Source organism: Zophobas morio, unplaced genomic scaffold (genome assembly GCF_036711695.1).
Source record: "Zophobas morio isolate AGI-343-1 ecotype UQ-CSIRO unplaced genomic scaffold, CSIRO_AGI_Zmor_V1 ptg000024l, whole genome shotgun sequence".
Lineage (NCBI taxonomy): Eukaryota > Metazoa > Arthropoda > Insecta > Coleoptera > Tenebrionidae > Zophobas > Zophobas morio.
This window is the reverse complement of record NW_026972129.1, coordinates 6,383,784-6,515,440: the sequence shown is the minus strand read 5'-3', so window position 1 is coordinate 6,515,440 and position 131,657 is coordinate 6,383,784. Positions and strand designations below refer to the sequence as shown.

The window sequence follows — 131,657 nt, the reverse complement described above, 5'->3', positions numbered from 1 at the left end:
TATGTGTAGAGGAGGGGCGCCGAACGCAAGGTTCGCCTATACCTAAATATTCTTTCGTTTCGGCACTGCCCATATATTGTTATGTATTGACCGCGTCACCTTTAGTACGGCCAATGAATTGTGCTGAAACGCCGGCCGGAGATATAGCCCATCAAACCAAAATTTTATCTTCAAATTTTGCCTTCGACTTAAATTTTACTTTTAATTTCTTCTATATTGTTTGTATAAAATCCATCGTTACCTTCCATCTCTGAATGGGCAAATGTAAAATATTTTTCATCGCCTAGCACAACCACACGATTGTCCAGAAAATGATGAATTCTCAATAGCCGGCAACATCTAAGAATTCTCTCTAACTGCGATGCTGTATGTTTTGAACATATAGCTCTTTTGCTGTATTTTAAGTTGTTTTTGCCTATTTCTCTAGAAACTATTATATAGGAACTCTAAACAATCGAGCCAATCTTCTTGTTGATGTTCCAGGCTCTTGTCTTTCTTCTTAATCTTTCTAAACTTATTGTGGTATTGCTACCTCGCAGTCTTTAATTGTTCTGTATATAGTTGCGCGTGTAATATATTTGGTCCAAAATATATTCACAATTTCACTTTTAGATGCTTGGGTAACTAACTGGTATATGGCTCTTTGCAACTCTATTTTGTATGACATTGTTTAAGCGTTAATTGACATAAATCTATGACATAAATTGTATAACATGGGAAATAAGAAAGTTTGTTTGGTTACGCTGTTGTAAATGTAACTTGATTCGATTGCATTTTAAGTTCAAAAAAAGATAGGAGTATATGTAAATTTTTCTCAAAACTCTTTTACGTACTAGCGGTAAAAGTGACATAGAATTGGAAAATCTTAGTAAAAGTAAAGACGACGACAGTTAAGACTAATCTAGTTGAGTGCATGTATTTAGGGAAATTTTAGTTGTATTGATAAATTAAATTCTTAGATGGAAATAACGATATAGATATGAAAATTCGAGAAAAAAAATATAGAATTTGAAAATATACATGATTTTAATGGCACTACATACCTTATTTATAAACTGTTGACACATGATGTACAAATTAACAAAAAAAAAGAAGACAAACCCAAAATTTAATTTAATTTAACAAAATAACAGAAACAGACCAACTAGGATATTTTCAAAATTAAAATAATAAAGGAGGCTGTTGTTGTCAACAGTGTTTTTCATCATTTGATTATAAGTTTGGCAGTTAATAAACGTTTTCACGCGAAAATAATGCCGTTAACTCTTACAGACGTCTCCCAAATTGTCGCTCTGTTTCTGTTATTTTGTTAAATTAAATTTAATTCTGCGTTTATTTGTCTTCTTTTTTGTTGCTAATTTATACACCATGTGTCAACAGTGAATGGTTCTTTAATAAAACAACGATAACTAGTTAAATTAACAATTTCTAAAGTTTGGTTTCGCGAAATTTTACAGTGTGGCAGGTTTTTTGCCGGTCAGTGTATGTACATTAAAATACAGTTATAAAAGGTAACAAAACAATATTTTTCATAATTAACAATGCATATTAAGATCATTAGGTGATTAATTATTGTAGGAATTAGCTCGGTTTGCGCAAAGGTGGAGATAACACAACGACCGTAGCAACGAATCTTAACCAATTAAAAACTCAAGTAAATTTGCTGCTGCTGCTTTTATATGCTTTCTTATGAAATTATTTTTGTTTTATGCCTAGTATCCCGCAAACGCTTTCGAGCACGCCACTGGAACAACCAGTTTCTCGGAGGACCTGGAAGAGCCATTTATGACCCTAGTAGAAAGCGCGGTACCAGGCATTTTTTCAATCAATCTTCCCTCCTCTCATTCTACCTCTATGGTGCGCACCTACTTTAGACATAATGTACTGTCTCTTTATGTGTGTCTGAAATTTTTCTGCTACTTGTACTTTAAATGAATGTCAACTATCAATCATTTTTATAAGTTGCTTCAAGGTGACTAAAATTTGACATGATAATTTTTTTGTGTAAAGAACTCAGCAAGTGGTAACTTTCGACTCAATTGGAGTATTTTTAAGCTTCCGTATGAAAGATTGCTTTGGGGTACTTGTTAAGAGCAGCTTAAAAAAGACTGGTTTTTTTGCATTATCACTTCTCGTATAGATAAAAACTAAACACCAAGTTTCGATTTGGTAATAATATTTTTAAGGCCCAGTCTTCAAGGTTGTTTTGGGGGTAGCTTTTAACGGTTTCTCCAAACGGGTTGAAAATTTGCATCAACAATCTTCGTATTGAGAAATAAGCAAATCTCGAGTTTTGACTTGATTGAAGTATTTTTTACCCCCAGTCTGCAAGTCTGTCTGGGGGTAGTTTTTAAGGGTCTTTGCGAACGGGTTAAAATTTTGTGACAACAATCTTCGTATTGAGAAATAAGCAAATGTCGAGTTTTGACTTGATTGGAGTATTTTTAATCTCCAGCCTGCAAGGTTGTTTTGGGGGTGATTCTTGAGGGCTTCTTCAAATAGGCTGAGATTTTGTATCAACAATCTTCGTATTGAGAAATTAAGAAATATCGAGTTCCGACTTGATTGGAGCATTTTTAACCCCCGGTCTGCAAGGTTGTTTTGGGGGTGATTTTTAAGGGTTTCCCCGAACGGCTTGAAATTTTGTATCAACAATCTTTGTATTGACAAATAAGCGACTGTCGAGTTTTGCTTTGATTGAAGCATTTTTAATCCCCAGTCTGCAAGGTTGTTTTGGGGGTGATTTTTAAGGGTTTCTTCGAATAGGCTGAAATTTTTGTACCGATAATCCTCGTATTGAAAAACTAGCGATTGTTAAATTTTGACTTGATTAGAGTATTTTTAAGCCCCAGTCTGCAAGCTTGTTGTGGGGGTAGTTTTTAACGATTTTTCCGAACGGGTTGCAATTTTGTATCAACAATCTTCGTATTGAGAAATTAAGAAATATCGAGTTTTGACTTGATTGGAGCATTTTTAACACCCAGTCTGCAAGGTTGTTTTGGGGGTGATTTTTAAGGGTTTCTCCGAACGGCTTAAAATTTTGTGCCAACAATCTTCGTATTGAGAAATAAGCACATGTCGAGTTTTGACTTGATTGGAGCATTTTTAATCCCCAGTCTGCAAGGTTGTTTTGGGGGTAGTTTTCAACGATTTCTCCGAACGGGTTCAAATTTTGTATCAACAATCTTCGTATTGAGAAATTAGGAAATATCGAGTTTTGACTTGATTGGAGCATTTTTAACCCCCAGTCTGCAAGGTTGTTTTGGGGGTGATTTTTAAGGGTTTCTCCGAACGGCTTGAAATTTTGTATCAACGATCTTTGTATTGAGAAATAAGCGACTGTCGAGTTTTGACTTGATTGGAGCATTTTTAACCCCCAGTCTGCAAGGTTATTTTGGGGGTGATTTTTGAGGGTTTTTTCGAATACGCTGAAATTTTGTATCGATAATCCTCGTATTGAAAAACTAGCGAATATCAAATTTTGACTTGATTGGAGTATTTTTAAGCCCCAGTCTGCAAGGTTGTTTTGGGGGTGGTTTTTAAGGGTTTCTCCGAACGGGTTGAAATTTTGTACCAACAATCTTCGTATTGGGAAATAAGCAAATGTCGAGTTTCGACTTGATTGCAGCATTTTAAACCCCCAGTCTGCAAGATAAACTGTGGTCTGCAAATTAGACAGGCCCAACGATAAGCGTGATAAATTAGGGTTCCGTGAACAACAGTGTAAATATATTAATTGCTATATGAGTAACACAGTTCTAACTTATAATAACGTTAAAAAGAAATCAATCAGTTATAAAGTTCATATATTCATAGCCATATTAATCGTTGCCACTACTATAGTCAATAATAGTTCTGTAATAAATGAAGTTTTAAAAACAGTTTCGTTTGTTTCCCGACTTTAACCTATGAAATTGGTTTTATTCACAATAATTGTTGTATGTTCACCGAGCACAACTTTTTGTATTAACTTTTACAGGTAACGGCATTTCAGATTTTTGGGCTCTCATAGAACGACTGTATCATTTGTCGGAGTTCCACTTATTAACAATATTTACAGCTTGTCTCCTGCGAGGAAAACCCTGCCCCCTATGAATACTTCAGATATGATTTAGTTGCCAACAGTTTATCTTGTAAGCTTCAATACGATATTAAAGCATCGGTGAAAACGGTACCTTCTTAAGACGAGAACGTATCCTCGAAAGACAAGTATTATTATTTTCTACCTTCTCCCTTTTGGCGATGGTAGGGCGCGGTTATTCTTCTACAATAGTGTCGCAATTACATACATCTTATGAAGCCGTTTTGTGGAAAATCGAAATTTACGCTCGGAACTATCACTGTGTATTTTAAGACCTCGGTCCCTTTTAAACCTATTATAGGTATATATTTGAATCTATACTACTAGAAAAGTAAAATAGACATTTTTATCCCAATCATAGTAATTAAGCGGTTTACAAACTGCCTCAGACAAAAACCCGCGACTGTATATTTGAGAACGTACATATAGAAACACTGAAATTTTATAAAACGCTATTGTTTTTGGCTTGAAGAGGAAAACTTAATTTAGTACATTGCAAATATGACGTCGACGTCATATATGACGCAAACTTATATATATTTTTTTAATGCAATATATACTTTTTTCCATATACCAGAAAATTACGATTACGATGATATAAAATACTTAGATCTGTTGTATTAGCTTTGATTATAAATAATTTAAATGAAGGATATACATGTTTGTATTGATGAGGCTGATACGTGTTTAAACTACATATTAATTTTAATAATAATGAAAAAACTTTCAGAGTTTAAATAATATATTTGTAGTCACTGCTACACGTGTTTCGGTACACAGTACCGTCTTCAGGCAGAAGAGAAACTGGGGTTTTTACAGAGCTATTCCTGAATTTATACCTGATTTAACAATAGTGTTTACAAATTTATGTTAAGTAAGGGAGATTTGTTTATTTCGGTTTGGTCGTTCATTAGTGTATTTAATCTATTGTACCTATTTATTTCAAGACATTCTAACGCGTTTAATTTTGCGCCTTTATTTTCTATGTGTAAAATTTTGAATTCGTCGTTGAAATTATGCTGTTCTTGGATAAGGTGGTTCGCGTACGTAGAATTTGATTTTTTATTGACAAGTGCTGATTTATGTTCTTTTATCCTTTCCTCAAATTTTCTCCCTGTTTGTCCGATGTATACTAAGGGGCAAACAATGTTACACAGATTGTTGACTGTCCCCTTATCTGAAAATAACTTTGAGGTCGAACTTAAGAGAATAAAAATAATAGCTAAAAACAATGGTTATTCGGACGAGATCATAGATAATATGTTAAAAACGAAAATTAAAAAAATCACATCAGCATTAATATATCCTTTAATTAAAGAAACCAATCAGTATAACGTTATAACTCATTTTGGAAAACTTTCTATTAAAACTGCAAAAATACTGCAAAATGCAGGCTATAAAATTTCCTTCCGTACCAACAATTCTTTACATAAATTAATAAACAATAGTAAAGACAAGTCACCTAAGAAGTCGAATTCTGGAGTTTACATGCTAAGTTGTAGTGACTGCCCCTTAGTATACATCGGACAAACAGGGAGAAAATTTGAGGAAAGGATAAAAGAAGATAAATCAGCATTTGTCAATAAAAAATCAAATTCTACGTACGCGAACCACCTTATCCAAGAACAGCATAATTTCAACGACGAATTCAAAATTTTACACATAGAAAATAAAGGCGCAAAATTAAACGCGTTAGAATGTCTGGAAATAAATAGGTACAATAGATTAAATACACTAATGAACGACCAAACCGAAATAAACAAATCTTCCTTACTTAACATAAATTTGTAAACACTATTGTTAAATCAGGTATAAATTCAGGAATAGCTCTGTAAAAACCCCAATTTCTCTTCTGCCTGAAGACGGTACTGTGTACCGAAACACGTGTAGCAGTGACTACAAATATATTATTTAAACTCTGAAAGTTTTTTCATTATTATTAAAATGAAGGATATACAGAGTGTTTTTGAAAGATATGTAAAAAAATAAACGGGAAATTTGACATGAAAAGCACATGTAATAAACTCAAAACCAGCTCAGTAAAAGTTCTTTCGTTTTTGAGATAAAATTCGCTAAAAAATTAATCAAAATTTGGTGTGCCCTAGTGATTTACGCAATTCGTTAGTTAACGTATTTCAGCAATAAAAAGTTCCGCGTGAAAATTTTTGACGTCTTCGCCACAGTGCTTTCAAAGAGGTTTTTTTCTGAAAAATGCAAGGTCTTGAAGCTTGAAAGCTCGAACTCTCTAGGGTGAAAAAAAGTAAGACAAATTGACAGGTTTGAAATTTGTGCGTTGTGAGTTGTATCAAATTTGAAGTTTCTAATAAAGTGTCAGCATAAGAAGTTGGTAGCGTAGATTATAAACGATGTATGTATAAAAAAGATGACAGGCAAGCTATTTCAGTTTAAATGAGTTATTAGAACCAAGTTTTGCTTCGTGGAGGTTTACAGAAACAAAAAATATCATTTGAAACTAACTAGAAACATTGTAGTAGCAAAATGAATGTTTATTAATAATAAAATGAATTAACAGAAAATTCTACTTTTAATATTTTGTTGTTCCCCCGTGTACAAGCACAACACTGTCAAGACGTCTTGGCATCGACGACATAACCATTCTCGTTACATGTCCCATCGGTATTTCCTGCCAGGCTGATATGCTGTCTATCAGTTCTTGCCGGTTTTGTGGTAAAATGGTGTTATTAATATTTTTAACCACTAACTCCCACAATATTTTTATTCGGGTTGAGGTCGGGCCTCTTGACCGGCCAAGGCAATGTGCGGACGTATTGTTGTATTCCAGGAACTCTCTTATACTATGTAGGTGCATGTACTTTATGAATTATTATTACCGAATACAGGTAACACAGACGGTAGCATTACTTGCTCTAAAATGTCTCTATATACTAATGCTGTTAATCGTTTCTCAACAACTAAACATAATTCCTTGGTCCAGAATAATGATTCACCCCCAAACGTTTACCAAAAATCGCCCTTTGCGAATAATTTTCCAAGCATATTGTTGAGTACCTACCTATACCTTTATCTGTAAACACGAACACGTCCGTTTCCACTGCTGTATTTTCATCCGAGAAAACGACGTTTTCCCAAAAATTATGATTATTAATATATTGCCTTGCAAAATATAATCTATCTCGTTTTAGATCAGTTAGGAAGATTTTATTAGCATCATCATATCATATGGATTTTTTAAGGCAATTTCTCTAATCTTCCTGCAAGCTGTTCTTACTGAACCTTGGAAGATGTTTGAGACTTTTGCTTGTATCGCAAAAAAAAAGATTTTCCACTAGATAATTAATCAAGCGCAACTCATCTTCGTGAGTTGTTAGACCCATTAGATCCATGCTTTCTTTGCAAAATTCCCATTTGTTCGAATTTGTGTTTTGCTCTCAGAACAGTATTTTTGTTAATGTGAATTTCTTGGGCTATAGTTCTCATACCAACATCATCTGTTAATCTGGTTAATATTACAGCTTTTTGAAACCCATTTAGTAGAGGCATTGTGTTGCCGAAAACCGGGAACTGCACCGGCTTGTTAATAAAGTGACACTCACTCTAACATGATTGATAAAATCTAATTTTACCCGTTATAAAATTTTTAAATTTTGGTTCGTTCTACCGTTCTGCCAAATGCTATTGTCTTATTTTTTTTTTTGCGGCTACTGTACGTCGGACTTGGGTCGCCAAAGAACCAACTAAACACTATTTATGTGGAACACAAAATTTTAAATATCGTGGAAGAAAATACGAGTATAAGCGTGCGAAAGTTGACTACCGAGCACTACCGAGTAGGGGTTTATCGATTTGTTGTTTGAAGAATTCTCAACGTGTACAACACTTAAAACTTGACGATTTGCCAAAAAGGGTTGTGTTCTGTGAACGGTTGCTTCAAAAAACGGGGAAGATCCACATTTTACTGAAAAATTATTTTAAACAAATGACGCAACATTCAGCAGAGATGACATTTTACACTCACGTTTAGTTAGTCGAGAATCCCAACAAAATTCAAGAAACGCACTTCCAGAAGATCTTGATATATATGATTTCAATGACGCAGCAATCACGGATTCGGCATGCGGAAGCCTATATTAGAAATCAATGTCAATTCGAATTGTAACAGACAGTGTCAATTTTACTTTGCGATTTTAATAATTGTTTTTTGAAAAGTAAAGAAATGATCTTTCTAAAAAAGGAATTTCTCAAGTGTAGCTCAAGCCCGATTCCCCTGAGAAACTCTGCTCTACTCATGGAGGTAGAATGACAAGAAGGAGCAAGTTCATTTGACCATTGTTAAAGACACGTCGGCAAAACAGCTGCACGCAAGAGCCATTTATGACCCTATGACCCTTTCCGTACCACATATGGAGCGGTCGGTTATTAGCAGAGGATCAGAGGTGGTGTCGTTTGGCTTGTTAACAATAGAGTCGTAGGAAGTACAAATATCTTATTATTTATATTATTATGACCTAAAAACTAAGCTATTTCTAACAACATCGTGATAACCCAATCTTCCCGCCTTTAAATTGACCATGAGCTCCAGACGTCGTCCGGGAACACCCTCATGACGTTGTCTAGGGTGTGGAGCTCGCTGTCTGGTAACATCAGCGACTTCAAGAGCCCGTACTTCTTGATGAAATAGTCCAGCATGAGTCCGTCTGGGGGGGGGGGTCAAAGCGTCCTCGCCGGACCTCCTCAGCCACGGCCCTGCGTTGGTGTGTGGGCCAATACAACTCCACGAAGTTGTGGCGGAAGTCCTCGTAGGTGTTCCAGCTGTCTCGACTGGCCGTCGCCCATGTCCTCGCGTCTCCCTTGAGGCACTTCAACACCTCTCCCAGCTTGCTGGAGGAGGGCGTGTGCGCCTCGGCGCAGTACTCCTCGAATTCCCGCAGGAACTCCAGTGTCCTTTTCCGTGTGCCTGAAAAGGAAGGGCGGGGTAAAGATGCCGCCGCCAATTGTCGTTGCAGGTCCAAAGCGTATAGCCGCCAGCCCCTGTCGCGGGACCTGGATCGGCTCCGCTCGTAGAACCGGTGGCGTCGTTCGTCTGGGGTCCTCTCGCGTCGCTCTCGGCGTCTGCCGCGTTCCTGGTTAGGGCTCCTCGAGCGTTCTTCGAAGGAACGCTCCCGTTCCCTGCTAGGGCTTCTTCGGCTACCATTGGAGGTCGTGGCTTGCGTGTGGTCTGTCCACACGTCCGTGACCCGGAAGTCGGGGTCGTCACGGTTATCGCTTCTTCGGTCCCGTCTTTCGGCCATTTCTTCAGTTGGTCCTAAATCAAAACACATGAGTATTTATGCAACATTCAATGCATTTCTCTAACACAGTATGCAAACATTGTATCCTGGTCACGCGGCAACAAATTCTGTGATAACCCAATCTTCCCGCCTTTAAATTGACCTTGAAAAGGTTTGAAAGGCCCGCGAAAAATTTAAAAATTCAAAGTTTGGCCTTGGCTGTGATCGTCTAACAAATAGAAACCTACGTTGTGTTTTTTTTTTTGTTTTTGAAAATGGCGGGAAGACGTCCTTTCATACAAGTGAGCATATACTGCATGCGAGTTGAGAGCGCAAGAAATAATATACAAAATTAGGTAGGTCGAAAGCCTTCCTAAGGAGGAAAAAGAAACGAAGAACGACAGGGACTCAACTTGCCCTTCGGGCGACTTCGCAGGGTCAAGGCGTCATCGGTCTTCATTCCTCAACCCCCCCCCCCCCCCCCCCCGAGGTTTTATTCTTTATTCACCGACATATTACATTTCAAACACCTTAAGATATATGAAAGAAAAACACTCGCGAATTGACAGACATATACATAGAAAACCGAACAAGCACAAAACCTACACATATGTAAAATGGATGGCAGAACCCGAATCATTATGAGAGTGTGGCGATCGAACAAAATATATAACAAAATATATCAATTTCATTTACGACCACAGAAAAATATCCAGAGGGGGTGTGTAGCGCGAGTAGAGGTTGGGACTCCTGATCGTCACTGTTCTCCCCCACGACGGTGATTCTATCTACACCAAAGCCTGCTTACACGCACATCTCCATTACGAACGTGCCCTGCGAAACGAGGCGGTTACGATCGCAGATCCGTAGTTGGGTCCCGGCTATGTACAGAAGCCGACAGCGTTAAAAACCCGCGATCGCCCCCTGACGCTATACAAACCCGCGGACTTGTGCAGGTGACGCGATTAATCCCGTCAGTTTGAGAAGGAGTCGCGCGCCCCACGTACACTACGAGTTATGTGTTATTTACCTACAATTCCATTTAAATGTTCAATCTCTGTGACTCTAATATTAAATGACAACCGAACAAGTGTTAAAGTTTCAACAAAGAGCAATACACAACATTTAAATTCGCCATACACTCTTACAGAAATTCAGACAACAAATAATTCTTAATTGAGATTAAATTTGGACATCAGATAATTTACATGACAGAAACATTCATCGACAAAACATTTATAAGATCAAAACTTAGCAGAGATTTATAAAACAAAGATCTGGTGTGAAATAAACTTGTGCAAATAAAATATCATGTTAGGTCAAAACTGCGTTCAATTCAAATTATACAACAAAGAAAATTACTGAAGCTGAAATTGTGAGATAAAGGAAAATTGCATGAGGTGAAACATTGCAGAGTTAACAAATTTACATGAGATTAATAATAATTCGTGTCCAGTCAAGTTATTGGTTAACATTCAAAACGTGAAATTATTCAGCTACATTGTGGGCCATTATTATACATACATTTCCCCAAACAAAACACATAAACAAAAACATGGCAGACAATCTGCAGGTACAAGATGGCGTTGGACGAATGCGTCATTCCAAAAAATAGGCGTCGAAAATATGTGATGAATCCTGTGGTGTTGTGTAAACGATGGGCTAAATAAAAGGAATAAAATGCACGTCCTCCCCATGACCCACAATGTTGTTAATTTGTTCAATGGATTCAACAGTTAAAACATGTGCTCGGTTAAAAGAAACAAAATGGACGCTTCAAAATGGCTGCTGCCTGAACTGTGACGGTCCACTCTTGAGGAGAAACCGCAAAATATCGCAATAAGAAACTTCAGAACATAATTCTCTAACTCAAAAACTAAATTCGCATATTCGCAAAAAAGCAAGCAATTTGCGCATGTCCAATCGCGCATGTATTACCCAACCACCAGATAATTGCAAACCTATATTCGCACACCATTGAGAAGCACTCACTCAGTCAACCCTAGCCAAATACCACACCCAAGCAAAAGTTCCAAGATGGTGACAGCACGTGACGTTAACATGATAACAAGACAAAGAAGAATCCACAACGTTGGCACGTGATACTAACGACATTCAATTAAAAACACAGAGGAACCAACACCAAATAAATCACACCAAATTAACTACCAAATCTCACGCATTACCATCAATCTATTTTGCGACTTATCAGTCTGACGAAATTCTCGGAACAACGAAACTAAGACTTATTAAACCTCTAAATAAAGCCCAAAAGGATTGCATTCTTATCAACTAACCCAAATACGAATACCACGATGCAACACGTGCGCTCATAAAGATGCCACCAAAGACATAATTAATGAGAAAAACGCCGTGTAAAAGGTCGTAAAATCGGGAAGTCGAGGAAGTCGAATCCAGTGTGCCACGAAGACGAGAAGTACCCACGACGATCGATACCCAAGTAGAATCGTGCTGAAGCCTTGTCCAGCTGATAGTTCCTTTCCCGAAATTGCGAAGGAAGACTTAGAAAAGTTCCATGGTTTTTTTGTAAGTGAAAGATTCTAAATTTAAACCGTCATGCATGTGTTATCTTGCTTTTGTGCCTTCTTCGATAATACTCGACTGATGTGTGATTAACCCGAACCTCCGAATGGTCCATTACTGTCATCAAGAGGGCGAACGTTTATCAATTAAGAACTGAGGAATTATCTGAGAGATTGGTTACTATTTTGTCGCTTAAATGCAAACGCCATTAATGAAATGACGAAGATAACGAAATCGGTCACTGCACTCTGCGGCCCCTGTTTTAGATGTGAATCGCGGCATTTTGATGGTTCTTGGAGGTTTTCGGATGATCCGCGTATTTTAATAAAACTTTAAGACTTGCCATAATTTATGAATAATCACGTAGTAATCTTAAATTAGTATTTTCATTTTTACTCTTGTTTTAAGGTCCGGAAACTTCTTTGCCTAATATTATAATAGTTTTTTTTTATTATTCTTTTAATTCGTTTGTATAGATTCTAATCATCCCAAATTTTATTATTGTAACTTAGGGTAATAGGGGATGACCCTTGTTAAAAGTACCATTCGTAGATTGGACCTCATACGTCCATGTCCTACCTATTTAACGTCATACTTGCAATTAATCACTGACATTTAATTTGTTTTAGAAGCGGTCAAAAGGAAGTGAATGATTTCAAAAAGGATAATACCACCCCCGCTTTTCGCGCATGTCTCTTTCTTGGTGTGGTTGGTTGCCAACCTCTTCTTCTTCTTACCAACCGTTTCTTGTGCGCGCGGAATTCGTTTGAAATTTAAAAATTCGAATTGGATCCTTACAACATAAAAACTCAAGTAAATTTTACTGCTAGTGCTTTTATATTCTATTGTCTTTGCCATTTCTATTGAAACACCACCTGTTGATTTTGCTTAAAATTTAGCAATTGATAACACCTTTCGGTTGATTGACAACGGCTTTTAGTAGAAAATTGTCTGAATATGAACATTGCCAAATTTACGATTAACAAGTGGTGTTTCAATAGAAATGGCAAAGACTATATATTATTGAATTATTCTTGTGTTTTATCACAGTACGCCACTGAAACAATGGCTATTTATGATTGTGACTTACGACTCTATTATAGAGCGCGGTACCAGTCATGTTTTCAAATTATCTTCCCTCCTCTCATTCCACCTCCAAGCCTTAAAGCAATCTTTAACGACTACATATTCCAAAAATACTATTGCAGTGTACACTTTTGAATTCTGTTTAACAAGATTTCCCAACAACATAAACGATTATCATGTTTCGAGACTTTTTTAACATTGATTTTGACAATCTTTATAGAACTAGACCCACAACTAAATTAAAAAGAAATCCTTTTGTGATATTCCTTTAAACCTATTTGTTTCGACGCCTATGTCTTGTCACAGCCACCACTTGTGACCACCACTCAAACTTATCATCACCAAAAATTTGTCAGCACTACCAACCGTAAGACCACGGGGAATCTGCTTTTGCATTATAGGTTTTAAAAGATTTTTGTATAAATATTTATTTTCGTTTTAAAAGTGGTGTACAAGTTTTAAATCAGTTCATCAAATTTCAGCTGTAATTCTTTTAATTGAAACCTAGTTACGTCGATGGTGACATTGAGTTTTAGTGAGTTTTATTGAAAAATCCACACCAAAAAACATTGTAAATTTTGTTTCTAAATGTTGTTTCCTTGAAATAACCAATATGTCGGTTCTTGAAGGCTCATAGCTGTCAAATTCACGTAAACATTCAGCTAGTTTTATTGTAAACGTATACAGTGAAAATGTAATTCGCTGAGAATAGAAAAGTATGGCCCAAGGTGTTTTAAGTTCAGACATTTCGAGGAGAAATCCTCAAGATGAGTACGAACTAATTCAAAGGATAGGGAGTGGAACTTATGGTGATGTCTACAAAGTAAGTGAACCTATCATTCAACATATTATAGAAAATAAATACGCTAACAAAATATCATTTTGTAGGCGAAGCGGCTATCAACAAATGAATTAGCTGCTATTAAAGTAATAAAATTAGAGCCAGGTCAATATTATGTTTAAGTGCCACTTTACAGTTTTAATTGCAACATTTTTAGGAGATGACTTTGGAATTATACAGCAGGAAATTCTTATGATGAGAGACTGTCGGCATCCCAACATTATAGCTTATTATGGTAGTTATTTACGTAGAGATAAGTTGTGGATATGTATGGAATATTGTGGAGGTGGTTCTTTACAAGATATATATCATAGTAAGTGAATATCAACATTTATAAAGCCAAAATTTTAATAATATTTATAATTTATAGTTACTGGTCCTTTGCTTGAACAACAAATTGCATATATGTGCAGAGAAACTTTATTAGGCCTTTCTTACTTGCACCATATGGGCAAAATGCATAGGGATATTAAGGGTGCCAACATTTTGCTCACAGAAAGTGGTGATGTGAAGTTGGCAGATTTTGGTGTTTCAGCTCAGATTACTGCCACTATTAATAAACGTAAATCATTCATCGGAACGCCATATTGGATGGCCCCGGAAGTAGCAGCTGTGGAACGCAAAGGTGGATATAATCAACTATGTGACATTTGGGCAATAGGGATTACTGCAATTGAACTAGCAGAACTTCAGCCTCCAATGTTTGACTTACATCCAATGAGGGCTTTATTTTTAATGTCAAAAAGTGGTTTTAAACCTCCTACTCTTAAAGATAAAGAAAAATGGTAAAGAAAGTTACTTTATGTGGTTTTGGTATTAAAATCTCATTTTAAGGAGTCCAACATTTCATAACTTTGTCAAAGTTGCTTTGACAAAAAATCCCAAAAAAAGACCAACTGCTGAGAAGTTGCTTCAGGTTATAGGATTGTTCTCATTTTATACAATTAGTAACTAACGTTTTTTACAGCATGCTTTTTTTCAAGGTGATATGCATAGAAGACTGGCTTTAGAATTGTTACAGAAAGTTAATAATCCTTCACATATGTTTACGGAGGAACCTGATGATGAAGGGGTAAATTTTTATAAGCATTTGTATATGTAGTTATTCAAAACATTTTACTGTTGATCTTAATTTGTTTATTCTTAGCTTACTGTCATCAACTTGATAAAATTTATATAAATTTTCCTAACTATTAATTTAACTTCAGGCAATTCCAAATGTTCCTCAACGCATTGCGTCACGACTTACATCGCGTCCGAAACCACAAAGTGCAATACATGTATCTGGTGACATTGAAAATATTGATGAATCAAATAATACTCTTCAGAGAACTGGTAAATGATTTTAAGTTCGCGATTAAAAAGAAAAAAGAATATAAATTTTAGGGGCGACCAATGCTTTGTCACGTGATAAACAATCGTGGGACGTTACAGACATCATGAATAACGTTACAACAGTTCACAACTGTGTGGAACATCAAAACAAGAAATGTGGTATAGGGACAGCTTTTGACTCACTTAATCGAGAAAAGTAAGTATAGGCCATAAAATAATGTTAAGTTATATGTATATTCACAATAAGAGGTCAAAAGATTTTCCGCTTAAACGAAATTATTTTTAAGTATTGTTTTATAGCTCTAATCGGCGAGTCATGACTGGTTCGCAAATTTTGAACATGTCTTTGAGGTTAGACGTGAGGGAGTGTGAAGTTTGGTTTTCATGCATATTTATTTTATTTTGCTGTGTGTCTTCATTAATAGGTGTGGTTTCATCATTTTTATGATTCATAAAAAAAACTAGACAATTCTGTAAATTGCAAAGTGACAATTTCCTCTTCATTCGTAGTTGATTTAATGTTTTCAAAACTATATTTTTACTTCCACAGCGTAAGTTTGGGCCGTATTGTAAATAGGGTCGATTTGACTATGGCTCATTACATGTTTTCTCAACGTTTCATAACTCCTAGAATTAAAAGTAGGTCCCGCACTTCCGTACACGTAACTATGGAAAGTAATATGCTTTCATATCTGTGATTTATTAATCCACCCCTATTAAAAAAAAACGATTAGTCCAAAATTTTACAACCGCTTTGAATTTATTGTGGGCATAGTAAATCATTAATGAGTTTTAATATTTTCATCCCTTCCGACAATTTTGCTAAGCAAATCTGATCTAAAATGTAAGTAAATTTCGCTTGAAATTTGAAGTTTGAAATGATCCTTAGTTTGTGGTTGACTAATGGGTCCGTATTTTTTAAAATTGTTTTTACAGTTGTCCCAAAGAAATTAATGAATGTATTCATTAAATAAAAACCGCTTTTTAATCGTTCTTCAGAAGTTTTTATAAAAAGAGAAATACACTTTTAAACATACTACATAGACATTATAGTTGTTTTAATAGATGGTGGATTATTTTAATATATCTATTAAAAAATACAACATACTTTTCTTTTGATTTTATTTGTATTTCCTTAAAATCAACGAATACATTATTTTAGAATTTAAAAAACCCCGTTTAGTTTTTTTTTTAATTTTTAAATATAAAATAAAAATAATACTATTCGAATGGAAGGCATTTAATTACAATAATATATGATTACTTAATTATGAAAAAAATGTTTATAAAGTAATGTTTAAAACTCAAAGTCTTAACAAGCATATAAACCTGTATTGAAAAGAAAATTAAGAAAGCTAATTTTGGAGCATTTTTGTAAATCATTTTTAAATTTAAAATTATTGAATTTATTTCATGGGTAACTTCCATCCTGTATAATACATAAGCTAATTATAATATATTTTAAAGAGATATTTTTAATTTAATTTTATATTTTAATGTGTAAACAATGGAAAAGTTTTTGAAATCTTTAAATTAAATATTACGTGTTATATTTATCCATTATCTACAAATGTTTACAGAATTGTGTAGTAATCAAAAAAATTTTGTAGGATTTTTCATTCTAAGTATATAACGCATTATCGAATTAAAACAAAAATTTTTTGGTTTTTCATTTTTCAGTGGGTGATAAAAATATAGATGTACATATGTACTTAGATTGCGCGGGCAGGTTGAATAACAAGTTTGTAATAGAATGACGTGGTAAATGCTTTCACAAAATTTTATCATTTTATCGTTCTTTTGTTTACTATTAATAACTATGATGATAATGTAAATGACTCTACAAAAAAGATGGAAAATGTACTTGATTAGTTTTTATCTATCAGTTTCAATATTTATTATAATATACTGTTTATGTAAAACAGTCAGTATTATAAATGTATATATTTTTTATATTCAACGTATTGAAAAATCACTGCTGTTGTGTAATGAAGCTCAATAATCATCTTTTCTATACTTATAATTTTGGCTATCCTTTAATATAGATAATACATGATAATCTTAGTAAAGCACTTAATAAGTTTTGTTAGCAATTTGCCTGTTTCTAACAATTTGCATGAATCTCTTAAAAAGTTGATTACATGGATTGTAATTTTTGATTTAGTTATTACTCTTAATTAAAAAATACTAACAATTTTTTGCATTTTCTGCTACACTAGCGAAAAATGCAAAAATCCACTATTATTTTTTTAACTTTCAACCACTGTGTTCAAAATTTTTATTTAATTTTATTCTATGTTGTCTAGGAGTCTCTTGCAGTACATTGATGAAGAATTAATGATGAGGTAATTTTTATTAATTTTGCAAACTATACTAACATCATTGCTTCTTTTTTTTTATTTGCTGCACATGGGTGAACGGGATGATGACCTTAACATAATTAACTAATTTAGTTCATTTTTTAGTGGTTGTCATTTGTTTTTAATTATTTATTTTAGGGGAGCCTACAAGTTTCAACCATCGGATTCGTACACTCAGCAGTAAGTTGCTAGTTATAAAAAATTAAAGATGTCTTACAATTTTTCTTTACAAGTATCGTACGTTTTCTTAATTTTCCACTCTTATACTTGTATGACTTTCCAGTAACTAAAGTGTACTGATAAAGATTTTTTTTAAGTGTATTTTAAAAATTATGAATGTAGAATATTTACGTTTAAAATATTGCAAAGTTGATCTTTATCAGTGTTGTAACAAATTATTAAACAGTAATTTATATGGCTATTTAAATCATACGTTATAAGTTTTTGGTTGTTGTAAAATTCTAAACAATTATTAGCTTCTGAAGTCGAACAATATTTAGGTATAATGTAATTCTAGCGATGTTCTCTCTAGGGCTTTTATATGTTCTGTATGTAAGTATGCACAGAGCTGAAGCTTGAAACTTTGCTTAGTGTATTGCCTGTTCATTTTCAGTTTTAGCACCAACTAATCGATATAACAGCCAACATTGATCATTAGATTTCAGTTTTTATTTTATATATTATTTCCAGGGCTACGCTTCCAGTGCAAGATTCGGATGTTAATGTAAAATGTGATGTTCACCACATTTCTAGTCCTACAAACGAGTCTTTAGTGAATAGCTCACCAAGAAGACATTCCTCAGTAGATGAATTATTTTCTCCAATTAATGCAATGAATATTAATGGTCAACGACAAAGATCCCTTAGTGATAGTGGTCGCACTGACCGAAGTGTGAATGGTAAATTTTGTTTATTGGTATATATTTGTTACATATGGTGAAATTTAGGTACTGAGACTGAAACAAATAATCATGATTCGAACGCACCTGATCTGGTGGCTTGCCCTCCAGTACCTCCGAGGAAACATCGACGAAGACACACTCCACCTAGACCACCAAGTAATGGGTTACCTCCTACTCCCAAAGTCCACATGGGTGCTTGCTTTTCAAAGGTATGATTTAATAATAATATGTACTTACTATCTTCAAAAAAAGCGATATTTTTGATTCAGTTTTTTAATTGCTATAAAATTACAAAAGGCAACAGAGATTGATGTACAATATATTTTTGAACATACGACGCAACAGAATGTTCATTACGAAGCGCCGAAAGTAGATTGGGACGTCCAAAAATTTACTGCTTTTGATTAAATTTTAAACGACTTTACCTGCGTAAAAGTTATTTATTATAGTAAAAATGAAGCGTTAGGTACGAAATGTGTTAGTGTTTGTTTATTGGGTGATGACAACAAGTTGAAAAACGCTAAAATAAAATTGTCTTGATAAGAAAAAGATTTCAAAGCCCTACCCATTAATTTCCGAAAATTTTTAAATAGATTTAGATGGAGATTTTAAAATTTCAAAAAAAATCAAGCTTGCATCAGTTGACTGAAATTTTGAGAATTTAGCATAACTTTAGTAACGTTATATTTATTCATGATTGATTAAACATAGGCAATACGTTCCTCGGGTGGAGTTTTTCAATATAACTGATGTTTTTCTCTTTTTTGAGGTAATCAGGAAAATTTGTTAGTCCAAACTTTACTTATTGCATTTCAAAATTGAGTGTAGTTTAAACTTAAACTCTTTATATATATCGTACTATATTTATAACTGAATCGCTTATTTATTTATGCATTCTTTAGTACTCTGTATAATATGGATCTCAAATATAAAACTCAAGAATATTGTCTCTTTAACCAAATCACCTTCTGATATTACTATGTCTCTATACACTCATTAAAGGTTATAGGCAGTTGCTAGTTTATTCTTGGGTAAGGTTTTATCGATTTTCTAAATATCAAAAAGAGTTAAAAGAAATATTGCAATAAGCTAAAAACGTAAATTACAAAATTTTTCTTAAAGCTCTATTTTAAAAAAATTATTTTGTTGAATTAATTTGTATAGATCGACTAATGACATAGTATTTTTTTGTTATAAAGCACAAATCAATACTTCTTTAAAAATTGAAAAAGAATCAGCTTTAAAAAAGTAGTAATAATAATTGACATGAAACCTTTTTTTTTCACAAAATTATAAAATAGTTTGATATGTTAAACTATCAAAAATCGCAGTCGATAATAAGTTAGGAAAGAGTCATAAATGAAAATAAAAAATAAGTTACCAAGTCTGTTCTTACATACACAGTATAAACTTGACCATAAAAATAATAATCGGTTTTTAACTTGGATATATAATCTTAGGTATTTAATGGCTGTCCTCTGCGGATTCATTGTACAGTTTCCTGGATTCATCCTGAAACCAGAGATCAACATCTGCTAATAGGCGCAGAAGAAGGCGTTTATAATCTTAACTTGAACGAATTACACGAAACGTGCATTGATCAATTATACAACAGGCGAACTGTGTGGATGTATGTAATCAAAGATGTACTCATGTCACTATCAGGTTAGCAAAAACAAGTCCCGGCGACCGACCTTATCATGATTTTTATTTTATTTTTAAGGCAAAACTCCACATTTGTATAGGCATGATTTGTTAGCTCTTTTAAGTAAACAATCGCACAGGTTCAGTTTACATATGAATCGAATCCATGAGCGACTTGTTCCGAGAAAGTTTGCTTTAACTACACGAGTACCTGACACAAGAGGAACACAAAAATGTTGTGTAGCTAGAAATCCTTATAATGGATACAAATATCTCTGTGGTGCCTCAGCTACTGGTATTTTTCTCATGCAATGGTATGACCCACTTAACAAATTTATGCTGTTGAAGGTATTTGTAATCTCTTAAAAATATATTAGGATTAATATGTCAATATTTTAGCATGTCGAATGTGTTCTTCCTAATCCATTAAATGTATTTGAGATGATCATTACTCCTGAGTTAGAGTATCCTATGGTGTGTGTTTCGATAAAACAGGCGTATCAACCAAATAGATTCAAATTGGATCTCATAAATATGAATTCAGGTAAAAAAAAGTCATTGACTTGTCATAAAACTATGGTAGTTATGGAAAACCAATTCACATTTTGACTCGGCTGAAATCATTTACTGTAATTCATTTCTTAGCTTAGTTTATTAATTTTAGGTGCAAGTTGGTTTCACTCTGATGAACTTCAAGATATGGATGGAACTGCTACAGTAATACCGAAACGAGAAAACTTAAACATAGTCAATGTTACTCAATTAGATAAAGATTCTATTTTAGTTTGTTACGATAACATGATTAAAATTATTACACCGCAAGGAATGCTTAAAGTTAGTAAGAAACAGTTGGCAGAATTAAAGTTTCATTTCAATATTGAAAACATAAGTAAGTAGAAATAAAATGTTCCCGTTAAATAATACACCTGTTAATATATTTTAGTTAGTCTTCCAGACAGTGTTTTAGCTTTCCATAAACATGGAATGCAAGGAAGATCTTTCAAAAATGGAGAAATTACGCAAGAAATAACAGACACGTCAAGAACATATAAGCTCTTGGGCGCTGATAAGTATGCACATAATTTTAATGCGTTATGACAGTTTCCTCATCATTTGAATTAATTTCAGGGTGGTAATGCTTGAAAGTAATTTGATACGTACAGGAACATTAACAAATGAAGAAGGTCATGATTTGTACATACTAGCAGGACATGAAGCCAGTTACTAATAAAAAAAATGGTAAGTCGTGCTTAAACTTTCCACAGAAAATTGTGTACTTATAAAAATGTTTTAAATTTTTAGGAGAAAGCTCACAATTCTTGAAATTTTTGCTTCGCTTAGATATTTAACTTAACTTATTGGTAGAATAGACTATGGTTAAGTAAACAAATGACATACAGAAATCGTGATGTTTTAGAATAAAAGAATTTATTAACTTGACATACCTCAAACATATTTCTCTAGATACCTAGGAAAATAACGATCTGTGCATGGTGTTTAAAGTATTTTAGATACCAGAGTTTAGGAGATTTATATAAAATACATTCTATTTTTATGAATTAACATATTGTAAGAAAATCAAAATCTATATTTGTAAACTTACGTAATTTTATTTAAAGAAATTATGCTGAGCTCCAAACTTAGTACATATTTATGTTATACATACATGTGTTATAAAAATGTTTTTAAAACGAATGCAGGTAGTTATTTTATTTGTTAATGCAGGACGTAATCATGGCACACTTTTAAGATTGGTGAATTGGTTTTGTGGCGTTCTTTGAGAAGTTTTCAAATATGAACAATTCTAGAAAAATAGTGTTTGGCACATAATAACACCAACGTACGTATATGGAATGTTTTAAAGATCTTAATGTTTTGTCGTACTAACAAAGTATTAACTCCTCCATGATTACCATGAAAGCAGAAAAATTGTAATCAATAGCTGCATGTTGTAATAATTTATAATCATATACATTTTTACTAAATGAAATTTTATTTGAGTTAATCGATTTTACATAGATATTTCTATTAAATACGTGAGTTCTCCGTAAGAACTTGATATAAAATATAGGGATCATCACGATGATATAGGTTTTGAGGACTACATATTTTAATGTTGTGTTAAATTCCCAATCTTGAAAATAAATTTGTATTAATTAATTTAAAGTCTTAACAATGGTCTGTAAATCTTACATGCAACCTCTAATGGCTCTACTTCAGACAATAGCTGCATTTTATTGTTTTCAGCTTTTATGGTAATAAAACAATATTGCAGATGTTTTCATATTTAAACATGTTTAAGCTTTTGCAAAGATTAACACTGTTTGTGTTTTAACAAAGAAATACTTCCCACAAAATATAATTTGTACAATTGACTTTTTTCACGCATCTGCAGCAAATTATTATCACAAGAAAATCAAACAAAAACGCTACTATTTATAGTTATAGACTAGTTTTGTATTATCTTCGTCGATGTAGATGGTTCACAAATTATGATATTGCAAAACTAGGTCTAATGTCTGTAGATTTCTGTATTAAAGTAACATGTATAGTCAACAGCATGTTTTGGCTGTGTTTATTATTATCATTTCAAATACAACTACTTATGTAATTATGGATGTTATATTGTACATAGTGTAAATTCTTAAATATGTGAGAATATACCAAAAATTATTTATTAAGTTCGATGGTTTCATCGTATTTATTTTAATGACCAAAAGTTCTACATGCGTTTTTTATATCAATTGAAATACAACTTATTATGATGTATTTTTGATTACTTGCGGTCACGTTGTTGAAAGATATTATTTGTTGTATTAGCAGGAACAATAATTGTTAATGTAAGTAATTATGTTATACAAATACAGCGTCTTTATCTGACTTGGTCTTGTATACAGTTTCATTTTGTAACATTTCTGTCTTTTGTAAATAAAAGTGGTACACACATACATAATTTTAATTTTATACCCTACAATTATCAAATGCAGGTGTAAAAGATGTAAGAAAGATGTTTTGCTTTTCATGTTGTATATACTAACTGCTTATATATAAGCTTCAGGGGGGTAATTGTCGCATGATGGATATTTTTTGTTAACGTTTGTGTAACATATTGTACAAAAAAAGTGTAAGTATTCACAGTAGAGAAAGATAGTAACGTACTATAAAAATTAGACAATTAGTGAAACGACGTTCCGTAGAACGTACAACACGGAAAACGTAGAAAAAACTGTTATATCTATGGAAACATAGAAAATGCAGTGTCCCTATTGGCGACTGTATTAGTTAATGGATAATACGTTCTACGGAACGTAATTTCGCTAATTGTCTATTATGTCTAAAAATGTATCAAAAGATATATATTGGTTCCTATGCAAAAATATATATTTCAAACAATCAGATGTATTCAAATTTTTACATATTATTTTTGGGTAATATACAAATCTAAAATGCACATATTATAAAAGAAAACTTAAAATAGTTCGTTTTAAACGCGCTCGTGTCGTTTAAAAATATATGATTTATGGTATTATGGGTTTGTAAATAGTCTACTTTCAATAGCTACTTTTTTAGATTACAATTTTACCTGCAGTTTCCTTGTACCAACTACTTCCATTTCAGATAATAGCTTCCTAAACGTTAATTGGAGAGGCAATGTATAAAAATTTGTCTAGATAATATTAATTTACTTTTCCCAGAATCTGAACCCACGTAAAGTTTAACGCTGTGTTGGCTTAATTTAATATTAAGTTTGAAATAAAGTAGTACAATGTAACATTTTTCAGCAACTATTTCCGTTATACAGTGTGCAAAAACGTGCAACAGTAGCTGCAATGAGTTATTTTCTACTATTCTGTTGAAAAAAATGGTGCCTCAATAATAATTAATCTTCTACAGGTAAAGAGATAATCATAATATGCGCATTAAGCCACGAGCTTAACAACCCTAGTATAAACTTTTAAAGTATGCACGTTAAAAATTTATAATACATTCTTCAATTGTGAAAGTGTAGTCATTACAGCAGGTATGAATTTCTAAATTTATTTTGGCTCCAAGTCTAAAAATATTCTAAACACAGCTATAGTTAAATATAGAAAATTTTCACAGTGCTACTTAACGAAATTTCACTGCTGTGTGTGGACTCGCATTTATGTAAAACAATTATCGGAAAATAGGTGGGTAGTTGTCTTTATTAATCGTAAAATATTTTTGAAGAAGTGTGTCAGTCTGCCTTACAATAACCTACGTTGAATTCGATATGTTAGGCTCAAAAATTAACTTTTATTTGGGAATGTTTGTATAGTCGCATTTTTTATTTGCGTTGTGTGAGTACTTAAATTTTTAATAATTTTTGTTAGTGTAGTACAGATTTTATATACAGTTCTAAAAAACAAGAAATTGAGAAAAATTCATCAACAGGGCAAGTGTTTTGGTCGGATTTTTTTATTACGTGGCGCCGTCGAAAGTGCGTAAAACTGAAATTAAGTATAAATTCTTCTGGGATTAAAGTTTCAAAGTAGATTCGTATCATGTAAATAAAACAAAATCGATATTAGACCTAAAAAACCCGCAATCAACTCAGGGACATTTGATACTTCGTGGCTGTAATTTTCTCATGTTGCCTGAACTTTTTGCTGCAGAGTTTGTATTTTAAAATATATATTATTATGCAAAAGAAATTAAGATCTGATGGAATAACTTTATGGTTTTAGGAAAGTTTAAACCCCCATAATGGCTGAGGCCGAAGGGGGCTCCGAGCAGGATGATGTATCATTCTTACGAACGGTAAGATTCTTAGGTTATAATATAATATTAGTTGTATTCATATTGATGTTCTTTGTTACTTAAACTATTAGGAAGATATGGTATGTCTTTCCTGCACAGCAACCGGAGAACGTGTGTGTTTGGCTGCAGAAGGTTTTGGTAATCGACACTGCTTCTTAGAAAATATAGCAGACAAGGTAATAACAAGAGTTTGCAACTAGTTTCACACTAATGTGAAATGGAGCATACATATGTATAATTTAATGTTATTTTGTGTACAGAACATACCCCCAGATTTGTCACAGTGCGTGTTTGTCATAGAACAGGCATTGTCAGTACGTGCTTTACAAGAACTTGTCACTGCTGCAGGAAATGAAACTGTAAGTTTATTTCAATTTGTATTATAAATACTATTGATACAGCTTACTATATAACACAGGGTAGGATTATTAGCAGTAACAACTTGACAAATTATGTAATTGTATATATTAGTTACTTAAGGTTTAATTTCTTTTTAAATGTATCATATGCCCATAAGGTCAAAAGACATGAGTGGGAATGATTAGTAGTATATCTGGCAGAGTGTCAAGTTTCTCTACATTTATTCTAGAAATAGCATTTTCTGGAAATATTGAGTCCCTATACTCTTTAGATTTTAGCACCATTTCAGTGAAACAGTTAAATCCACATGGTAAATTAATTTTTTTGCATGTTTAATGTGGGCGATTTGAATTGCATTATTGTTTTGCGATTTTCCATAAACGAAATTTTTAAAAGCAGGTAAAGGCAGAAATGTACATTTTATAGTATATGTAATTACATTAATGAGTGTACCTATAGAAATCCAGATTTAATATTTTAAGTAAAAAGTGAATATGTAAAAATATTTTGTATTTGGTGAGCGTGAGATAGAATCGTGGCAGTGGCGGCTCGTGAAGTTTTCTTCAGAGGAGGCTCAAATTTGAAAAGCACTACTTTTTATATCTTTTATTATCTGAATAATTTTTTTCGTCATGCCCACGAAAAGAACACTCTTGCGTTGACAGATAAATTATATTGCATCGATTAGTCTTTTCAAAATTGCCCAATTTTCATCAACTTTCTCGTAACAGTTCTCCATTTTATGAGCCGAATCTAAATTATTGGCAATGTTTTGCTTACCAAGCATTTCTAATTTAATCGAAGAAAATATGTGTTCCTGTGATTTTTCATGCCTTTCTATAGCTCGTGACAAATTTTGTAAATTATTATAGCCTGTTTTACCCCAAGCGGAAGATTTATCAGTTTATCACTTATAAATAATACACAATTCCAACAGTATAATTTGTTTCTTAAAACCGAAGCCGTTAACTATTTAGTTTTATTATAATTATTTTCATGAAATGCTCTGTTTTGTTTCTAATTGTAACTGTCAATACCATTAATGGGAGTGATGGTGTTGGTCTTCCCTTTTATACCCTTACCTACGTAAAGCCTAAACACCACCACCACTGAACAGGGAGCTCGCGAAACCACCTCAATGTTTTTCCTCCTTACACCCGATTGCTCCAACTAATAAGAAAGAGATAAAGTTATCTGCACGACTTGATCTGAAAAGAGATGAACTAGCCGGAGGCTAGCGGCTTGGAGCGGCTGTCCGATCAACGTTTTAGCCAATACAATGCACACTGACGGTGCGTCAAGGTTACGGTCTCATTATTCAGATGCATCGTCGTTCGGAGGCTAGCGGCTAGCAAGCCTCTGCCGCTGAAACCAAACGCGGAGTGGTATGAATGTGAATTATGATTGTGAGGGCGCAAATATAAATTTTTCCGACATTTTAACCTGATATATGATGAAAGTAAATGAAATCCAAGAAAATATTCTGAAAAATAACAAATGTCTACAAAAATATAAATTCTTTCATCGAAAAAAATTAGAGGAAACTCAGCTCCAAAAAATAGAGGAGGCTCAGCCTCCCCTGCCTCCTCTGAGGAGCCGCCACTGAATCGTGGGTAGTTCACTGGTATTAGATGCAGGTATAGGAACGATAGTAGTGAAGAGGTATATTAAAGGACTCTCACACTGAATCTTAAGACTTTTCACAATTTGGGAACTAGTCATTCCGAATATTGGATAAAACATTACCTAACGAACCGATGCGTCAAGAGCGATTCGGACTAAATAATTATGTTATTTTACGGGAAATTGTGGTAATATAGTAATCAATTTATGAATCCACATGTTATTCGTTATAATTATAATTAATACTTATTTAAATAGGAAAGCGGCGGTAAACATCCAAGCAGTACAAAACATGAGTAGGTAGAAAAAAACCCTCCGTTTTGTTTCTTCATGTTTGCATGTCAATAAAATATAGATTTTCGAAGAAATGTTCCAGGCATATCTGTTTAAAATATTTGAATAAAAAACATGTACAGGGTTATTTACGAGAAGCTCCGCGTATAAAAAATTCAAGACGCAACCAGAAATACAATTTCGAAACCATCTTTGACATTTCATCAAAATTGATGCACAAGTTGTTCAAACGACAACAAGACTAATATGATTTTAATATATGGTACGTGCAGAAAATTGCGACTACTGAGAATAGTATCCGTATAGGGGTCACCCTGACGAGCTCCTGTATTTTTTTTGTATTGTTGGTTGCGTTTTGATTTTTTTATGGACCCATATTGTGGAAGACATAGTGGAAGATAAATCTTTGATTGATTTATTCACTCTTGCTATTTAATTACCTATACGATATTGTTACATATTCACTTTTATTTTTAATATAAGAATCTATAAGAAAAGAAATAAAGCATAAACTCGAGAAACAATGACATTAGATGATCAGACGCCGGACAGGAGTGAGTGAACGCGCAAAGTGCAACGGTGTATAGATAGTTCAAGATCTCGTGGCCGCTGAGATGCGCGAGGCGAGCCTAGCAGAAGCGCTCGGCAGGACCCGGTGCCTCACTGTCGTAAAAACATAGACCATCTTATAGCAAAGCTGGGGTATTGAAATTTCAATATAAAATATTTCACCTGAGAAGCGTTGTTTGTACATAAAATGTAAAATATTAATATACTGAGAGATGTACGCGCTATAAGCAGCTAATGAGATGTGACAACTGTTTCGGGATAGACAGTAGCCTGAACCGAAGCTTGGTCTTGTGGGCAGCATAAATTCGGCGGCCAGGAGGTCTTGAACTTATCTATACATACTTGAATTTTCCATGGAGGTGATTAGCTATCTGGGCGCTATAATAAAAGGTTCGTTCTTGTTCCAATTTACATATACCCAGCGGCGTCCATACTATATGTATACATATTAGGTATTATAGTAGAGATCAGAAATTGGTGAACGTTGACTTTTTGTTTCTAAAAGTGTATATTGAAAGCCCTCAATAAACCGGTGAGGATTGTGGTGATGGTAATTTAGAACCCTGACGATACGTAATAGTCTATAAAATGTGTTCTGTTTAAGACATGTTTAGACCAATCGAAACAGAATAAATTAACTCAGTTTAACCTAAAATTTATTAAAACAAATTAAAAATCGAGATCCTCGTCGTCGTCGTGTGTCTCACTGCTACCATTGTAAAACAAGAGATACGTTTTGTATAATTTTTTTGCATTCTTCACTTACTATTTGATTGTTTATTTTCAAAGCGAAAGGGACGCCACCTTTTTTTATAGTATCATTAACAGAACTGAAGTACTTTTCATAACGAACGACCATTTGAAAATTCATAATTTTAAGAGATTCGGTATTTAGAAATATATCTTATCTGGAACTTTTGTACAAATTTCTGTTCCTAACCACGTTTAGATCTACAGAAATGGGTCAGTTGCGCGCAGCGGTCAGAACAATTTGCATATTATATACAGGGTGCCGGACAACAAACCTTTGACGCTCAATGTTATTTATTTTTTACCGAATTCGAGAGAATGATGGTTCAAATGAAATAGTTTCAAAAAAAACCTCATTGTGAACTACTAAAAAAGATGACGTTTGGTTTTTGACAGACAGTAGTCAGATTTGTTTTTTAAATTTTTGTAGAGATTTGTTTTTAAAATACGAATGCCTAAAGGTTTTTTTTTAATTTAGTAAAAAAAAATTAGGAAAGAAAGAAGGAAACATCTATCGCAGTTGTTCAAAATTACCTCCACCTAGAAACACCCATCTTTGTATTCAGTATAATATTGCGTGATTGACAAATAATTAAGGCACACGTAATCGTTGTTATGGTTCATTTTTCGGTAACTAGATTTAATTTAATTATTTAAATTCTCGATTATTTTTTAATGTATTCAGGCCCTACATTTTTCATACTAAAAAAACTATTTAAGATCGAATAAAAGTATACCGGGTGCCTGGAAAATGGCGGATTAACTCTCCACTACGCCCTTAACAATCAACTGGTGAGTCTGGGAAAAATAGCTTGTTAAAAATCAAACAATTTGTTGAGAAATAACTTTATTTTTGTACAAATATATAAGCAAATTTTCACAAAATCAGATCTGTTGATCATTTTATCTATCCTTGTACCTACTGCTGGACTTATAATGAAACTCATATAACCGTAATGTAGGAGGTTTCTCATTAGCTAAGTATATCCAGTGGCGACTCATGACTTTTCTTGAGGAGGCTATCCTGACGATCCCTATTTTTATAAAGTTGTGCATTACTACAAATATACTTTGCTTTTAAATGTAAACAAAGTAGCGACAGTTTACAACGACATATATTTGAGTAGGAATTGATTTAATTCATTAATAATTGATTATTTTGATGATTTTAGTTTTAGAAAGCAATTCTACAAAATATTGATTGCCAAATAAAATTATTTTTACCTGTTTCTTCCGAGGCCGGCCGGTCTTTCCGGCCTCCCCTGACGAGCGGCCACTGGTATATACCTGTAGGCAATAACACCCATTATATATGACTTTTGTGAGGATTAAATCTGTTATGCGAGGTAAACAGAACCGCGGCGCACAAGTGACCAACACCCAGCTGCATTATTGCTATGATAAGATTTGAAGGTGAGAGATGTACGATTCGTAAGCGTTGTAAATAATCGCTATTAGAACCCTGAGCGGCTTATTAAGGGCTTGTAATACACACTTTTGAAAACAAAAGTTAATGTTCCCTTACTAGAAGTAATTTCAGCACGAAAGGGTACAGGGGCGGGGATTAAGTTGCGCGACTTGTAGCCGGGCCATCAGTGGCGTAACATCGATGCATTGAGAAGGGAGGCTCGGCTGAGTTGTACTTCTTTCAAAAACAATTAAAAAAAGAGCAATTTCTACCATGGCCGACTAGTACATATAAAGATTATGGCCTGTCCAAGAGGTACGATACGTGTTGCCATCTATTAATAATTACACTTAATAATTTAGCAAAATTTTAATTTGACTTGACATTATGGGACTTCAAAACGTGTAATGGTGGTTTGTTTCGGTATGAATGCCTTTGTGCCTTTCAAAAAGTGTTAATAATTCTTTTGTCGTTTTTGAATTATTAATAGATGGCAGCACGTATGGTACCTTTGGCATTCCTTTGGACAGGCCATAATCTTTATACTAGTCGGCCATGTTTCTACAAAAGAATACAGACAACCATTTAATAAAAATAAATTTGTTTGTTAAAAAAATAGACTTACGTAACAATAAATTATGATAATCTATCACACAAAATTTGGTATTTTTAATTATTAAACGAGTTTATAATGTGAGGGATTATAGCATGAGTAAAAAATTTCACGAACCCCTTATTATAAACCAGTATCATATACTATTTTATAGTCGACTAGTCTTAAATCAACAGTTAAATCTTTAGATAAAAGTGGGCTTAAAACTCTGAGAATAAGCAACCTATGACTATAATTATATGGTTTTTTATTTTCTGGCACAATTTATCGATACCGTAAAGTCGGATTATAATAAGGCTGAACGTTTTCTGTCTTTAACATCGAAGTAATAATCACAGTTCATATTCTAGCATAATTGTCGTTTATAACTAGAGCTTCGACTGTACCCTAATTTAACAGTTATTGCTCACTAAAAATTACCTTTTTACTTCTTTTACTTACTTTTTTATTCAACTCGTACATCAAATACAGCACTAATAATTGTTTAAATTCTTTTTCTATAATGTCAACGCTAATAAAATAGAAAAGTAATATTTTTATTAACCGCAATAATATTTTAATATTTAAAATCGAAATATTCATCGCCGCAGCCACTGCTTGCACGATATTTGTAAGGCCAAACCAAAACAATGTTCTGCGCACTCCCACCACCTGTACCCTTTCGTGTTGAAAGCTGCTCTACTGGTCATTCAGCTTTACAGCCAAAAATTTAATTGAAAGTTAACAATAATTGTTACTCAGGATTAGTTACTTATTAATCTACAATCAAATTCTTGCTATACTGCAGGGATGGTGCAAACCTGTTACTTTACTACTGTTTAATAAAAGAACGTCAAACCCTACATAAACTTCCCCACTTTTACCCTGTTGTTTTCTACATTAATAATAACTTTAACTACTTTCCGTTAAACTCATTTTACCATTTGTACTTTCATCACAACCTCACCAGGCAGCAAAATTTATTTTATTCTAAGATATTCAACATTTTTTAAAGAAATTATTTAATATCTTTGTGAATTTCGGGTTGCCTATTTCGGCCGGTACCGCCGGTACCATTTGACAAAGTGGGTATACGGAAATTTGCCCACTGATTTTTGTGACAACTGAAATACATACTTAATAGTAAGTAAATCGGTCGCTAATGTTGAGGCTATAGACAAACATAGTGGTCTGCTATTTGAATATTATTTCAACATATTAACTATTTGCATCAGGAATAGGATGGAACTGTCGCCATGTTTTTTTTTTTCTTCCTAAGGTACCAAAAATTGCGAACTTAAATGCTTACATTAAAAGAACATGCTCGAATGCAGAGGAATAAGAATTTTAATGTATATTTTTAAAATATGTAAAAAAGATCAAAATTAGTCCTTTGCTAAAAAGTGATGGTAAATTTGGTCTAATAAATCTGTTTGTTACCACGAATACGTCATGTGAATAAATATTTTCAAAACCTGTTTTATTTTTGTTTTTATTATTATTTTTATAGAAGATACGTTTCATTTCTGCTATGACAGATTGCTGCCACCCTAATAACAAAAAAAGTTTGCTACCGTGATCACTGATCAGAATAATTATGTATAAGTTAATAATTACTTATGTTATAATAGTACCTACATAGACAAACCTTTCCTTTTTTGAAAGCAGTTATTTTTGTAAGGACAATGATTTACTTCATGAAAAGGGATGAAGTAATTTATTTATTTCGAAAACCATCATTAAAACCACCTTATTTTATCGTTGATTATTTTAATGACATCATTTTAATAAAATTGCAGAATATTAGACTACTACCCTGCCTCGATTTTATTGTTAAGCAGTTTATAAATACTAATACTATCTAACATGCAACTTGTCGTTAATAAATCAAATTCTCTTACAATACAATCAAAACGCAAATTTTCAAGTTTATTAAATTTCTGCCAACTTAAAAAAATCACACCTCGCGCGTGAAGTAACGTTTTATTATTTAATATTATTTAATTCGGCTTGGTATTGGCAAATAATCGATATTTGTATACAGAAAAGAACAGGTTGTTTTCAAGCAGTCATATCTGTTGTAGTCTTTTTACCGAATATATGGAGTGATTACATGGGCTACACGTGCCTACACAGTGAGCGCCCAAGCTTAAGCCGGGTACACACTTGAGCGCACATGCAGTGAGAACACACGAACGTGCGTGCGCTCTCAGGTACTATGTCGATTTTGGTATTTTTGTTTAAACACATACGTGCGTTCTCGGCAAGGCTTAGCATGTGCGAACACACAGAATGCGAAGGAAAGATGTCAGCTGAAGTGATCATTGCAGGGGCAGCTTTCAGCGTTAGTCATAATTGATAAACTTTTATTAAAAAAGAAAAATAGACGATGGTCGATTAAAAAATAATTCCAACCTTCTGTAGTCCATGGTGATAGAAGATCGCGGACATTAAAAAAAAATCGCATGTCATGTAGATGTATTATTCTGGATTATTAATTTTTTCTTACATATAAAAAATATCCATGACTACAAGAAAAACTAAAATTAACATTGTTTTCCATTCCAAAACAAAATAAGAGTGTTTAAAAAGACTAATTTAGAGAAAATAGCTTATAAACGATTGAAAAAAACACGCAAAACGAAAAGAAACTAAAGATAATAAATCGAACGGTGTGAAAACGGTAGTGCCCAGTCAGCAGTCGATTTCCTTCGAGCAATAATATTAGGGTTTTAAAAGGCCACGTGAAGATCATGCACTTTTACAACTCCATCTGTTCGATAAACAGAGTGTAATGAACAGAATGACAATTTGCAATATCAAATCAAAGTGCGATTATTTTTATTAATTATTTAATATTTATCGGTAAGTACACCATTGCATTGATGTATCATTGTTTCTTGCATAATAATAAAAGTCTTTATTTGCATTTTTTTATGTATATTACATATAGATATATATATACGTCAATGATAACTTTTGGCCTCGCGCCAGATTTAGGCAACAAGTAATGGGAGAATATGAAAACCACATCCTAGCCTCAAACCTGTCATGTCAGTGTTCAAATTTGTATTTATGGTTGCATCATTTACAACAAGCAAATGCTCGACACATTTTAAAGCAAGTAAATATTTGGAGTTATAGTTTAAACTGTTTTCGAGTAAAAGAAAGAAAAAGTGGTATGAATCAGTTTATTCAGAAACAATTTTTTGGAATTAAAACAGCCACATAGAAGCTGAAGAAATTAAGATAATCAAAGAGAAAAGAAAACAACTTAAAACTAGGCAAGCTTACTTCGTAGTAAGTGCAATTATATTCTATGAAGATTTAATACTAATATAGAACACCAAAGTAGATTATTCATATTTCTTATGAAGTTAGAGATTGCAATTATTAACAAAGTTGACAACGTATGGATAAAGTTAAATATATATCTTTTAGTCAAAAGAGGTGTCTGCACAATTTGTTACAGTGTCTTTGCAGGTATATTTGTACAATGCAGCTGCTGCTGCATTCACTATCCAAATGTAAATGATTTGTCTGGTGTATGGTGCGGTCTTAAAATTAGGTATTTTTACTATATTTCAATTAGATAAATATTTTTACACATATTTGTAAATTCTCGTGCTTTGCCAGTTTTAGACGTTGGAATTTTAATTATTAGCGTATCGTTTTTGTCTTGAATGCCGTCATTATTTTTCAATTTATCCATTCCACATGCTCCTACAACTTCTAATAAAAAATAAACCTAAAACATAATGATTTATAGACAATGTGATTGACCTTGTTTGAGATCACCTTTAACATCAGGTACATTTAATCACGGGCTTCTGTTAAAAATTTTGGTAAGTCTTCTCTTGTAAATATATTTGATTTCTTGGCAATGTAACCTATATTTTTTGCTTGAAAACTTGGTGTACTTAGATATATCTATCCTGTTTTTTATTAACAGAGTTGACTTTAACTACGACTATGCAGCCCAAAGTGTTAAAGATTTCACAGAATTTGCTTTTTCAGCGAAATACTCGTATGCAATGAGGTGTTCTCCATATATTTTGCATGGTTGTTTCTGCGCAAAAAAAAAATTCATACCGCTTTTCATAAACTGTGCCTGAGTTTTTAGGTAATAAATTTGATATATTATCTGCCAGTTTTTGCAAGTTCGGTCGAATGCATGTAAACTGCTTGTTATTATTGCTATCCATCTCTATTTTGCAATTGCTGCAGATCTTTCTGCAAGCAAAAATATTAAAAGTGCCGAAAAATAAGAGGTATGCTTCATACTTTCATTTAAAATGGGCATCTAAGCTAATAATCTGTTCTGTAATAATAATAAAAGCTTATTATAGGTTATGTAGATACAAGAAAATTGTTCAAATTCTTCCATTCCGCATACTCCTACAACTTCGAATAAAAAATATACCTAAAACATTATGTTTTATAGACAATGTGATTGACCTTCTTTGAGATTACCTTTGACATTAGGTACATTAATCACGGGCCTCTGTTAAAAATTTTCGTAAGTTTTCTCTTGTAAATATATTTGATTTCTGGGAAACATAACCTATATTTTTTGCTTGAGAACTTGGTGTACTTAGATTATATCTATGCTGTTTTATATTAACAGAGTTGATTTTAACAACGACTATGTAGCCCAAAATGTTGATTTCACAGAATTTTCTTTTTCAGCGAAATACTCGTATGCAAAATGAGATATTCTCCATATAACGTTTTCCATGGTTGTTTCTGCACCGAACAAAAACTTATTACAGGTTATGTGGATACACATTGTTCGCTGCCATAGAATGTCGCTGCACTTCAAGAAATCCGCTGTTGCCATGCAAGGTTGCGACGTTGCGAGATTACGCGCAAATTTAGTTAATAAATTATATTTATAAAATTAATAAACCGGATGTGTTTCTAATAACTAATAAAAAGGGTTAACAAAGAGTATAGAATTACTGCTAAACCGAAAAACAATTTATAACCTTGTAAAAGGTAATTGTGGAGGTAGATAATACTAATATGACAACACCGCATTTAATTTCTGTGTCGATTTTTGAACATAGAAAAAGCACATTACTGCGCGATTTCGAAAAAAGAAACATTACTATTTTTTAGCAGCTTTTAACCTCTCTTTTTATATTTCTCCAAGAAAGGCGTACATGTCAATTTTAAAATACCAGTTTAAGTTGGAGTAAGAAATTTACTTTTATGGTTGTGTGTACAGGCACTTCTACAATTAGCAGTACAAGTTTTTGTTAATCTCTTAAATTATTTTTCTACTTATGGAGCCAATCTGGATATTTGCTTAAGGGTGTGCTTTAAATTTTAGGAATTAATATCTTGGAACGTCATGCATCGTTTCCATACATTTTTGAGCTTCTGTTTTATTTTCTAATCACTTGGAATTTCATTTCCAAAAACAAAAATTGTACTTGAAATGATAGATATGAAGCTCATTATTCCGAAACATGTAATTATAAGATCAAATGTTACTATGCATGAAATGTATTATTTGATATAAAGTAACTTTTGATATCGCATTCTTTAGATTTTTTTCATGGGTACTTTACAGTTAATAGTATCACCATGAAATTGTTTCTTAGATTTGTTTTTCTTTCTTCCGGTATTTGAATCACAATTTGATAATCTTAAAACAACGACAATTAATTTAACTTTAGCTTGAGTTGTGAACCTGAAAGTTGTTTTGTATGAATTTGTGTGACAAAAGTGTACTAAAGATGAAAATAATTACTTATACTCTTTTATAATCATTAATTACATTTGTAGCAATTTTTGGCCTCTCGTATTTTATATTATTTTATCCAAGAAACAAGCGAAATTTGAAAAACCAGTTTAATATTTTAATGGAGCAGTAATTATGAACCCAAATGTTGCTATGGATAAAAACTATTATTTGACTTAAATTAACTTTTGGAATCACAGTCTTTGGATTTTTTTCGTAGATACTCCATAGTAAACAACATAATTATAAATCTGTCCCTTTGATTTATTAATTTCTCAATCCGCCGATATTTGAAAGACGATTTGGTATTCTTAAAACAAGGGTTACTAATTTAATGTTTCCTTGGACTGTGAGCCTGAAAGTTGTTTTGTATGAATCCATATGGGGTCAAAGTGTACTAAAGATGAAAAGAATGACTTCGTTTATAGCAACTTTTGGCCTCTCGTGTTTAATATTTCTCCAAGAATGTTTTTAATTTTGTAAGATATTGGGCCAATAAAACATACACAGACAACATTATTTGCAATTCTTGCAACCACCTATGGATTCATAAAATATCAACTTTTGCATCTTTAATTGAAATATTGTTCAATTCTAATCTAAACCATGAAAACTATAATAAAGAACTTCAGTCCATAAAACAAATTGCAATAAATAATGACTTTAAAGTAAAATTAATCCACAATCTAATTGACAAAATAAGATACAAAATTAAAAAAAAAACAATGTTGCTCGTTGTTCAAAACGGACCATGATACTAAGGAAGACATAGGTAGATATTATTTTCTGGATTTTATTGAAACATTATCTTACAAAATTAAAAACATACTAAATAGAGTGAATAAAAATGTTAATATTTCATTTAGAAAAATTAATTCAACCAGAAATCAGTTACTGAACAACAAAGATAAAATTACTTAACTAGATAAAGCCGGAGTCTATCAATTACAATTTGAATGTTGAGACTGTGCCTTAAATTTTACGAATCCATATCGTGAAATAATACACCTCATGAATTTCACTGGCTTGTGTTGAAATTTCGGGTTTCCAATTTTAAATTTATTAATCTAGTACTTCGTTCCAAAAACAAAATTGTGCCCGGAATGATGGGTTAATTACCAGTTGTCACATATACGAAGCGCACGAGTCCGAAAGTTACCTAACATGCAATTATGAGGCTAAGGGCCGGTTGCATAAACGCAAATCAAAAATTTGATTATTGTTAAATCCAGTTAACAATCATCAAGTCACATAATGCGTTGCTCAAACGCCAATCAGTTGATGTTCATCAAATTTTTTGATGACAATCAAATCCATACGTCAAATACAGAAATCACCAATCATCCGTTGCATAAACGCCAATCAAGGACTTGATTAGCATCAAAACGCATTTTGATTAACGATTAGTTAATTATCCGAAAAGCAGTAATTAAAGTTTGACAGCTGGCGGTTTTACAGCAATTCGACTCCTAAAAGCCGAAAATAAATACAAAAAAGGTTCAATTAAATTTTATTCAGGTAATTTTAAATACATGTGAAATATACTTTTTGTTGTAACAGCTGTAAATTGTAGTTTACCTCAAAATGTCCGTGTCCTTAACGTTAACGTCCTCCAGTTCCTCTGACGATTCCGATGTTCCTGTTCCTAGAAGACCTCGAATTTTTCGAGACAGGTCCGATCCTTTCGATAGGTACGACGATATCGACTTTAAGCAAAGGTATCGGTTTTCAAAAAATAGCGTGGTGGAAATTTTAAATCAGATTGGAGACCGGTTAGATCCCTTGACAAACCGTAACAAGGCTCTAAACAGTAGAGAACAACTCCTGATTTGTCTCAGATTCTATGCAACAGGAGCGTTTCAACAATTAATTGGGGACTCTGTTTTGGTACATAAATCAACAATTTCAAGAATAATCTACAAGGTCTCCAAGGAAATACTGCGATTGAAGGGCGACGTGTTGAAAATGCCTACCTTGCAAGAAATACCAACAATACATAGAAAATTCTTCGAAATCCGGGGTTTTCCGTGTGTCATAGGGGCAATAGACGGTACGCATATACCAATCCAATCGCCAGGTGGACACTTGGCTGAAACTTATAGATGCCGAAAAGGTTTTTTTTCGCTCAATGTCCAAGTAGTTTGTGACGCGGATCTTCAAATACGACATATCATAGCTCGCTGGCCAGGATCTGTCCACGATTCCACCATTTTTAATGACTGTCCTTTACCTCCTGAATTAGAACGAGGCATGTATGGCGCTGGATATCTTCTTGGAGACAGTGGCTACGCATGCAAAAGATATCTTTTGACGCCCTTCATTAATCCAAGAAACAGGGCTGAGGAAGCATATAATGCTTCCCACAAAGCGACCAGAAACACAGTTGAAAGGTGTTTTGGAGTTTTGAAACGTCGCTTTCCAGCTTTGTCTATGGGATTGCGACTAAAAATGAAAACTAATATGATGGCAATCGTCGCCTGTGCAATTTTGCATAACCTGGCAATTATTTTTAAAGATGACTGGCCAGAAGATCACCTTGAAATTGAGGAAGACGATGAAGTCATAGGTGGTGACCCCATGGAAGGAAATTTTGCTATGAGAACTCACCTTGTAAATACTATATTTGCAGAAAGAGTTTAACAAAAATGTTTAATCTTATACTATTAAACGAGCAAAGTTTGTATATATATATATAAATATATATCTATATATATAATGGGTTTCTCGAAAACGGCTCTAACGATTTCGATGAAATTTACAGGTTGGGGGTTTTTTGGGTCAAGAAATCGATTCATCATAGTTTTAACTTCTGAAAATTACAGCTTCATACATTTTCAGCAATTTTCAGGCAGTGAATTATATTCGTTGCTAGGTAACATCGGATGACACTACACGAACACGAGATTGTTTTATAAGAGAAGTTTGGGTGACAGTCTGACAGTACGTTTGGCGTACCTTTTTATCTTCAATTGTACGTACCGAAACATACTCCACTGTATAGAGGACGTTAAAATTCACCCTCTGAGGTGACAAAATTTACGGAAAACTAAACAGTGAGCGGATAAAAGGCACACGAAAGTGCGTTGAGTTAAGGTTATGTTGTCAAGCATTCATTTCAGAGGTTCGACGGTCAGGGTCAATATGTGATCGTTTTCCGGGATGGGACCGTATTATTTCAGTTTTTGGGCTCAACTTTTCGCACACTTTCGTAAGTGGCATCTTCGGGAGCAGGGTTGAGATTGAGAAATTAGGAATAACGCAAAAGAGCACGGTAACTCAGTATGTTAATCACACCAGAGGCGAAACCATTCTGGCAGTAAGAAAGTGGTTGTGACCTTTTTCTAGAGTCGAGAGAGAGAACTAGGAAAAAAAGAGAACGACAGAGAGAGAACTTGGGTAACAAATGAGATTTTAATAAAAATGTCAAGCAATAATTCCAGTTTTCCATTCTTTAATCTCTACATGTCACTCATCACTATTTAAAACAAAGACTGCTTATGGAATTTCTTTTTTAATGTGTATTTTTAACTAACGCGTGTACTTCAAAATGCATACTATACGCATATTTATCTGTCCTAATCTGATCTAATACTACCAAACGAGCCGAGTGAAGCTCGGTCAACCAGATATTAATGATTATTATAAAACTAAAAAAAAACTCTTCGATTTCCAATTATTGAATTTGAATTTTCCAATTCGATTTCTACTTTTTTAATCTGCAAATATTTTAATTGTAAGCCTTTTTGAAAGTTTTTGTTTGTGTTTATTTTGCAAATTCACTAAAAATTATTTTCATTTGCATATTTTTTATTTTTTATTACACTGTTTTTCTTGGAAAGGGGGATTTTATTTTTCTCGTTCGGAATGGAGGAGGCAGGGCTATGAGGTTCAGGATTTCCTGGAAAAAAAAAATGCGTTAAAAACAAGTAAAGTTATTGAAAATATATCTCGTTATGAGAGGTCAGATTTATAAGATCATGTATGCATGACGATTTGTCCTAGTATACAAACCGAAGTATTGTGCTGTATCTGTTTTTTTTGACCTTTTTTTTGTAAAAAATCAAATCTTCATCTATTATATTTATTTGTCATTTCCAGCTCACCATCACCCACGTCTGCACTCATACCTTCATCCCTGTTGTCTGTTTTAATAGAAATAAACGCTTCCTTCTAAAAATTAATAACCACATTGTATAAAAATATTGTAGATCCAGCTTGTAACTTAATTTTTTCAGCCCTTTCCTTTTTTAAGTTTTGTGTCGAATTTTGATAGTCTGAACATCCCTAGGCCCCTCAATGATGGTAACATTGAATTCGTATTACATGATCTCTCAGCAACATTCTCTTCTTGTACAGAAACTGCATCTGTTTTCTAATATATGGGCATATCTACAAAAGAGGAAACCGGATAAGAACAGGCAGGCACGAGAGAAAAGATTTTCCGTTGATAAAAGTGAAATTTATGCTTTGATAACGCGGTCTAACCAATTTTACTAGTAACTTATGTGTTTTTAAACGTACTTAAAAACTTACCTCAGAATTATTTGTACTGAGTTTTTTGATGGGCTGTGAAATTTTTCGACCTTTCCATAACTTTGGTACTATCCATCGTGAACAATTTTCAGAGGAACAGTAGCCCAAGAACAACAACAAACTTTAACTTCCACCATTAACGATCACAAATATTTAACATAATCTCAAGATGTGACAAATATTTCGCCACATGCTAGTCCGTTGGCCAGGATCTGTCCATGATGAATTAAAACAGGATATCTTCTTGGAGATAGTGGTTACACCTGCAAGAGATACCTTCTCACATCTTTCGTTAACTCTAGAAATCGAGCTGAGGAAACATCACAAAGTTATCAGAAACACAATTGAAAGGTGCTATTGAGTTTTAAACTGGCGATTTCCAACATTGTCGATAGTAACCAATATGATGATCTGCATTTGATAATGGTGAGTGCGCGGAATTATATCTTACTGGTGCAGTCCCCCAGTTGAAGTAAGGTGTGTTTTACGGCGAGCAGTGGGGACTCTTTGATGTGGTCCATCACCAGTGCGTCGCGTAAGGAGTATTCACAGCTGATAATAATACTACTTTTGCAGTACTATATTACTTCAAATAATAATACTCGGTGTCCTTTTTAATTTTTCAACCACAGTTATCTTGAAATGTTATATTATGTTGATATAGTCCAAAAGGAAGATATATTTGTCGACGCGGCAGCACTGGGTCGAGCGCCTGGATGATGATGAAAATATCATGGCGACCTGGAAAACAAATTTACGATGAAAACTAATCTTGTAAATACGGTATTTTCTGAAAGTTTAATAAAGAAGTTTAATAAGTATTAATTCTAAGAATTTATATTTAAACTAAAATTAAAACTAAAAACACCCTATCTATTGATTAATTACTATTAACAAGTTTTTCTAATTCTAATTCTGCCTTCCTATTTTGTAAATTTTTTAATTTTAAATCCTTCTGAAAAAGTCTTTGCTTCTGACGAATTTCTAAATTGACTAAAAATAATTTTCGTTCGTAAATTTTCTGTTTAATATTTGAACCGCTTCTCTTTGGAACCCGGAATTTTTTTCGGCGGATTGGAATGGAGGAGGAAGGATTTTGGGGTTCGCTGTTGTTAACGTTTCCTGGAAAAAAATCTGTTGTAAAACTAAATGATTTTTTTTAAATCAATCTCAATATCATAAAAGATCATATTAAAAAGATGCATGACCATTTGTTCCAGTATACAAACCAAAATATTGTGCCCCATCATCAAAACTGTTTTCTAACGGCTGGAGTTGATCCGCCAACAACTCTCCCAAAATTGCGTCAGCTCCTGTTGGCAAAATGGGGCTGTAACTTCCACCTCCTGTTTTTTTTGTCTTTTTCTGTAATATTTCGAGTGTCATCTATACTCTAGATATACCTACAATATGGTAACCCATACCTTTTCTATTGTTTCCAGGACCTGTAACGCTTCCGTAATTTCCATTTCTGGTTCACCTGTGTCCTGGGGGGTTCCCTCACCTCTGTTGTCCAGTTTATTTTCCAGGATTGAAATATATGTTTCTTTCTAGAAATTATTAATTGTGTTGTAAATACTAAAATATTGTACATTCCATTTGTATTTTACATTCTTTTCAGCCCGTTCCTTTTTCAAACTTCTCTTGGTATTTTGGTAAAAAGTCTTGAGCGACTGAACATCCCTAGGTCCCTCTGTAGTGACTGCATTAAATTCGGTTTTTATTTCCTCCCAACAATTCAGTTTTTGTTTGACGGAAACGGCGTCGGTCTTCTTGTTTTCTATTATATGGGCATATCTATAATAGATGAAACGGGATAGGACCAGGTACGGGAGAACGGAGTTTTTGTAGCTTTATTAATAAAAGTGGAAGAGGTTTAATAAAGGAATATATGTATAAATGGGATCGGGAAACCTCATTGTTTGAGATCCATGATAAAAATAACTTCAAAGACTTTTCATTGTAAAAAATGAATGCAAGACACTGTTTGCTAACTGTTTAATAATAATCAAACTCATTTGCTATTAACTAACCGCTGTTAACCACTTTTACTAGAAACTTCGGTGTTTTTTAACATACCTACCTAAAAACTTACCTTTGAATTATTTGGGTTAATTCGCTTTTCTCGTGCCCGGTGAAATTTTTCGATCTCTTAGGTGCTTTTGAACTGGAGCTGCTCATCTTGAATGTTTGTAAGAGATAACACACCTCAAAAACACCGACGAAGGCCGCACCAATTCACCACAAAACAACGAATCAAAACGTAAATTTTTAACATAACCTCAAAATATCACGCAAATACCATTTTATGCTGCGTTGCCGGTTGGTGCGCGCTATCAAATAGCGACTTGATGATAATCAGTTAACAAAGGCTTAATTATTGTTTCAGCAACCCAATCAAAGTTGATGATAATTAAATATTTGATGACAATCAGTTGATTGGAGATTTGATTTGCGTTTATGCAACCGGCCCTTAATGTTGCTATGGATGAAAACTATTATTTGAATTAAAGTAACTTTTGGCATCACAGTCTTTAGATCTTTTTTCATAGGTATTTTACACTTAACAACATCATTATGAATTTATTTCTTAGATTTATTTCTCAATCCACCAATATTTGTCTTAACCTCATAGAAAATGTTTCGTCTTATGGAAAAAATCTGAATCTTTACACTTGGGGGTGTGCCTGAATATATAGCACCGAATATTGCCTCACATGAATTTTACTGCCTCGATTTGACCAAATTTTGGGTTTCCGATTTTAGATTTAATCATGTACCTAGTACTTTAAGATATATTAGCACATGAGTCCGAAATTATGAGGCCAAAAGTTTCTATGGATGAAAGCCATTATTTGATTTAAAGTAACTTTTGGCATCACATTCTTTAGATTTTTTTAATAGTTACTTCACAATTAATAACATAATATGATTTTTTCTTTTAGGTTTATTTCTCTTATCTGTTATTAAAATAACTGCTATTAAGTTAATTTTAGCCTGGGTTGTAAGTTTGAAAGTTGTTTTTTACGATTCTGTGAGGCCAAAGTCTACAAAAGATGAAAATAATTTTAGGTTAGATAGTTCAACACTCAGCCAATTATTTATTTTTATTTATACTATTTTCGTGTGGTATAGCAAGAATAATGGTCAAAAATCAAGTATTTTAGGATCAAAAAACGGCACATCATTTTCCAGATAATATTAACACTAATAAGTCTAAAAATCTAACCAAATATTGACTTTTTTAAAGTGTTATAAGTTTACTGACGAGGTGGCTGAGAAAGGGGATGAACCCTGAAACTGGTATCACCAAAATAGTATAAATAAAAATAAATAATTGGTTGATTGCAGAACTACCTAACCCAACTTTATACCCACGCTAATATGGAAACACACATATCAAAATAGTTAGCTCATTTATAGCAACTTTCGAACTCTCGTATTTTATATTTGGCTAAGTAGCAAGTACTTAAAAAATTTAAATTATCACTTTAACTTTGAATAAAAAAAATATTTTTATGAATGCGTCTACAGATACTTCTACCATTCACAGTCTAATTTTGTCTTAACTTCATACAAAATGTTTCGTATTATTGAAAAAATCTGAATCTTTACACTTGGGGGTGTGATTGATTATATAGCACCGAATATTGATTCACATGAATTTTAATGCCTCGATTTGTCCAAATTTTGGGTCTCCGATTTTAGATTTATTCATGTACCTTGTACTTTACTGTATGTTAGCACATGAGTCCGAAAGTTATTCATAATGTAATTATGAGGCCAAAAGTTTCTATGGATGAAAGCCATTATTTGATTTAAAGTAACTTTTGGCATCACAATCATTAGATTTTTTTAATAGTTATTACTTCACAATTAATAACACAATTATGACTTTTTCTTGTAGGTTTATTTCTCTTATTTGTTATTAAAATAACTGCTGTTAAGTTAATTTTAGCTTGGGTTGTAAGTTTGAAAGTTGTTTTCTACGATTCTGTGAGGCCAAAGTCTACAAAAGATGAAAATAATTTTAGGTTAGATAGTTCACCACTCTGCCAATTATTTATTTTTATTTATACTATTTTCGTGTGGTATAGCAAGAATAATGGTCAACAATCAAGTATTTTAGGCTCAAAAAACGGCAGATCAAATTCCTGATAATATTAACACTAATAAGTCTGAAAATTTAACCAAATATTGACTTTTTTAAAGTGTTATAGGTTTACTGACGAGGTGGCTGAGGAAGGGGATGAACCCTGAAACTGGTATCACCAAAATAGTATAAATAAAAATAAATAATTGGTTGATTGCAGAACTACCTAACCCAAATTTATACCCACGCTAATATGGAAACAAACATATCAAAATAATTAGCTCATTTATAGCAACTTTGGACCTGTCGTCCTTAATATTTGGCTAAGTAGCAAGTATTTAAAAAATTTAAATTATCACTTTAACTTTGAATAAAAAATATTTTTATGAATGCGTCTACAGATACTTCTACCATTCACAATCGTAATTTTGTCTTAACCTCATAGAAAATGTTTCGTTTTATGGAAAAAATCTGAATCTTTACACTTGGGGGTGTGCCTGAATATATAGCACCGAATATTGATTCACATGAATTTTACTGCCTCGATTTGACCAAATTTTGGGTTTCCGATTTTAGATTTATTCATGTACCTTGTACTTTAATGTATGTTAGCACATGAGTCCGAAAGTTGTTCGTCATGTAATTATGAGGCCAAAAGTTTCTATGGATGAAAGCCATTATTTGATTTAAAGTAACTTTTGGCATCACAATCTATAGATTTTTTTAATAGTTACTTCACAATTAATAACACAATTATGACTTTTTCTTGTAGGTTTATTTCTTTTATTTGTTATTAAAATAACTGCTATTAAGTTAATTTTAGCTTGGGTTGTAAGTTTGAAAGTTGTTCTCTACGATTCTGTGAGGCCAAAGTCTATAAAAGATGAAAATAATTTTAGGTTAGATAGTTCAACATTCAGCCAATTATTTATTTTTATTTATACTATTTTCGTGTGGTATAGCAAGAATAATGGTCAAAAATCAAGTATTTTAGGATCAAAAAACGGCACGTCAATTTCCAGATAATATTAGCACTAATAAGTCTAAAAATCTAACCAAATATTGACTTTTTTAAAGTGTTATAAGTTTACTGACGAGGTGGCTGAGAAAGGGGATGAACCCTGAAACTGGTATCACCAAAATAGTATAAATAAAAATAAATAATTGGTTGATTGCAGAACTACCTAACCCAACTTTATACCCGCGCTAATATGGAAACAAACATATCAAAATAATTGGCTCATTAATAGCAACTTTGGACCTGTCGTCCTTTATATTTGGCTAAGTAGCAAGTATTTAAAAAATGTAAATTATCACTTTAACTTTGAATAAAAAATATTTTTATGAATGCGTCTACAGATACTTCTACCATTCACAGTCTAATTTTGTTTTAACTTCATACAAAATGTTTCGTATTATGGAAAAAATCTGAATCTTTACACTTGGGGGTGTGCCTGAATATATAGCACCGAATATTGATTCACATGAATTTTACTGCCTCGATTTGACCAAATTTTGGGTTTCCGATTTTAGATTTATTCATGTACCTTGTACTTTAATGTATGTTAGCACATGAGTCCGAAAGTTATTCGTCATGTAATTATGAGGCCAAAAGTTTCTATGGATGAAAGCCATTATTTGATTTAAAGTAACTTTTGGCATCGCAATCTTTAGATTTTTTTAATAGTTACTTCATAATTAATAACACAATTATGACTTTTTCTTGTAGGTTTATTTCTCTTATTTGTTATTAAAATAACTGCTATTATGTTAATTTTAGCTTGGGTTGAAAGTTTGAAAGTTGTTCTCTACGATTCTGTGAGGCCAAAGTCTATAAAAGATGAAAATAATTTTAGGTTAGATAGTTCAACATTCAGCCAATTATTTATTTTTATTTATACTATTTTCGTGTGGTATAGCAAGAATAATGGTCAAAAATCAAGTATTTTAGGATCAAAAAACGGCACGTCAATTTCCAGATAATATTAGCACTAATAAGTCTAAAAATCTAACCAAATATTGACTTTTTTAAAGTGTTATAAGTTTACTGACGAGGTGGCTGAGAAAGGGGATGAACCCTGAAACTGGTATCACCAAAATAGTATAAATAAAAATAAATAATTGGTTGATTGCAGAACTACCTAACCCAACTTTATACCCGCGCTAATATGGAAACACACATATCAAAATAATTAGCTCATTTATAGCAACTTTCGAACTCTCGTATTTTATATTTGTCTAAGTAGCAAGTACTTAAAAAATTTAAATTATCACTTTAACTTTGAATAAAAAAATATTTGTATGAATGCGTCTACAGATTATTCTACCATTCACAGTCTAATTTTATCTTAACTTCATACAAAATGTTTCGTATTATTGAAAAAATCTGAATCTTTACAGGGGGTGTGCCTGAATATATAGCACCGAATATTGATTCACATGAATTTTACTGCCTCGATTTGACCAAATTTTAGGTTTCCGATTTTAGATTTATTCATGTACCTTGTACTTTAATGTATGTTAGCACATGAGTCCGAAAGTTATTCGTCATGTAATTATGAGGCCAAAAGTTTCTATGGATGAAAGCCATTATTTGATTTAAAGTAACTTTTGGCATCACAATCTTTAGATTTTTTTAATAGTTACTTCATAATTAATAACACAATTATGACTTTTTCTTGTAGGTTTATTTCTCTTATTTGTTATTAAAATAACTGCTATTAAGTTAATTTTAGCTTGGGTTGAAAGTTTGAAAGTTGTTCTCTACGATTCTGTGAGGCCAAAGTCTACAAAAGATGAAAATAATTTTAGGTTAGATAGTTCAACATTCAGCCAATTATTTATTTTTATTTATACTATTTTCGTGTGGTATAGCAAGAATAATGGTCAAAAATCAAGTATTTTAGGATCAAAAAACGGCACATCATTTTCCAGATAATATTAACAATAATAAGTCTAAAAATCTAACCAAATATTGACTTTTTTAAAGTGTTATAAGTTTACTGACGAGGTGGCTGAGAAAGGGGATGAACCCTGAAACTGGTATCACCAAAATAGTATAAATAAAAATAAATAATTGGTTGATTGCAGAACTACCTAACCCAACTTTATACCCGCGCTAATATGGAAACACACATATCAAAATAATTAGCTCATTTATAGCAACTTTCGAACTCTCGTATTTTATATTTGTCTAAGTAGCAAGTACTTAAAAAATTTAAATTATCACTTTAACTTTGAATAAAAAAATATTTGTATGAATGCGTCTACAGATTATTCTACCATTCACAGTCTAATTTTATCTTAACTTCATACAAAATGTTTCGTATTATTGAAAAAATCTGAATCTTTACAGGGGGTGTGCCTGAATATATAGCACCGAATATTGATTCACATGAATTTTACTGCCTCGATTTGACCAAATTTTAGGTTTCCGATTTTAGATTTATTCATGTACCTTGTACTTTAATGTATGTTAGCACATGAGTCCGAAAGTTATTCGTCATGTAATTATGAGGCCAAAAGTTTCTATGGATGAAAGCCATTATTTGATTTAAAGTAACTTTTGGCATCACAATCTTTAGATTTTTTTAATAGTTACTTCATAATTAATAACACAATTATGACTTTTTCTTGTAGGTTTATTTCTCTTATTTGTTATTAAAATAACTGCTATTAAGTTAATTTTAGCTTGGGTTGAAAGTTTGAAAGTTGTTCTCTACGATTCTGTGAGGCCAAAGTCTACAAAAGATGAAAATAATTTTAGGTTAGATAGTTCAACATTCAGCCAATTATTTATTTTTATTTATACTATTTTCGTGTGGTATAGCAAGAATAATGGTCAAAAATCAAGTATTTTAGGATCAGAAAACGGCTCATCAATTTCCAGATAATATTAGCACTAATAAGTCTAAAAATCTAACCAAATATTGACTTTTTTAAAGTGTTATAAGTTTACTGACGAGGTGGCTGAGAAAGGGGATGAACCCTGAAACTGGTATCACCAAAATAGTATAAATAAAAATAAATAATTGATTGATTGCAGAACTACCTAACCCAACTTTATACCCGCGCTAATATGGAAACACACATATCAAAATAATTAGCTCATTAATAGCAACTTTCGAACGCTCGTATTTTATATTTGTCTAAGTAGCAAGTACTTAAAAAATTTAAATTATCACTTTAACTTTGAATAAAAAAATATTTTTATGAATGCGTCTACAGATTCTTCTACCATTCACAGTCAAATTTTGTCTTAACTTCATACAAAATGTTTCGTATTATTGAAAAAATCTGAATCTTTACAGGGGGTGTGCCTGAATATATAGCACCGAATATTGATTCACATGAATTTTACTGCCTCGATTTGACCAAATTTTGGGTTTCCGATTTTAGATTTATTCATGTACCTTGTACTTTAATGTATGTTAGCACATGAGTCCGAAAGTTATTCGTCATGTAATTATGAGGCCAAAAGTTTCTATGGATGAAAGCCATTATTTGATTTAAAGTAACTTTTGGCATCACAATCTTTAGATTTTTTTAATAGTTACTTCATAATTAATAACACAATTATGACTTTTTCTTGTAGGTTTATTTCTCTTATTTGTTATTAAAATAACTGCTATTAAGTTAATTTTAGCTTGGGTTGTAAGTTTGAAAGTTGTTCTCTACGATTCTGTGAGGCCAAAGTCTATAAAAGATGAAAATAATGTTAGGTTAGATAGTTCAACATTCAGCCAATTATTTATTTTTATTTATACTATTTTCGTGTGGTATAGCAAGAATAATGGTCAAAAATCAAGTATTTTAGGATCAAAAAACGGCACGTCAATTTCCAGATAATATTAGCACTAATAAGTCTAAAAATCTAACCAAATATTGACTTTTTTAAAGTGTTATAAGTTTACTGACGAGGTGGCTGAGAAAGGGGATGAACCCTGAAACTGGTATCACCAAAATAGTATAAATAAAAATAAATAATTGGTTGATTGCAGAACTACCTAACCCAACTTTATACCCACGCTAATATGGAAACAAACATATCAAAATAATTAGCTCATTTATAGCAACTTTCGAACTCTCGTATTTTATATTTGTCTAAGTAGCAAGTACTTAAAAAATTTAAATTATCACTTTAACTTTGAATAAAAAAATATTTGTATGAATGCGTCTACAGATTCTTCTACCATTCACAGTCTAATTTTATCTTAACTTCATACAAAATGTTTCGTATTATTGAAAAAATCTGAATCTTTACAGGGGGTGTGCCTGAATATATAGCACCGAATATTGATTCACATGAATTTTACTGCCTCGATTTGACCAAATTTTAGGTTTCCGATTTTAGATTTATTCATGTACCTTGTACTTTAATGTATGTTAGCACATGAGTCCGAAAGTTATTCGTCATGTAATTATGAGGCCAAAAGTTTCTATGGATGAAAGCCATTATTTGATTTAAAGTAACTTTTGGCATCACAATCTTTAGATTTTTTTAATAGTTACTTCATAATTAATAACACAATTATGACTTTTTCTTGTAGGTTTATTTCTCTTATTTGTTATTAAAATAACTGCTATTAAGTTAATTTTAGCTTGGGTTGAAAGTTTGAAAGTTGTTCTCTACGAGGCCAAAGTCTACAAAAGATGAAAATAATTTTAGGTTAGATAGTTCAACATTCAGCCAATTATTTATTTTTATTTATACTATTTTCGTGTGGTATAGCAAGAATAATGGTCAAAAATCAAGTATTTTAGGATCAAAAAACGGCACATCATTTTCCAGATAATATTAACACTAATAAGTCTAAAAATCTAACCAAATATTGACTTTTTTAAAGTGTTATAAGTTTACTGACGAGGTGGCTGAGAAAGGGGTGAACCCTGAAACTGCAATCACCAAAATAGTATAAATAAAAATAAATAATTGGTTGATTGCAGAACTACATAACCCAACTTTATACCCACGCTAATATGGAAACACACATATCAAAATAATTAGCTCATTTATAGCAACTTTCGAACTCTCGTATTTTATATTTGTCTAAGTAGCAAGTACTTAAAAAATTTAAATTATCACTTTTAACTTTGAATAAAAAAATATTTTTATGAATGCGTCTACAGATTCTTCTACCATTCACAGTCTAATTTTGTCTTAACTTCATACAAAATGTTTCGTATTATGGAAAAAATCTGAATATTTACACTTGGGGGTGTGCCTGAATATATAGCACCCAATATTGATTCACATGAATTTTACTGCCTCGATTTGACCAAATTTTGGGTTTCCGATTTTAGATTTACTCATGTACCTTGTACTTTAATGTATGTTAGCACATGAGTCCGAAAGTTATTCGTCATGTAATTATGAGGCCAAAAGTTTCTATGGATGAAAGCCATTATTTGATTTAAAGTAACTTTTGGCATCACAATCTTTAGATTTTTTTAATAGTTACTTCACAATTAATAATACAATTATGACTTTTTCTTGTAGGTTTATTTCTCTTATTTGTTATTAAAATAACTGCTGTTAAGTTAGTTTTAGCTTGGGTTGTAAGTTTGAAAGTTGTTTTCTACGATTCTGTGAGGCCAAAGTCTACAAAAGATGAAAATAATTTTAGGTTAGAGAGTTCAACACTCTGCCAATTATTTATTTTTATTTATACTATTTTCGTGTGGTATAGCAAGAATAATGGTCAACAATCAAGTATTTTAGGCTCAAAAAACGGCAGATCAAATTCCTATTAATATTAACACTAATAAGTCTAAAAATTTAACCAAATATTGACTTTTTTAAAGTGTCATAGGTTTACTGACGAGGTGGCTGAGGAAGGGGATGAACCCTGAAACTGGTATCACCAAAATAGTATAAATAAAAATAAATAATTGGTTGATTGCAGAACTACCTAACCCAAATTTATACCCACGCTAATATGGAAACAAACATATCAAAATAATTAGCTCATTTATAGCAACTTTGGACCTGTCGTCCTTTATATTTGGCTAAGTAGCAAGTATTTAAAAAATTTAAATTATCACTTTAACTTTGAATAAAAAATATTTTTATGAATGCGTCTACAGATACTTCTACCATGCACAGTCGTAATTTTGTCTTAACCTTATAGAAAATGTTTCGTTTTATGGAAAAAATCTGAATATTTACACTTGGGGTGTGCCTGAATATATAGCACCGAATATTGATTCACATGAATTTTACTGCCTCGATTTGACCAAATTTTGGGTTTCCGATTTTAGATTTATTCATGTACCTTGTACTTTAATGTATGTTAGCACATGAGTCCGAAAGTTGTTCGTCATGTAATTATGAGGCCAAAAGTTTCTATGGATGAAAGCCATTATTTGATTTAAAGTAACTTTTGGCATCACAATCTTTAGATTTTTTTAATAGTTACTTCATAATTAATAACACAATTATGACTTTTTCTTGCAGGTTTATTTCTCTTATTTGTTATTAAAATAACTGCTATTATGTTAATTTTAGCTTGGGTTGAAAGTTTGAAAGTTGTTCTCTACGATTCTGTGAGGCCAAAGTCTACAAAAGATGAAAATAATTTTAGGTTAGATAGTTCAACATTCAGCCAATTATTTATTTTTATTTATACTATTTTCGTGTGGTATAGCAAGAATAATGGTCAAAAATCAAGTATTTTAGGATCAGAAAACGGCTCATCAATTTCCAGATAATATTAGCACTAATAAGTCTAAAAATCTAACCAAATATTGACTTTTTTAAAGTGTTATAAGTTTACTGACGAGGTGGCTGAGAAAGGGGATGAACCCTGAAACTGGTATCACCAAAATAGTATAAATAAAAATAAATAATTGATTGATTGCAGAACTACCTAACCCAACTTTATACCCGCGCTAATATGGAAACACACATATCAAAATAATTAGCTCATTAATAGCAACTTTCGAACGCTCGTATTTTATATTTGTCTAAGTAGCAAGTACTTAAAAAATTTAAATTATCACTTTAACTTTGAATAAAAAAATATTTTTATGAATGCGTCTACAGATTCTTCTACCATTCACAGTCAAATTTTGTCTTAACTTCATACAAAATGTTTCGTATTATTGAAAAAATCTGAATCTTTACAGGGGGTGTGCCTGAATATATAGCACCGAATATTGATTCACATGAATTTTACTGCCTCGATTTGACCAAATTTTGGGTTTCCGATTTTAGATTTATTCATGTACCTTGTACTTTAATGTATGTTAGCACATGAGTCCGAAAGTTATTCGTCATGTAATTATGAGGCCAAAAGTTTCTATGGATGAAAGCCATTATTTGATTTAAAGTAACTTTTGGCATCACAATCTTTAGATTTTTTTAATAGTTACTTCATAATTAATAACACAATTATGACTTTTTCTTGTAGGTTTATTTCTCTTATTTGTTATTAAAATAACTGCTATTAAGTTAATTTTAGCTTGGGTTGTAAGTTTGAAAGTTGTTCTCTACGATTCTGTGAGGCCAAAGTCTATAAAAGATGAAAATAATGTTAGGTTAGATAGTTCAACATTCAGCCAATTATTTATTTTTATTTATACTATTTTCGTGTGGTATAGCAAGAATAATGGTCAAAAATCAAGTATTTTAGGATCAAAAAACGGCACGTCAATTTCCAGATAATATTAGCACTAATAAGTCTAAAAATCTAACCAAATATTGACTTTTTTAAAGTGTTATAAGTTTACTGACGAGGTGGCTGAGAAAGGGGATGAACCCTGAAACTGGTATCACCAAAATAGTATAAATAAAAATAAATAATTGGTTGATTGCAGAACTACCTAACCCAACTTTATACCCACGCTAATATGGAAACAAACATATCAAAATAATTAGCTCATTTATAGCAACTTTCGAACTCTCGTATTTTATATTTGTCTAAGTAGCAAGTACTTAAAAAATTTAAATTATCACTTTAACTTTGAATAAAAAAATATTTGTATGAATGCGTCTACAGATTCTTCTACCATTCACAGTCTAATTTTATCTTAACTTCATACAAAATGTTTCGTATTATTGAAAAAATCTGAATCTTTACAGGGGGTGTGCCTGAATATATAGCACCGAATATTGATTCACATGAATTTTACTGCCTCGATTTGACCAAATTTTAGGTTTCCGATTTTAGATTTATTCATGTACCTTGTACTTTAATGTATGTTAGCACATGAGTCCGAAAGTTATTCGTCATGTAATTATGAGGCCAAAAGTTTCTATGGATGAAAGCCATTATTTGATTTAAAGTAACTTTTGGCATCACAATCTTTAGATTTTTTTAATAGTTACTTCATAATTAATAACACAATTATGACTTTTTCTTGTAGGTTTATTTCTCTTATTTGTTATTAAAATAACTGCTATTAAGTTAATTTTAGCTTGGGTTGAAAGTTTGAAAGTTGTTCTCTACGAGGCCAAAGTCTACAAAAGATGAAAATAATTTTAGGTTAGATAGTTCAACATTCAGCCAATTATTTATTTTTATTTATACTATTTTCGTGTGGTATAGCAAGAATAATGGTCAAAAATCAAGTATTTTAGGATCAAAAAACGGCACATCATTTTCCAGATAATATTAACACTAATAAGTCTAAAAATCTAACCAAATATTGACTTTTTTAAAGTGTTATAAGTTTACTGACGAGGTGGCTGAGAAAGGGGTGAACCCTGAAACTGCAATCACCAAAATAGTATAAATAAAAATAAATAATTGGTTGATTGCAGAACTACATAACCCAACTTTATACCCACGCTAATATGGAAACACACATATCAAAATAATTAGCTCATTTATAGCAACTTTCGAACTCTCGTATTTTATATTTGTCTAAGTAGCAAGTACTTAAAAAATTTAAATTATCACTTTTAACTTTGAATAAAAAAATATTTTTATGAATGCGTCTACAGATTCTTCTACCATTCACAGTCTAATTTTGTCTTAACTTCATACAAAATGTTTCGTATTATGGAAAAAATCTGAATATTTACACATGGGGGTGTGCCTGAATATATAGCACCGAATATTGATTCACATGAATTTTACTGCCTCGATTTGACCAAATTTTGGGTTTCCGATTTTAGATTTACTCATGTACCTTGTACTTTAATGTATTTTAGCAAATGAGTCCGAAAGTTATTCGTCATGTAATTATGAGGCCAAAAGTTTCTATGGATGAAAGCCATTATTTGATTTAAAGTAACTTTTGGCATCACAATCTTTAGATTTTTTTAATAGTTACTTCATAATTAATAACACAATTATGACTTTTTCTTGTAGGTTTATTTCTCTTATTTGTTATTAAAATAACTGCTATTAAGTTAATTTTAGCTTGGGTTTTAAGTTTGAAAGTTGTTTTCTACGATTCTGTGAGGCCGAATTGTACAAAAGATGAAAATAATTTTAGGCTAGATAGTTCACCACTCTGCCAATTATTTATTTTTATTTATACTATTTTGGTGTGGTATAGCAATAATAATGGTCAACAATCAAGGATTTTACAATTTTCTTCCTTTATCGCATCCTCTTTGCTCCAGCCTTACTCCGCTCTTTTCCACTCCTTTCATCCACCCTGCTTCTCTTCCATCTTCATTCAATATTTCTGTTATACTTTCCTTTTTTCTTTAATTTCGCCCTAGTCTTGTAGCATGTATTCTAAAGTCTCTTGCACTTCTCCACACATCCTATATATTCTTCTGCTTTCGCTTAAGCAAAAGTTATTGTTTCTTTCTTCATGTCCACCCCTCTGTCTAGCAATTACTTTTCTGATATTATCTTTAGACGAGTATAACCCCCATTGTACCTAGGTTCCTTTATACTCGCCATTGGACGTATTTGTCCTTGTCGCCACTTTCGAGGAGACCTTTACTTTTCCACATCTCATTCATTATTTCACAGAGTCTTTCAATCAAATCATCCGTTCTAAACGTCCATACATCATTTACCAATCCATTCCTCCCTGGTCTTTTCCCTCTTTTCGACCCTCCAACTTGTTTCCATATTTTTTCCACTGTAATGTTCGGCCATTCTTTATCTCTCACAATTCTCGGTTTAACTCTTTTGTGCTACAATACTCTCATTTCCACTCATTAGTTTCATGAAATGTTACTTCCATTGTATTATTAGCATTTCTTCACTGATCATGTTTTTGTTTTTCCTTATTTTGGTTCTTGCTCTGATTTTATGGCTTTTATTTTATTTCTTCTTTCGGAATCTCTTCTTTTTTTTCTTCACACCGACCTATTATTATTTCTTGCTGGACAGTACTCTTCTTTTTTATCTTTCCCTTTTTACACCTTCGTAAACATTTTCTTTCTTATGTTTTTAAATCTCTGCATCTATTAACCCGCCATTTGTTTCTCTTTTCTGATTTCTTCGTTATAAATGCTTTTCTTATTGCTGCTTTTTCAGTTGTTGTTTTTAATTCTTCTATTTTATTTTAGCTTACTTCTTTTGAATTCAATTTCCAACATCTTTTATAATGCTCAGTTCCCTTCTCCTTTTTATCTACTTCCTTATTTGTGACTCCGACTTTTCTACTTCTATCCCTCAATTTTACTTCTTATAGCATGTGGTCGGAATCAATTCTTTCTCCTAATTTAAATGTTTCGGCTTCTTCATCAGCTACTGGGTTACATATACAGGTAAATTCTTTATCTTCATCCCCCTCCTTCACCCCATTCAAGACTACCAAACTCTTTCTTCAATTAATTTCCATAGAAATTTTCTGTCTTTATTTAAAATTTTATCTTTAGATTTTTCTGTGCGTTCTCCGCTATATTCCCTGCTTTTGTTGCCTATTTTGGCGTTAAAACCATCTACTATCAGAAGAAATTCTTCGTTAGACTCCTCAATTTTTTCTTAAATTTTTTTCTTCTAATTTTTTGTAATTCCAATGCAATACAATATGCAATTTCTTTTTTTCTTTTATCTTTCTTTCCACTATGCGTTCCACTTCTATTACCCGCTCTTCGATTTGTTTTATATCTTTTGTCACCCCTGTTATGGATCCCCCACTTGCTTCACCCTCATCTTTTCCTTTTTCCTTGTTCAATTTATTCCCCTTACTCTTTAGTATCCATGTTTCTGTTAATCACACAAAATCAAAATTTTATGTACTCATTAAATAAATTCTGTTTATTTTTCTTAATAATGCAATATTTCAAACAAGCAATTATAACCCCATTTGTCCTCCCCGCTTTTCTTTTCCATTCCCTCTCTATTTTTTTTTATAATTACCACCCCTTCTCTTTATGCTTCCTTGCTCAGTTAATTCCAACTCTCTTTGTAAAATTTTTCATCCAAATTTCCCTGTGTTCATTCCATGTCCTCAACTTTCCGTTTCTTACATTCTATAGCTGTTGTGTATCTTTTTTTTTCTTTCTTACTCTCTAACTTCTTTCTGAATTTTTGGCTCTTCTACTGTCCAACTGTTTTCAGTTGCTTTATATTTTCTTTAATTTTAGATAAATTTCCAACATTCTTCTGGAAATTACTATCTTCAAACAACTTCCCGTATTTATATAAAACCTAGTCATAATATTTGCTTTGTTAAGTAAATCATCTATGCAACCAACTTTTATACTTAACAATCTTTTCTCAAACCAAAATTGTTAAAATTACTGTTAAAAGATGTCACTGGATGTGCGTGAGTCCAAATGTTACGTTGAATGTGTGAGTCACTTCGGCCTCAAAAGCTACGGCGAGGCCGAAACTTCCAATTTGAGCCCAAAAGTATATATACGTGAGAGAATTTGAGGTCGAAAGTTATCATTAACATATATATGTACATATATACAAGTTTTTGTCAATTTTTAAAAGAAACATTTTTTTTAAGTATAAAAGGTCATAATTTCTCTTTATTGAAAGAATACTTTTTTTGTTAAATTGTGATAATAGTACGTGACTGAGTCACGTTTTTTGTGGCATTTTGTTTCTTGTCGTGTGATAATATTAATTATTATTGTGTGCTGTATAATGACGCGACAAAACATTTTTGCATCGTACTGACTTTTCTCTAAATTAAACTCATTACATTTTTTGCTTTTTAAGAAGTTAGTACGCTTGCATTTATATTTAACAATAAGCTCTATTACTACGTTTTCCTTTTCAAAATCATTATCATTGTAACCTTGTGTAATTTCCTTTGTTGTTCCTATGTTTCACCTGCTTGATTTTTTGCTTTTCAGGGTCAGGAAAATTTAGTAAGTAAAATAATTATTGTAAAATTAATTAATGGAAACTAATAACTAGTCGCTATTTACTAACTTTTATTATAATTGGACATACACGACAGTTAGTTTTTGCTTATTAGGCAACACCATTTTAATTTCATTGCAATTTATTTTTCATTGGATATATGTTTTATTTTTGTTTGTTTGTAGTCGTTATTGTTATTTACTAAAATTATTATGGCCTTTTATCATAATTATAGCAGTAGAAAATTCCTAACATGAGTAGAGTGGTAGTTTCCAGATCTATATACTAAATCTAAAACTGTAATTAAAATTAAAATTTCATATTAGAAAAGAAAAACCAACGCGGTAGAGTCTTCGATTTAGAATCGCACATTTTTAATGAGCTTGTTTGCTTGGTCCCTTCTAGGGTAAAGGTACAGGATCTGGACATCGGACGCTCTTGTATGGTAATGCTATATTGCTACGTCATCAAAACAGTGATATGGTAAAATTTTCAATTCAACGTTAAACTGTTATTCAAATGCACTATTTTAGTATTTGGCTTGTTTGTCGACAAGCTCAAGTAACGATAAACTCGCTTTTGATGTCGGTTTACAAGAACATAGTCAAGGTGAGGCATGCTGGTGGACAGTCCATCCAGCCAGCAAACAGAGGTAAGATACTTAAATTATTAAAAATTGAAGAGTTCACCAATTAATTTTAGATCCGAGGGTGAAAAGGTACGCGTAGGAGATGACTTGATTTTGGTCTCTGTTGCCACTGAGAGATATTTGGTATGACACATAAATTACGTGCATTTTTTTTTTGTTTTAATTTGTATCAATTTTGTTCAGCACACCACTAAAGAAAATGAAGTTTCTATTGTAAACGCCAGTTTCCATGTAACTCATTGGTCTGTACAACCGTATGGCACTGGAATTTCTCGAATGAAATACGTTGGATACGTTTTTGGCGGTGACGTACTTAGATTCTTCCATGGTGGTGATGAATGTTTGACAATACCGTCGACATGGAGCTTAGACTCAAAGTATAAGAAATATAATGTTTACAAAAACAAATTAATTTAAATTTTTTTAAGTATCGTAATTTACGAAGGTGGAAGCGTTATGTCTCAAGCACGTTCTCTATGGCGACTCGAATTAGCAAGAACGAAATGGGCCGGTGGATTTATAAACTGGTCACATCCTATGAGGATACGACATATTACTACTGGAAGATACCTTGGTGTTAACGAACACAATGAACTGTATCTTGTCAGCAGGGAAGAAGCCACTACAGCGACCACAGCTTTCTGTCTTCGACAAGAAAAAGATGATCAGAAGGTGGTTCTAGAAGATAAAGATTTAGAGGTTATTGGAACTGCTATTATCAAATATGGTGATTCTACAGTAATTGTTCAGCATTCTGAATCAGGCTTGTGGCTTTCTTATAAAGTAATTTAAACGTGATTGCATCGAAATATTTTCATTTAATTACGTCTTTGCAGTCTTACGAAACTAAGAAAAAAGGTGTTGGAAAAGTCGAAGAAAAACAGGCCGTATTACACGAAGAAGGAAAAATGGATGACGGTTTAGATTTTAGTAGAAGTCAAGAAGAAGAATCGAGAACTGCACGAGTTATTCGCAAATGCAGTTCATTGTTCACTCAATTCATTAAGTAGGGATAATCAGCCAAATTAATTTGATTTTACATCATATACCATTTTGTTTTTAGTGGATTGGAAACACTTCAGATGAATAGACGACATTCAGTATTCTTTTTAGCAGTTAATTTGAACGAGATGGTAATGTGTCTGGAAGATTTGATCAACTATTTTGCTCAACCTGAGGAAGATATGGGTAAGATATTATTTGTTAGAGGCTGTTTTCAAATTATGTTTTTGTTAATACAGAACATGAAGAGAAACAAAATAAATTTAGGGCGTTAAGAAATAGACAAGATTTATTCCAAGAAGAGGGCATTTTGAATTTAATTTTAGAAGCTATTGACAAAATCAATGTGATTACTTCCCAAGGATTTTTGGCTGGGTTAGCTGGCGATCAAAATTGGGACATGATTTCAGGTTATCTTTATCAACTACTCGGTATATTACATATTACAGCATAGTTTGATAAAATTTTCATGTCCTTTTTTTATTAGCTGCAATTATTAAAGGCAACCACACTAATTGCGCTCAGTTTGCCAATTCAAATAGATTAAACTGGTTGTTCTCTAGACTTGGTTCTCAAGCTTCCAGTGAAGGCACTGGAATGTTAGATGTACTTCACTGTGTCCTTATCGACTCACCTGAGGCTTTGAACATGATGAGAGTAAGTGTTTGATTTTGTTCAGTAACACAGATTTTGATATGATCTTCCCTAGGACGAACACATCAAAGTTATTATTTCTCTTCTTGAAAAACACGGAAGAGATCCCAAAGTTTTAGACGTACTTTGTTCACTTTGTGTCGGTAATGGTGTAGCTGTACGTAGTTCTCAAAATAATATCTGTGATTATCTTCTTCCTGGACAGAACTTACTATTGCAAACTCGATTAGTAGATCATGTAGCAAGGTAATTGATTCAAAGATAGTTAATTGTGGTATTAAATATTGATTTTATTAGCGTAAGGCCCAATATTTTTGTGGGTAGAGTTGAAGGGAGTGCCATTTACCAAAAATGGTATTTTGAAGTAACTGTAGATCATTTAGAACAAACTACTCACATGATGCCTCATTTGCGAATCGGCTGGGCTAACTCAAAAGGGTAAGTTAGTAGATGGGTATTAAGTTATTTAGACAGAAGTTTCCTTGTCTCTGAAGCACAATCAAACAAATTCAGTTTTTACTATTACTTTTTTTTTGTGATAACCCCTATAAACTAAAATAAAAATAGCGATAAGTTGATGGGATAAAAATGTATAAACATTTTTATTCCTCCCGTAATTGTTGTAGTTACGTACCATATCCGGGTGGAGGAGAAAAATGGGGTGGTAACGGAGTAGGTGATGATTTGTATTCCTACGGCTTTGATGGTGTTTACCTTTGGACAGGTGGACGTTCAACACAAGTAGTTACTAGCTTTACTCCACCATTTATAAAGAAAAGTAAAAAATACATATGTAATTATTTAGGATGTTTATAAATGTTTTGTAGACGATGTGGTTGGCTGTGCCTTAGATTTAACTGTTCCGATAATTACTTTTACATTTAATGGGGTGCCAATTAAGGGAAGTTTTAGAAATTTCAATTTAGACGGGATGTTTTTCCCCGTGATTAGCTGTTCGTCCAAACTTAGGTACCTTATTTTCGTTTTTCTTAAATTTACAAATAAAAACGAACCAATTGTAGTTGTCGATTTCTCCTGGGAGGCGATCACGGTCGCTTAAAATATATACCTCCAGAGGAGTTTTCTCCTCTTGTTGAAAGTCTTCTTCCTCAGCAAGTTTTAAATCTGGAACCGTGTTTCTACTTTGGTAACATGAATAAAAATGTAATTGCTGGGCCACTAGTTGTTGAAGATGACACAGCGTTTGTACCAAACCCAGTAGATACTTCTATGGTGACTTTAGCCACTTACGTCGAGTCTATTAGAGATAAACTTGCTGAAAATATTCATGAAATGTGGGCAATGAATAAAATTGAAGCGGGCTGGCAATGGGGAGAGTATAGAGATGACCTACGTCATGTTCATCCGTGTTTGGTGCCATTTGACAAACTTCCTGCAGCTGAAAAGAAATATGACTCTCAACTTGCAGTCCAAACGTTGAAGTAATAATTATTGGGTAAATTAATGTATCATACTCATTATGCTATTTTCAGGACCATTATTTCATTAGGCTATTACATCACCATGGATAAACCTCCATCTAGAATTAAAACTGTACGTCTTCCAAATGAACCGTTCATGCAGGCAAATGGATACAAACCCGCTCCACTTGACTTGGGGGCTATAACTTTGACACCAAAATTAGAAGAACTTGTTGATCAGTTGGCCGAAAATACACATAATCTTTGGGCCAAAGAAAGGATCCAACAGGGCTGGACCTATGGACTTAATGAGGATCCTGACATGTTCAGAAGTCCTCATCTTGTGCCTTATGTTAAAGTAGATGACGCGATAAAAAAAGCTAATAGAGACACTGCGTCAGAAACAGTTCGTACTCTACTGGTATATGGATATAACTTAGATCCCCCGACTGGCGAACAACATGAAGCTTTGCTCGCTGAAGCCAGTAGATCCAAACAAGTAATATTTCGTACGTATAGAGCAGAAAAGAACTATGCGGTTAATTCGGGCAAGTGGTATTTCGAATTCGAAATTTTGACAGCTGGTCCAATGAGAGTCGGTTGGGCAAAAGCTGACTGCGCACCAGGATGCATGTTAGGCTCTGACGAAAATACGTGGGCATTTGATGGATACAACGTAAGTAAACATTGCTATAATCTGTCCAAAGATCTAAACTACAAAGTATATATAAATTTCGCATATTTTTAAAAGCAATTATTTGACATAAATTTTTCTTTTCCTATCATAAAATGTTGTAATTAGGTAGTGCTTATAAAAATTCGACAACATTAGATAAAATGTCATTTTTAAATTTTCTTATCTTTATGTTAAAAAAGATCCTCTTAATTTTTTGAAAATTCACCAGAAAAATAAGTTTGATAGTTGTTTTTAAGTTTTAATTATTGAACTAAAACAGTTGGAAAAAACACATTAAATAGAAAACTTAAATTACATTACATCTTACTCATGTGTTCACTTTAAATATAATGTCCATTACCAACTATTAATAACGATAAATAAAAAATGAGAAATCTACAGCTTAAAATTTTTGTTAGATAACAAACAACTACTAACTTCGAGTAAAAAAAAAGTTACTTGTGGAAATGCCTTCTGTTCAATTCTTTCTTCAACTTTAACCCCTAGTGAAATTGTAATTGTTCTATTTATTTTCTTTTCATATATAATTCTTGTGGATTCGTCTCAAACTTACATTTATTGATTTGACTTTTTCAGTCTCATTTCTGCATTGAAGTTAAGATACTTCAGAAAATAATAATCTCTTACAAACTATTTATTCTTCTCTAAATCATCATTCTCTTCGCCTACTGAAGCCCACTGCCAAAATGATTGTTGATTAATTTTTTTTTAAATCACCCTTTTTCTGAAATGCTACCATCACCAGAATTTTCTTTTGTATGTACAACTCTCGTATGTTCTGGACGTTTCCTTGTGAAGAAAAAGAAAAACTGTCAAATAGTATTTCAATTTTAAATAAAATTACCACTCTTTGTGAAAAATAATTTATTAGTAATCAACTTTAGTGTGTTTGTTTTTAAAAATATTGAAATTACATGTTTTGTTCACAAAATACCAACCCTTTTTTGTATTTTGTATTTTTTCCAACTGTAAAAATATCACTTATTTCATCTGGATCAAGAGTTTTCATATAATATCACGCTAAAAATAACATACGCCTAAATGAATTTCGTCCCATTAACTATAAAATATAATGTTATTGTTAATATAACGTTGTGCCAAAACTCTTTATTGATGGTATTATTATGAATTAGATGAAAAAGATTCATGGCGGCACAAGTGAGCAATTTGGTACCAAGTATGTAGTTGGTGATGTTGTAGGCTGTTTTATAGATATTGTTGATCGTACTATCAGTAAGTTTTGTTATTTAAATGAAGACCTGTGAAGTTGTATTTATATGTTTAACTCAACTGACCATCGTTTTACTAGGAAGAAAAAGTATATAGCAATGTGGCCGAGTCTTTTGGGAAACAGTGGCAAGTTGGGGATGTAGTGGGTGTATTCCTTGACCTAATCGATCACACAATTAGTAAGGATAATTACAGTAAAGGCGTATTGGCTTTTTAAATTATTTTTAGTTGTTTTTATTATGCCACTTAATTTAAAAATACCAGTATTTTTTGCAGCTTTTTTCTTCCTTTGATTTTCAATAGATATAGGTCCAGTGTCCAGTTTTACTAATGACTGACTATTTGTCGATTATTGTGCTGTAATTGCATGCATTGCCTAAAAAAGTGTAAAACGCAATAATTGCAAAACGGTGATTTTTTTCTTATAGGTTTTTCTTTAAATGGTGAGTTGTTGATGGACGCCTTGGGAGGAGAAACTACTTTTGCCGATGTGCAAGGGGACAATTTTGTTCCTGCTTTTACTTTAGGGGTGGGTCAAAAAGCTCGCCTTTGTTTCGGTCAAGATGTTACTCAGTTAAAATTCTTTACAACTTGTGGTTTGCAAGAGGGTTACGAACCATTTTGCGTGTAAGGAACCGAGACATTTTTAGCGCGACCAACGAATAGTTTTGCTTGTTTTTTAGAAATATGAACCGTCCAGTCACCTACTGGTATACGAAAGATCAACCTATATTTGAAAACACTGATGACATGCCAGATACAAAAATTGATGTTACTAGAATTTTAGCTGGTTCAGATAGTCCTCCATGTCTTAAAATTAGTCATAATACTTTCGAAACTATGGAAAAGGCTAATTGGGAATTTCTAAGACTCAGTTTACCGGTTATCTGTCATTCGACTTTTATCTCGTAAGATGTGTGACATTATTTTGTGTAGTGATAAATTTATTCGCTGATTTAGGGAAGACGAAAAAATGAGACGTTGGCAGGAAATAAAAATTCGGCAGCACAGATTGAAAGCTGAAGCCGAATCGCAAAGTACACCAGCCCACATAGAGCAAATGATGATGAAGAGTGGATTTTCTATGAGCGACATCAAAGGTATTTTATAAAACACTTTTCAATCTTGCTAAGGTTTTAATGCAACATTAAATAGGGTTACATCGGAATTATTCTGAGGATGCTGTAGAATCTGATGAAGTGATGAAACATCACACCAAATCTACTAAAAGCATGCCAGCACGACCACCACGGAAAGGTTCCCTTTCGAGAAATATTAATGGTTTCGAAGATAATTGTAAATGTTAAACTACAGACATATATTAAGTTCATACATTTAATTTAAATTTTAGTACTAAGCATCAACACCGGTAGAGGCGTCAATCGCTCCAATAGTGAACTAGACCTTAATAGATACCATGATATGGCCCCAAATAACCAAGAAAAATTAGATGATAAGAAAAAGCGAGGCAGATCTCCTTTCAGGTAAGCTGTATGGTTAAGCACAGTGTTACATTAATTAAACGTTAATTTGTAATATCCGCTCTCTTGCATTTTTGAACAGTGCTGTACGCAGGTAAACTTATAGCTTTTTCTGATTAGAAACACACGAAGAAGCTTTCACTGTTGGTGTCTAGCGATATACAAGTCGAAAATTCGAAATTTTAATCATTTATTTTTATTGTAGATTCTTTTCAAGAAAAAATAAAGCTGGCAGCTCTCCTGGTGGTGAATCCCTTAAGGCAGATAAATCGAAGACCCCAGAGCCCGATAGAGAACGTGTGGGAACTATCAAACCCCAGAACCGTCCCGCCGGTTTGTCGCCTTCACTCCTGACGAGAAATCCTACAATTAAACAATCACAAGTAAGTGTTTGGTAGTATGTAACCGAATTTCTTCAGTAACTTTTTTAGACTGATCTAATGCAAGCAGCGGCACCTACCGGCCAACAAAAACAACTTTCCGTGCCTCACACTTCAGACGTAGAAGCGGTTGGTGATGAACTTTATGACGGAGAATGTCTTAAGCTTATCAATGAATACTTCTATGGTAACACGTTTATTCTTTTACTGCATCCACAACCGCAATTGTTGATTTTAGGTGTACGAATTTACCCTGGTCAAGACCCAACACATGTGTATATAGGTTGGGTAACAACACAATACCATTTACACACAAAAGATTTTAACCAAAAGCAAGTCCGCACGAGTTCTATTATTATAACTGACGAATACGAGAGAATTATGGATTGGTAAAAATAACAAATGTCTTTCTTTTCGTATATTAATGTTTTTATTTATTTTTAGCGTCGACCGACAATCGTGTTACATGGTGCGAGCTGATGAGTTGTATAATCAAGTCACTCAAGACGCTTCAGGCAAAGGAGCCTCACAAGGAATGTTTGTTGGTTGTTTCTTAGATGCAGCTACTGGAGTCATTACGTTCACATGTGAAGGGAAACCCACGTCTCATGTCTATAGAGTAAGTGTTCACAACCAACAGTAGACCATACATTACTCTCAAAATGCGCTAAATCCAATCACTCTACCGCTGAAATATTTTAATTTTATTTATCTTTATTAATTGTCTATGTTTTAAAAAATGGTAATAATTTCCTTCCATTTTATTGCTTAAACGTTACCAAGATTTGAAATTGGTAAATTTAAGGCAATGTCAAACAATATAAAAGCCTGCAAGTTTATCTTACCAGCATTCGTATATTTGTAGTAACATAATTTTGATGTAAAATACAAAGTCTTTCAGTTTGATATTGTTATTCTCGAACCTTTGAAAAACAGACGTTAACATTATGTTGTTGTTTGTTTGGTTATAATTTTTGGGTAGTTAGAAGATACCTATTGTAGTTTTTGCAAATAGCAAAAAATTGCTTCATTCTGTTAGATTTGAATTGCACATGTTTGATTAAACTGGAATCCAATACGGTTATTATCGAAACAAAATTAATTAGACAACAAACATGCACTCTGAGTTAAGTCGAAAAATTAATGCCCACTTTCTTCAAGATCAAAAATGACTTCACGTTCCCGTGGGCATATTTTTTTAACAATTGTTCATCATTCTATCGCAAATAATAAGTAAAGACAAAGGTTTAACTCATCATAAGTGAAGAAAACATCAGAAATGAAAAAAAAATTATATCGAGATACTTATAACATATTACAAAAAAAATGTCTAAAGTAATTTAGACAGAACTTCTCTCGCCACTGAAGCACCACGATCAAACAAATCCAGCTTTGCAGATAAATTATAAAATTTGATTTTATTTTTTTGTGATAACCCATTATAATAAAAATAAGAATCGACTATTGAACTACAGAAACATGATATGCGTATGTTTCAAGCATTGTGATGACGTCAGCAACTTTTTAGTAAAGAACAAATACATCAATCAAAATAGGTACAGTGCTAACGAAAACAGAATTTGAAGAAATCGAGATAAGCTGCTTTTTATTTAATCTATTAAATAAGTTGGTTCATTTATGAATTGTTTTGGTAACATTCACTATGACCAGTTGAAAAAAATATGGGTGCGACAAGACAACACAATGCCTTTAGGGGGTGTAGTGATAAAACCAAATACAAACAAGCTCATATTGTATACATTTTAGATAGGAACTGTGTTAACAAAGTTTTAAGATTGCATGTCGCTATCTCTGGCTCTTGTGTGTGGAGTATTCAAAATATCTCTTCATGATGTAATACCTCCATTTTTAACAGAGTTATTGTTATGAAATTTTAAATATTACCTGTCCACAACTTTCTCTATATAACACAAGGGGATATTTTTTTTAAACAGTTTATCATTTTTTTTTTTCATTTTAGTGAAATTTTTCATCACGTATTTTTAAAAATCAGTATTTATGGAAATTTTGGAACGCTGTTTGCGGCTTGAAAACTTAAGAAATCACCAGAGAAACATTGTTAACTTTTTTCGGCGTAAAAGAGATCAGTTTCTTCGATATAAAAATCGTAAAACCTAAAATACTAGTAACACCTCTAAAGCATATTTTTTAATTAAAATGCATCTAATGATTATTAGTCAATAACATATGTCGAATGAATCATTTTTATTTATAGACAGAAATTTCTAGAAACTTTTTTTTAGATGGAACCTGAAACTAAGTTGTTCCCTGCTATTTTTCTGGAAGCAACAAGCAAGGAATGCCTTCAAATTGAATTAGGTAGAACACCTACCAGTTTGCCTCTGTCAGCTGCGGTATTACAAAACAGCGCCAAGCACGTTATACCACAATTCCCGCCTAGACTAAAAGTACAGTGTCTTAAACCTCACCAATGGGCTAGAGTTCCTAATCAAAGCTTACAAGTGCACGCATTGAAATTGTCAGACATTAGAGGCTGGTCAATGTTATGTGAAGATGCCATTTCTATGTTAGCTCTTCACATCCCAGAAGAGGATCGTTGTATTGACGTACTGGAACTAATAGAAATGGATAAGTTGCTTAGCTTCCATGCACACACTTTAACACTGTATGCAGCTTTGTGCTATCAGAGTAATTATAAGGCTGCTCATGTCTTATGTAAACATGTGAGTCAGAGACAGTTGCTCTACGCCATTAAGTCAGAATATATGAGTGGTCCGTTGAGACAAGGATTTTACGATTTACTTATTGCTGTGCATCTTGAATCTGCGGCAACAACCATGTACGTTTTTTTTCACGTAGTACTAGAATTGCATAAACTTTGTTGTTTTTAGGGAAGTATGTCAGAATGAATATGTAATTCCCTTAAGTCAAGAACTAAGAGAAATGTACGAGGATGCAGATATGTGTCATAGCTTACGATTTTTGAAAATGGAATCCGTCCAGCCACAAATGAAAATGTCGGAAATTACGTACGTATTAATTTTATTGACTGATTGATTAATTAATTTTTGACTCTTGACTTCCAACTTCAACGATTGAAGACATAAACCACAGACCAGTAAGTGTTGGTTAGCTAAATCTTTCATATTATTAATTTTTGCAGCGATACTGTTGAAGATATTAAGAATTTATATTCTCCTTACTTCCCGTTGGATATAGTAAGAGATTATGTAATGACCGCGTTAGCTGAAGCTGTTGAAACTAACCAGGTGCACAACCGTGATCCAATCGGAGGTTCAAACGAGAATCTGTTTCTGTAAATAAGTAGATGTATTTAGACATTTCAAATAATAATTTAATGCTTTTTAGACCTTTGCTTAAATTAGTGGATCGTTTATTATTGGTTGGATTGTTGAGAGATGAAGATGTGGAAAAATTGTTGATTATGATATGTCCAGAAACGTGGGATCCTATATTTGAAAAAGATGGTAAAGATGAGCATCGTAAAGGACTTCTTTCTATGAAAATGGCAGAAGGTGCTAAGTTACAAATGTGCTACTTGCTTCAACATCTTTGCGATATTCAGTTAAGACACAGAGTTGAGGCAATTATAGCCTTTAGTCATAGCTTTGTTGGAGAACTACAGGCTGATCAGCTACGTCGTTACATCGAAATTAAACAGTCAGACTTGCCTTCTGCTGTAGCAGCTAAAAAAACCAGAGAATTTAGGTGTCCGCCACGTGAACAAATGAATGCCATTTTATCTTTCAAAAATTTGGAAGAGGAAGACAAAGAGAACTGCCCACTTGGGGAAGACTTATGTGAAAAATTGAACGAGTTCCATGCAAGATTAATGGCTCACGTTTCCTTGCAAGCGCTGCAAGCTCCTTCAGAAGAGGAAGTAAGTTCGTCAGTTCATAATTTTGTTGTACACCAAAAAAAAGATCTTATATCTTTTAACAATTTTTTTTTCATGATTTTTAGAATGCAGACTTGCAAAAGCCGGGAGCTTTGAAACGATTATATAATTTTATCAATGCTGTCAAAGAATTAGAAGAAGAACCCAAAGAGGAACCAGAACCGGAAAAGAAAACTCCAGAAGAGGTGTTTAGGAAAGTCTTGATTGGTACAATTGTGAAATGGGCTGAGGAATCTCAAATAGAAATGTCTAAACTCGTACAAGAAATGTTTAGGTATAATTTTGACTTTTTATATTAATATAGGCATTCGCTAATTTTTAAATTTTAGTTTACTTGTGCGACAGTACGATTCTGTCGGCGAATTAATAAGAGCTTTACAAAAAACGTACATTATTAACGCCAAAACGAAACAAGATGTTGCCGAAATGTGGGTCGGTTTAAGCAAAATTAGAGCACTTTTACCAGTACAAATGTCTCAAGAAGAAGAGGAATTAATGAGAGAACGTTTGTGGAAATTAGTAAATAATCACACTTTCTTCCAACATCCAGACTTGATTCGAGTGTTGCGCATTCACGAAAACGTAATGGCTGTAATGATAAATACTCTTGGTAGAAGATCCCAAGCTCAATCAGACGCTCAAGCGCAAGCTCAAGCCGCTGAAGGAGAACCTGTTGTTAAAGAAAAAGACACATCCCATGAAATGGTGGTGGCATGTTGTCGCTTTTTATGTTACTTCTGTAGAACCGGTCGCCAGAACCAAAAAGCAATGTTTGAGCACTTTGATTTCTTGTTGGAAAATAGCAACATTCTATTAGCGCGACCGAGTTTGAGGGGTTCAACACCATTAGATGTAGCTTACTCCTCTCTCATGGAAAATACAGAATTAGCGTTAGCCTTACGTGAACATTACTTGGAAAAAATTGCGATTTATTTGTCGCGGTGCGGACTTCAATCCAATTCCGAACTTGTCGAAAAGGGTTATCCAGATTTAGGTTGGGATCCAGTGGAAGGTGAACGTTATCTTGATTTCCTTAGATTCTGTGTTTGGGTATAACCATGTTGTTTAAGTAATGTAGGCTTTTATTAAGTGCTATCTTGTAGGTAAACGGTGAGAGTGTTGAAGAAAATGCTAATTTAGTTATCAGGTTGCTTATAAGAAGACCTGAATGTTTAGGTCCCGCCTTGCGAGGTGAAGGTGAAGGTCTTTTACGTGCTATTGTGGAGGCTAACAAGGTAAATGACCTTATGATTTAATGTGAATACGTGGACTGTAATGGGCATGAATTACAGATGTCTGAAAGAATTTCTGATAGACGAAAAATGATGGACGAAGCTGAAGGCACTGTAAATGTTGCTTCATTTAGCCATCCTCTTCCTGAAAGTGATGATGATGAGGACTACATAGATACAGGAGCGGCCATTTTGAACTTTTATTGTACTTTAGTAGATCTCTTGGGTAGATGTGCCCCTGATGCTGCAGTTATAGAACTGGTAAGTACGTAACTATAATACAGTAAAACTTTTTTGGGTTATTATTCTGTGCTTGTTTTACATAAATCTTGTGTAATAAAATTATGACAGTGTAGGCCAGAATCTTTCATTAGTTTTAAGAAATTTTCAATTTTTCTGCATACACACAAGATGTATAACCAAAAAACGTTGTATCGTTACTAAATGCGATTTAATGAAGAGAACAGAAAATTATATACATCTGTCATACCTTTCTTGGAAATAATTATGGCATGTTTTAAATATAATAAAAAGGAATGTCATCACTTTTGGCGAATTTAAAAAATATATTTTTTGTTTGTCTATATGCGGTTCTATTCTGTGTAATTGTCATAGGGTAAAAATGAATCTCTTCGAGCTCGTGCGATTCTTAGATCTTTAGTACCATTGGAAGATCTTCAAGGTGTTTTAAGTCTAAGATTTACTCTACAAAATCCAGCAGCCGGAGAAGAAAGACCTAAGTCGGATATGCCATCTGGTTTAATACCTGGTCACAAACAATCAGTTGTACTTTTCCTAGAACGAGTTTACGGTATTGAAACCCAAGAACTGTTCTTTAGACTCCTTGAGGAAGCTTTTCTCCCAGATCTAAGATGTGCAACCATGTTAGATCGAGTAAGATTCGTCGTTTACACCAGGAATTTTTGACGTTTTAGCTTATTTTTTATTGTAGAACGACGGTAGTGAATCCGATATGGCTTTAAGTATGAACCGTTACATTGGAAACTCTATTCTTCCGTTACTTATTCAACATAGTAAATTTTACAGTGAAGCTGAGAATTATGCTTCCTTACTTGATGCTACGCTACACACTGTTTACCGTCTATCGAAAAACCGTATGCTTACCAAAGGTCAAAGAGAGGCTGTTTCTGATTTCTTGGTAGCATTGACTAGCGCTCTGCAGCCGTCAATGTTACTTAAGTTGCTTAGAAAACTTACTGTTGACGTATCAAACTTATCAGAATATACCACAGTAGCTTTGAGATTATTAACACTACATTATGACAGATGTGCAAAGTATTACGGTTCTAGTACGGGACAAGGTATATATGGTGCCGCCAGTGATGAAGAGAAGCGACTGACAATGATGCTCTTCTCGAATATTTTCGATTCTTTGAGCAAGATGGACTATGATCCTGAATTATTCGGAAAAGCTTTACCTTGCTTGAGTGCAATTGGGTGTGCATTACCGCCCGATTATTCTCTTTCGAAGAATTACGACGATGAATGGTACGCCAACAAATCTGCCCAAACAGGACCAGATGGGCCATATGATCCTCAACCTATTAATACATCATCCGTTGCTCTTAATAACGATTTAAATAGCATTGTACAACAATTCTCTGAACATTACCACGACGCTTGGGCATCGCGAAAATTAGAGAACGGTTGGCAGTATGGTGAAAATTGGTCCGACTCCAATAAAACACATCCAAGACTCAAGCCGTACGCCATGTTAAATGATTATGTAAGAACCTGTATATAGTTTTAACACAAATATAATAACTTAAACTTTTCTACTATAGGAGAAAGAAAGATACAAGGAACCAGTTCGCGAATCTTTGAAAGCTCTTTTAGCTATTGGTTGGTCTGTAGAACATTCCGAAGTTGATAATCCGACAAATAATCGTAATTCAATTAATCGACAATCGACTGATGGTTCATCACCATTTAACTACAGTCCTCATCCCGTGGATATGACCAACTTGACGTTGTCGCGAGAGATGCAAAATATGGCTGAACGTCTTGCAGAAAATGCACACGATATTTGGGCTAAAAAGAAGAAGGAAGAACTTAACACTTGTGGTGGAGGCATACATCCTCAATTAGTTCCATACGATCTGTTAACTGATAAAGAGAAAAGGAAAGATAGAGAACGCTCCCAAGAATTTTTGAAATATTTACAATATCAAGGCTACAAATTACACAGGTAACTTTAAACTATACAGTTAATAAAGTGTGTAATTTTTATTTTAAGACCTCATCGCGGTGCACAAGGAGAAACGGAACAATCGACAGCTGGACCTTCAATCGAATTACGATTTGCTTACAGTTTACTAGAAAAACTTATCCAATACGCTGATCGTGCAACAATTAATATGAAACTGTTGAAACCATCTTCAACATTTAGCCGAAGGACATCGTACAAAACGTCTTCTAGAGATATCAAATTTTTCTCGAAAGTAAATTTTAGAATTTTAATAGTTTTTGTTCTAATTTTTGCACTACGCAGGTTGTGCTACCTTTAATGGAAAAATACTTTTCCACTCATCGCAACTATTTCATTGCTGTTGCAACAGCTACCAATAATGTCGGTGCCGCCAGTTTAAAGGAAAAAGAAATGGTTGCGTCTCTGTTTTGTAAACTGGCAAGCTTACTGAGGTCTCGTCTTACTGCTTTCGGCGCAGATGTTAGAATAACAGTCCGATGCTTGCAAGTTTTGGTCAAAGGAATCGACGCCAAATCTTTGGTTAAGAACTGTCCTGAATTTATACGTACCTCGATGTTAACGTTCTTTAATAACACTGCTGATGATCTAGGTCATACTATAATCAACTTACAAGAGGGAAAATATAGTCACTTACGTGGCACTCATTTAAAAACATCAACATCCTTGTTTTATGTCAATACTGTAATAATTCCAATTTTAACTGCAATGTTTGATCATCTTGCGAACTGTGAATACGGAAGTGATTTGTTGCGTATGTAAATGATTTCTTTAGAATTACCTTAATTGTAACTGCGTATATTGTAGTTGACGAGATTCAGGTCGCTTCGTATAAGATTTTGCAAGCTCTATACAGCCTCGGTACGGATCCGAGTCTGACTCATGATAGAAAATATTTAAAGACTGAAATCGAGAAGTATAAACCAGCATTGGGTTCTTGTTTGGGAGCTTTTAGCTCAACGTTTCCAGTGGCATTCTTAGAACCACATCTTAACAAGAATAACCAGTATTCTCTACTGAATCGAATTGCTGATCATTCATTAGAAGCTCAAGGTATATTTTATCTTTAATGTAATGCGACACTAATAATTAAATTATATTTCGTAGACATAATGACTAGAATGGAAAGCTCAATGCCCACTCTTGAAACTATTTTGGCTGAAGTTGATCAGTTTGTTGAGAGTGAAAAAACTTATTCAGACGCTCCTTACGTAATTGATGTTATTATGCCTATGCTATGTTCCTACTTGCCGTTCTGGTGGTCGCAGGGTCCTGACAATGTTAGTCCAACCGGAGAGTAAGATATTTTTAAGCCATTCCAATCTGGTGAGAATTTTTATATTTTTGTTTTTAGAACTCACGTCTCGATGGTTACTGCAGAACATATGAATCATTTATTGAAGAATGTTCTGAAATTAATTAAAAAGAACATTGGCAATGACAATTCACCATGGATGACTAGAATTGCCGCTTATACACAACAAATTATTATCAACAGCAGTGAAGAACTTCTTCGAGATCCATTCCTTCCCTTAGCTGAACGCGTCAAGAAACGAACGGAAGCTATGTTCCATAAAGAAGAAAGTTTACGAGGTTTCATTAAAAGCTCGTCAGATGACACATCACAGGTAAGATTACAGTTGAACTCTTCCATGAAGTAGAAAAATTTTAATAAAAAAATTCTCTAAAAAGAAATTTCGCTTACCATATTAGCTGTACTTAAGGGAAGTTAATTTTTATATCATAGAAGTTTTTTTGTATCTAATCAAAATATGAACAATGTCAAATTTAGCTTTCTTATCCTTCACACTTAATTCTAGATCGAAACCCAGATTCAAGAAGACTGGCACCTTCTTGTTAGAGACATCTACGCATTCTATCCTCTGCTCATCAAATACGTTGACTTGCAAAGAAACCATTGGTTACGACACAACATCGCAGAAGCTGAAGACTTGTACAATCATGTTGCTGATATTTTCAACATTTGGTCGAAATCTCAATATTTCTTACGCGAAGAACAGAATTTCATTTCGGCTAATGAAATTGACAATATGGTTCTAATTATGCCAACCGCTACGAGGCGAACTGTTGTTTCAGACGGAACACAACCAACTGGTGGAAAGGTAATCAATAGTTTACATGTAAAAAAATTCAATCAATGTTAATAAACGAAAATTAATAATATAGAAGAAGAAGAAGCATCGTGATAAGAAGAGGGACAAAGACAAGGAAATACAAGCTTCATTGATGGTTGCCTGCTTGAAGCGTTTATTACCAGTAGGTTTAAACTTGTTCGCAGGAAGGGAACAAGAATTGGTACAACACTGTAAGGATCGATTCTTGAAAAAGATACCAGAATATGATATTGCTGATTTTGCCAAAACTCAGTTAACTCTGCCAGACAAAATTGATCCTGCAGATGAAATGTCATGGCAGCATTATTTGTATAGTCAGTTAGGTAGCAAGAAAAGTGCTGCTGTAGGTATGGTTGATAGCAATGGCAAGAGTCTGCTTGAGGAAACAGTCGATCGAATTGTGGCTATGAGTAAAGTCCTTTTCGGTTTACACATGGTGAGTTGAAATATATCCTATATACATTTAACACTAACATGAAAATTTTTCTCCGATTATACTTCTGTAAATTCACTCTATTCGCAAATTCTAAGATGTTTATTTTATTTTTTACCTTAAATAGCTTGTTAGTACATTGTAAAGCTGTCTTGAAGGAATCTTTAATTATAATTTTGCCACGGTTTGTTTTAATTTGTTTTTCGTTGCGCGCCAGATCGATCACCCACAACAACAACAAAAAGGTGTATACCATAGCGTGGTTTCTACTCAGAGGAAGCGTGCTGTACTCTCTTGCTTCCGGCAAGCTTCTTTGCACAGTTTACCAAGGTTCGTCTGAGGTTTGCTTTTCTGTTTTATCTACTCACTCACATTATAACACACAATTTTGATTGTTTAGAACTTACCGTGTTAATTGTGTGTGCTCGTTGTTTTTACTAACAGGCGAATAGACCGAAAACTAACACTAATGGTTGGAAAAAAGTTTTGGGAGCGGCCAGAAAAAGAGCGGCTCTTGCTTGTCTTAGATGCCGTCATTTATATAAGCTAAGCAGGTGTGTTAAACAATAGATTGAAAATTTTTAACATTTTCAGTATAAAACTGTAATTTTCTTAAAATTTTGTGTAGGCATCGGGCTATCAATATTTTCATCCGTTCTTACTATGAACTCTGGCTACAAGACGAAAATGTGGGACAAGAAGTAATGATTGAAGATTTGACTCAAAGTTTTGAAGATTCTGAACTTAAGAAGAAAGATGTTGAAGAAGAAGAAGGAAAGCCGGATCCTTTAACACAGCTTGTTACAACTTTCTGCAGAGGTGCTATGACTGAGCGATCGGGTGCTCTACAGGTACCACTCCTTTTTTAAAATGATCTAGAAAATATTGATGGCGCTTTTTTATATAGGAGGATCCTCTCTATATGTCTTATGCTGAGATTATTGCCAAATCGTGTGGTGAAGAAGAAGAGGAAGGTGAAGAGGAAGAAGGTGGCGAAGGTGAAGAAGGAACCGCGTCAATTCATGTGAGTATTTTTTTTGTTGGAATGAAGAAGTTGTCCCTTAACGTTTATCGAGGCAACCTGCAACCTCATAATGTAAAACAATATTAATACTCTAAAATTCACTTTTAATAATATAATTGTATTAATTTCTGCCTACCAGAGGACGATGGACAAATTAATGGTAAGGTTGCGATGGATACGTTCGTAGTTGTTTATCTTCTTTGTATAATCGGTGGCAACAGGAGGTTGCATAAGTTTCACATAGGCAGTTCATGGGTGATCGGCAGATTAATATGATACAATTCACAGAATGCGACGAACGTGTTGTACGTTCAATGATGCACAGTCAGTTATAAACGTGAAACTCGTAATAATGGGGAGATTTAGATTTCTTGTAATGTTATACTCTATTTATGCACACGTGGCTGTCGAAGTTGAGAGGCAAGAAAATAACATGGTTAAACTAATTTTGCTGATCCCTGCTCTCGTGTGTTTGTTATCACACATTTTCTTCTTACACTGCCTCCTCTGTTGAGGCGGTGTACGGTAGGTACAACTCGCAATTAGGTTAATTTACTCATACCTATATCAAAATGGCAGTTAAATGTAACTTTCACATACTTAACTGCGCTGGTATAACTGAAGAACAGGACAATAATTTACAACATGCGGAAATGATAACTACTTGGTGTTGCGCCTTTTGTAAACTGAAAATGTCATCATCTTTTAGTAAGTCACTCTCACAATTGGTAATGTTTTCTCAGATGCGTCAAGTGTTAATATTCCAATTTGAAAATCTAGACAATTCGTACAAAATTGCAGTCTTTACTAACTAAAATTGGGTTGAGGCAAGATGAAATTCGTAGTTTGACTGATGCAAATACTCAACACTGAAATTACGAAATTATCTAAAGTTTTTCACCGCAAAGACGGTGCTATTGAACATTATCTAATGGCTACAGTTATACACGATAAAGTGTTTTATGCAGGAACAGTTACACTGATTAACTAGCTGAGTGGGTGCACGGTGTGGTTTGTGCTGCTGCTGGTCATCGTGATATTTTTGGAGAACTATTAGTTATTCTTGCATTTTGCACTGCATTTTTGACACATGCCATGGGTCAATAAGTATATTAATAAGAATTTAGTTGTCAGTTTGGTTAGTTTTGGTAGATTTTCTAATGATTTCATTTTTTGGGTTTGTTATCACATCCTTGTTAGGTGGTTATCTGCCTTTCTCATACCACTTTTTCTGTTGGGACGATTGAAGTCACAATTATACGTTAATTTACTTATTCATATATACATCAAAACTTATCAAACGTTATACCCTTTTATTGAAGATAAAAGTGTTTTCAGCTCTTTTTACTTTGTAAAGTATGTTTTATCTGCATTTTTATCTAATTAATCATTGCCTACTGTGGGTGTTAAATACGATGAATGTGGGAGTAATTATCACATTTCTTGTGCGGGTTTGTTACATTTCGGGTGCTGCGGCTAAGGTATTAAATCTTTCTAACATACCTTCATCCTACTCATTCCATTTGGAGGATGTTTTGCATAAAGTCTTATCTACTTATATGGATCCTATAATAGAGTAGTTGAACTCTCTTAATGCTCTAATTACTAAGTTATCTGCTGAAAATAAATCATTGCATACTGACGTAACAAATTTAAACCAACGTCTTAATAGCAGATCGCAAGCTGATGAATCAAAGCTCACCAAAGAGGAGCAAAGTATTAAAAAGAGTTATTCTGAATCCTTTCGCGAGAATTCTGCTGAATTCCAATTAAACCCAATCTGTTGCGAAAACTAAATTAGATATAATTGGTTGAAGCTGCGCTTGCGGATTGTTACTATGTCTTCAAAAGTAAGCGAAATTGATATAGTTATAGTACGATGTATCACCAAACAAAATAAGCTGATTTTTAACTCTGAATCTGATTGCAAAGTACACGTAAGAGGAATGATTCGCGGTGAAACTCCGGGGGCGACGGGTCGGTGACGGTGACGGTCGGGAGTTTCGCTGATATCGCGTGGGAGTGGCAAACCCCAGTGTCGCCTCCTGGGCCGACTAGTGCCGCTAACCGAACACGTTTGCCCGACCAAGGCGATGAGGTCACCTTTACGGCACGTGGGGTGACGCCTTTGATCGGGAGCGGCGGTCCTCGGGCGCCAGCTCCCTCTTCGGGCAGGCAGACTGGCTTTAAAGCCGGAGACACGGATCTCCAAGTGGTTTCTTGAGCGCGCGTAAAAACAAGGAATAATATTGCCGAAAATTTCTGACAATAATCGGTTTTTATTTCCTGCCACAAGCTACACGGCTAAACTCAAAATCTTACGGTTAATTTAAAATAATTTACAATGCAAAAAGTACAAAATGTCCGACACGGTCGTTTCTGGCTCCTGGACGGCGGCTTCTCTCTGGATGGACTCCTCCTAGTCCTGGGGACAGCGGCTCTGTAAGGAAAATACGGCAACACATCGGCGGGGATTGCGGCGGCGGAAAATGGTACGTGCTCAACGGTTTCGGCCTCTTTAACACAAAAAAACTCACGGCGATACGGTGGTCGGTCTGGAACTTTTCGATGGAATTTTTCCAGCCCTTCTTACCCACTCCTTCTACTCTTTACGGAGTAAGGCCAAGTAATAATTGAATTGAATCCCTTTTCCGGCCGTATTGGCGCAGTGGTCGCCAATTCGCCCCGACTCTCAGTACTCGTCCAAATTTCTGGCCCGCGAAAATTCACTTCGTTACAGATTATTTCTAAATTCTACTTGAGGTTGACTGTGCAACCTATAAAAAATCACTTAGTTTAGATCATTGCTTGATCGCCTTGGATGCTTGAAATAGTTATATAGGATGCTGTTGAAATCTTGAGGTGTTATAAGTGTAACGGCTATAACCACACACTAAAGACGTGTATTAATAAAGAACTTTCATGTCCTTGTTGTGCCGGACCCCATGCTGCAATAGACTGTACCGCCGAAGTGTTAAAATGCTCAAAGTGCGCTGCCATTAATAATAAAAATGATAGTGAAGATTAAGAGTTGATCATGCTGTCTGGCAATATCAAAACTGCTTTGTTTATCAAAGATCGCTTGACAAAATTAAACAAGTTGTATTTGGAGATCCCTCTTTCTGAAACTTGGATTCATCCAGGTAATAGAGACTCCATAAAATTTTATAGTGTACAGAAAAGAGAGAAATTTTACGAAAACTGGCATTTCCAGAGGAGGCGTAAAAGATTCATTTATCTCTACAAAAATTAATTTAGACCATTCTAATTTTAATACTCTTCCCTTGGTTGAAGTCTCGGCTGTTAAAATGTCAGTTGACTTAGTTATTGTTACAATTTTCGTCGTTTACTTTCCGCCATCTCTCTCAACTGATTATTTTCGGTCTGTTCTTGACGCATTCTCATTTTTTGAATTAATTCTTAATCGTGATGTAATTATTGCAGGAGATTTCAATATCTCAGGTAATGCTAAATAAAGACGTAGCGTTAGCTTCGGGTACGCACACCACCCCCGCTATTTATTTCTTTGGGATATGATCAACCAAAAATAAACGTTATATAAGTAACTGCAAATTTTCCAAAAACACTGGAATACGTCAAGAAGTTAATACTGGTTGCTGCCTTTCTTATAAGAAAATTAATAGCATGTTAAATCTGCATATCCCCGAATCTCATCGTTCTTATAATAATTCGTATCCACCATGCTTATTAAAAAAAAGTTAAACTAAAATGAAGACTATGGCGCAATTACATATCCGCTAAAAATCAGTTAACATTTTAAAACTGTCCGTAGCGAACAGTATAATTACTTATTACTTATCAGTTGTACTCAATCAAAATCTGGAATCTACTATAAAGACAAGTCTAAGCAAATTTTGGGCCCATATTGGTTATCTGAAAAAACGTTCTGATATTCTTTCTCAATTGAGTTATCTGACCACATTTTGCGGAATAAAAAATAAGGGATGGCCGATGGGGACGGGCATCACAATATTGTTCTGAGCAAATTTGTTGCCAAATCAACAATAGTTTTTTGATGTTCATATCAAAATACGTATTATTAGTGCGTTCGCATGATACATTTTGTAACAACCTGTGAGTTGTGGTTGAAAGTGCTTATTTTTCATAGGAACAAGAAATGGAAAAACAAAAATTGTTGTTCAACCAAGCAAGACTGGCCAATAGAGGCGTAGCAGAAATGGTTCTGCTTCATATTTCGGCATGCAAAGGTGTACCTTCCGAAATGGTCATGAAAACTCTCGAACTGGGAATTTCTATACTTCGTGGTGGCAATTTTGATATCCAAATGGGCATGTTGAATCACTTGAAGGAGAAAAAAGATGTTGGTTTCTTCACCAGCATAGCCGGCTTGATGAACAGTTGCAGTGTTTTGGATCTTGACGCCTTTGAACGTAACACCAAGGCTGAAGGGCTTGGTGTGGGCTCAGAAGGTAAATATACACACATATTGAGGTTTTCGGTCTTACATTAACGTATTAAAAAGGTGCGGCTGGCGAGAAGAACATGCACGATGCCGAATTCACTTGTGCGTTATTTAGGTTTATTCAGCTCACCTGTGAAGGTCACAATCTAGGTGAATTAAATGAAAATTTGTGATTATTTGGAATTAATTGTTCATATTCTAGAGTGGCAAAATTATTTGCGTACTCAGGCAGGTAACACCACAACGGTAAATGTTGTCATCTGTACAGTGGATTATTTGCTGCGTCTTCAAGAATCTATAATGGACTTTTATTGGCACTATTCCAGCAAAGAACTAATTGATCCTGCGGGTAAAGCAAACTTTTTCAAAGCCATCGGTGTTGCCAGTCAAGTATTTAACACACTCACTGAGGTGATTCAAGGTCCTTGCACGCTTAATCAACAAGCTTTAGCTCACTCTAGGTATATATGATTCACTATTTTTTTATGTATAAATTACCATACCGTGTATTTACAGGTTGTGGGACGCCGTCGGCGGGTTTCTTTTCCTATTTTCACATATGCAAGACAAACTATCAAAGCACTCTAGTCAAGTTGATTTGCTTAAAGAACTGCTCAACTTACAAAAAGACATGATTACTATGATGTTGTCTATGCTTGAAGGCAATGTTGTTAATGGTACCATCGGTAAACAGATGGTGGACACGTTGGTTGAAAGTGCATCAAACGTAGAATTAATCCTCAAATACTTTGATATGTTCTTAAAACTGAAAGATCTAACCTCCTCTCCCAGTTTTCTGGAAATTGATATTAATAACGACGGATGGGTTTACCCCAAAGATTTCAAAGAAAAAATGGAACAGCAAAAGAGCTATACTGCGTTAGTTAATTCACACTATAAACTCTAACTTTTGGCTAAATATTTTCTTACAGAGAAGAAATCGACTTCTTATTGGCATGCTGTGAAGTAAACCACGATGGCAAAATCGATTACATAGGTTTTATTGATCGATTCCATGAACCAGCAAAAGAAATCGGTTTTAACTTGGCCGTTTTACTGACGAATCTATCTGAGCACATGCCAAACGAACCAAGATTGGCTAGATTCTTAGAAACTGCTGGATCTGTATTAAATTATTTTGAACCATTCTTAGGACGTATAGAAATTTTAGGTGGAAGCAAACGTATTGAGCGGGTTTACTTTGAAATAAAAGAATCGAATATCGAACAGTGGGAGAAGCCTCAAATTAAGGTACGTTACGAGTTTTTGCTGATTTGTGTGATCTCAGTTACGTTTGAATTTTAAGTTAATATTCTTCAAGACTGCATTCAACATGTATTGTCTAAATTAGCACAATTTTACGTCTTATAGGAGTCAAAACGAGCATTCTTCTATTCAATTGTAACAGAAGGTGGTGACAAAGAAAAGCTTGAAGCTTTCATAAACTTCTGCGAAGATGCTATTTTTGAAATGCAGCACGCCAGTGGACTGATGGCAGTAGAGGATTCCGGTGGAGGAGGTCCCACACGTACCGCTAGTTACAGTTACATGAATGTCGATGACGAAGATCGAGGGAAAGATCCAATTCGTAGAGGATATCAGTCTGTAAAAGAAGGGATATCGTATGGATTGTCAGCCCTGAGTCCTTCCAATATAAAACATAGAATTGCTGAAATGCAACAAATGACTATTCCAGAATTATTTATCGGTTTCTTTAGGATGATTATGTATGCATTTTATTATTCCGGGTTTGGTGTGGCGGTTATTTTTAAGTATGTATTTGGCGTGTTATTGTCGTTAATGAGAGGCCCCGTCGAAGAACCAGTAGTCGAAATTAAAGAAGAGGAAAAAGTAGGTCTGACTAGAGTTTTACCGGCTTTACCGTCTACGGAAGAGGCAAATACGCAGATGCAAGCATTCGGATTGGATATAACGAAAGAAGATAACGGACAGTACGTTATTAACACAATCTACTGCCGAAAAATCAATTTCAATACCACCACTTTTTAGATATAAAATGGCGGCACATGAGTCACCAACAACAAGTCAGCCATCTTCAGCTGAAGGTGAAGGGGAAACCACGCCAGAAGAGGAAGGTGAACACGCGGATGCTGAGTCTTCGGAAGCCCCTCTATCTTTGTCTGATCTCTTGGGGTGAAATTGTGAACCAATTCTTGTAATGTGCACATGTTGTTTTTTCAAAATTTCAGTGGTGAACAAGCTAAACGGGCAGCTCAAGAAAAGGTAGAAGCCCAAGCGGCCCAACAAGCAGCCATGCAAGCAATTGAATCAGAGTCTAAGCAACCAGTGGTTACTGAACCATCCGCCGTGTCACAAATTAACTTCGGAGCGTATAGTCATCGCGCTGTATCGTTCTTAGCCAGGAACTTCTACAACTTAAAATATGTGGCTTTGGTTCTAGCGTTCTGTATCAACTTTATGCTTCTATTTTACCGGGTAATGATTTTAATTTGTACTGTCATTTTCGTTTTTTTTTTTAATAGTTTTTGTTGTCCGTATAATTTGATTAATATTTGATTTTTTAAATTTGCATAAAAAATGTCATATTGTATGTAAAAGGTTTCTACTCTGGGAGAGGACGACGAAGGTAGTGGTAGTAAAGAAATCCCAGACATATTAGAAGGATCTGGAGAAGGTAGCGGAGCAGGTTCTGGAGAATCGGGTGAAGATGAGGACGCGCTAGAGTTGGTACATGTGGATGAAGATTATTTCTACATGGCACATGTGATGCGTTTAGCAGCTATACTACATTCGATGGTCTCACTGGCTATGTTGATTGCCTATTATAACTTAAAAGTGCCTTTAGCTATATTTAAAAGAGAAAAAGAAATCGCGCGACGTCTTGAATTTGAAGGTTTATACATTGCAGAACAACCTGAAGACGATGATTTAAAATCACATTGGGATAAACTAGTTATTTCAGCAAAGTAAATATCCGATGTGTTTATACACTGACCGTAAACTTTGACTTTTAGATCATTTCCGGTCAATTATTGGGATAAATTTGTTAAGAAAAAGGTCCGCCAAAAGTATAGCGAAACTTACGATTTTGATTCAATTAGCAACTTATTAGGAATGGAAAGAACGTCTTTCCAACAACAGGAATCAGAAGAGAGAAAAAGTTTAATTTACTTGTAAATTTATGCACTACATCAGCTTGCAAAAAAAAACTCCCTGATTTTATTGCAGTATTATCAACATCGATTGGCGCTACCAAATTTGGAAATCTGGCGTGACGATTACCGATAATTCGTTTTTATATTCTTTATGGTACTTCATCTTCTCCATTTTGGGCAATTTTAACAACTTCTTCTTCGCTGCTCATTTGTTGGACGTTGCGGTAGGTTTTAAAACACTGCGTACGATTTTACAGTCTGTAACGCACAACGGAAAACAATTGGTTTTAACGGTGATGTTGCTAACCATTGTGGTGTATATTTACACCGTCATCGCTTTCAACTTCTTTAGAAAGTTCTACGTACAAGAAGAAGATGAAGAAGTAGATAAAAAATGCCACGATATGTTAACGGTATTTTCGCATTCTATTGTCTTTTTCATGTACTAATTATTTGTATTCAGTGCTTCGTATTTCATCTCTACAAGGGAGTGAGAGCCGGTGGTGGAATTGGTGACGAAATTGAACCACCAGACGGAGATGATTATGAAGTTTATCGTATTATGTTTGACATTACTTTCTTCTTCTTCGTCATTGTCATCTTGTTGGCTATTATTCAAGGTTACTTATTACATGATAATATTTTGTACGTTTTAAAATTTGAAATTGTCTATAGGTTTAATCATTGACGCTTTTGGTGAGCTGCGTGATCAGTTAGAGAGTGTGAAAGAGGATATGGAGTCTAATTGCTTCATATGCGGCATGGGTAAAGAATATTTCGATAAAGTACCGCATGGGTTCGATACTCACGTTCAGCAGGAACATAATTTGGCGAACTACATGTGAGTATTGTTAACGTTTTTTTTTTTAACGACTTTTGTACTTTTTCGTCCTCTAGGTTTTTCCTTATGCATCTAATCAACAAGCCGGATACAGAATACACGGGTCAAGAAACGTATGTGTGGAATATGTACCAACAAAGATGTTGGGACTTCTTCCCAGTGGGTGACTGCTTCCGCAAACAGTATGAAGAAGAATTAGGAGGCGGTGGTGGTTAAAATAAGTCTAATTTACGTAAATTCTAAGTGCTCAAATTTTCTAATTAAACTCTCCATTAGGTATTTTTTTATCGATACATGACACCACTCACAGCAGATCGATAAAAAGAATTTTTAAATCGACATTTTAATGTTTTTTTTTCTTTTTTGAAATTTACATGTTGTAATATACTCTTGTGCTTTATTATTGACTCAGAATTTTGTTTTATTGAACAGTACAAAATATTATAAACTTGTCCAAATTTTGCCTTAAAATTTTAAATAACGTTCAAAGTATATTGTGAAGTGTATTGCGGAATTTTGACTCTAATAAAACTATTATTGTTACATATGTGTGTTTTTGTATTAGTATTTAAAAAATGCACATACGAAAGAAGAAAACGACAAATTTTATTATTGCAACAACAATTTGTGCTTCTCAAAACATTTCATGCGAGAAATGTTAAATTTACTTATACTAATAATACTGATATAGGCCGATGTCTTTAGAACTTTAAAACTACACAAAACAATGTTGTATGGAAACTCTTCTATCGAAATAGAACATCCTTTCGAAAACAGACGACTTGTTTGTCAACAGGATTTTAAAGTGATTAAAGTAAAATATTTCAAGAAGTTTCATCATAAGTATTTGAAAGCTAATTTGAAGACAAACAATAGCTAAACGAATTTATTACGCGTTTCTACGTTTATTTCAAAAACTACGATAACGTCAAAATTTGTACGATGAATATTGCGACGCATTATTTAATTACTTATAGTACTGATATATTCAAGGCGCAGTTCTCTCATTTCGGTACCATTTTCTGCGTTCACTAGAAGAGGAATGCTGTCGGAAGATCCTCTTCTTGCAACACAGTCTTCGTTATGAGCATTCGATTTCTGGAGTTCATGAGGTAGGACATTATCCATTGATTGAGAGACATTAATGATATTTGGAAGGAAGGATTTGGTTTTAACAAAGATGTACCAGTTCTAAAAATTAGTGTTTTCTGTATTCTATATCAAATACAATAATAACGGCCTTACCAACAAACAGGAAGTGATCGAGTAAATAACGGACATCGCATTGTTGTCAGTATTATTTTCCAGAGCTAAGACGGCAATGAACCATACGATATCATAGCCAGTTTGAACTCCACACAACAGTTTTAAACAAGTTTTACATTCCTTCAGACTTATAACTTCTTCATCAACGCACTCCTGTTTTTTCTCGTTGAGTACATCAAGTTCATTTCTTAAAGCGTTTAACGACTCTGCTGAGCTACTAAATTCTAATTTGGACAATTCTATATTGATCTTTCGGATACCATTCAACGCGTATATTGTCGTTACAACGATTAATAAAGATACTGGAAGCATATAGTTTATTATCATTCCTCTTTGTACTGACATAAAGCAAAATCTCTTCGTTTCGAAACTGTGAGGCGACAGGAAGTACGAAATCTAAAAGAAATTATCGTCGCTCTATGACAACATTAACGTTACAGATACTTACAACACAAAAAACAAGGGGTACTCCATATCCAACTGAGAAAAAATATTTACTTTTAGGGACGCCACTGCTTGAAAATCGCTTATAGATGTAGTAACAATATAAAAACATCCAAAATGCTGTTAGTAAATGCGAATAATGCAAGATCAACGCTATTATTAAACATTTAAAAGAACTTTTAACAGCCTACAAATATAGGAAATAAAAATTACGATAACGAACTTTACCACATACATACATAAACACCAATCATAAATAGTAAATTTGAAACACAAAGAGATCCCATCAAATGAAGAAATAAATTCTTCATTTCTTTTTTGCCACTTAAATGTTTTTTAAGAAAAACACAAAAAATTGTGAAAAACTGTGCAGCACAACTTAAAACGGAGCCAATTATTATCACTTCAGGACCATAATTGTTCCCATTTTTGTTGTGGGATCCATAGTACACGTACATCAAGTTATCAATAAAATCATGATCTTTCAGATCTGTATCTGAAAGAGAATCATCTGGTAACTCCACATTCGGAAGAACGTCTATTGTGTATTTTGAATCGATGTTTTCCGGATTTGGTAATAAAAAAGATTCTGGTGATTTGTTTTCTGAATTAATAGAATCATTTGAAATTTCGTAATCATAATTTAAATAATAATCGTCTTCGTCGATGCGTTTTGAAGTTATATTTGTCATACCTAAAATATAAGTATATATATTATTATATCTTAGTTATATAGTGCCTAGTGGAGACATGGATCACATTATTTACATATTTTTTAATCAAAATAAAGATAAGTTTATTATTTACTTACATGCTGCAATACTCCAAAAATAAAAACTACCCACTAAACATTTTTGAATGTTCATAACAAGTTTTCAACGAAAAACCGAGCATGTATCCCAATTTTATCCATTGGGATGCTGTGTTCTGTTGAGCAACCATGTAGTTAAGATGAGTTGGAAGTAAATAAAGTTTATACATCATAAGGACCACTGGATTTCTCGGGATTACAGTTAGTCAACTCGAGTTATTCAAAAGTTTGACTCTTCAAATGCTTGCAGTACACTACTGATATGTTATACGGGCGCAAGCGCTGTATATGGATCAATAGAGCTGATTAGTTCAACTTGTTTGATTTTAAAAAATATATTTTTAGTTTATGTAGTTAATTACCAATAGATAACTCTAAGTTAGTCACTTAAAATTGGATAATAAAATGTTTTTTTAAGACGTTGAGTGATGCCAAAAGTGTGACAATTTCCCCGAGGTGTCATTTTCAAGCGAATAACATGCACTTCGTTTTTTTATTGTTAATTGTGGCGTTAAAAGTTGATATTTTAACAATATCCAACCTTTGATGAAGGCGTTTTTATCATGTTGATCTTCAACTGTTTTTAACTGAAAAATGAAAGTTATGTCCTCGCATCCAAAATATTTTTGGTTGGTCAGTTGACAGACTGCAGTTCCTTGTTGGCTTCACTGAATAATTTTTGCGATGATTGTATTGATATTTTGGTAGATTTTCGCCGATAGGATATACCTAATAGATAAAACAGAAGATAAAAACAGAAAATGCTAGTCGAAGTGTAAGAAAAAAAGTGGCCTCTATTAGGGAGATCGAACCCGTCGCCTTCGAGGTATTAGCACGCGTCTGAATTTGTGTATTATGTGCGGTTGAAATTTAAACGCTGCGAATTGACCCCCACTCCGGCAGGCCAGCAGAGGCTTACAACCGACGTTATGTATCGCGAAGAAAATTACGCGAAAAATAATGTTAACGGCATGTCAGTTGATGATTTGAAAATCCATATTCACGAAATGAGAGTAATCATAATTTTAATAATGTTCAGGTGTCCGTCTCGCTGACAATAAAACTATTTGTGTGAATTATCAAAAATAATCCACAACTGAAAAGCGAGAAGAAGGCAAGGCAAGGCTGTGTAGCGATCGGCACTGTGGGCCGATAGTGGGGGTAAATAAATTTCAACCGCACAGCTCTAGTGATTATTGAGATCCGTTAAGAAAAAGAAACCGAAAATTATGGAAAGTAATGCCTAAATCATTATGATGGCAGATTTTCATTATTAAAAACGATTTAACTGCCATTGAACTATTTCCTTGCATTATCACAGCTACGTACAACCAAGCCGTGATGCCACCACAAACGCCACGCTATCTCCATGCTGTGTTCGCTGGCGCCTGAGGCACCTGCTTCAAGAATTATCCCGTAACTATACTCCATCCACCGCGTAACATACGACACTGGCTACCCCCAGTAAAGTTCCTTTAACAGTAGGCCACCCTCCGCATAACTGTTAGCGGCATCCGATATTGCGAATAAACAGTCATATGAATGACAGGAAAAATTAGTCAGTCTTGACTTGGGCCGAAGTCGCAAACCGAATTCCATTAAACAAAATTAATGAAACAAGAGTACATCGTGAATCGAATTCCCCAACACATAAATATATAAAACACATATTCAATATGGTCAAAACACAAAATATCATTTGGTTTGTTTGTACATCGCTTTGAGAGGTACTTTTGAGAATAAATGTTCCAAAATTGGAGTCATAAAACTCATAAAACATAACACAAAATCAGTATAAAATCCCCTTTGCCCTTTCGAATCCACGACGACATTTATTTTGCTGATTATTTCCAAAATCTTTAAAAATTTAAATCTTGAATACTGCCAAAAACCATGGTAGAATTCCAAAGATGAATCTATTTAAATTGAAATAATAATTGAAGAAGAACCATCCACTGAAACATTTCACAATTTAAAATATTATAAAATATTACCTCCAAACATTTCTGGTATAATATTGTTTTTTTTTGTCATACAAGAAAATAAATTGTATAATTTCCAGCGACTTCGTAAAATTAAATAACAATTTTATCGCTTTTAACAAGTACAACGCTAGTCTAAACAATAACGATGCAATGTGTCGAATTGCAGAATGGCCAGACGTCCTCGTATTACGTGAGATTGACAATTAAAAATCATGTTAACCTTTACTTCCACATGGGGGTAACGATGGGGTGCCTCTAATCTACTGCCAATTGGCCCTTCGGTCATATTTTACGACAAAAAATGAAACGTACAAATTTAAGACACATGTGACTTTAACACGGGGGATTTACATCCTCACACTACGACTGCTTGAAACAATCTCTAGCCACGCGCGAAAGCTCCCCTATCGCTCAACAAGAAAAATGCAAATCTACATTACAGAAAAAATGTCATTCTTTGTGGTGCTAAATTTAATTTGAGCTGGTACACTACAGGGTTATAAATGGCCCCTGCGTGGAGCTTTTTTGCCGGCGTTTCTTTAACATCAGTTAAATGAGGAAGGCTCCGTCCTGTTATATTACCTCCATGCAGAAATTAAAGAACAAATGAAGGACGTAGAAATAAATTTGGAAATTATGGATGATCGAATGAAAACTATAGATCTAATACAGAACAAAATGTAAAATTCAATGAAAATTAGAGAAGATCTAATGGAGAACCAAATGAAGAAATTTGAACAAAAAATAATTAAAAATACAGCAACGACTGGTTTATCTAATGTGATATTAGCCCCCAAACCCAAAACAATTCAACCACCCACTGCGATGAAATTCCGGTGACGGTCCGGAATTTCGCCCACAAGGAATGGGGGTGGCGTGCCTCGGTGCCAAGCCTTAGGTCGACTAGTGCCGCTGAACAGAAACACGTCTGGCCAAGGTAGTATGAGGTCACTTTCACGCCACCGGGAGTAGCGCCCTCGGACGGGAGCGGCGGTGTTCGGGCGCCAGCTCCCTTTCCGAGGAGGGAGCACCGTGGTTGCTCCAAAGATGGAGACACGCATGTCCAGGTGGTCTGGTGACCACCCGCGGAAACAAGAAACAAAATAAAACGGAGGAAAATTTTAAACAACAATCGGGTTTTATTCCTTGTCACCAGCTACACGGTTAAAATAATTTTTAAAAAACTTTAAAAAAGAATAAAACGTGTGGCATGATCGTTGCCTCCTGGATGGCGATTTTCTTCAGGACGGGCTCGACCGTGGAACGGGAAATCGCGCGGGGACGGTACGGCGACCTGGGAAAGGAGCGCAGTGGCGGAAAACGACGCGTACTCAACGGTTTCGAACGGACGGGGATTCGAAAACGGTACGCAAATAGGCAGAAAACTCAAAACGGTACTTACGGTAGTCGATCTGGTCTTGGAGTTCTGGTAAACTTGATGAGAAAATGGCCACAGCATTTCCTCTCTCTTGAAGACTTCAAGAAAGGATCCTTTTTTTCGGCCGTGTGGGCGCGGCGATCGCGGATTTACACCGGTTTTCGACCCGTAAAAATTCGCTCTGATACGCGCTTTAGAAGTGGAGGTTGCTTATAGTACTTCAAGAATGTGCCACCTGGTTAGAGAGGTAAAAGTAGAGATAGAAGGAAAGGACGAGACAGAAAAAGTGTTACAGTAAATAAAATAAATATTTCGAAGACGAGAGAATGGTGTGCCTCGTAAGAAAAGCATAGAACGTTATAGGTGTTGTGATAACCCTAAGATTTCGCCAAAATCGAGACATGATGCACACAAAAATTGAACGAATTGTAAAAACCCGCGCCAAGTTTGAAAATGTATCATGAACTGTGATCGTCGACGAGTCGGAACCCTACGTTGTTTTGAAATAGCGGAATGTGTTCTAATGTAAGTGGGGAACCGCAAAGATGGAAATGTGACCTTGAATTAACAACACAAAAATATGGCGTGAATAATTTTATTAAGTTATTCCAAAAGACTGTATTTTTTCATCTATAAAAATCTCTTCGTTTTTTTCAAATGCAAGATTACAAATTTCGATCACATAAACATAGCTTGTTGTTAAATGTACATAGTTTTCCAGTTTGCAACATCTTATCTAAAGTGAATAGGTGATAATGCCCAAATTATTATGGTACATGGCATATTGGCAGATTTTTTTTATATGTATATTGGTAGTCGACAAAAAAACACGATTTAATGCAAAATTTAAGGGATACCGAATGAGTAGCGCTAACTGTTCTAGTCCCTGTACTTGAACTATTTTACATTGATTAAATACATATGTATGTCTTATCACAGTTACGTACAACGATGCCGCGGTGTCCCCGCAAGCGGCCGCTATGCCTACTGTGTCCGTTGGTGCCTGCGGCAGCTAATTCAAGTTTCACATAGCAACTGGCGCTAAATTTAATTTGAACTGGGACACTACAGTATGGATACCATGGAAATCTCAAACGTGATTGTCGTGCTCGATCACCAGTTCCAAGAAGAAGCAGTAGCATAAAACAAAGATCTCCTCACCTAGATGTAAAAAGTGCCAATACGCGGAATGTGTTGACTGCTAAGAATAAGCTAGACAGTGAACGGATAATAGGAAATTTCACCAGAGGCAGTAGTTCCGCTATACCTACTGGGGAAAATTAATGGAATTCTAAAAGTGATCACGATCGATACTGGCGCTGACGTATCAATTGTTCGTAGAAGATTCGTGAGAGCTAAGATTTAGAAACTATGCCTGAAAAGATTAAACTGAAAACTGTGACACGAAAGTCGACGCCGATCATCGAAGCAGTGGTAGAAATTTACAGTCAGTTAAGAACAAGACATCGGGTACTCGTGGCTAGCATGGAAGATCACTTCATTTTGGCAATGGATTTGACTAGCCACCATGGATTGACAGTTAGTCCAGTGGAGAGAGTCTGACGCCTTGATACTGAAGAGTTCATGCTGAATCAACATTGCATTGAAGCGAAACCTATCGATCGTGTGTCAGAATTGCAAACACTGTGATAGATTACCAGAAAACGTAATTCAACAGCGGGAGGACAACAGTCGTAGATGATGAAAGATGGACTATAATGCAGCTTAGAAAAGACCAAGAGGAAGATGTGAATATCGGACCGCTGCTGAAATGTGAAGAAGATGGGATGGAACGGCCTATTGGTTGGAAATATTACAAGAGTCGCCTTCTTTCAAGGCGTTATGAGCTAAATTTTCAATGAAGTTCCCTCCCTGCATATCGAGAACGGATTCTTTACGCGAACCTGGGAAAGTCCGAATGGGAAGCATCTCACCAAACAGTTGGTGCTTCCGACCATCACAACAAAGGAAGTACTTTAAGAAATGAGCAGCGGGGGTTCCGGTGCTCATTTTGGAATGAACAAGATATTAGTTTCTAAAGTTAGTTCGTGGCCGAGAAGACGTCGTTCACAGAATGGTGCGTTACATTAGAGTGGTAAGCGATAGAATGAAAACACGCTACGACCTTCAGTAAGCTAGATTCCGGGCAGGAGATTTGGTATTACTTTATAACCTTCGATTAAGGAAAGGGCGTTGCCCGAAGTTTTTACCATACTGGGGAGGTTCATATACCGTCATGACGAGGATCCATGATTTCGAAACCGCCTCACGAAGTATGTACAACAGTGATGCTGACGGTGTTTTTGATCCTGACGATCAGAATTAAGGAGATGGCAGTGTTATGAAATAAGCTCAAGGGTCGCGTAGACGCGCCACCCATGGCATGGCCAGCCTAGTACATTGCCACGATAACTCATACCTAAAATCGGCGGCGACATTCCGGATTACCTACATACATATACAATTTGACAACAATCGGTCCGGTAGTTTCGAAGATTATGTATCAACACGTGGAGGAATAAACAATATTTTTTGTTCTCCATATTTTGTGTTTTATTTAGTTTAGATTTTCAACTTTAAGGTTCACCATTTTGTATTTAAATGCATTTCGTCATAAAAAAAATACAATGTAGGGTTCCATTTTTATTGACGATCACAGTTCAAGCCCAAATTTTGAATTTTTCGTGGATTTTAAAATTTTGATTACATGTTTCAAATTTTGGCGGAATGTTTGTGTTATGACTGTAGGCATTTTTTATAGATGTAGGCAATTTTCGACCATAAGTACGAACACTATATCTCTGCAAGGTACAATATAAAACACATTGCACATCTCTGTGGCCAAAAAAACCTGCCGCATATTATAGGTCTTCTTAGCAAAATAACGTGCTATTTAACCAAACTACTCATTTCACGCGGTCGTCGGTCTGCCATGAAGTTTACAATTTCATAATTGTTAAGACAAGGAAAAAACCGTCCGTTTTAATTAGAAAGCATGTATTCCGCTTTAACCACGAGATCCAATGCTTTTATTTCAATAAAAATTCAAATCCTATTTCTTGAATTTATAACGTTAACTGAACGAGTATTAGAATTAAAAGAAATGAAGCAGGCTGCATTTAATTACACCACACTCTGTAAGCTATTTCAAACAACAACTAATCTACATGATGAGGTTAAATTATATGTTAATTCAAGTTATAGTTCAAATCCATGGAGGTAGAATCATAGGAGGGAGCCTGCCTCATTGTACCAAGGTTAAAGATTTGCCGACAGAAGAGCTACACGGAAGAGCTTTTTATGACCTTTTCCGTATACCTAACTCACTATTTTTGGGTCCTAATAAAATTTTGATTACTTGAGCTCTATTGTTCGAGCAATGCCTTAAAAATTCTAAATAATAGAGCTCAAGTGATCATAGAATTTTATTATGACCTAAAAATAGTGAGTTTAGTATACTCCATCGAGAATGGTCGGTCAACAACGGAGGATCAGAGGTGGTGACGTTTGGTTTCAGATGGGTTCATCAGTGGCGTAACCACCGATGTTCCGCGTGTTCGGCGGAACACGGGCCCGCTGCTTCAAGGGGCCCGGTCCGGTCACACGAACATTTTTTTATTAGATTTTTTTTATATTATTGCCCAAATTACATTCTGAAATAAAAAATTCGAAAATGTGCGGTAATCCCAAGATCGATGGTCGATTGCTATTTACGAATTTTTTGTAGAGTCCCTGTACAGGGACTCTAATTTTTTGCTGCAAAGGGCGGCATCTCAATATCATAGACTCAATAAACTCGGGTTTTAGCGACCGGCACCGGCGGTCGAAAATGCAGCAGCATCTGTTTGTAATAAACCTGTCGCAGTGTCGCAATCCCATTGTAGCAAATCTAACACCCCATGTAGTAAATTACCAATCTTTATCCGACAAAAGTATGACTAGGTAATTTATGATGCTTGACAACAAAATACTTAAATTTTGTCCTCAGTTCTACAGTGAAACTTCATGCTGTAATAAAACGTGAAAAAAAAATCAGTTTCAGTTGTGTTTTATGAAAATTTTCGTATTTTCAAAACTATTTTAATTTTGTTCTTGTGGTGCTTTTTTGGAATAATAAAATATATCTAACGTATGTTACAACTAATTTTTTAAGTAGAAAAAAAACTGGACTGGGAAATTATTACAGAATGACCTACCTGTACTAGTGTCACTGAAATTATCACAGCATGTTTCACTTTTCTTACAATACCTCTTTCGGTGGTTTCAGCGGAAAGATCTTTTTCGAAATTAAAAATGACTAAAAATTTTTTAAGAAACAATGAGCCAATGCAGATTACCTTCATTGAATCTCTCAAATGGAAATCAAATTGCTAGAAGCTTAGATGTGTCAAATTTTGTATCAACTTGTGCCCATTGAAAAGCAAGAAGAAAACAATTTTGAGATTAAAAAAAAAAAAATGGGCATTTTATCTATACTTCTACACTTCTATAATTACTTATATTATAAAGTTGAAGAGTTTGTTTGGTTGAACGCGCCAATCTCAGAAACTACAGGTTTGAATTCAAAACATCTTTTTGTGTTGGAAAGTCCGTTTATCGAGGAAGGTTATAGGCTATATAACATCACCCTATGATTAATAGGAGCGGAACAGCAATGAAAAATATCGGAAAAACGGGAAAATTATTCTTCCTTTGACAGCTTCCGTTGCTTACGCTGCTTATTAAACGGTTAAAGTTACATAAAAATCATGTATGATGGAATTGTTCCCTTCTAAAAGTTCTAAAAAAAAGTCCGCGACAGCATACGTCAATCTTTTAAGGTCGACTCAGTATAACCTTTTTTATGGCAATGAATTTTTTTCTAAAATAATTTAATATAAAATTCTGGTGTCACAGTGTTTGTATCCAATCTCCTCCGAAACGCCTTGACCGGTTTATATTAAATTTTTTGTGTATATTCAGTAGGTCTAGTAAACTATTTTTTAAACCCCTAAGTGATAAGGGTGACCCACCAAACTTTTTTTATTTTTTAGACAACATTTTGATTGTTATTTTTTTAAGATTTGGCATCAACAATTCAACAAATACATATAACCCTAAATTTTGACCCTTCTACCACCAACCCCCATTTTTTAATAACGATATGAGTATCTTTGCTTTCATCCACAGATGCGCAATAGGGTTGCAAGATGGCCATTGAATATAAATAATCATTGTCGTACGATAAATTTTGATGTACCTATTTATTTTAATTTAATTTTTTATTTAACTATGTACCAAAATATTCACTAGAAATGCCAAAACAACGTTTGCCGGGTCGGCTAGTTTCTAATATTGTATATATTTTAATTATATGTCTTCAGGTAATTATTGTATTTTATTTTTTTAATTCAATGTTTCAGGTAGAATGATTTTAATAAAACGTTAGCCCTAATTGCAATCTACTCATTCTTTATTCATTATACTCGTATTTTTAAATATTTTTATTTCGCTGTTCATTAGGGGCCCCACAGTGTTGTAGAACACAGGCCCGCAGTTTGATTGTTACGCTACTGGGGTTCATATATAGTAAACATGTCTTACTAGTTGCTTCATTATGGAATAGAAACAAAAATTTCTTTAACAACATAAAAATTCAAGTCAGTTTTACTCCTACTGCTTTTATATTCTATCTTATTAAATTATTTTTGTATCTTATGCTCACTCTCGGCAAACATTTTCAAGTACATCTCTTGAAAAACCACTTTCTCGGAGGAGCTGGAACAACATTTATGACCCTAGTCGAAAGCATGGATCCAGGTATGTATTCTTTCAGACTATCTTCCCTCCTCTTAATCTACCTCAAATCCAAATAAAGTTCATGAGTTCCGATTTCAAATAAACAAAGCACATGAAATAAACGCAACAGACGAATACTAAGTGCAGTAAAAATCTAAAATCCCCAAATTCAGCATATCAAATAGTGATACACAAGTAATAACAAAAAAACATGCAAAAATTAACTCCACCTGCCCCCGGTCCAAGATGTTATTAATTTTGTTGATCATAATTTTCAAAGTGCCAAAACAACAAAATGATACGTGGCGTCGATGTCAGGACTATAGAATATCCATAGACAAACCCAGAACTCTTGCTCTATCTAAGCAGTACCTTCACTGATCAAGAGCCTCTTTTAAAAGTATATGTCTGCTCTCTGTTATCAGTAAGTTCCTTTCCCCCTACCATTACGAAGCCGAGGGTAAGTAGCATTCTTCTACACATGGTTGCCTAATTTCTTGAAAAATTTTCTTAATATTTTTAATTTCTGAAATGCGGTTTAGCGGCGATGTTTTTTTTTCTTAACGCAAAATTTAAATTTCTAATTCAGGACACCACGATGTCTACACATTTTATATTAATTTTTATTAATCTTTATGATTAAGGTGTTTTTCTTTTGTTCAAGTGTTGTTAAGAACGAATAACAATAATAAGTACTACACAAGTTGTTTATTACTGAATTTTGTAATTTTATTTTGTTGTATCTACATACCTATGTGTAAAAGCGAGGAAAAGTCTCCTGGCTTGTCGGGACTTTTTAGGTATCAGGATCAGCTTTATTCCATACTTGCAGCTGTTTATTGTACCGCTGCAGTATATTCCTTCATAATTTATTTTCTCATTCTTGTACAACACATATATATTTACGCTTGTATGTTTCTCACAGTAGTGATTTCTACTAAATAATAAGAACCCAAGCCACCCACCGTTGTTAGAACTGCACATAATAGTTTCTTTTTTTTTTAATTTTGAATTCATAAATGTGCTGTATGTACTCACATACTTACGCATTTTATTTAATAAAATAAGCGGAAAATGTAAAAATAATCCAGTCCATCAGTGTTCAAGCATATCAATAACTTCTAATTATAGGACAAGAATGGGGGAATAAAAAATCAAATGAGGGGAAAGTATTTATTTATTTCGTCACTGTTTACATGTCAAGATCCTATACTTTGCAACAGTACTCTCTAAATTAGACACAACTGTTAAAAGAACTTTAAACAGTTTATACTTCCCCTTTCTCATACAAAAATAAAGAATAAATTGACAAAAAATCAAATTTGTATTTTATATAAATCATAAATTAAACGTTTACTAAATTAATGATAAGCAATGTAAATAATACAATATCTTTCACAAAACAATTTTTGTAACCAATGGTCTCATAAAAATATATAAAATTAACATCAAAGTACTGCTTAAAATTCTTTTTCAAAACCAATTCAGAATGTTATGTTATAAAAAATGATGCACCAGTATTTTGTAAAATATTACCGCAAAAATTAATAAAAAATTTAACATGTACTAATAATAAAGAAAATGGATGTTTTTCTATTTTTATTTATAAATTATTTACATACACATATTGCAAAAACACACTCACTCTAACCACACATACACAAAAGCTAAAAATACGAACATTGCACTTTGCGATAATATTTTACCATTCAAAATTATCTTTGAATTGTATGTATTATACGTACGTGATTGACAGTGGTCTACGTAGATACGTGGCCCGACCTAAAAATAAACTAACATTCCCAGTTATTCTTTTTGGTAAGCATATTTTTTGTTCAAAAATGTTTTATTTGTATGCAACTATAAAAAGTCATTTGCCAAAATAATGTGAAGCACATATATTAAAGCAAATGAATATTCTTAATTTAAACATTCCAACAGAATTAAAAAGTTTCAAGGCAGATCTTACGTTTTATGTACACATAAATCGACTGCTGCTAACGCTCAATACAGATATCAGGTACAGACAGCTTCTTGAGTTGATGGAGTATTTGATGTATGTGGCGGAGCATTTTGTGGAACATTGTGAGCTTCATCTGTTAGGCTAATGTTGCTGTTAGAATCGTCGTTACCATTCAAACTTGTTGAATTATTTGAACTATCATCGTACTAAAACACCAAATGTTGGATTAATTTCTCATCTGAAAAATTATCACTCACCGTTGTATGCAGTTCTTCTGACAGCCTCATTTTCTTATTAGGAATATCACTGTCGCTATTTCCTGGATCCGAATGCCGTTTCTTACTTTCCGTTCCGTTGGTTTGTGATCTTGCTGAAACACTCGTTTTTCGTTCCCGTTTTATCAAACTCGGAGACAGATACTGATAAAGCTGTTTTCTTTTTACATGTCTCGCCTCAAGTTTCATGCCCTCTTTGAGCATATTAATATTGAGTGCATGATTTTGAACGGTTTCGGTAAATGACTGAATATCGTATGTTAGATTAACGTTTAGATTTTCCGTTTTAGCAAATTCTAAACCTATAAACCACATGGAACATTGTGTGTTTGGTTCACGTTGAGATTCCAACTGACTAAAACTCTCAGGGTTTATATGTGCTAGCGTTATATATTGGTTCCTTTCCAGAGTTCCTAAAAGCAATAATAAGCTGAAGATTGCTGCGGCGAAAACATTATTCAGTATGTTATGGCGACACAAAATGAGATGCACTGAAGAAATCTAGCAAAAGAGACAACATTTACATAACACAATTGACAAAGAATATTTTCACTCTTACATGTGATGTTCAATCGTAACATCACATGTAAGGACGCTCCAAAACTGTTACAAGATTTGCAAATTCGATCACCCTGTATACACAAATACAAACCATTTCAATTTTATATACACCTGTATGTATATATAGTTATTAATCAGTTTTCTCCTATCTAAAGATAATTTCATTGTTTCGAAATTTCAGTGAAAAATATGCAGCTTTGTAATATTTTGTAAAACTGTTCGTTATAAGTGTCACTTTTTGAGATCAGGTTAACAAGCAACATCAAAATCAACGATGTCACAACTGAAGCTGTATTTTAGAATATATAATTTTTTGGGGCAATCTTACACGTTCATTTTACGGCATAGGTATGCTACGCAAGTGTAGAAGTAACAAACGAATAGGCTAAGTATACTAAATTTTCTATTTTAAATAATGATAATAAAAAAACATACTTCAGCATTTCAGTAATTGAAAATGCTGCCACATTACAACTTTTATTGGATTTAGTGTTTGTTAAATTATCTTTCTATTTTAAACAATTCTAAAAATAAAAGAATATTATTAATATAATATATAAGATTTCATGAATGAGGACACTCTGTGGCAAAAAACTTTAATATTCTGAAAAAACAAGACAAAGTTGTGAAAACATTAAAATTATTGAAGTAAGTTGTTTTGAGTTTTCATTGAGTTTTGAAGGGCTGATTTTGATTTTTGGGTATTGTTTATTCGTTTTCGTTTACATGCTTTTACGCTAGTAGCAGGGGTTTTTACCCACCTTGAGAGACAGCGCTTGCAGCTGTGATGGTGTGTAGGTGGCAACTACCAGAGGGTAACCCCTCAAACATAAGTCATACATCAAATCTTGTCTTTTATAATTTCTAAGAATTGTGTTGGTAATTAAATAAACGCACCCAACAGAAAGGACTTAGATTTATAATAGGCTACATATGAAAAAATCCTTCCAAGTTGCTAGCTACTTTAATGTTTAGGACTTTAATTTCATCTATGACCTAGGCACTTACCTATGAGCAAGCGGAATTTACTTTCTACTAGACCACACCATTCCAGATGATCTTCGGCAGTTTCCGCGCTAACCAGTAGAACTATAAAATGCTTATATTTCATAAAAAATAATGGTGGTTCAAACAGTTTGTCCCACGATTGTTTATTTAACATTATGTCGTCTGTCAATTGCAAACCCAATTTAAATTCTTCCATCATTATGTGGCGTGTAGATGCTGAGACATTAAACGTGGAATTTTGTTGAGGATACGCTGGGGTTATAATCGGCATCAAATGGTATCTGTCTTGAATGTTGACCTACACAAAATAAAGAATGCAATGTAAAAGTAATTGATTATGAACGCCAAAATGCTTCAACTTATTCTTACCATAACAACTCAAGTTATAAAATACCCTGTACTGAAAGATTAAAAGTCAAAAACTCTAAAACACATACACAGGGTATACAGTAATTAAAATGTGCCCATCAAGGTACATCACTTGATACCTAGGTATGTAAGTGATCTATCTTACATTTTTGTTAAACATAACGATTAGAAAGTACCGTTTGTGCATGCTTACCCTAGGATCCCACACAGCAAATCCAAGGTTGACACTTGATGGTTGCTTGAGTAATACTGGTTGAGGCCACTTCCACTGAGAAAACACAAGGAAAAATTTATGGACCAAAGTCGCAGCCGCCGCATTTGGATATAGCTGACACGTTCTTGCTACTAACATGGCCCACGAGACTCCACCGAGATACCCCAAAGCGTTGCTGTAGATGCCGTGTCCTTGATAATTGAATAATTATTCAATCATTACAGAATTATTCTATAAAACAATATTAATTGTACTTACTTTTGGCCCATAGTTTAATTGCTCTAAGTGCTAGTCTAAAATTATCGATATTGGGGACAAGGCGCAGAATTTCATCTGTTACTCTACACCCATTCAAACTTCGAACACACTTCTGGTCCAAGTTTTTTAGCAAAAGATCATCCCGAAGGTCCATGGAATCTGGGATTTCCTTAAGCAACAATTTAGCAAATAACATATCTATTTCTATGCCATCAAAATTCATCTTTATAACCGGTACAAAAGCTTCTTCAACGGCCTGGAACATCAAAGTAATTACAACTCCAATTCCTTTTGTAATAATGTACATACCCTTAGATCTGTCACTTCTGGTTGTTTCTTAAGTAATTCATAAAATGAATTAAAAAAATCTGAACGAAAAATATGTCTTGGTGCAACACAAAGTGCATCAATGTCAGCCCCCTTATTATGAACCTGTTATACATAATGATTGATACAATTCTTTTATATTACAAAGTTAATCAACACTTACACCTAATCTGTAGCTTCCGAATGTGTATATTTTGCCTCCAACATTTTCAGCAACTGATTCTGGCATGTTTCTTGATATAGAAACATCTTTAATCCATTGTTTAACCAACGAATATAATTTGCCTAAAATAACCATACGATGGTTTAATTCTTGCTCAGTTTCAAAAACATCAAATGGTTTAAGTGCTTCTTCTAATTCTGCTGTCTTTAAAAGATCAGATGGTTTAGGAGGAGCTGTGGATATAGCTGAGGTCATACCCAAAGTAGGTATTTTTGTATCATTTTTTTGTGTAACATTTTCTTTATTGTTTTGAATGCCATTGTTGACTGATTGAGATGACCACATTCTTATTTTACACCTAAAAAAATAAAAAACACTGTTTTCAATATCATAACTCACATAAATGCAGATCCAAGTTACACACAATTTTAATAATTCCATTTTTCACAATTTATAGATCAAAACAAAAACTTAGCCTAAATGCCAGTGAACAAAACACAACTACTGTTACTGATATTTATTTAAATGTAACACGTACTTACAAAATCTTAAACGGGAACGCTATCGCTAATAAATAAGGTTCAAATAATAGTATTTAGCTTTAAATTGGTGAAAAAAACATCGTAAAAATAATGATAACGTGTTTCTATATTATCTCATTGACACTCATCGCTGAATTTTGCACAAAATGACTGACAGGTGATAGTAACAAACAGTGCCAACTATATATTACTAGTTACAAAATTCCCTAGGGGACAAGTTGTCACTATTGCGAGCGCGCAATAATTTGAAATTAGCTTACGGTCGGGCAGTAAACAATCATTGTTCAAATATTTTATTTTTGCAGCGCTACTTAAATTTTAATGATAATTATCCTATATGAATCGAATATTGCGGCTATCATTTGGTCATTTAGATCTTACCGGTTTTTTGGTCTAAATTGAGGCAACCAAATAAACACACATTTTTACAGGAATCGTTGAATATTTCAAAAACCGGATCATCCAAGCAGCAACAATTTCCAAGTTTAGGAGTGTGTTTCTTATAGAATGTAAGTATAGGGCGTGAAGCGGATTGTATTAGGGAAAAAAGCGTTAGAAAGTAATTTTGTCCAAAAATGTGTACATCAAGACATGGAGGTTCTACAGGAGAACAAAAAAAAAAAGAGAGTTGTGTAAATTTCCGTTAGACATCCAGGTTTTTGAGAAAAAATCGAGCGTGTTCAATTAATTGATTAATTAATTAGTCGTCTCCTCTGTGTTGAGGAGTCAAAATCAATTAAATTTCATTTTCTTTTAACACAAATGAATATTTTGATCTGCCGCCGCTGATAGTAGTTATAAATGTGCTAATAGTCGAATTGTTTGGAACGATAAACACAAACAGTCGCAGTTAAGGATGTATTGGGAATATTTTTTTTCCGTTTGTTATTTGCTTTAAATATATTTCATATTATCCGCACTTGTACGGACCGCGCCCCCTTGGAATTTATGCTCCCGCCAGGCAGAGGGTGCGTAAGTGTTATTTACGCCACTGGTTTTTACTTTTAAAAGTTATCACAAAACATAAAATCGTAAAGTCAAATATTATAATTCTCTGAAAAATTCGCACTTCAGGGGCCAGGATATAATTTTCTATAATTTTTTCTGAAATAATTAAGTAAAGTTGTATTACAGAATTACAAATCGGAGTTTCTAAATATTCATGAGGTGTAAATGTATGCGTTTTAATCTTGTGGTTTCTTATTCGTCTTCTTAACCAAGAAACTATGTAAGCACATCTCACAAACGCTATTTAATAGCAGATTTTTAAAAACTTACTTACAAAATAAACGGCGATACTGGAGCTCAGAGAGTTAAACCAAAAAGCACAACACTCACTTTTAAACTACACCAAAGCACTGCCAGCAGAAAATGAAAAGCAAGGCAAATTTGGTCTCTGATATTCAGAGGGGGTTTAAACTGTTTCTAAAGACAGGTACTTGGAAACAGAATTAATCCTTTTATGAGTGTCATTAGTACCTGGTCAACCTTTAAGTGCCTGCTATTGAACTTAATCCCCATAAAAGTGCCCGAGCAACCAGTCTTTTCGGGGTTGGTTCCCAGAACCGTATTTGTATATTTCGTTATTAAGTACTTATTGATAAGCGTTTAAATAAGAATTTATTTAACTTTGTTCGTGGTTCTGAGTAGTGGAACCGATCACATCATTATATCACAAGAAAAACTAGAACAAATATAATACAGACGGCCATCGCTGAAGTAACCGACCAGCTTAAAAGTGAATTGAGGAACTCAAAAAATCTGCAGACGAATTATTTACGTGGAAACATTGAAATGGGCACTTGTGAAAATTGCAAGAAAACAGAACGTATCACAGAAGAAGAAGATAGCAAAGACTTATTGGATATGTCCGAAATCGACACAGCTGCAAAAAACTATCCGACCTTCGATAGAAACAAAAAACATCGGTAACAAAAACACCTAAAACAAAGTAAACAAGAACAGCTGACGAATTGGACAGTTGGCAGTCAATCAAAGAACTAAAACCGCAGTGAGGTAATTGATAAATACGAGTTCTTATTATTACCTCATTGGAAAACCGTGTTCCGGGGTACAGCAATCATGTTTTAAAGTTATGATAAGCATGATACGTTTTTAATCAAAATATATGTATTTGCCTGTCCCCTCCAAAAAATTGATGGACATCAGCTCAAAATTTTGCCGAATAAATCTTATCTAAATTGTACAAAATATGATGAGTCGGTACTTGTAATTTATTATTCCATTCATATTTTTTGGATTTGCATGTACAGAATGACTAAAAAAAATTAATGAATGCGTGAATTTATTTTATTGATTTAATCAGGAACTACAAAATCGAATGCTTTGAAATCATGGAGATTAAAGTTAAGTTTGTTACTCTTCCAAAAAATTGATGACGTCAGTTCAAAATCTTGCCGAATAAATCCTATCTAAAATGTCCAAAATATGATGACTTGTAATTTATCACTGTATTAATATTTTTTAGATTTGGTTATACAGGGTATCAAAAAAATAATGACTGAGTCAATTTATTTTATTGATTAAATCAAGAATTGCAAATTTGAATACTTTGAACTCTTGCAGACGTTTTGAAGTTATTACAAGCATGGTAAATTGATAATCAAAATATATATAGTGGACCAAGAGCTATAAGGTTATATGGCCATCATAAAATCATCCTATTGTGTCGAAGTTAAGTTGTTTACAAAAGAAAAGGTTTTAGGGTCGTAAATAACGTGTCCACTGCAGCTCGACCGCCTGTTGTGGTTTCGTTCAGGGGCGGCTTTCACTAAATATGAAAATCCACCACTCCACTATTTCTTTACTACCTCCAGCCGCTGAGGGTTCCGAAATAAGCACTCGCTTTGAAAGCCGGCCCTGTTAAATGTGAGCAAGAAATGTTTAGAAGACGATTTATTGCCAACCGGTAAGCTTAGTGCTAACCACACAAAGGGGGTATTTACTTGCGGTCAACTACGTTTATGATGGTCATATAACCTTATACCTTTTGGACAAGTATATATCTGTTTTTCCCCCACAAAAGTTGATGACATCATCTTAAAATTTTGCCGAATAAATTCTACCCAAAATGTGCAAAATATGATGAGTTTTTACTTGCGATTTATAATTGCATTCATATTTTTTAGATTTGCCTAAAGAGGTGGCTCAAAAAAATTAATGAATTAGTCAGTTATAGTATTTTTTATTTTTATTACTATTGCTTTTATTGCAAACGATAAAGTAAATAACACACCAAAACAAAACTCCTAAATATTATTTGTGAAAGTTTAAGAAAAATTTTCCGCCAAAATATTGTAAGTATTGGTAATGGATGGGCATCTCCGACCACTGCAGGTAGTAGAAAAAGAATAAAAATATTTACTTATATCGTACCGGGAATATTGTTAATCCTTTTATTTCAGCTTTAGCCTACAAATGTGGGAAATCCCTCCCCATTGTGAACAGTACCTTACCGGGGCGGACGCCAACTGGGCACCAACTAATCGCAGGTAAATTTTGCGGGTAGTTACGAATTACGATAGGCCAACTCGGCACCGAACCCCAAATAAAGATCGGTGAACTCGGCACTACAGCACCAGGTATGGTAACAAGGATTAATCCGCCCTCTCCCCGAGATACCTTCCCTCTATTCAAATAGTTATATGCAAATAAATAACACAAGTCTGCAAATTTAACTTTTGAAAATTTGTTTTTGTTCTGATGGCTGTCTTGGGTAGTTTTTTTAGCGTTGATTACGTCTATGATATCTGGTTGTCGCTTTCACGTAAGGTTTATTATGTACCGACTACAGTCGGCCGACTGTTTATAAATGCAACAGACAGTGGGTTTTTTTTTTCTATTTCTCTGACTACCTTAAAAACTTGTTTTATTTTAATAAAAGGAATAACTGAAGTTTCTTTTTTTTCCAAAAAATGTGTTAAATTTTTTTGGATAATGTTAACATTTAATTTTTTGTAGTAATTCAGTACAAAAATAAAGAATAACACAATTTAGGGCAGTTTATACAATACTTAACCAATTTTAACCACTTTTTTGGAAAATTTTTGGAAATTTTGAATTCGCTTTGCGTGTTTATTGGACCATATATCGTGACGGCGATTTCAGAATCGTAACTAGCGGAAGATTATCTACACTTTGACACCAATTTTCGGTCGATTAAACTAATTTTAACCGGTTTTGACAAAGCCGACTAGTCGGCCGACTGTAGTCGGTACATCCCTAAGTTTATTTGTAAAACAAGATTAAAACTGAAATTTTTAAGTAGTAGGTATAAGAATATAATAAAAATACGTAATAGATTTTTTTCATAATCTACATACAAAAATTTATTGGATGAGGTGATTTTTCTGTTAACAGGACCGATTTTATTTTTTACTTTAATTTTTTGGTTTTTTAAAATTTGTAGGTGATAGAATGTTTTAAATAGCTTTTTCTCGTGATTAGCGTTTAAAAATCTAGGCGATGACTCGAGGATTCTTATTAATAAACATTGTTTTGTTGAAATCCTATAATGTAATACCATTGTTTAGTTTCGTTTCTGTAAAGTTTTTGGAAAAAAAAAACTCGGTTGTCTGTAAAGTCGGTTTACTGACGATAGTTGAACGTGACAACGTCTTAAGAAAATACTGATGGAATGGTTTTGGGCTTTTGATTTTGAAGCAGCGATTATTGGCTGCGCGAATGGCGTTGCTAAAGTAAATGCTACAGCATCTTGAACCTCCATGGGTTCACTCATTGAAGGTAAAGGCTTATTCGTAACATCCTCTGGTTTGTCAGGCTTTTTTTCCATGGTGCGTTTGTAAGCAGTTCTGCAAAATAAATCGTCGTTCGAAACAATTTAAATAAAATTCTTAAAATACAGGGTCATCAAAATTGATTGAGAGAGTTGGTACCCCCTGTTTCTGTCGTGAAGTTTGTCAACCTGATGACAGATTTGTTTAAGGTTATATGGCAATGAATTCAGTGGCGTGACAAAAAATAGAAACTTCAAATCTGACAACTAATGTTTTTACCAAAAAAAAGTCGAAAAAAGACGCCACTGAGTTTTGAAATTTGAAACTTGAAACTTCAAATCTGACAGCTAATATTTTTATACAACTTAATAAACCAAATTATTCAAGTACAGGTTTACCAACTCTCTCAATCAATTTTGATGACTCTGTATTATCGTTGTCACGTCAAAATTGACACTACATTCACTTTTCACTGCACTTGATACTCGACCAAAACATGTAAATGTACTATAATATAGCAGCTGTCCACGCAGACGCATCGCTCACTCAAGTAGGAGAGAGACGGATGGCGAACGCTGCCGAACGCGAAGGCCGATTGTGCCTCTTTGTCGCTCGTTCCGCGTTCTCGCTTGCACTTCAAGCCTTACATGGAACGTGACAGAGCGATGTAACCATAGAAATGAGGTAACGTCGCATGAGTCATGCTTTTTCGAGCGTGCAGCCGGCTCCATCGATTTATAAGACGTTATCACGTCAAAAACACTGCTATATGTATATGTAGGTAAAATCATTTACTTATATTTATATGATTTTAAGTAATAAAAGATATTTTGGAAAAATTGTTTTAATTTAATGAATTGTACAAATATTTCCTGTTAAAAAACATATTTTTATGTTATTTAAACAATATTTTTTTTTAGACGTGATAGAATTTTGTTAGTATTTTTCCTGTAATTAACGTACTAAACTCTATCGAATAAGTCATTTCTCTACACGCGAAGGCAAGGTAAGGTTTCTGTTTTCATTCTATTGAACTTATTCTTTTTTTTGTGGAGGTGGGATCTAAACGTGCTGGAATTTTTTGCAATTTTTTTCCGTTATCAGTGTCCATAAATCTAGTAGACCAACAGCCTGTCAAAGTTAAGACACGTTTTTTGTTGCAGGCCTGTGTAATAATTGAAAACTACGTAGATGAAATACTTTTTATTAAATGAAAAATACTTAGATACAATGATTTATTTTATATACAATTAATCTTATTATTAATAATTACAAATTTTGTATCTATGCGATATCAGTTTGACGAATTCGTAGTCTGTTAAGATGCCGTTTTTTAAGTTGATGCAATTCATCTTCTAAAAACAATTCGGCTTGTCGAACCCTACGTGTTTTTATCACTGCTGGGATGTGTATAGAATGAATTTTAATATATATATACTGGTCTATATATATATACATAAGCTGCTACTACTGGTTCATTCATGAACTACCTGAAGCGGGTGGTTGGTGTCGAGTTGGCTTATCGTCAAAGGGTAGTTTTTAAAATTACCTGAAATTGCTGGTGCCGAATTGGCGTGTTTATTTTATGATGGATTAGGCTCGGTGCCGAGTTCACCTGTACCCCCTTACCGCCACTAATTTTTAGGTACAGAAATTTTATGAATCAGCAAATATACTTCGCTTTTAAACGTGATGTTCTACAGATGATCCCCTGTCAGTAGGAGGTACTTTAATATTTACATATATGTAATTAATATACAGGGTGTTATTGAAAGGTACATACAACAAAGTGAACAGTTCTTCGCGAAGTCTAAGAAGTCCGAAAAACTTATTTTGTGTTATCAAAATTATAAGGGGAAAATTAACCCTTATCCAACATTTTTAGACGCTACTGAAGGATAAGTAGGTAAAATTAATTTATTTTAGTAAATCCTAGCAACTGTAACAATAAAACTTTTGTCAAGACTAAATGTTGCTATAGAAACGAAAGATGATCTTTTTATCAGAGGCGTACAACGAATTTGGACATAAATTTTAATAATTTTTATCTCTAAAGGCCGTGTGACACGATGCTAAATTTATGACAAATTTTTGTACGAAATTTAGTTCGAAAAAATGTAACTAAATTTACAACTAAACTAAAAGGAGAACATTTTTACCTAAACTTTTTTTAACTTTTAGCACCCATACTTTGAGACCAATTGCCGATTTTATTTTGTACGTACCTTCCAATAACACGCTGTATTTAGCGAAAACAGTGTAAGTATGGAAACAAAATAAATAACTTGGAAGAATTAATTCTAGGCAAAATAGAAAAATGAATCAGTGAGTTTCACATTTTTTCGGTTTTGAACGGTCAGGGGTAAATTCAGGTAGCCGGCTTTTATTTACAGTCATGGCTAGATAGGCACCGCGAGCATGTGTAGCAAAACTTATTTCCGTACAGTAAAAAGTAGAATTCTATGGATCGGATTTATTTCATATTTTAGGAACTCACTAACAGGGGGCAGCATCTCCCGGGACGTTTTATTATTCTCACTTTCACCAGGGTCCTTCATAGGATGATAAAACTATGTTCTCTGATAAAACCATTAATTAAAATGTGTGTGTTTATAACTCCTTTAACAAATGATGACGTCACCTTACAATTTTGCCAAATAAAGTTTACGTACATCCATGTTTTTGAGAAAAAAATCGGGCGTGTTTAAATAATTAATTAATTGATTAATTAGTCGTCTCCTCTGTGTTGAGGAGACAAAAATCAATCAAATTTCATTTTCTTTTAACACAAATAAATATTTTGATCTGCAGCCGCTGATAGTAGTTATAAATGTGCTAATAGTCGAATTCTTTGGAAGAACAAACATAAACAGTCGCAGTTAAGCATGTACTGAGAATAATTTTTTCCGTTGGTTATTTGCTTTAAATATATTTCATATTATCCGCACTTGTGCGGACCTTTGGAATTTGTGCTCCCGCCAGGCAGGGGGTGCGGAAGTGTTATTTACGCCAATGGTTTTTACTTTTAAGTTATCACAAAATATAAAATCGTAAAATCAAATTTTATAATTTTTCAAGGAAGAGCGATTATTTAGACTGCACTTCAGGGGCGAGGATATAATTTGCTATCATTTTTTTTTAAATGATTAAGTAAAGTTGTATTATAAAATTACAAATCGGAGTTTCTAAATGTTCATGAAGCGTAAATGTATGCGTTTTAATCTTGTGGTTTCTTATTCACTCCTCCACACAGTCATTAAGAAATGCCAAAATAAAGCAAAACGCCAACCCATTTTGCGCAATTTGCGACAGATCAATAAATGACACTTTGAAAATAAATCACATATGTTTTATAGTTATTTACGTGGCAAGCTTAGTAAATTAGCCTTTACGGGCGAGCCGGAATGTTTGCAGGGCGAGCGACGTAGGAGCGAGCTCTGTAATCCGGTGAGCCCCAGTAAAGGCTAGTTGCAAGCGAGCCGCGTACAACGTTTTACTTCCTCTTGCTGAAAATCCTGAAAATGAACAACTTTGGCATCTCTAGAAATTTTACTTGAAATTACAGTCATAGAAATTATAGTCATTTTTCATAGTTTGCTCCGGTAACTATGGAAAATTGAATTGTTTGAAAATAACGGGACTGTCAATTTGTAAATTCGATTAATAATTTAAATAGTTTAATTTTGTTTCTGAGCTCTGTTAATTGTGGAATTCGATGAAGATGAAGAGTTTGAAGGTGATTTTAACGTTAGTATTAGCACAGTATTAGTGAGATTAAGAAAAAGGCCGACGCAGCGAATGTGTGTTTGATTCCGGTGCTGTCATGACAACGTTTTACAGGCACGGTGCCTGTAAAGCTGCCACGGTAACGCTTTACAGGCAGGGTGCGTGTAAAGGTTAATTTACCGAGTTAGTTCAGACGACAGTAAACGAGCTTTAACAAGACAAGAGGAAGTAAAAAATTATAAAGGCACTTCTACCGCTATGGAAGCAGACGTTATTTTAGAAGGGTTTAGGAAATCAATTGCTATGTATGGCCTAATTTATGGCAAAATAATAGCCGACGGAGACAGTAGTGTCTACCATAAATTACTGTCATCATCTCCGTATGGCCCACAATTTCACATTCAAAACATTGAATGTAAAAATCATATTATTCGCAATTACGTATCCAAATTAACAGAACTAAAAAATAATAGTAAATACATATATGAGAAAGCAACAAGACATTCTAAGCGCTAAAATAGAAAAGTTGCACATGGCGGTGAACTCATCTATTTCATTTTGCACAGAAAATCAAAATCATTTATTCAAAGAGAGAGTACTAATGTTACAAAAAGAAATCGAAAATGGTCCCAGGCATACCTTTCAAGATCACACTTTTTGTAATATTAGTGAACATTCTTTTTGTACTGAAGAATCTGTAAAAAAAAAGTGGAGGCTGGAGAACAAAATCTTGTCCCACTGTTGATGGATAATGGATTTTTTGATGAAATTTTGTTTCGAAATAAAAGGGTGGCAGATAATGCGTGGAGTTTATTACACAATGTTACCAACAAGTTATCGGAATGTTATAATTCTGTAATCAGTTTAAGTTTCTTGACGGCAAAAGGGTGAATTTTTCTTTAAAAGGTGGCTGTACAACCAAGTGTTATCGTACAATTCTGAAAAAGGTATGTATCATGAAACAATCCAAAAAAAATTAACAAAAAACGGCCATGGTTTAATAACAAAAAAATATTGTTCGTCTATGAAACAAACTCGTCTTAGTATTCGTAAAAAAAATATGTCGTGAAAAATGTACGTATGCTGGTCCCAACTGCGATTATGGTTTAAATATTTTAGATAATCCTGACATGGATGTAGAAACATTTGTTACAGCCAAAGAGGTTTTTTTTGAGAAAATTATCTTTGAATTTAGACCAAATTGAAATAGACACTAGGCAACAGGCATTCTCTAACACTTGGGCAAAAGAAAGAGAAATTCGGGTTACGGCTTTAAATTTTGGACGTATTTACAAACTTAGACCGATTACAGCAACAGCTAAAACTGTGGAGTCTCTGTTGTACAGTACATTTAGAGGTAATAGTCATATAGTGAACCAAGAGCTATAAGGTTATATGGCCATCATAAAATCATCCCATTGTGTCGAAGTTAAGTTGTTTACAATAGAAAAGGTTTTAGGGTCGTAAATAACGAGTCCACTACAGCTCGGCCGGCTCTTGCGGTTTCGTTCAGGGGCGGCTTTCACTAAATATGAAAATCCACCACTCCACTATTTCTTTGCTACCTGCAGCCGCTGAGGGTTCCGAAATAACCACTCGCTTTGAAAGCCGGCCCTGTTAAATATGAGCAAGAAATGTTTAGAAGATGATTTATTGCCAATCGGTAAGCTTAGCACACAAAGGGGGTATTTATTTGCGGTCAACTAATTTTATGATGGCCATATAACCTTATACCTCTTGGTTCACTATATACGAGTATATGTACTTTAATAATTTATTAGGAGAACATTTTTCATCATCAAGACTTGCATATTTTTATTATAAATATATTTTGAAAATGATCTCTCGGCAAATGAAAACATATACGAGCACTTTTTTCGAGTAAACAATGAAGGGAGAAGTTACTGGACGGAGGGCTTTTTTAAAACACCTCCTTTCTGGGATAAGTAGTAGATACACTTAGCTACTTATATGTGTTAAACAAAAGCTGTATTTTATATATTTTTAGTTTATTAGTTTTATTAATTAACAAAGCAAAATATATATTAATGATAATATTACAATGAATTTTTAGTAATCATGTGTATTGAATTCAGAATCCTGAGTAGAGCAAAAATATTATAGTTCCCCAATTTTAATTCGGTTTTATGATAGCACCTCATTGCGTAAAAGTTAACTTCCTTAACAATGGATTACTACGGCCGGTCCTGGCGGCTTGTTATAAAACTGAGTTCCTTGCCATAAATTAGAAAAATCAGCCGAGAACTCTAACAATTAGCTTATGGTAGAGCAGGCGATAAGGGTTTTACCTGGAAAGTGCCTTCCGTAAATTTTAGTGGCGCTCCTATCGGCAAAGTATTGAACTAACTGCTCAAATTCTGTTGAATTGATACCCATTTTTTTCAATAATTGTTAGTTTTTGTTAAAAACTCTGCTAACCAATAGATCACTAATTTTCCTCTGATATTTTTGTTAAAATTATTCGACGTATTTTGAATTAATTTGTGGTATATTTTGATTTTAATAAACGCATTATTATTTAAACAAATTGTACCACTAACAAACATTTAATGACTCTGCGTCCTGTAAAAAGTGATGTTTTATCCATGTGCGAATTTTCAAGCGATTCTATGATAGTTATGACTCAAAAAACTTGAAAAGAAAACATACAATGGTGCTTTTTTTACGATATTTCTCAGCCATATTTTTTTTAATTAATTGAACTGATCTCTGCGTTCTAGAATATGAAAAAAACTGCAGTTTGATGTATGATACACAGTAGGCGGAAATTTATCTTACGGATGCAATTCCCCAGTTGAAGCAAGGTGTGTTTTACGGCGAGTAGCGGGGACGCTTTGATCTGGTCCACAAGGTCGTAGCCAATGCGTCGCTAGGAGTGTTTATAGCTTGTTAAAAAACTACTTCTATGTATATTACTATATTACTTCAAAAAATAATACTCGATGCCCTTTTTAATTTTTCAAACACAGGACCACAGATTTGTGATCTTGAAATGTTATATTATGTTGATATAGTTCAAAAGAAAAATATATTTGTAATCAAAATATCGCCGCGACAGTACTGAATCTAGCGCATGAAACACAATTCCCCCCGTTGAATTGATACATCTATATTAATATCATTTTTTCAAACAAAAAAAACAAAAAAATGTTATACCTCGTCTAGCGAGTCCCCTTAACCAAAAAGCTATGTAAGCACAACTGCTCACAAACGTTATTTAGTAGCAGAGTTTTAAAAACTTACTTACAAAACAATTAGCGATAATGGAGCTCAGAGAGGCAAACCAGAAAGCACAACACTCACTTCTAAACTACACCAAAGCACTGCCAGCAGAAAATGAGAAGCAGGGCAAATGTGGCCTCTTATATTCAGAGAAGGTTTAAAGTGTTTCTTGGAAACAGAATTAATCCCTTTATGAGTGTCATTAGTAACTGTACCTGGAGAACTTTTAAGTGCCTGCTCAATAGCTTAATCTCCATAAAAGTACCCAAGCAACCTGTTTTTTCGGGGTTGGTTCCCAGAACCGTATTTATATATTTCGTTAGAAAGATTAAGTACTTATTGATAAGCGTTTAAATCAGAATTCATTTAACTTTGTTGTTCTGAGTAGTGGAACCGATAACATCATTATATCACAAGAACTAGAACAAATAATACAGAAGGCCATTGCCGAAGGAACCGACCAGCTCAAAAGTGAATTGCACTTGTGAAAATTGCACTAAAACAGAACATATCCCAGAAGAAGAAGAAGATAGCAAAGATTTATTGGACATGTCCCAAATCGACACAGCTGCAAAAAACTAACCGACCTTCGATAGAAACAGAAAACATCAGCAACAAAAACACCGAAAACAAAGTAAATAAGAACACCTGACGAATCGGACAGATGGTAGTCAAAGAACGAAAACTGCAGTGAGGTGATAATAATAGTTCTTATTATCACTTCATTGGAATACCGTCGTCCAGAGTACAACAACAATAGAAGCAACTTTCAGCACAGCAGTGAAGAGGGCCTGGTTTATATAGTGGCTGTCACAATAAGTTGAACGCCTCAAGCGCTCAATAAACCCCTAACCACAGCTTATAGATGACATAAATTTGGGCCGGATGCCGCGTGCCATTCAGTTAGTACAGGGTAGTATAGTGAACCAAGAGGTATAAGGTTATATGGCCATCATAAAATTAGTTGACCGCAAATAAATACCCCCTTTGTGTGGTTCGCACTAAGCTTACCGGTTGGCAATAAATCATCTTCTAAACATTTCTTGCTCATATTTAACAGGGCCGGCTTTCAAAGCGAGTGGTTATTTCGGAACCCTCAGCGGTTGCAGGTAGCAAAGAAATAGTGGAATGGTGGATTTTCATATTTAGTGAAAGCCGCCCCTGAACGAAACCGCAAGAGCCGGTCGAGCTGTAGTGGACTCGTTATTTACGACCCTAAAACCTTTTCTATTGTAAACAACTTAACTTCGACACAATGGGATGATTTGATGATGGCCATATAACCTTATAGCTCTTGGTTCACTATACTTGAATAACAGATATATGCTGTGCCCAAACATTGCTTTGAACGCCTGTTATCGCAAAAGACAACAAATTTTTCTGATTACATCCTTGTTTCGGACGGGTCAACAAGGGGAGTGTCATAAAAATTACAACCATCCTAATCACTTCAATGAGTGGCAGCACGACCGCGCCCCAGGCAGCATTCGGTGTAGTTTGACGGCCACAATACATAGGAAGAGTAAGGTGCAATACTACATCTGAGCATGTGGATATTATATACATCTGCAAAAAAAAGTATCCCGGACCAGTCCCGTAGCTAGAAAACTTATTCAGGGTGGGGGCAAGTTTGTCGACAGAGAGGGCTTCATGTAAATATGTATATGTATATATTTTAATAATACACTCAGATAACTACTTTATTTTTTCTCAGTTTTTAAATTTGAAAGAGCATTAAAATAATTGTAAACGTCGATTTTTTACGATATAAAATTTTCGTAAAAACCTGTCGAAGTCCAAAGAATTGGTACGGTACTTTTCAAAAGCCAGAAAAACCAAGTTTGCCAATTTTTGATGCGTCATTGAACGCGCTGAGCGATCTATTTTAGTTAAAACAGAGAATGTAGATTCACAAACAGCTGTAATGCATTCAAAAATTCGTGCAGTGACCAATAACACTTGATAAGAACCAATTTGTTTGAATTTATTTGTTTGCATGTTTAGTACTAGGCTATGGAATAAAATGTGACATGACAGTTCATTTTTTTATACGGTCAACAACGTCAACATCAACGTTAGGGTGATATTACCAAACAACATACTCTGTAAGAAAATAAAGGGCAGGCGGGTGGGGCTAGTAAATATGCTTCGGTAATCGGCATTATATTCAAATTTTATTACTAATTTGAAATTTATAATGTGTAAGTCTTCCAGGGGGGGCAACCACAACTGCTAGGGGGGGCTCAGCCCCATCTTGCCCCCCCCCGTAGCTACGGGGCTGTCCCGGACGTGATTTTAATATTGACATGCTCCCAAAACGGGACGACGTTACCAGCATTTCGGAGCAGATTGGAATCTTATTGAACAGCTTTTAACAACAGTGAAAATTGACCGGCAGGTGTTTTTATCTTTCAATTTAAAGTTTTTGTCAAAACTTTTGACAAGTGTTAAGGTTATTATGTTTAATGCTTCAATGTAATTATAATAATATTACTCTTTATTACTCGTGGACCAGTCTGTATAACAGAGAGGATAGAAACGAAAGATTTAATTGGAGTCACATTTTGCGACCACTAAAAAGCATTTGATTGCATATCACATCAAATTTTACTTGATAAGTTTAAAATAATAGTTACAATCGTTTTTAAAAAACAGATGTCAATACGTATTAAAAAACTATAAAAAATCTCATTTGTTGGAAGTAAAAAACGGGGTACCTCAAGGATCAGTCCTGGGCCGAACCCTGTTTCACTTATTTACATTAACGACCTCACGGGCGATTCGACGGTGGCAAATAGAAATTCAACGTACGGACTATTAAAAAATATGTGGAAGATTCTCTCTCACAAGCTAAAAACTAGTTTATAGAACATAATCTAGTACTTCATCAAAAGAGAGCAGTACATATAAACATTTCAAGTTGTTATTATTGCTGAAAGGCCATTTTTACATATTGAGTGTAGCTTAGGGAAGTATAGTAATCGAGTCTACCGGCAGACTTGATATGTAAAGTTTGTCCAGAATTATAAGAATTTTATGGACTCCCAACGTTAATTCGTTTTACAGCCATGTCGTCAATTCTATTGTCCAGGTAAAGAGCCTGTCAGGAGAAAGCCGATGTTTACTGTACCTGAGTTCGCCCCGCTCTTCAGCTGTACAATAAAATTGACAACAGGGCTGTAAAACGAATTAACTTTGGAAGTTCATAAAATTCTTATAATTCTAGACAAACTTTACTTTCGTATTTTCTCTACGTTTTATGACCCTTAGACAGGGTCGCAACTAGGAGGAGGCTAGGGCAGGTTGAGCTTTTTGGCTAATGAAGCTTATTGTTATTATTTTAGAGCTCACCACTGACCCGGAAATGACCGGCATTCAGGCAAGACTTCTATCATTACGGGTGTTAAGACCAAGTAATGACATGCATTGATTAGATTAATAAAACATTTTTGAGATCCTACAATAATTATAGCATACAAATTCGTCTGCTATTATTCTCTAATCTCACCATATCTTCAAAAGCCTAGAGTAGCTACCGATCACTTATCCACTGACCTACTGGTGCTAACCTATTCTGAGTGAGATGATCAGACTGTTCGAGAAACTTACGAACAATAAGACATAATCCTAACAAAACAACTCTCTGCATTTTGACAATTGCTGAATCATTTAAGTGTAAATATTTCGAATTTTCAACTAAACTATTTGGTACTACACATAATGATAACTAAAGGTAGGATTAAAATTTTCTCAAAATTTAGCACTGCCTTCACTTCTATCGATAAGTGTAGATATTTTGAAATTTTGGTGTGGTATGTTTGTATTATGTTGTGTGTGCTGGAACAGAAATGTAAATGAGAATGGTTTCCTTGTATTCGGTGTTTTCAAAGAATGGAGATAGAATGTAGTACGTGTACAACTAGGGGTGTAGTATCTTGGATTAAGTTTAGATTCGTTGCTAAGCCTTTGTGAATGATTTTGGTTGTGTTTTCGTGTCTAGCTTTGTAGTCAGTTTGTGCCAGGATGCTATTTACAGGATGAAGTTATGTGATCAATCGTTTCGGGTTTTTCTTTACAAAGTCGACAACAATCGTTTCTTATATTTGGATTTTTGATTATATATGTATTTTCTGTAATTCTTGGTATTAATTACTTGGTCTTGAAGAGTAAACATACAGTATAAACTTGATTTTTTGAGCCAAATCAATGATATTTTCTTATTGATGGAGTTTCGTCTAGTTCTTTGAAGAATTTTCCATGCAATTGTTTTTGTTTCAGCCCACTTACTATGCTGTCTAGATTGTGGGGTGTGGGGATTTCTTCGGTACTGGACGTGTGGTTCAGGTCTGCCCTTGCTATGGCCCGAAACAGTTCATTTCTTTCTGCGTGATTCAGGAAATACATATTTCTTCAATTTCGAAACTTGTCTCTTGTATAAATCTACTATAAGTTCTGGAATCTCTTTCTTTCGTTCTGTCTTGGTAATGAAAATCTGACAATTGACGACTTCGGGTGCTGTCTTCTAGATTATGTGAATGATTTTCTTGCTGAGATGTTTAAATTTTCCAAGTCAGTTTTTGACCACTTATTAATTATTCCGGAATGTATGTATATTGTATATACTTAAATTCTTTCCGTTTAACTGTGTCTTTAAAACTAATTTTAATATTAAGACCCACCACTGACCCGGAAATGACCGGCATTCAGGCAAGACTTCTATCATTACGGGTACTAAGACCAAGTAATGATATGCATTGATTAGATTAACAGAACAACTTTCGAGATTCTAGAATTACAGCATACAAATTAGTCTGCTATTATTCTCTAATCTCACCCCATCCCCAAAAGTCTAGCCTAACTACCGACCATTTATCCGCGCATCACATGAAAAGTGACCTACACTATTCTGACCTACTGGTGCTAATCTAATCTGACTGACATGATCAGACTGTTCAAGAAACTTACGAACAATATGACATGTTCCTAACAAAACAGCTTTTTGAATTTTGACAATTATTGAATCATTCAAATGCAAAGACTTTAAATTCTCAACTAAGCTATTTGGAACTACACCTACATTAGAGATAACTAGGGGTAGAATTGAAATTTTTTTAAGATTCAACATGGATTTCATTTCTATCGATAATTGTAGATATTTTGAAATCTTGGTGTCGTATGTTTGAATAATGTTGTTTGTGTTAGGAATAGCAATGTCAATGAGAATGGCTTCGTTCGTGTGTTTTTTGATAAGTATGATGTCTGGTCTGTTAGCTGTAATGTTTAAGTCTGTAAGTATTGTGCGATCCCAGTATAATTTGTATTTGTTATTTTCAAGGAATGGAGATGGAATGTAAGTGTAATAGGGTGTCGTATCTTCGATTATATTATTATTGATAATAGTGATGTTAATATTAATACTAGTATTACTAGCTAGATTGTTTCTACGGATAAAGTGCCAAAGACAATGGCTCCAATTCATGAGTGGATACCTATCTGTACATCTTGCATATATTTTAGCACCTTCATCGTAACACTCACCTTTTAAATTATGTAAAGACATTCCAAATCGACGTAATCTCTTTTTAATCATATTATGTAAGGTCTCGCCTGTTGTTGCGACTGAGTAAAAGAAATGTTTTCAATGCGCAGTTTATATTATGTAACATATGTATGTATGTATATTATTTAACAAGTTTATAAACGTGTTACAGATTATGCTTTTTCTGCGGGTTCGAATTAAAACCATAATAATTATGCAAGTTACGAACAAAACGTCTTCCAAAAACGAATCATTTGCCTTACTTATATGTAGATGCTGCCTTTTTAATTTCCAGGGCGTCCACCGTCGTTAACACGCATTAAACGATGCTGCGATGCCTTTTATTTGGGCGATGCCATGGTTTGAAATGACAAGTCGTGACAACAATAAATGTAAGTATTCAAAACTAGCTTGATTTGAAATAATTTGAGTAAATTATTTTTAGCCAAGCTGTGTTTAATGAACATGAAAATCGCCGAACTCACTCAAGACGTCACTAATAAGCCCGAACGCATCTTCACCCCGCTGTAGTCCAAAGCCACGGATTATGAAACTATGATTAAAACATCGTTTAGTGCCGTGCATTTACGTTCGGTAAACAGGGCATTAAATACGGGAGCATAAAAAATTATAAATAACTTTTTTTTCCTAATTAAAAATTTGTAAAAATTACTTTCTCCATTTAAATGTGACTTAGGATTTTTGCTTAGTTAAGAACCACCGCGGTTAAGAACCTCAGTGTCATGGTTCATAACTGTTTTGTAATGTGGCTGTTGTATCTTTTTGTTCTTTTACTCATGTTATTTTTATTTTATTTACAACACATTTTTTATTTTGATGTTTAACTGTATGGCACTATGTTTTAATTACCGAAATCTTTATTTACAAACAGATTCTATTGTCTTACGATCAAAATGTTCTTTATGGTAGATAAATATACCACGTATGATGAATGATGAACTTAGTCGACAGAGTTTTCATTCGCTATTGCTATCAGTTCAGCACTTTCACTTTTAATTTTTATCGCAATAAAAAAGAAAGCTTGATTGAACAATGTGATTTTTAAATTTTGAGTGAAGTATTTTTTTTGTTTTAGTAAGATCAATGCCCGTGTCTGCTTGTTACCTCTTATTGACTTCCACGCCGTTGTGGATCTGTGTGTACAATTTTTGTGATTGAGAATGTAGTTTGGTAATTTTCGACGAACCGAAGGTCTCTCCAGTAAACCACAATAATTTTCACGGAATGCAGTATTTCCAATGGGTTTTATGACTTACCCACAGAAATTTTGCAATAAAGAAAGTCGTCTCGAAGCATGTTACTAAAGTGCTCATTAAAGTTTGTAGGTATATCTACGTTCTGTCAATAGTACCATCGAGTCCCTAAGGATAAAGGAGCAAGTGGGAACTATTTTGTTTGGAAGTCATCACGAAAGTAAAGTAACAGTTGTTTTCGATTCAATTAGGTACAATATATTCATATGGTTTATTAAAGTAACAAATGTAAAAATTAACACGTAATTCTACTGAATTTATTATAATTATTATATTGCAAGTTCAAATTATATTGTTTTTGGTTGCTTTCTGAAACATGTAACTAACAAAGAATAAATAAAACAAAACAAAAAGTTGTTATTATTTTTTTTAACTTTTTCTACAACATTTTTCGAATACTGTAGAGTAAATGCGAATAACATCATTATGTAGAATTAAATCTGTACAATTAGTGCGGAATACATATCGCACCTTAAAAAAATTATTGGTGTAAAATATAAATAAGTACATATATCTTTTCAGGTCTCTGGAGCAGAATCACCATGGTAGTGGAGAATAGATTTATTTAGTACTTTCTCCGTCCAGAAATAAGTGTCCGATTTTTATTTTTTTCAAAAATTAAGAAAAGTACGCATTGCTTTTAAAAGTTGACCGTCATTTTGAAAACACTTTTGACGGGTGAAATTTTAGACAGAAGAGACAAAGTTCTGTAATTTCTCTTATAGAATCTAAAATGTGTGATCAAAAATCAGGAATTTTCAAGCGGTGATATAAAGTTCCGGTCAGAGACAATAATGGGAGATATGGAAACAAATTTGAGAGGAAACGATTCTAGAAGACCCAATTTAAGTCCAAATAAGAGGCAAGCTGGGTATCACACATTACTCGAATTAAGCAGTGTATGGTAGAAATCTTGAAAGTAAATGGAGGTAACAACTATAAATTGTGTCATATGAAAAAAGACCAAGGATTCCCATTTCTGTAAATGTTGATTTCACCCTTTATCAACATGTACAAGACATTGTTAGTTCAGTTTAAGTAATTTAAAATGAATATTATTTGTTGTTAAGTTTGAATAAAATGTGTAATTTTGTTTTTATTGAGTTTGATTTATTTAATGAAATCGGACACTTATTTCTGGACGGAGGGAGTAATTTTTAGTAAAGTTCGACGTAAGATTTAGTGCGTATATAACTTTCAATTCATAAGCATTTTACAGTGGATTCCTTATAAAATTGAATAAATAAATATAATCAATGGCACGTTACACGGACAGTTAGGTAGGACACGTGTCATAATGAAATAATTTTTATTTATTGTTCTTACAACAGACAAACGGATTTACTGCAGCTTACTGTGACAAGATGGGAGCCAACTAGTATGTCTGTTTTCTAATTTTCGTAACAATGGAGTAGGCCTAAACTGAATTAATGTAAATATCTTTAAATTTCGACGCGCAGTTTATATTTCCACTAACAATTAAAAAAACATAACACAATAAATATTACAGTAAAGTTCAAACTATGGCGTTCACTTTACACAATGAAGTATTTTGGATTACAGCAGTTTTCGGATTGTAGGACGTCCGATAGGGATACATTACTGTATTATATTTATGTCTTTAACACATATTGTTCAATTAAAAATAAAAATTTATGAAGTTAATAATTTTATGTATTACAAATAAAACATTATCACAGTCTTACTAATTGCGGTTGGTCAATTTTTAGTAATGAAGCAACCCACGTAGAAAAATTTCTCAACAAAAAAAAAGCGTACATGTGATACATTACTGGGGTTAGAAAAACCAAGTTAATTAGTTTATTTATTTTAGATAATTGTTTTGTATTTTAATTTGTATTTTACCCAATGGAAAGTTTCATGACGATAATATGGTCCATCTGTTTAGTACAATATTTATTAATAATAATTCTCACAATGGTATGGGTTTTTCTAGCAAGGTAACATGCAGTCAGTATGTATAGGTTGCAGATTACAAACATTTTTGCTGCGGTCGTTGAGAATGGCCAACACGTGTCACAGACAAAGGAAAAAGTTTATAATTTCCCAATACGTTTGGTAAAGGATTAAAATTCCGAAAACGATGTTTTGTGACAATATTTTTTATATATGTACCTTAATTTGACTGACTAAATAATATGACAAATAAAAATAAACATTTCTTACTGCTAAATTACAACAACAACGTTTAATTTCAAATCAACATGAAGTAAAGTAACAGTAAATATAAAATGTAAAAAATAGTTATTTGTTACAAGCAGGGTACAGTTGTAATCAAGGAGACTAGAGAGCAGAACAAAATGCTATATTTACAGCACGACGCCGCTAATACGAAAAATAGGGTCATACCAGCTGGCGCTGCTCTATGTATTGAATCCTACTTGGAAACATTACCTCCTCAGAAACAAATTGAGCATCTACATATTTCGAAAACGAGGAGGATTGTTGTAAAATTGAATTTTGACTAAATATGGCGACTTCCATGAATATGAAACGTCGTCAACAAGTGTATTTGGGTTCGGAAAACAGCGGGATTATAGAAAATTTTTCATGTAATTAACTTTTATTTATGCATAATTTGTGCAGTTCATTGGCCATTGGGTCCCATGTCAAATTGTCAACCCCATGTTAACTTGCACATATTTTAGTGACTTAGTGTGACTTGATGATTGTTAACTGGATTTAACAATAATCAAATTTTTGATTTGGGTTTATGCAACCGGCCCTAGATTTTTGCTATGATTATTGAACATTGTCGTTTTTTTCCATTTTCCTTTTTGGTTGTATTGAGTTACTACTTGAGATCGACTAGTATCTATTCAAGTAATAGCATCATCTAGGAAATCTAGAAACCCTTTAAGTTGATACTCAGTTTTATTCATACCACCCTATATTTCGTCCCAGCTGGAACTATAAGTTCGTTCTCCTTCTATATAATCCCCTTGGTTCTAGTTATACTAATGCAGAAATTCTACTAAGGCTTTCTCAAATTATCATATTTCACGAATCACTAAAATCATTGTAACATTTGCTTTAATCATGAAGGTAGAATGACAGGAGGGAAATGAAGTATACTATCCTCAAACATATTTGGCGTTTATGACTTCACACCAATTTGACTCCCATTATAATTCAATAGGCCGTCACAACCGGATGTCTTAAACCCGCTCACCGATACCTACCTGAAAAGACCTTTTCTGGTAAAAGCACAGGGCAGGACTGAGTTTTGCATTTACCGACAACTGCGCCTTTCGAGTTTTTTATTTTAAGTAAAAACAAAGTAACTTTGTACTCAATCATTTTTTATTACAGCACAACTATTTACTTATTAACTACTACTGCTTATTTATTGATCGAAATAGTCATTGTCATCATCACTCGACTCTTCTAAATTAATAATTAACGGTGTTATCAACCGTGCCCTGTGCTGGTCTTCTTCTTTTGTGGAATGTCGTACACAATTGGCCCACTTTTCGGCAGTTATTTTGGAAGCTTCTTCCCTAATTATCTCAATTGTTGCACTACTAAATTTTGGTGCCGTATTATTCCTTCTTATATTATTTTTCATTATACCCACCTACCCACATCGGGAACCGTTGGTCAACAACGGAGAATCAAAGGCGGAGATGTTTGGTTTAAAATGAATTCATAGGTAGTACAATTGTCTTACAATTTGCTTAATTATCGAATAATAACAAACACGAAAACTCATATAACTTTAACCGATTTTATAATATCTGATTAAATAGTTTTTGTATTTCATACCCAGTATCCCGTAAACGCTTTCCAGCACGCCACTGGAATCATTTATGACCCCTGTCGAAAGCGTGGTACGCGCCACTTTTTCAAATCATCTTCCCTCCACTTATTCTAACTCTATGATTTTAACCCAGAATAATATATTTAGTACCAGAGCAGCGTGCCTTTTTAACAGAACAATAGACCCACGTCAGAATATCAAAATAATAGTGAAAGTGTAGTCAGACTGAATTAATTAATATTATTATCTAATTTTAGCACTTCCGTTGATGTTATTCTCTCTGCATTGAAAGATATTGAAAATTAATTACGATGGATTGAAATTCCAAAATTAAGGATACTCTTAGAGACAATGCAGGTTTTTTTAGAAGACTCATGACAAAAAAAAAAACATAAATCAAAATCTACATCTACACCCGAAAAGAACAAAAAAGTGATAAGACTGATAAGAAATTTACAGTAGACTGTGAAAACTTTTAGTATTTTTTTGGTTTTATAACTACAGTCAACTGAAGCTGAAGAAGAGAACTGTTTCTGTTTGATGTAGTTAGAACTTTACACGACAAAGATGGATCTAGTGTGTTTGTTACACTGGCAGTCACAGTGAATTTTCAATTAAATATCTGACTTTTGTTTTCCAGTGTTTGCGTTCGTTAAGTTATAGAATATTTATTTATCTTGTGATTCATAATGTGATATAGAAATAACGAATTGTAAAATAGTTCTTATTTTATAATTACACTTATAACTTGGGAATTATAAATGAGAAAAAATTAATCGAAGGTTATTTTCACTGAACTTCCCTCGCCCCTATAAGTTAAAAATAGAGATCTGTATGTACTGTTAAAGTAAATGTAAAGAAACGTGCTACGCGCATGTTTCAAATGAGTTTTCCCTTTACAAAATTGTATTGTATTCCCAAATTTTCGGGGAAAATGGAATGCACCATTCCTGATGATTTAAACAATACAATAAATTGACTCATTAATTATTTTTTTGAGTCACCCTGTGTAAACAATTATTAGAAATATGAACCCAATGATAAATCACAAGTACATATTTTGCACATTTTCGATAGGATTTATTAGGCAAAATTTTGAGATTATGTCATCAACTTTTTGGAGGACAAACAGATATATTTTGATTAAAATTTACCGTGCTTAAGGTAACTTATTTAAAAAAAAAATTTCAAAGCATTCGGTTTTGCAATTCCTCATTTAATCAACACAATACATTTTTTGAGTCACCCTTTATAAGCAATTCTAAAAAATATGAATGCAATCATAAATCACAAGCATAGACTCATCATATTTTGTACATTCTCGATAGGATTTATTCGGCAAAATTTTGAGATTACGTCATCAATTTTTTGGGGGGGATAAACAGATATATTTTGAATAAAAAAATTACCAAGCTTATGATAACTTTCAAACGCCTGCAAGATGTCAAAGGATTGGGTTTTTTACAGATTCAAAATTCAACTGCAAAAAGATTGTTGTAAAATTTTGATTTTTTTCCAGAAATCTGTATATCTCAGGTAAAAACGGATTCATAAACTGCAGGTGTAGAACTCTGTTATTTCATACAATTTAAAACTCATTTACGATGTACAATTTTGAGGTGACGTCATTATATTGTTGATGGGGATGATTAGACAAAGTTTGGTTAGCGTTTTACCATCTATGTAATATACATAACACACATATACAATTTGACAACAATCGGAGCGGTAGTTTCGGATCGACTTGATTACAATACTTCCTTAGCTTACATTCGGCAATTAAAAAAAATCTACCCCCACAATCACCCTTAAATTTAAAAATATGTATACGAAAAATTTTGCTAAACGCTTCTAAACGTTTGGTGTTACAAACATACACGAAAGCAACGTTCAGGAAAATGTGTGATATATTTTAAAATTAGGGGCCGCTTGTGAATTTAGAATAATTTTTTGTTATTATTACATCCTTGCATATGTTCAGCAATTTAGAGGTACTTGTGGGGCTAAACTACACAAGAAAGTACATTCAGCAGCTTACAAGTTGTCGAATATTTTTGAATTTGTGGTCGTGGCGTGGGTTGATTTTTTTTGTGTTGAAGTAGTACAGCATATCCGTACAAGTTAAAATAAAGATTAGTTTGTAGTGTTAAAGTAAAGGTAACGACGGGCGTATGTTTCCAGTGAGTTTTTCCATTACAAAATTTTGCGATGAAATCATTAACATTGTAGTGGGGACCTACTGTTTTACACTCTAGAGGTCACGATACGTCGACAAAAGAGCAGTCGTACACCGGATGGACCCTATCACTTACGCCTAGGAAGTAAAAACAACAATAATTATTCTGCATTGCGGTTATTTTCACTTGCAAGAAAGCAGTTGCACTGGTTCATTAAACAGCAAAAAAAAACAAAAAAGCATTTCGTGTGGTTGCAAGTTACCCACTGCACTATTATTAGGTATTTGCATGCAGTCACTTGTCTATTTGTTCGTAAATGCGGCTTAGAAATGAACAACAAATTGTTAATTGTGCTTCTGTTAATACTCATCGTTTCTCAAGCAATTATAGATGAACAAGTTATTGACTTTTACTCTGATATAATTTCAAAAGTTTATGACAATGGATTACGATACAGATTTCCTAAAAATGCCTTTGAACACTGTGCAACTGAAAAACCGAAAAGTGAGTAAATATTTCATTGTAAATTTATTGTAATTCATAAATGCAAAAACATATTTTGAAGTACTAAATTAACAGAATATGGAAGTTACGATTTCGTTATAATTGGAGCTGGTGCCGGAGGTTCAGTGTCTGCAAATCGATTGACAGAAGTGCCTTACTGGAACGTGTTATTACTAGAAGCTGGACAATATGGTAATATTTTAACAGACATCCCTGATATGTTCTATCCTATTCAGTTTACTCATTATAATTGGGCTTACAACAGTACTCCACAGAAGACAGCATGCTTAGGTAAGGTTTGATAAAAAATGCGCATTCTAAAATAGTTGTAATAAATTATTTGTTAATAACAAAAGAATATTAGTAGTATGGCATTTAAGGTAAGTGGATTGTTAAGCTGCGTGATACGTTTGACTTATATGTAGTTTGCTTCAAAACTTGAAGAAAATTACCAAACACTTTTTGTGTACCTATATAGGGTTATTTCTCGCCTAAAAACATCAAAACGCAACCAATAATACAGTTACATAGCACTCTTTGATCTTCACTATCAGTATTTTAAGTAAAACTTAATTAGCTGTTTGATGGTGTTGATAATTTGGAAATGAACGTCAATTATTAGGTTAAAATCAAAAACAAACAAGTTCAAAATAAGAGTCAGGACATCTCCTGTTTTCTACACAACTGTGAAGCACTTATTATAATTATATCAAAATCACCTCAATTTTTTCATCGTTTGAAGACACTATCAATTCTGACGAAATGTCAGTTTTAACATAATAGTGCATAATAGTTAGTATCATTAGTATCTGACACTACGTGTTGTTACACAAAACAGATAACTATGGTTTACTTTTTTGAATGGCATGAAATATTAAAGATGGTTTTGAAATTGTATTTCTGGTTGCGTCTTAAATTTTTTAGGTTTGGATCTTCTTGCGCATAACTTTGTATGTATATATATATATATATATATATATATAAGGTACATATTTTATTGAATTCAATCAGAATTTTGAAAATATGATGAATACACCAATAATCCAATAGTTCCACCTTTTGATAGTTTTTACTGGTGTTGTAGGAATATTTGTCACAAAAAAGTAGGTAGTGGTAGTGTAGTAGGTACTTATTGTTAACGTTTGCCTTCCATTCAATGAAAGCACAGCTTAGCACAAATTATTGTGTAGATCTTGTCTGTTACAACTTAATTTTTTGTTAGTGGATTGGCTGCAGCAAAAACTTTAGCATAACCAATTGTGTACTACGAGAAAATAATAAAAACTGCGTTTGAAAATTAAACGCTGTTGGATCTTAATACTTACTTGGAAAAACAACGTCTGTTATAAATGGAGCTGTGCGGTTGAAATTTATTTATCCCCACTATCCGTCCCATCAGGCCAGCAGTGCAGGCCGCTGCAGTCTTGCCTTCCTCGCTTCTCGCTTCCCATTGTGTATTATTTTTCATAATTCACATCAATCGTTTTATTGTCAACGAGACCGACACTTGAACATTATTAAAATTATTATTCTTATTAATTCGTGGATATGGATTTTAAAATCATCAACTGACTTTCAGTGAACATTATTTTTCGCGTAAATTTCTTCGCGATACGTAACATCGGCTGCGAGCCGCTGGTCTGCCGTAGTAGGGGTCGATTCGAAGCGTTTAAATTTCGACCGCACAGCTCTAGTTATAAACAACATCTTGCTGCAGTCTTTGGCCCATGTACAAATTATAAGAACACCAATGTTTTAACAGTGGCGTTTTGTCTGTCACCTAATAAAAGGGTTGTTTGAAAAAACGTAAGTCCGAGTAAAGTTCTCCAAGCTAATCTTATTGCAATCTTGTAATCGATCAATCAGTCAATCAATCAAACGTTGAAGAAATAAAAGTTTTTAATGGATGTCAATAAAAGAATCATCACAAAAAAACAATTATTGGTGGTTGAGTTGTTTTTTTTTTATTTTAACCAGACAAAATTATTATTTTTTTGCTTTGGGACCCATTTATTTAAACCAAAGTTATTTATTAATGCGCAACAATAATAAAACCGTTTTTAATTTTTTTACTCCTAATTTTTTTTACGTTTTTCTAAGAGAACAGTCTCTAAGAATGGGACACAGTCCTTCTAAATCTAAAAGCAACCTAACTTATCTAGATAAGCTATAGAAGCATAGCAGCAACTAAAATTGTTCCTTAGGTTATACAGATCAAAATCTATTAAACTACAGGCAAATGAAATGCATGTCATATACATAAATACTTCAGATAACAGTAACTTGCAAACGTTTGTGTAAAATTCTTCGATTTATTCCATACATAACTAGTTCCTATACATTATCCCAACATATATGTGTCTATATATTTATGACAGTTACAAATAGGTAAACAAAAATTATTTGTGGGCGATCAATTTCTGAAACAAAGAAACAGTAAAGTTTTTTGCTTATAGATAGATCTCAGTTACTTAGTAATGAAGTATATATACTTCATTATTAAGTACATTATTATGTAACATATTACATACTTAATTCATAAAGATAAAATACGATTATACACTTTCTCTTACAAAAAAAGTGGGCTCATAAAGTTCTCTAAAACTTATAGGGTTATAAGATAGGACGTCCATTGCACCTAAGTTTTTATCCACACTGTAGGTATATTGCGTGTTTAGAAAAAAACCTGGGCCCAGTGATTGGAACAATTACTTTTAAAAAATAATGTATTACAATTATTACTCATTATTCAGTAAAAATCGTAATTCATTACAATTACAAATTACTTTTATTTAAGGAATTCATTACAATTACTTATTACTTTTAAAAAATAAAATCATTACTTTAACAATTACTTTTTTGCACTTTGCAAAATTTGATGAAGCCGCAATTTTAGATATTTGTTGTATGGGTCCCAAGGGTCAAGAAAAACGTATTAGAATGAAAAAGGCAGTGAGTGATTTATTTTACTAACGTTTTTGTTACATATTCACATCAGTAAATAATATAAAACAAATAAATACTTCACGCAAGAGGACTATATTCATAATTTAAATTCAATAATAACTTAACTGACATTCAAAATTTTCGTCAGCTAAGGCATGACGTTTTGTCTTAACATCGTCCGCGCCAACAGTAAACATCCTTTCCACTGCGGCGCTAGATGGAATTGTTGTGTTATATTTCATAAACGTGTCTCTAAAACATAGCGCACCTTGATTAAGTAGGTCTAATAGTCTCCTTTTATTTTTTAAAAAATTGTCAAAACGCGTTTTTATCAAATCTTCATCGACTCATTTTTATACCTAATTGTTCTTCTAAGGTTATAATGCCATCGGTTTCGTGATATTTACTCTTTACCCCACATAATAGGTCGAGTATTTATTTGCCGCGTATTATTTAACATCGAACTAACAATTTTTTCACAACTAGTATAGGGCAACATGTTACATATTTTACCAAAAATTGAAGAGCCTATTGTTTTACGCCTAATTTCGTTCCACTCTAGCTATTGTACAAATAAAAGTTCGATGCCAACTGCAACAACTTTTAAACAAAAATTTGCATTGGTGGGAGATTTCAAAATATCTTATTCGCTACGTGTAAATGTATCGTAAATATTAGTCCACCGATAATTACCTGCAGGCGCAAATCTTTTAATCTTTAATAAAAAGGATGTTCCTAAATACCTAGAAGGAGGCTACAAGATAATGTAAATTTAAAAGTCCCTCTCTAATTGCCTCTTATTTCGCGTTGTGACTTACAGTTTAAATTTAGAAAACTTTGGAGGGTGGACACTCTCATAAAATTTTATTGTCGGGTTATGAGGGGGTTAAAAGCACGGGCTCTATCAGTTACCTGTTATAGATTTGAGTGGATCAGAAAAATGGCTAAAGTTTGTTTGACCACAAATTTTAAATATTCTGCACCTGTTTACTCATTATATTTTTTGACAAGTAACGCATTACAATTACTCATTACTTAAAAAGGAATTGAATTACAGTAATGAATTACTTGTAATTGAATTACTTCCAACCACTGTCTAGACCCATAGCCGTTTTATTTTTTCGTGTATAAATTGTGTGCTACGTGAAATTAAATGGTGTCAAATATACTTCGACCTCATTTGAAAAATTAATGTTTCGCGTTCATTTGTTTCTGTTTACGACCTTCATCCTTTTTGAAATGACACCTTATATTTTTTTAAAGATTCTTCTAGAGATTTTCTGAATTCCGTGCTTCTCTGAAACAAAAAATTCTAATTACTGATAGCTTATCTGAGTTATTTTCGATATTAAGCTATATGCGTTGGAAATACTGCAAGTTTTATTAGCGTTAATCGTGCAATTTAAAATTATTCCCGAACGAGTGTAATCGATACTCAAAAAGTAATAT

The 131,657-nt window shown here is 33.7% G+C and overlaps 6 protein-coding genes and 2 long non-coding RNA genes across 18 annotated transcripts in view; 3 read left to right on the top strand and 5 right to left on the bottom strand.

Annotated features, from left to right (window-relative positions):
• Positions 1 to 13,541: 13,541 nt before the first annotated feature.
• Hppy (happyhour) lies at positions 13,542 to 22,981 on the top strand. The gene is made up of 20 exons (XM_064063745.1): positions 13,542 to 13,783; positions 13,849 to 13,906; positions 13,959 to 14,114; positions 14,172 to 14,586; positions 14,636 to 14,717; positions 14,769 to 14,873; positions 15,010 to 15,136; positions 15,188 to 15,332; positions 15,437 to 15,487; positions 17,443 to 17,481; positions 17,635 to 17,676; positions 18,187 to 18,395; positions 18,444 to 18,607; positions 19,859 to 20,063; positions 20,122 to 20,390; positions 20,442 to 20,586; positions 20,707 to 20,931; positions 20,986 to 21,112; positions 21,171 to 21,281; positions 21,345 to 22,981. Exons 1-19 carry the CDS (start codon positions 13,679 to 13,681, stop codon positions 21,268 to 21,270), a joined length of 2,769 nt encoding a protein of 922 aa, XP_063919815.1. The 5' UTR covers positions 13,542 to 13,678; the 3' UTR covers positions 21,271 to 21,281; positions 21,345 to 22,981.
• A 1,162-nt stretch (positions 22,982 to 24,143) lies between these two features.
• On the top strand, positions 24,144 to 85,432 carry LOC135134857 (ryanodine receptor). Of its 4 annotated transcripts, none has more exons than XM_064063715.1 (65): positions 24,144 to 24,214; positions 24,752 to 24,824; positions 24,896 to 25,000; positions 25,085 to 25,183; positions 58,022 to 58,036; positions 58,437 to 58,514; positions 58,565 to 58,683; positions 58,734 to 58,803; positions 58,864 to 59,057; positions 59,109 to 59,463; positions 59,517 to 59,686; positions 59,744 to 59,868; positions 59,922 to 60,113; positions 60,170 to 60,339; positions 60,392 to 60,582; positions 60,634 to 60,774; positions 60,963 to 61,114; positions 61,164 to 61,305; positions 61,359 to 61,778; positions 61,830 to 62,433; positions 63,764 to 63,863; positions 64,113 to 64,311; positions 64,368 to 64,592; positions 64,645 to 64,784; positions 64,840 to 64,980; positions 65,036 to 65,168; positions 65,371 to 65,548; positions 65,597 to 65,732; positions 65,784 to 65,934; positions 65,990 to 66,164; positions 67,810 to 68,366; positions 68,419 to 68,556; positions 68,691 to 68,843; positions 68,897 to 69,428; positions 69,512 to 69,720; positions 69,776 to 70,496; positions 70,550 to 70,681; positions 70,739 to 70,939; positions 71,294 to 71,572; positions 71,631 to 72,425; positions 72,484 to 72,887; positions 72,936 to 73,140; positions 73,191 to 73,659; positions 73,713 to 73,958; positions 74,013 to 74,202; positions 74,260 to 74,533; positions 74,726 to 75,028; positions 75,093 to 75,476; positions 75,691 to 75,803; positions 76,102 to 76,324; positions 76,381 to 76,497; positions 80,627 to 80,948; positions 81,002 to 81,091; positions 81,144 to 81,402; positions 81,458 to 81,820; positions 81,874 to 82,192; positions 82,313 to 82,893; positions 82,952 to 83,095; positions 83,152 to 83,398; positions 83,522 to 83,889; positions 83,938 to 84,096; positions 84,152 to 84,491; positions 84,542 to 84,698; positions 84,754 to 84,919; positions 84,976 to 85,432. In XM_064063715.1, exons 2-65 carry the CDS (start codon positions 24,771 to 24,773, stop codon positions 85,133 to 85,135), a joined length of 15,294 nt encoding a protein of 5,097 aa, XP_063919785.1. In that variant the 5' UTR covers positions 24,144 to 24,214; positions 24,752 to 24,770; the 3' UTR covers positions 85,136 to 85,432. The 4 variants fall into 4 exon arrangements, with proteins under 4 accessions (XP_063919785.1, XP_063919786.1, XP_063919787.1 ...); XM_064063716.1 differs by lacking the exon at positions 63,764 to 63,863 and adding an exon at positions 63,588 to 63,687; XM_064063717.1 differs by lacking the exon at positions 58,022 to 58,036.
• Positions 33,587 to 35,352, bottom strand: LOC135134861 (uncharacterized). 2 transcript variants are annotated; one of them, XR_010281399.1, is made up of 4 exons: positions 34,895 to 35,352; positions 34,706 to 34,844; positions 34,220 to 34,654; positions 33,587 to 34,169 (listed from the first exon to the last, which is right to left on the bottom strand). It is a non-coding gene; the product is annotated as an uncharacterized LOC135134861 (long non-coding RNA). The 2 variants fall into 2 exon arrangements; XR_010281398.1 differs by having other exon boundaries at positions 34,220 to 34,844.
• Positions 37,669 to 43,006, bottom strand: LOC135134859 (uncharacterized). 5 transcript variants are annotated; one of them, XR_010281394.1, is made up of 4 exons: positions 42,799 to 43,006; positions 40,704 to 41,444; positions 38,144 to 40,559; positions 37,669 to 37,876 (listed from the first exon to the last, which is right to left on the bottom strand). It is a non-coding gene; the product is annotated as an uncharacterized LOC135134859 (long non-coding RNA). The 5 variants fall into 5 exon arrangements; XR_010281395.1 differs by having other exon boundaries at positions 37,669 to 38,612; positions 38,667 to 40,559; XR_010281396.1 differs by having other exon boundaries at positions 37,669 to 40,068; positions 40,182 to 40,559; positions 42,799 to 42,999.
• Positions 41,584 to 42,622, bottom strand: LOC135135241 (uncharacterized). The gene is made up of 5 exons (XM_064064262.1): positions 42,618 to 42,622; positions 42,314 to 42,554; positions 42,128 to 42,253; positions 41,933 to 42,068; positions 41,584 to 41,825 (listed from the first exon to the last, which is right to left on the bottom strand). The coding sequence occupies exons 1-5, from the start codon at positions 42,620 to 42,622 to the stop codon at positions 41,584 to 41,586; spliced, it is 750 nt and encodes a 249-aa protein (XP_063920332.1).
• Positions 85,433 to 85,505: 73 nt separating the features above from the next.
• On the bottom strand, positions 85,506 to 87,666 carry LOC135134858 (adhesion G protein-coupled receptor E4-like). Its single transcript, XM_064063719.1, has 5 exons — positions 87,441 to 87,666; positions 86,869 to 87,323; positions 86,634 to 86,816; positions 86,165 to 86,581; positions 85,506 to 86,110 (listed from the first exon to the last, which is right to left on the bottom strand). The coding sequence occupies exons 1-5, from the start codon at positions 87,493 to 87,495 to the stop codon at positions 85,883 to 85,885; spliced, it is 1,338 nt and encodes a 445-aa protein (XP_063919789.1). The 5' UTR covers positions 87,496 to 87,666; the 3' UTR covers positions 85,506 to 85,882.
• A 10,074-nt stretch (positions 87,667 to 97,740) lies between these two features.
• On the bottom strand, positions 97,741 to 102,406 carry LOC135135020 (poly(A) polymerase type 3). 3 transcript variants are annotated; one of them, XM_064063957.1, is made up of 9 exons: positions 102,258 to 102,406; positions 101,720 to 102,077; positions 101,539 to 101,661; positions 101,230 to 101,485; positions 100,951 to 101,162; positions 100,389 to 100,686; positions 98,802 to 99,232; positions 98,551 to 98,750; positions 97,741 to 98,374 (listed from the first exon to the last, which is right to left on the bottom strand). In XM_064063957.1, exons 2-8 carry the CDS (start codon positions 102,062 to 102,064, stop codon positions 98,598 to 98,600), a joined length of 1,818 nt encoding a protein of 605 aa, XP_063920027.1. In that variant the 5' UTR covers positions 102,065 to 102,077; positions 102,258 to 102,406; the 3' UTR covers positions 97,741 to 98,374; positions 98,551 to 98,597. The 3 variants fall into 3 exon arrangements, with proteins under 3 accessions (XP_063920027.1, XP_063920025.1, XP_063920026.1); XM_064063955.1 differs by having other exon boundaries at positions 102,262 to 102,406; XM_064063956.1 differs by having other exon boundaries at positions 97,741 to 98,363; positions 102,262 to 102,406.
• A 24,543-nt stretch (positions 102,407 to 126,949) lies between these two features.
• The window catches only part of LOC135135465 (glucose dehydrogenase [FAD, quinone]-like), a 15,341-nt gene continuing 10,633 nt past the window's right edge, over positions 126,950 to 131,657 (top strand). The window contains exons 1-2 of the mRNA XM_064064523.1: positions 126,950 to 127,262; positions 127,338 to 127,553. Of these exons, the coding sequence (XP_063920593.1) occupies positions 127,088 to 127,262; positions 127,338 to 127,553 (391 nt within the window). The 5' untranslated portion in view covers positions 126,950 to 127,087. The remainder of the gene's footprint in view (positions 127,263 to 127,337; positions 127,554 to 131,657) is intronic.

What these genes read in the sequence shown, in the direction of transcription:
- LOC135135241 (XM_064064262.1), bottom strand. An exon ending in AGGAACGGGCTGAAAAGAAT is followed by an intron (nt 42,254 to 42,313) that starts GTAAAATACAAA and finishes AATAATTTCTAG; the next exon opens with AAAGAAACATATATTTCAAT. An exon ending in TCCTGGAAACAATAGAAAAG is followed by an intron (nt 42,069 to 42,127) that starts GTATGGGTTACC and finishes GAAATATTACAG; the next exon opens with AAAAAGACAAAAAAAACAGG.
- LOC135134857 (XM_064063715.1), top strand. Translation starts at nt 24,771, where the DNA reads ATGGCTGAGGCCGAAGGGGGCTCCGAGCAGGATGATGTATCATTCTTA. An exon ending in TCAAACGAGAATCTGTTTCT is followed by an intron (nt 68,844 to 68,896) that starts GTAAATAAGTAG and finishes AATGCTTTTTAG; the next exon opens with ACCTTTGCTTAAATTAGTGG. An exon ending in AGCGATCGGGTGCTCTACAG is followed by an intron (nt 76,325 to 76,380) that starts GTACCACTCCTT and finishes TTTTTTATATAG; the next exon opens with GAGGATCCTCTCTATATGTC.
- Hppy (XM_064063745.1), top strand. Translation starts at nt 13,679, where the DNA reads ATGGCCCAAGGTGTTTTAAGTTCAGACATTTCGAGGAGAAATCCTCAA. An exon ending in AGTAATAAAATTAGAGCCAG is followed by an intron (nt 13,907 to 13,958) that starts GTCAATATTATG and finishes CAACATTTTTAG; the next exon opens with GAGATGACTTTGGAATTATA. An exon ending in TGTACTCATGTCACTATCAG is followed by an intron (nt 20,064 to 20,121) that starts GTTAGCAAAAAC and finishes TTTATTTTTAAG; the next exon opens with GCAAAACTCCACATTTGTAT.
- LOC135134858 (XM_064063719.1), bottom strand. Translation starts at nt 87,495, where the DNA reads ATGAACATTCAAAAATGTTTAGTGGGTAGTTTTTATTTTTGGAGTATT. An exon ending in TACCCCTTGTTTTTTGTGTT is followed by an intron (nt 86,582 to 86,633) that starts GTAAGTATCTGT and finishes AATTTCTTTTAG; the next exon opens with ATTTCGTACTTCCTGTCGCC. An exon ending in CGATCACTTCCTGTTTGTTG is followed by an intron (nt 86,111 to 86,164) that starts GTAAGGCCGTTA and finishes ACTAATTTTTAG; the next exon opens with AACTGGTACATCTTTGTTAA.
- LOC135135020 (XM_064063957.1), bottom strand. Translation starts at nt 102,064, where the DNA reads ATGTGGTCATCTCAATCAGTCAACAATGGCATTCAAAACAATAAAGAA. An exon ending in AATTAAACTATGGGCCAAAA is followed by an intron (nt 101,163 to 101,229) that starts GTAAGTACAATT and finishes TCAATTATCAAG; the next exon opens with GACACGGCATCTACAGCAAC. An exon ending in CAGAAGAACTGCATACAACG is followed by an intron (nt 98,751 to 98,801) that starts GTGAGTGATAAT and finishes TTGGTGTTTTAG; the next exon opens with TACGATGATAGTTCAAATAA.